This window comes from Ptychodera flava, chromosome 20 (assembly GCF_041260155.1).
Source record: "Ptychodera flava strain L36383 chromosome 20, AS_Pfla_20210202, whole genome shotgun sequence".
In the NCBI taxonomy this organism is placed as follows: Eukaryota; Metazoa; Hemichordata; class Enteropneusta; family Ptychoderidae; genus Ptychodera; species Ptychodera flava.
In genome coordinates this window covers 24,457,588-24,601,766 of record NC_091947.1, presented here as the reverse complement: position 1 = coordinate 24,601,766, position 144,179 = coordinate 24,457,588, and the positions used below count along the sequence as shown (strand labels likewise).

General features: G+C 36.3%; 3 protein-coding genes across 6 annotated transcripts; all 3 read left to right on the top strand.

Moving 5' to 3' along the window:
* Nucleotides 1-6,228: 6,228 nt before the first annotated feature.
* Nucleotides 6,229-25,614, top strand: LOC139120381 (SH3 and PX domain-containing protein 2A-like). Of its 2 annotated transcripts, none has more exons than XM_070684756.1 (13): nucleotides 6,229-6,425; nucleotides 11,547-11,627; nucleotides 12,352-12,427; nucleotides 12,977-13,056; nucleotides 13,474-13,571; nucleotides 13,816-13,844; nucleotides 15,656-15,790; nucleotides 16,324-16,443; nucleotides 18,918-19,032; nucleotides 20,110-20,315; nucleotides 20,814-20,872; nucleotides 21,390-21,503; nucleotides 22,132-25,614. In XM_070684756.1, exons 1-13 carry the CDS (start codon nucleotides 6,357-6,359, stop codon nucleotides 22,864-22,866), a joined length of 1,917 nt encoding a protein of 638 aa, XP_070540857.1. In that variant the 5' UTR covers nucleotides 6,229-6,356; the 3' UTR covers nucleotides 22,867-25,614. The 2 variants fall into 2 exon arrangements, with proteins under 2 accessions (XP_070540857.1, XP_070540859.1); XM_070684758.1 differs by having other exon boundaries at nucleotides 6,245-6,425; nucleotides 12,980-13,056.
* Nucleotides 25,615-28,089: 2,475 nt separating this feature from the next.
* On the top strand, nucleotides 28,090-122,760 carry LOC139120380 (prominin-1-A-like). 2 transcript variants are annotated; one of them, XM_070684754.1, is made up of 25 exons: nucleotides 28,090-28,928; nucleotides 50,392-50,447; nucleotides 58,384-58,589; nucleotides 65,180-65,300; nucleotides 72,509-72,581; nucleotides 74,323-74,412; nucleotides 81,141-81,355; nucleotides 90,781-90,852; nucleotides 92,179-92,242; nucleotides 93,866-93,942; nucleotides 94,845-94,918; nucleotides 97,983-98,135; nucleotides 99,383-99,509; nucleotides 99,873-99,976; nucleotides 100,319-100,403; nucleotides 100,731-100,877; nucleotides 101,521-101,601; nucleotides 102,024-102,107; nucleotides 103,952-104,005; nucleotides 110,018-110,098; nucleotides 110,601-110,669; nucleotides 111,121-111,210; nucleotides 111,710-111,828; nucleotides 117,775-117,807; nucleotides 118,707-122,760. In XM_070684754.1, the coding sequence occupies exons 1-25, from the start codon at nucleotides 28,685-28,687 to the stop codon at nucleotides 118,795-118,797; spliced, it is 2,610 nt and encodes an 869-aa protein (XP_070540855.1). In that variant the 5' UTR covers nucleotides 28,090-28,684; the 3' UTR covers nucleotides 118,798-122,760. The 2 variants fall into 2 exon arrangements, with proteins under 2 accessions (XP_070540855.1, XP_070540856.1); XM_070684755.1 differs by having other exon boundaries at nucleotides 28,119-28,928; nucleotides 122,528-122,760.
* Nucleotides 122,761-125,318: 2,558 nt separating this feature from the next.
* On the top strand, nucleotides 125,319-143,696 carry LOC139120376 (KAT8 regulatory NSL complex subunit 3-like). Of its 2 annotated transcripts, XR_011549088.1 has the most exons (15): nucleotides 125,319-125,466; nucleotides 126,610-126,859; nucleotides 128,784-128,954; nucleotides 129,686-129,776; nucleotides 130,247-130,330; nucleotides 130,698-130,799; nucleotides 131,336-131,464; nucleotides 131,904-132,122; nucleotides 132,487-132,558; nucleotides 132,828-132,902; nucleotides 133,306-133,527; nucleotides 134,434-134,637; nucleotides 137,518-137,707; nucleotides 138,878-141,875; nucleotides 142,044-143,696. XR_011549088.1 is itself a non-coding variant. In XM_070684745.1 (14 exons), the coding sequence occupies exons 2-14, from the start codon at nucleotides 126,681-126,683 to the stop codon at nucleotides 141,103-141,105; spliced, it is 3,966 nt and encodes a 1,321-aa protein (XP_070540846.1). In that variant the 5' UTR covers nucleotides 125,319-125,466; nucleotides 126,610-126,680; the 3' UTR covers nucleotides 141,106-143,696. The 2 variants fall into 2 exon arrangements, 1 of the variants encoding a protein (XP_070540846.1); XM_070684745.1 differs by having other exon boundaries at nucleotides 138,878-143,696.
* Nucleotides 143,697-144,179: the final 483 nt, after the last annotated feature.

Below are 144,179 nucleotides of genomic sequence, written 5' to 3'. Positions count from 1 at the left end.
TCCGTCTTCGCCAGTTTTCATCATCGACGTCCCCCTTCACTGTCACTTGACACTGTTTTTTTTCCGCGCACATTCTGAAAGACACACCTCTCTGACCTCGCAGACTCGGTCCCTCCACAAAAGGGACCGTACCTCAGAGTATCAGAAGTATATGAAGGTGCCGTGCATGGAGCAACGCATGTGACAAACGTTGTACTAATATTCTGTGATCGTGATCACATGGAGAGTAGCTGCAATAATTGTAGCCCTTGGTTGGTGGGGATTGGGCTTCTGTCGTGCGGCTCGCGCCTTGCCCCAACCAGGGCTACAATTTCTCCCAATACCTGCTCGTGTAAAAGCTGCAGTGCGGATCTACACTGCATGGTCCAGGCACACACGGGGCCGCATTATCAGAGAATCTCCCCTTACCGTGTGCAAATTTCACCATAATCCTGCTCCCAGATAATGTTAGAGCCCTTGTAACTCCTATCGATGGTCAACTTTACTCCTTGCGGCTGAAAAATGACAGTTTAATGACTCAGGCGCGAAGTCAATTCGAACCTGACCGCCGTCGTTGAACTCTGTACCCAGCCGACTTGTACCATTACATTTTAGGGGTGGCCGACAGGTGTGAGGGACTAATGAAAACGGTGGCACTAGCAGTAGCGCGCTAGTGGCAGTAGTTGTTATTTTAACGTTATCTTTTCGAAGGATTGTAAAAAGGTCATAGGACCGTTTGCTCCTTTTCAATTACTGCAAGAATACAACTATCGCTGAAAGCAAAGAGAGACCAGTGACCATTGAAGAACTTGCCATCTTTATTTCTGAAGAAGTGAAAGAGATATTCACGCCATGCAAAGTCTGTCGTCTGGTCTTGTCATTTTATACAGATGCTCTGACAACAAGAGGACACCGCAATATAATTATAAGATATCCAATCGATATTTACGGCTACTATACTATACGATATAGATCTCTAAGGCTATAAAATCTTCGATATATATCGGATATTTACCCGCCTAATTAACAAACTCTAGTATCATCTAGTAGCGAAGTTCGAACCAGACTAGCGCTTGGCCAGAGCTGTAAAGTGGTGAAATGTCTGACATATATTCGCGACTCTTTTTAATCTTGAAGCTTATAGTGGTACAATTTCCGACTGTTTCAAATGTGCTGAAATAGTTCCGATTCATAAGGGAGGCTCTAAGAGTGATGTCAACAACTATAGGCCTATCTCCCTCCTACCAGTTCTTCTACCTAAAATACTAGAAAAACATGTTTATATTAGTTTTTACAGTTTTATGCATTTAATCTTTTTGTCACAACTCACAATCATCAGACAACGTTAACATCACTCTTGTCACATGCTTTAGTCAAGTTAACTGACCAGGGTCTATACTTTTACAGAATATGGATGAAGATTTACGTGAAGATTTTTTCATCGTTGATCATAACATTTTGCTGAGCGAACTTTCTGTGTACAGGTTTTCTGATTTGTCACTGAAGTGGTTTCGATCATACCTTACAGGAAGAAGTCAATGTTAGTTTTAGGTGTACACGCTCATGTTTTGTCGATTGGTGTGGTGTATCTCAGGAGTCCATTTTTGGTCCACTTCTGTTTTTGATCATGTTATGTATGTCATTTTACCCCACACTCATCATGACATGACTGTAATTAGTCTGGAACATTCTCAACTTTGTGTAAAAATGGGAAGCTTAGATACTACTACTACTGTGACTACTACTACTACTACTACTACTACTACTACTACTACTAATAATAATAATAATAATAAAGGGACAAGTCTTCGTTGCGGTGCTTCAAATCTTATTAGATTTATTCAAAAACTGTTGAGCTCAATATCAAAGCAGGTATGTAAAACATGCTGATTACAAGGAATTTGTTACAAAGAGAAAGATGTATCCATGAAAAAGCACAGACGTGAAAATGATGTAAAGAAATCCTCATACAACCCGGCCTACTACGTCATAAAGATGTATGTTGACAGACAAGAAAATGCCGAAATTTTAAACTGATAAACACTGCATTATTGAAGTAGTCATGAACAAACGGATGGAGGAATTCCATCTGATTAAAATCAAAGGTAGAGTACGGCGACGTCTTCTTATGCGTACGCGGTACTCTCTCGCTGTCGCCTCTCACTACGCGACAGCGAGAGAATACCGCGTACGCATAAGAAGACGTCGCTGTACTCTACATCTGATTTTAATCAGATTGGAGGAAGTCGTTCCTATGTTGACCCTATTTCCATACTGAATTCATCATGCACACTGTAAAGTTCACTATGGTTCGAAGCGAGACTACATAAATGTCCTGTGAGAAAATTAACCTGGAATGTAATCCGCGTTTGTGTAATGAGTTTATTAAGATAAAAAATGTTACGACCGTACAAAAACAGTAAAATACCTACGTGTAGTATACAAATAGCAAAGTATTTGGCAAAGTATAATTATAGTTAAACTATAAATAAATATCGGCAATTTCACAGACCCGGCGTGCCGTGGCACAAGGCTAGTCATTGTAGTATCATCTAGAGTCCGGAAATCGCCGATAAATATTCGGTAAGTATAGGCGATTTCACAGACGCAGCGTGCTGAGGCACAAGGCAAGTCATTCTCGTCCAGTGTCGATCGGCGATTTCACAGTAATCCCGAAATCGTCGATATGTCAAACTTTGATACTAGATGGTAAATATCCGATTAAAAAAAATTGTGCAAAGTCACGCCGTCATGGACAAGAATGCCGTTTTGGCACCCCACTTCACACATTGTGACCTTTTTAGTCGAACAGATTTTGCTTGGAACCACTCTTTCCACATTGAACAACAGCGGCATCTTGTTCATGTAGTTGTACCATGAAGGTGGATGGTTGAACTTAGTTGTGAAAGTTGAACTAGTTATGGAGTTTAACTTAGGCACGCTCTGAACAATGTGCATGGGCACTAAGCTCTCACTGCTTTAAATGACCCGTTCCCGTGTAGGATTTATTGAACTAGTACGTAACTTTAATATTTGAGAAAGTTGGGAAGATACAGCAGAGGATTTATTGAACTAATTAAAATGCGTAGTTGAACTTCGGCAAAAGTATCTCTCTTTATTCACTAAGAGTTACATATTGTCATGAAAATTACCCATCCTTTCACTCCCATAAGCTAGTCCTACGAGTATGGCAAGAGTGTCCGGCTTTGGCTCCGGAGGCAGTGTAGGGCTCGTAGGGCTACCCGTAAGCATGCTCATTCAGCTCCCTCACACCTGTCGGCCACCCCTAAAATGTAATGGTACAAGTCGGCTGGGTACAGAGTTCAACGACGGCGGTCAGGTTCGAATTGACTTCGCGCCTGAGTCATTAAACTGTCATTTTTCAGCCGCAAGGAGTAAAGTTGACCATCGATAGGAGTTACAAGGGCTCTAACATTATCTGGGAGCAGGATTATGGTGAAATTTGCACACGGTAAGGGGAGATTCTCTGATAATGCGGCCCCGTGTGTGCCTGGACCATGCAGTGTAGATCCGCACTGCAGCTTTTACACGAGCAGGTATTGGGAGAAATTGTAGCCCTGGTTGGGGCAAGGCGCGAGCCGCACGACAGAAGCCCAATCCCCACCAACCAAGGGCTACAATTATTGCAGCTACATGGAGAGTAAACATTGCAGGATCAGTCTACATGGCTGTTTTTTCCCGTAGATTAATGACGTGTCATATATATTACTTCTTAGTATATACGTTACTTTTGTTTTAGGTCAAACTCCCACGCAAACTCCCCGAGCATAACAATCAATAATGAGGTGGCCGGATGGGCCTGATGGGCACTATGCACCACTGTCAAATACTCAGTCACGATTGAGGTCAAGGTAGTGAAATCGGCATGTCTATTGACAATGTGATGTGATGTGTTGATATCGAGTATATATATATACATTTCAATAGGGATTCTCAGAATGTCAAGTCTATAAAATTGATAAGATTGAAGAATTATGATTCGCTGTTGTTGTTTCAACACAGGGACACCGGGATCCTTGTTTGTTTGTTTTTTATATGTGTGTTTGTTTGTTACGCATAATTATTTCTATATAAAATAAAGAACCAATGAAGAGTTGTATTTGTGTTCATATTTGTCAAGAAATGACGGTGTTTATTTGTTTATTTGTTTGTTTACAAGTATAGTCAATAAATGATACTTTAAAAAGTTTCTTTAGTAATACGTACAATCTCACATATGAAATAAAGCATACCCCATTATTTGCCATGCGGAGTAAGCACTCGTGTATGTCCACAGCTTTCTCGAAATACTCACCCTTCAAAGGAAGGGTATGCTTTATTTCAAATGTGGGGGTTGTATTAGAAACTTTTGAAAGTGTCACTTATTGACTATACTTGTAAGTTGAAGGACGAAAGATACCTTTTCAGCGTTCTGCTTACTATTGAATAAAAAGCCATCTGTCCTTACACGTGTGTGTGATTTCGCAATTTATGGCGTATTCTGTAGAAAGGGTCTCCCAATTTATAGATATTTTACGCTCGATGAAAACTCTCTTAAAATGTTTGATATAGAATTCAGTGAATTTGATTCATCATATGTCGCCAAAGTTCAGCGCAAGTGCTTCACAAAAGTATACTAAAAATTTAGGTAGCTGAAGAAAAAGAGAGCTGCTCTTACTTTAGAAAAATTGCTTTAAAAGTTGCGTTTGGAATTTTCCCTCTTGTAATACAAACGCTTTGGGACCGATTTCACACTCCAATATAGAATGGTCCGTCGATATTTCTTTTCGGGGTTATGTTCATATTCCATGTCCTTCGCTCGAACTTTTCCGTTTGTGACAATCCTCGAACACATAGGATGATTTGTTTCGTGTAATAAAGAATGTCAACGGCGTTGAAGTTTTGGAAATTTTACGGTTTATCCAAGAGCCAACCATATGTAAACCATAGGCAGATCGTGCTTTCCGATGATGATGCACACTGACAATCAGCTAGAGTCAACAAAATATTTCCGTTCGTCAAGAAGAGTTCAACAAGGGTGTCCGCTAGACTACAAATGTCATTTCCCTTCTCTCAAATTCCAAGAATTTGCCATCCGTTGATTCCAAGTTAATTCACTGACTGTGTTGCGTATTCTTGTCGACGAAGATCATTCCACTGAAGCACATTTCGTATGTGTAAAATATAATTTTATCTTCTGTGTTTGTTTATTTATTAGTTAACATGATCGTTTAAAATTGGTCATCTTAATTTTTTATTCAGGTATCGTTCATTTGCCTGTTTTTTTGTTTGTCAGTCAGTCTGTCCATCTGTCCGTTTGTTTGTTTACTTGTGTATTATTAAATCCTGGGATCCCCATGGTTTGAATTGCTGACGTTCTTTAACTGTGAAAGTCTTGGATAGAATTAACTAACGTTAATGTTTATGTTCTCAAGGCACCTAATCAAATGACGCAAGTTGGCGTATACAAGTTTCATGCAGCAAGCATAGCTCCGCTTCAGAGGCCGACACGTTCTAAAACCGGGGCAAGCGTATTCCCTTCCCCATGAGATTGAATAGTCCCGATTATCGATAGGCTGTTGCTTCCAAAACGACCCTGATTAATTTGAAATTGTTAGAATAATCAGTTATTTCAAAAGAGTTGGTCCGATTTCCAAAAGAGTGTAACGAAAGGGGAAAAGCGTTGAAATTAACCACTATAACCCTTATCTTTACCAGCTCAGGCTTGAAAATAAGATACAAAGTTAGTTCATCATCGTATTATATGATAAAGTGCACGTACAAAGCGTTGATCAATGAAGACAAAGAGTATTTTCCTTGCATTAGAATTTAAGGGTGACCTGATAATCCAATCAAGAACAACAAAATTTCTTATGTAAGAAATTGTGTATTTTACCAAGAAAGTGATATGGTAATTGATATCTGATGTTGCAATATTGTCAATTCCATTGTCAATTTCTGTTATCGTCATTTGTATGTCAGTATCATTGCAAGTTTGTTTACAAAATAACTGAGAAATAAGGTGAAGCTAAGTTTTGCCAAATCCCTTATACATGTTTGCGCTCGCATAAATTGTTTCATCTATCTCTGCCACAAATATGACTTCTCCAGTCACATTAAAAGACGTTCGATGCTTCTTGTGATTTGGCTTCCGTGGAATATCTCCCTCTTTCCTTTGTTTTCCCTAATCTTACTTCCACGATGCCTCTTTCCCATAGAAGGACTCGCGCCCGCACGCGGACTGAATACGGTTTTACGCGTGTGAGATCTCACCCCACGCGAGAAGAATGGCTGCAGCCCGGCTTGAGTCATTTCCCCCTGACTTGTCAGTGTTTGGTGACTGATATTTACTGTATTTACAAGTACCAGCCGCAGCTATGGGACGGACGATATTGGAAGTTCAGGTTGTTGATGCACAAAAGAGGAGATTTCCTAGTAAACACTATGTAAGTATAAAACTATGCAGACATTACAGAAAGAGGCGAGTGAGTTTGATGTTTTCATTTAGTCCATCGGTCCATTCTTGATTGACGGCCGTCCGTCAAACCCTCGAAAGTTGACTTCTGGTGCTTGCGATCATTGGATTTCAGTTAAAGTTCCAAACGTGAAACTTAAGTTAAGACACACCTTGTATTATCCTCAAAGCTGCAGGGGGTTTCCTCGCTATTTCTTTTCGAGACAATTCTCTTTTTCCTTTTATACAAATAAAGACATGAACCATGGAGACCCCAAATGCATACGTAAAAACCTCGTAGTTCCGTAACCTATTTTTGAATAACTTTCCCCGGCGATTTTGGGCTTTTAGGGGCGACGCTCCACAGCCAACACGACAGAGGAAGCCGGCCCAGTGCTACATATATTGCAGCTAGGCTTTTCCCTCCCGGGTTTCCCCACCACCCAATATGACTGGGGAAAGTTGTTGGCTACTACGTTACTGCAACAATGAAGGAATAATGAAGTTTTTCTCGTCTTTGAATGACATTTGATTGAGTCCCCACCATCAGTCACGTATGTTTCAGCGTTGGAGCTTGGCATTACTGTATTGTGCTCAGAAATTTTAGTTTTCCGTTCTCTTTTTTTTTTAACGATGGTAATTATTATGTGAAGTTGAATCCTATTTGTTTTATAGGCCTATGAACGGTACCAGCCACTGATAACACTGGTGATCCGATGCGTCTCAGATTTGAGACCGAAACCGTCACGCCTTCCCAATACTCTTTAGATCAGAAATGAATCACCTGAACGGCGACAGTTGACCACAGAATTAGGAAACTTCCCAGAGTTGCCATAAACTTGTAGCTTTTGAGTTAAAGTATTCAGGCACAGAGCATGGAGGTGTTTTCACCTCTGTAGCGTGACTGTTAAACATAACTTTAGCATTGAGGTAATACTCTATTACCACCATGACTTGAGGTATTCCATAGTACATTGTAGCTGTGATATCCATGCATTCATACACAAAATGCTGTCATAGGGCTGTTATCCCGGAGTTCAAAAGAGGTGAGCTCTGTGAGTTGTGTATCGTTGCTGGTGACAACTACTTGCCCATCACGCGGGTTAGCAAGATAAGAATACTTTCACCCCTTTGTGTCACTCTGTGCCACTCTGTAATAGTAGAACAGTAAACAATGAAATGCAGGTCTGCTGCCAGACAGGGCTAAAAGAAGTCCAATTCAGTGTTCAGTTTTTGAACTACAAGTCATCCTTGACCATAGACCCATTAACCTATAGTGAAACTAGGTAGATGTAGATCTATATAAATATTATGCTCCATTTGGTATTTTGTTTCTTTACTTTATGCAAGACCTGTGCCAATGAATAGAAAACTTTTCAGATGTTTTGCTGTGTCATTCACAGCCTTGCACATTCACCGTAGTCCCGCTACTGCCTCCTCAGCACAGCCAAGAAATCTGCCAAAATCTTTGAATATCTTACTGTTGCACATCTTGAAATTTCACTCAGTCAACATTATTTTAGAGGCAATCCACCGTTTTGATTTCAGTATCAAAACATGCAGATAACAAAAGCCATTTCAAAGGATTGTGCATCACAAGTTTTAATTCAAACTGATCGTTATGCAAGTGTGATTGGTGAGAAATTGTTTGAGTTTTGTTTTGGGTGAGAGTGAGGACATGATTAAAGATAAGTATCCGGTGCATAGCTGTCCTGGACTTGCCAGGTGGTGACATGTAAAATGCCTGCCGAGTCTTATGACCATAAATTACAGAATCTCTGTGGTACATATCTTTTTCATACTAAATAGCAGGCCACAGTCCCTCTAAATATAGAGGGACTGTGACTATAGAAATAACAGACGACCCGCTGACCATTAACGTTTATTTATGGGCAAGGGTGAGAGGAAAGCCAAAAATTAACGGGCGAGGCTTGCTGAGCCCATTAATTTTGCTTTCCTCTTGCCTGCGCCCGTAAATAAACGTTAATGGTCAGCGTGGAAACTGTTATTTCCAGTATATTATCAACAAACCCCCAAAACTGTCAAAATTTATGAAAATTTCCATGCGAACGACAACGCGGCCCTAGAACTTGTCAGTGAGTAGTGTGCGCTGCAAAAATTTTGCAAAGCCGGAGATTTTTTGAAAATAAGTGTCTAAACTTGGCCTTCAAGTGCTCCATTTTATTTTGTGATTATGATCTTTGTACAAATCGCAACTTTCGTTTTAGCTGTAAAGTTACTATGTTTACGATATTATTCATATTTACGGGCATGTAAACAAACCATTACTATATGTGGCCAGTCACGTTGTTCAGCTCGACCAATTAGAATGCGATGGACAGGGCATGGTAATATAACTGGCTACAGACCATGTTGTCAAGTTAGTTGTATTGTTGTACCCTCTTGTGTCTCAAGGACTTCTTATTCTCAAAAAATGAATGTGTGAATTAACCTTTGACAGGTTAAGCTGAATAACATGGAAGAGATGCATACATGATCTTCAACCACTCCAGTTACTAGTTAGAGAGAAAGATTCCATTGTGTTATCCCCACATACTATCTATGGGTACCCTTCCAACTCCAACCCTGTGGTAAGGGTTGGAGATTATGGAGCTCTTGTGAACTCAGTCTATTTACTGTAACGTTACGCTGAGTATGACTCATAGAAGCTTAAACTATGGGGTGATATCTGTTGGTTCCTTGAAACACTTCTTGATGGCCATTTCTTTGCTTAGTGCATTAGTTTTCCCCTACCAGAACACTATGTCTAGCCTAGCCCACTCTCTGGGGATTGACTTGCAATGAAAGGGGACAGGTTTTTTATCAGCCTTGTCTCTGAAGAAATTAATTGTATGGACACAACTTTAAAAGGAGAACAAGTGATTTAAATCACAAAAACAGACAGTCACAATGTCAACAAGTACTGGTGTGAAAATTACGGATTGAGGACTGTCACTTTTAGAGGAAAATAGTTGGGTATGAAAAATTACATTCTAAGAGAAATTCAGTACAAAATGGTGTACTGAATAATAAGCCTGCTGGACTGAAATTATTGTGGCAAAATCTGGCAAAGAGCTACAAGATTTTTAGTTGCTCATTATATTTGCAAAATATCAAAAGTATCATGTGACAGACTTATTAACCTTTTATTTTTTCACTGCTCAGGCAAGGTCATTCAAACACTCAAATCAGCACAAACACTCAATTTAAAATATAACTATCCTGATTGAGGGTCACTTCCTTTTCAATAGTTTGTGTCTGTGCTTGCTGCTTTCAGTTAAAAACTGTCTAAAAATTACAGCAACCTTGTTAAGCCTTTCAGTGCCCTGATCAGTTTTTTTTTGTCGCCTTTATAAAATATACTCATGTCAATTGTTTTTCCTTTTAGCCAATGAAATGTGATGTCCATTTGGTACAAAAGTATGCCAAAAATTTCAAAAAAATTATGAAAATTGGTAAAATGTTGCACTAAAAGTTTGATGGAAAAAATTACAGCACTCAAAGGGTTAGTTACTAGCATTTAACTTAAAATACTGTTGCCTTGTAGTATCAAGCAATTGTGAAGGCAATAGCCAAACCATGGAAATAATGTAATGTAATGATCAGAGTACAGTCAAAATCAAAACTTTGTAAAAGTAATGGTAACTGCAAGATGTGCCCATTTTATGTTGTGATTCTTTTATTCCCTGAGACCTTTCACAGTAAAGAATGGAACAAATACCGGAATGGTCAGATGGACACGCTAGTAAACTAGTCTTCGTTTTTTAAGTTTTGGTCTGTTTAAAATAAAATAGATAAATAAATAAATTTAAAAAGTTTCTGCCTTCACACCTCAGCATCTGAAGTCTTGTGGTACAGATGTGTTTGTTTACAGGCATGCAATTCAATCTGATTAAACTCAGCTGCAGAGATGGCATACACCGCCCAACTGTCACAAACAGTTAATGTGATAATTGCAAAGAACAAATAACTGTGGAAATGTCACTGTCTAGACTTCATGTTTCAGTCAGATTTATAATGCAATTGATCCTCAGCAGAACAAAGCCCAGGTTGAAATTAGTGTCGAAATTTCAATATATGTATCTAATTTGACTTCCGAACTAGCTAACCAGATTGTAAAACACAGTGCCTGTCCCTGTGTACTTTCAACTCCGTCAATTGTTATCTGTCTTCAACACATCCTCATAAAAACTGATTTGCAGTTCCATTTGAATTAACAATCTGAATGAAAGGCATTTTTTTTCATGAACTCTTAAACTTTCCATTGTGAAGGCATATCCGTCTGTGTAAAGGCTGGGGTGGTGTCTGTCAGTTTTATGTCAAATCAAATTGATTATAACTTAAGTCAACAAGACTCTCAAGGAAAACAAAGACACCATGTCAACAAAATCCTAGATAAAACCAAGGGTCAAGGACTGCTAACCCAGTGTCTACAAGCAGATATTATGTCAATGTACTTTGTTCGGTTCAGTAAAAGCATTTTCAGACGCCAGTTTGTTTGTTTGTCAAACATGTATTCTTACTTATTTAAATCCATGTTCAATGGTTTCTATATTGAAAGCATACACTACATAGTGATTTGTACAACATAACCTGAATTCACATTTTGCACTGTCATTAAATGATTTATGCCAATGTGTAATTTAAAACAGTTTGTAACTCTCTCTTTATTATTATTTATTATTTATTTTGCCCTACATGTCAATAAATCAAACACGTTTCATTGTTTCGATGTAAATTTCATTTTATCAGTACACCACTGCACCAATAGTTTCTGAAAGTCTCAACACAATTTTCAGACAAAATATTTATCTCTGCACATGAATGTTAAACTCTGACATTTGGAATGGGCCCTGTTGTGAAATTTATACTTTGTCACCGCAAATAATGCCATGATAACCATGACAACACGACATACCACAATCAGTTAGCTTGAACTTATTCACGCTACAGACGAAATATTCTGTATTAAGCATAAAGGCCCCACCTGCTATGCTGTATCTGGAATCAAACCTATATCACGATCAGCGGCATTATATTATGATGATTATTATCATTTCAATCATATTCAAATTGCAACATATCATGTTATGTCTTTTCTCTCTCTGTTCAGGTTTACGTTATTCATGTACACTGGTCAGATGACACGTCATATGTTATCTACAGAAGATACAGTAGATTTTTTGACTTTCAGGTAAGCCTTGTCCTGACTAGAATTCCAATGTATTTCCATAGCAGTGTATACTAGACATATAGACACCATGCTAACAAGCATGAGAGTTGCTGTTTCAACATGCTTTGGCGAGTAGAACAAGAAAGTGCAGCATTCATACAAACTAAAATAGTTCAAAAAATCATCATAGGATACAGTACTGGCCCTTTAAACCCCCCCCCCCACCCCCCCCCCAAATTCTAGGAACATCCTCTCACCAATGTACCAATGTCCCCCTCTCCCTTCCGTTTAACTGAACGTAGATCTAACAAGAAAGTACTGTAGATAATTAAAATATGTGCACGGCAAATAAAATGTATTGTGATTTGACGTCCCAGCCCCTTGACCACAAAAGTTTGGAAGTTCAAAAATTTGGTGACAAAATTACGATTCTTTTCTTTTAGTAATGTTAGAATAGCCTGTTTGAAGTTTAGACTGCTGACAGGAGTTTGAACAACAAACATTTCAAAAAAAATTAGTAGATAAAGTAATGTGATATTTGCAATGCATGGAATGTGTTCCGTTTAAGACCAAAAAACCCTAAAGTTTTGAACAAACAGTTCCATTTTCTTCATATTTTCTTTCTCACTTTTACATGTCTGCTAGGCATTGTATGTAGACTCATGTAATATACGGTATGCTCATCAAATATACTAAATTCTGTGAAAAATGATAAACACTTTCATTATGAAATTTTTGAATGTAGGTACGGTTGCTGGATATGTTTCCAGATGAGGCTGGTTCCAGAGATCCAACTCAACGAATAATACCTTTTCTGCCAGGTAAGACATCTGATACCGGTACTTCCCAGTCAAATCAATTCAAGTTAATATTTCTCAGCATTGTACCGTACATTGTGAAGATAATGTATCTACATTAAAAATGGCTATTTTTTATCTTTGATAGAAAAAAAGTGTAGCAAGTGCTAAAAATCTATGCCTCGCTGAAGAAAAGTTCATAATTAAATATTAAATCTATGAAAACTGGGTTTGAAAATGAGCATACAGATGTCACATAGATGACAACAGAATAATCAGGATGCCAAGGAAAAGAGACACAAGCAAACATTTGATTGATTACCATTATATTGTTTTGGCTAGGACCCAGCATCAAAATAAATCCATTCTTGAACAATGGTTTGGAACATGTCTTATGATAATGCCTTTTATAATGCATGGAATAGACCAGTAGGGCCTTGCATTCTCCACATTGTACAAAAATGGTCATGTCAAATTCCAACTAACTAGATTCACAGACTCCAATAACTTTAAAATCTGATCAGGGTCCATGGAGTCATGAAACTCTTTCCTATGGGTATTTATTTCGTCCAGTAGGAAAGAAGTGGATTGGTCGCAGTAATATTCGCAGAGTTGCCATGGAGAGGCTGAGTGTCATTGATGAGTACTGCAGGGTAAGTGTCAACGTCAAAATATTTATGGTGAATATTTATGGTCAAAATCAAATATTCATGTTTGTGGACGGGATGTTTTGTCATCAGTATGACCTGGCTGAATTTACGTCTCTCTTAGCATGATTGTGGGTTAAGCCATTATATCCAGGGGTGATGTTGGATCTTCACACTGAGAAATGGGATGAAAAGGTCATTGTGCCTGCCCAAGGTCCTCTGCAGAAACCATGTCATCTTGACAAAGTATGATAGGTAACACACAAAGATACAATGTAGATTTCAAGGTTAGATTTGAAACATACACAATATTTGCATATTCAATTTTTATCAAAAAAATAGGCTGCAATGTAATCTCATGTGTCTTGAATACTGTTTATAATATGCCCAGGAGATCAATTTTTGGTTAATTATCTTTCACAGGCACTGATAAGACTGCCATCAAAGATCTCAGAATGCCCCTTTGTACACAGTTTCTTTGAGACTCTGCCAGAAGATCTGAATTCAACACCAACGAGCCAGTAAGTTTTTGTGTCACAAGAAAATGAAATGTGAGATTTTGGAAAACCACAAAGCTGATACGCTCCAAGGTTTCCACCCATCATTGCCCATAGTTTGCATTTCTAAAGCAAATTCGCAACTGAACGTAAAATATTTGAGCAGTGACCATGGTACAGTGCTAGTGCGTAATTCACAAAACCTTTGTCCTGAATCCATGAAATACGTCATATCTTTGATGATTTTTATCCTTTTATTTTATGACAGGGAGAGTAACAAGAAGAAAAACACTGATGGTGAGTGAAAATTTAAGCTTCAGTCGTGAAGTTGTTCTACAAAGTGTTGTCTGTGTACCACTGTGTTTATACTGACAATATTTACCCAGGGCGGATTTCTCTTGTCGTCCAAAAAAGGAGATCTCATTGACAATTGATTTCAAAGGGAGTGTTTATAATGGTCGTTTAGGTAGTATGCGACTCGAAAATGAAAGACTTAAACTTTTGCTCAAACTTTCCTCAAAGAAACTTACAACAGTCTCTTACCAAGTCAACAATAAAAATTTGGGTCAACCGTGCAAAGTTTGAAACTAGCGCAACAAATTACCGACCGAAATGGCTGCCATTCCTGTGTTAACTGTATAGGAGGAAAAATTAAATTTTGGATTTTCGAAAAACTAAGCTGGTGAAAGTTTTTCTTTTTCCAAGATCTTTAAAATGAGCCCCCAAAAGTGGTAGATCAGAATAGAATTGTAGAAATTTAAGAGTCTGACTATCTGTCCCCGAGGCATGTTCTGCCTTAAACAGAAATGATTTCTTATGAAAACTATGATCTGTTTAAGTTTCTGAAAGTTGCTATTGTAAGACAGGCATTTGCCTATAATAGCTGTACCATACATGTATAATAGGGTATCAGGCACCACAAATATGTAAGTTTTAATCATTTGCTCACACTCTTCCTGAGCAAACTTTCACTTATTATGTACAACAATCAAGAATAAACATAGTCAGCCATCTTGCACACAATTTGGATTGAAGAAGTAAATCAACTGGTGCATATTTTTGACCAATATTTGAAATTCAAAATGGCTGCCAGTTTCTATGTTAGCTCTGTTGGCAAGACAAAAGTCATTTTTGACATCACTAGAACAAGACTGCGGAAACTTCATTAATTTTATTTTCAGTTTTAAATATTTTAAAATGAACTGTAGACCAGCATGGACCGACAAGAATTTGGGAGTCCAAAAGTCCATTCTGTAAGCAGTTTCTTCCTTTGTGTAAATCTTCTGGTCGTTATATAAACTTACATTTTAATTTAATCAGATCACAGTTACAAACAAAATTATAAAATCTATATCACACTGCAAATATTTATCTCTTTGTCTTTGAATGATTGACATACATTATCTTGGCTCCCCAGTCTGTTTAATCTCCTGCAGAACAAGGACTATGTTGTTTCTGTACTGAAACAAAGTACAAATAAGAAATTCCTAAGATACACTATTGACATCTGAGTTGTCAAACACCACCTGCAGTTTTTGATCCCAGTCAAAAATATTTGTTTCGAGTTACATAATTTCAGCATACAGTGTTGAGATATTCATGCTATTTTCATTGGCAGTGGGTGCAGTGACTTTTGAAGTATGATTGAAAATATTTATAGGACCGTGATTTGCATACCATTCTAAACTTAGAAAATTAACATCCATTTTGACACATTGTAAAATAAATTACTTGGTTTGCCATTGTATATTTTTCACTCAGCAATACTAAAGATTATTTATTAAAGATTTAAAAATGACTAGAAGTTTGCCCTTTTGATCATGTGTAATTTAACTCACACCAGACTTGTGCTTGTTTAGTGAATTGATTCTATTCTGGTGTGAAAGTGGTTGAAAAAATAGCAAAGAACATTACCAACAAGAAGTATTTTGGATCTACACTTTCGTAGGACAATTTATTATGTATTAGATAACAAATGACACGTAAGTGATTTCCTCATTCACTATGAATGAAAATGCCAAGGTCACAAATCCTTCATCTCTGTTCAGAGGGACTTTTCCTGTTTCTGTCCTCTCACCATTTTCCCACTTTCATTTCTCTCTTTGCAGGAGCAGAAGTAAACATATCCGAGCCTGTACAGCTGGATAATTATGTTGCCATAGCAGACTACAAAAAACAAAAGAGCAATGAACTTGATTTACAAGGGGGAGATATCGTGGAGGTCATTGAGAAGAACCACACAGGTTAATGACTCATGTTTTTTCTTTACAAATTATTATCTACAGATCTGATTTCCAAAGTACTGTTGGATTTTAACCCTGTGACACAATCACGGTTCTTCCACTTTTCTAGCCAGTATGGACTTTGTTTTTGTCAAGGGACTGTTTACTTTGTCACTTATAAGCATTTATGGGAATTGCACTATGCCTTTGAATGTTTTGGTTTTATTCACTGACAAAGCTAACAGTCATTTATAATTAAAAACAATTCTATTAAAGTGCTGTGTTATTTAATCTGTTTTACCAAGTTTGAAGTTTCCAGAAAATCTCACTTAACCCCTCAGAAATCTAAAAAAAAAAAAAAAAAAAAAAAAAAAATATATATATATATATATATATATATATATATATATATATTATATATATATATATTAATTTATTTATTCATTTATTTATTTATAAATGTGCGGGAAAATGGCTGCAATAAATTGTCAGTCAAATTCAAATTTGCAAGGTGGAGAAAAGTGTTGCTCGTTACACATTATGTGTATTTGCAGGTTGGTGGTTTGTGAGTCTTGAAGATGAACAAGGGTGGGTGCCAGCAACATACCTGGAGAAGTCAGAAGAAGATGGTGGTGATGACGACTTTCAAAATATTGACATGGCTGCTGCAAAAGGTAGGCTGTGAGATCCCTTCCACTGGAAGCTTTCTTCACTGAGTCTCAGCAACACTATTTTTGCCAAAGATAAGCAATTTCCCAACATGATGATAGAATTCTGGGATTTGATGAAAGTGTGCACACACTCTTATTGCAGTGCCTGTTGCCATGACAATTGGCAAAATATGCCTGTATCAATCAGTGACTTCTACTTTCCAATTTTTAGCTCACATTTGGTTTTACCAATGTGAGTTTATCGTATAGGCTGAAGTCGATGGCGTCTGTATGTATGTGTGTATGTATGTATGTATGTATGTATGTACAGTATGTCCGTCAACATCAAAAACACGCAAACCGCTGCACGTTTCAGCTTGGTATTTGGTGTGTGGATGCATCCTGGGCTATAGATGGGATTTTGTTCAAATGAAGTTTGCATTGCCAAAATTATGCAAATGAGCTTACAAAATGTGAAAATGGTTAAGAATTAATAACTCAAGAACCGCTGTTTTGATTGCTTTGAAAATTTGTGTGCAAGTACCTTAGGTGAACCTTATACAGTTTTATGAATATTGTGAAGATATCCTTAATTTTGTATTTTTGCTGAATTTTTTTGTGATTTTTCTCATTTTCAGTAAAAATTCTTCTTCTCTGAAACCGCCGGCCCAATTGCTCTCAAATTTTGGTTGTCTCTTTGCAAGGGTGTTACTCTTCTAATTTGTTGAAATTATGACAAAATTGGGAAAATTACTATTTTTGTGCAATTTTGTCATTTTTGGTCAAAAAATCTTAGACAGTGTTTCCTTTTTAAAACCCCTGGACAGACAGCTTTCATATTTCGTACACAGACGTACAGAGATGACAATAGTTAGATATGTGGAAATTGTCCTGAAATACAAAAAATTGTATTTTAAGACAATATTGTCATTTTTGGTCAAGAAAACTTTATCTCAACATTACTTGTTTGATAGCTTTGTAATTTGGTATAAAGTCCCTTGTTGATAGCTTTGTAATTTGGTATAAAGTCCCGAAAGATGTTATTAGATAATTTTCTGCTCAAAGTGTTGGGAAACCCCAAAATTTGTATATTTTAGGTACTTTTCTCAGTTTGTGACCCTAAATGACCTATACTAACCCAGGATATGTTGTGAGACAATTTTGAAGGCTGTGAACATAATTTTGTCATATTTGATACCAATTTGTAGGAAAATTGATCCAGAAAACAAAGCTGAGGTGATTTTTTCATTTTGGACCAATTTTTGCAACTTTTCTATGTAAGACATACAAAAACTGATGAGAAATTTGGATCCAGGATAATTCCAGATGTTGTAATCACCACCCACACTATCTGTAACTAACTTAAGTGCTGTTTACATTAGAATGATAACACTCATGGCATTAATTAAAAATCTCCAAGGTTGTAAATGTACTTCCTGTCATTTGGTCTTATGTAATACCAAGGGGTGGAACATTTGATATGCAGGAGGGGGTAGGGTTTAGAAGATCAATGATGTAGCATTACTTTTTTACCAGATCCCTTGTGCATTTTTTGCCCACTCCCACCTTTTCTTTTTATCAAGCCTTCTCTGTTTTTTGTTGTTGACATTTGCTTATGTATTTAGGATCTGCTTCTCCCATTGCTATAGAAGTTGATATGCATGTTCCTAAAGATGACCTCCAGTACCTAAGTTGGAGACCTTATTTGCTTTTGTCATTCTTGTTTTTCCTGGTTTAATTTTAAATATTTCTCGAATGGACCAATTCAAACCGAATGTGAGCACATAGTGTCCTTGACGGTATTTTTCAAAGATATGTTGCTCTTTTAAATTGCATACAAACGCTCTGATATCACAAACCGTCAATTCTCTCATTCATATTTCTTCTACATTTTGCATCAAGGACTGTGTCCTGTTTCAGGCGTATTGCATAATCAGAATTACATAAATTGCAGATTTTCCAGTGGTGTCAAAATGATGACACTGCAGGATACATCTGTGTGTAAGTGATCTGTGATTTGATGTCAATGCTTCCTTTTTGACGGAATGTACACACTGTTACCAAACAATGCATTTGTTGTACAAGAGCAAGTAGCACTTTTCACGGATATTTTAAAGGGACGTAAACCATAACAAGTTTTATATTCTTGTCCTTGATTTCAAAGACAGCTTCTTGTTGTACTTACGTAAGTATGTTGAGATACACCGTGTTAAACTTGTCAACTCAGAGACGTGTAGACATTTACATGTGTAAACTGCTTTGTTGACACGCTAATTCTTGTCATGACTAGACTTCAATATGAAACAACAACAGAGCATTCTACACGTACATGTATGGACAGTGTTGATAGTCAGTGTTTCAACATGCTTTGGGGAGTAGAACAAGAACTTGTAATTGACATACAGAACAAAAATAGTGAAAAAGCTGATTGGCCGTTACAGCTACGGGTCCTGTAATGTGACTAACTGTTTTTTGCAAAAACTTCTGACCATCTCCAGAGAAATTTGTCACCGTGCACAATTACACAGCTCAGCTGGAGGATGAGATGAGTTTTGACAAGGGAGTGATTGTTGAAGTTGTCAAGAAGAACTTGGATGGATGGTGGTTTGTCAGGTACTTATCAAAAATCATTTCAAGATCAGCATGAATAGAAAATTCTAAAGACCAAGACAGAGATATTTCTATGATAATTGATATTTTTGAGAATTTTTGGGGGTTTCTCTTCAGGAATGACCAATAGGTCTATTGATTGGATTTAGTTGTTTTGAATAATTTGATGAACATATATCAAAATTATGAAGAAATTTAAATACATAGATATTTGTGTAATTTTGTCATTGTTTTAATAATAAATAATAAAAAAAAAATAATAATAATAATTTTTATTGTCATTTATATATACGCTATTGCACATACAATGAAATACATCTTGGTTTTGCGACATCAAAAGGACAGACAGTGAGATAAAAAAAAACAGGGAATAAAAGAGCAATACACAAAATAAAAACAAACAGAATTAAAAATAAACATGTTAGAATAAAAGCGCCGACTTCAGAAGTACAAGTGTAGGAACTATGAGAGACGAGATGTGTGAGCTCTCACAGTACTCGATTTACATACATTTTTGTCTCAAACTCATATTGTTCAGAACTGCTGGTGTAATAGCTGTCTAAGGTCCTGAGAGTGATTTAATTTTGACTTTTGAAAATCATTATAACATTTGCAGATGCAAATTTTAGGCCAGTTTTCTCTGTCTTTTGTCAAAACATATTTTTTGTAAAATGCTATTCCAACAGCTTTCAAATTTACTTAAAGGCTCTACGGCTGGCATATCTGCTTTGTGTTTTTACCAATGATGATGAAATTTGCACAATACTTTCTTATTTTTTGTGAAAAAAGTTGAGATATGCCTATTACCATATTTTATTTGGAGGAACCATGGACTGGTTTAGATCCAGAAAAAACTTCTTCAATAACATTGTGTTCTTTTTTCATCATCACAGCCATATGACACTGGGGACCGTGAAAGTTATACTTTGATTTGATTTTGATGTGTAATTTTTTTATCACCATCAAAAGGATATAAAGAATTGTGATACAGTATAGTAATTTTCCACAAGACACTGTCACTTCAGGTTATATCTTCAGACAACAATGGTGTGATTACCTTACTTTCTCCATGGATTTCAGATACCAGGACAAAGAAGGCTGGGTACCTGCCACCTATCTTCACAAAGTTGAACATCAAAATGACATTGCACCAAAGTTGCCAACAGAGAGGATAGGAAACGTGATGGATCTGACAAAACCCAAACAACAAGCAGAACCTCTGCAGGAGAACAGGAAATCATTCCCTTCAAAGCATCTTGGTGTGCCATCGGATGCAGATGTTATGGGTGAGTAGTGCTGTTGCCATGGTAACTGCAACCATGGCAATACAGATCCTTTCTTCAGGCTCCCTATTAGTGTTTGTGGAATATACTTAGATACTCTAAGTAACAACATTCATGATTGGTGGTACTTCCCCATTGCAGAGTCATGAACTTTTCATTTCCACACAACCAGGGCCTGTCTTTGTTTAAAAGAAAGAGGCTGTTAAGACAATGCACTGTTACGTATATTTTATTCTTGTAGTCTCAGAAATGTGAAAAGCTCAGAAAGCCCTTGTAATTTTAAGCAGTTTTCTGCAAGAGATACAGAATTGCATGTTACAACCATCACAGACCCTGAAGGAACAATTGTACATCTTTGTAATGCTTTCTTATTAAATAAAATGAAATTGAAATGCCACATTGATCTCCCCAAAGAAACAATTAATCACAAGATTAGAAGTTAAAGAAAAGTTATTGAGATATTTCCAGCACTTCACAAAGCTGTGTTTTTCTCACTTACAGCAAATAGCTGGTCTCCACTGTTGAGACACAAACCCCCTCCACGTAGAGGCTCAATACAGGTAAAGTGTCTTTACTTGATCATTTCAGAGACACAAACATTCTTTTTATCATATTGTTTTGGTAAAAACTGCTCTACAGCAAGGGCTAACATAGTAGTATATCTAACACAAATGCTTGTACATCAAGAACTGTGCATCAAGATGATTCCATATCAAGACCTGTATTGATTGAAATATCTGTATAGAAACATGTCAGCTTCCTCCGCAGCTGCCCACATTTTTTTGGAAATGACTGAATTTTTTTATTTCTTTAAAAAAAATTTTCAGAAGAAATTAGAGCTCTAGGGAGTCTGAATTATCTGTGGACAATGGATGGGTGTTTTTTTGGCTAAACTATGAATTTCATTACTGAATGCTGAATCCCTCTAATCAGCAAGATTGTTCTTTACATGTCGTGATGCCCTCCTGAAAAATGCGGCAAGTCAGGCATGGTGTAAAGTGAAGAAAAGCCAGAGTCTTGAGGTATTGTTTACAGGCACACTTGAGAAACTTCTTTGACCTTTGCACTTCAACACAGGCAACTCATCGAGGTCTTGGTAGTGCCAAAGAGAAACCTGAATATGTAACAATCGGCGACTTCCAAGCCATGATGAATGACGGCATTAGTTTTGTTAGTGGCCAAAAAGTCAAGGTGAGAATGATAAGGAAATAGAGAGATTATTATAAAGTATTCTTTCATTATCTATTGATCATAATGACAACAGGAACACAGACCATGTAGCACACATACCTTTGTTCTGTTTAGTTTTGTGAGAACCCAGTGCTTGAAAAATCTTGTTTGCAGTTGGTAAGGTAAGGCAATGCCGGCAGTGGAGCCGGAAAGGAAGAAAATGCATGAAACTTGTTGATGTAAATAGCTCAGAATGACACACATTCAGCTGGTTCTGTTGCACTGAGTCCTGAACATGATCCTTTGGAATGAGTTTCATTGATACAAATGTGCATCTATACAGAGCTGTCAGTTGGGCAAACTGTACTAGTGATACATCAATAATTGGTACAAGCATACAGGAAAACGGTTCAGTGTCCATTTTCTGATAAATTTGCTTGGGTATTGATTATCCAGCATGAATGCCAGTTGGTCATTTTGTCTTCTGTGTTTATTGTTCAGATACAATGCTGGCACATCAATGCAAATCTGAACCCTTTCACCACCATGGAATAGCCCAAACCCATTGTAATCAGTGGTGATTGTGGACCTGTTTACAGGGAATTGGGGTAGAGCAGGCTAATGTTTTCTTTGTATATACTTCATCCAGGTATTGGAAAAAGCACCCGGTGGATGGTGGTATGTCAGCATAGACAACAAGGAAGGCTGGGCACCATCCAATTACATTGAGAAACAGTCTCCAAAGACTGGAACATCCAAGAGCGGAATACAAACTGCTGCTGCAACTCCAACAGCTAAACCAAGCAAACTCACGCTGCCACAGATAGTGGAAACAACTCATGACAAACCAGAGGGACCAATCCGGCCCATGTCACCAAGAAGGCTGGACAAAAATGCCAACAAACCACAAAATTTCCCATCTAATTTGAATAAGCCATCGCCACCGAGGAAACCAGTTGTCGCCAGCAAACCACGTAATGTCAATGACAATGGTGGTGGTGATGTCGGGATTGAACTACAAAAGCTGTTCGCTGCTTTGAAGGGGAAAAGCGAAACACCTGGAACAGGATCAGCAGCACCAGAAGGGTCTGCCTTCAGACCGCAAACATCTCCGAGGAAAAAGCCGATGTCGCCCCCGCCCTCTGCCAAGCCAGCCAGACCGAAAGCGATGCCACCGCCGAGACCACCACCACCAAACATGAAACCCAGCGACGTGTACACGGTGCTGGCTGACTACGACGGGTACGAGGAGGGGACGCTGACTCTAGAGGCAGGCATGAAAGTTGAAGTCATTGAAAAAGACACAGAAGGATGGTGGCTGGTGAAAACAGCTGATGGGGTCACTGGTTGGGCACCGACAACATACCTTGTAAAACAATCATGAGGAAAAGTTCCCACATTCAAATAATCGGCTCATGCCAGACATGAGCGTTCAGAGTCCAATGATGCTTTACAGTATTAAACTTGAGTACAGGAACATTACTCATTTATACCAGTTATGATAACAGCATTACACCACTGTTAATGAAACACAAACATAATCACATCTTTGAATGTCAATTTTTTCAAACCATGCAGCATATTAACTAAATTAGTAAGGCCGTCATTTCAAAACTTTCTTTCAAAGTTCAAACTAACAACTTCTTCAATGCAACGTACAGTCCAAAGGATTGTACTTGATTATTAGCCAGGGTAAACAAACTATAGTGAGTACATCACGGAGGCTTTCTTTTATATGTGCATATACACTTTGTATCAGTTAAAAACTTAGAATGATAAATATATTTTGAATTTTTGTAGTTACACTACAGAGGTTGAAAGTTCCACTTTACACTTACTCTATTTGAAAGGTGATTCACATCTAACTTTGTATAGGCTGATACATACATGATGAAAGCGTCTATTTTCTATAAACAATAAATTCAAGTATTTTTAAAGTCACATAGTACATATTTTGATAAATGTCCATAAATACTGACATCTCAAAACATGTATCTGTCAGTTCTTAGTTCTGATGGGCTGAGCAGATTGTGTGAACCAATCAGACAGGTTACCCCAAAACCTTCAGTTTATCAAAAAAAGTAAAGCATTTCTATTTTAAATATACTTCCTAGGTTGTGGAAGATGAGCGACTTGTAATTGCTGTTGATGAAGATTGTATTTGTAAATAGTGGCAGCAGTGAGATTAGGTTACTATGCAATAATGAAATTAGTCCTAAATATTCATGCACCTGCTTTAACATGAAGTTACACGTAAATGGAAATATCATTGGTACTACTAAATAATTTTATGTTTATTCCACCAAAGTCTTGTGTCAGGTGTCAGATTGCCTTGCCAGGAAATTTACTCACTAGATTACAATTTCAATGGAAAACAAAAGGCTATGACACCTCCATAATCCTCTTACAGACTAGAACAAGCTTGATTCTTGGGATCGAATCCCTGGCCTTTAAGTATTATCATGATCTTTGTGACCCATTTGTCTAGGACAAAACAAAATAACAGAAATACTTTACATGCAGTATTAAAGTAATTCTTGGAATGTTAGAAATGGATTCGTAAAATCAACAGAATAATGGTGTCACATTGCTGCTGTTCTAATTCCTTCATTTGACCATTTGGTCACATTTTAAAACAATGTTCATTTTACTTTTCAACTTGTCCAGTGACAGTGTAATTCTCTATTGGCCATCAATTTGAAGTTCAGTTTCTTCGCTGCGGTTGTATTTTTGACTGGGTTGCAAGTTTCAACCCAATTCTTATGCTTGGAAAATAAGTTTGTCAAACTTAGAGCTTTCAATTTTCGTACCACTCAATTGGACTGCCAGTGACTTTATGTTCCAGTTTTTCTACAGGTCAAATTTTCATTTGAAGTTTGCATTGTTTGTGTACCAGCTTTCCAAGTTGGTAAAATAACTGTACTCTGTTGTGCAATATCACAAGCATTACAATTTACTCTTTCAAGTTTGCTTGCACGTGAAAAGTGATTTACCGAATAATGCTATGGAAGGTGAAGATTGATTTGAAAAGTTAGTTTTACTTTAGATACAACAATTGAAGAGACTTGAGTTTGTTGAGGACATTACGTTCCATACAAGAGATACATTCGATACAACCAAGCATAGATATACTCAGTTCATTGGAGAGAGACTTGACATTTGCAGTGAGTAAGATAGACAAGTACCCTTGTTTAAAAGTTCAAATTTGTGTTTATTGCAAATGAGCACAAGCTTCATCTGTTTTGCCTGGACTCAAAGTAGAAGGATTTAAACAGCAGTTTTCAGTTAGTAATCTAGCCAGTGGCTAAAATTAGAAACCATAAGAATTAGGAAGAATGGTAGAATTGAATGTGTGGCTTCTTTGTCAGTCTTTATTAGGTTTACCATGTGTTGTCTGCCATGGTTCTCTAGATGTAATGTTAGGTTGCAGCAAAGACAGTTGAGAGTTTCTCTACTGTCTATGGTTGCAACAGTCCCCACCGCCATCTGAGATATGTGATATAAAATAAGAGATACATGAGTGAGTCATCATCTTCGGCTAATTAATATACTTTGCATAAATGAATAATAATTTCTCACACTCCGAGCATAAGATGATCTGATGCCAAACTGTTGATGTGCAGCATAGTGTGACAAGGTTGGGGGCGTTGGCCATTGTTCTGAACTGAGGTCAACCCAGGGTCACTTCCATTGGGTCAGGCCTGACCCCCCAGGTTGACCTCAGATCTGATGAATGGTCGATGCCCTCACTTTGCCACAGGAACTAAGTATTTGTTGTTTATCTTATGTTATTGTTGTAAGCACAATGTTTGTGTGTCATAAGAATGGTAATCATGTAGAAATCAAGTTTAGTGACTACATTCACTTAGAAAAAGAACTCGTACAGTCTTAAATCAGAAGACTTGTGCTTACACAGTCAGACAATTGAAAGCGTTGTTACTCATTTGACCATGACCCAACGTACACAATTTTTCAAAACATTTTTGTTTAAAAAGTAGTGTAATTGCTTGTTCACAAACTAAAACAATGTTTTTATTGCTTCGCCATAAACTTTCAATATTTCTTTATGCATATTATAATAGATTATATATATATCTGCATACATTGAATAAATGTTATGTTGCACAATTTTTGATGTACTTTTTTTATACATTTTATTTGTGTTTCGTGAGATGGGAGCATGGTTTATGCATGTGCAAAAGGTTGTTATATTCCAATAAAATGCCCAGTTCTGAAACTTTTCACAATAAAAAATAGTGACGCATAAATGCTCCAATATTTTGAATGAAATTAGAAGTGGCCAGTTACTGGAATATCCTATTCTTGATATTGCTTTCCCACCATCAAGCTTATATTTTAGAAGTTAACAAATTGCTTTGAGCTGTTGCTAGTGATAGTACTTACTTTCAGTAGTGTACATTTTGTGACGACTTGCAAAGTAGCGCCCCCAGTGTTCCGTTGTGCATTATCTCTTTTCTGAGTAGTTGGACTTCAAGTTTCCCCATACAAATTTCTCACTTCATAACTAATAAGCGAAAAACTCAAAAGTTCCCCTTTGGCAGCAATAATGTGTGTGTGATAATTAATACACGGTGTGACCATAAGATAAAATACTGGGCATTTTGCAAATACCATGGAGAGTGGGACTAAATGAAACTTTGAACAAATTTACTTTAATATCTGTTTTCAACAAAACCGCACTTTGTGTATAAAGTGTCGAAACTAACATCCTTTAGTAAAGGTCCAATTGTGGTCAGGCATTTAAAATGATAGCGCCCTCAACGATGGAAGAAAAAATCTCTCAATCATGTCATAATATTTGATTTTGAAAGTTAGCAAAAAATAGGTCCTTGGAATTGAAAATGCAGTCATTGTTATATCTTTCTTTTTACTTCAATTTCTATAATTGTATGAACTGGCCCCCAAAGTGACACAACAAAGTACAGGTTATAGCTCTGATCTTTTCTCCCCTTTCAATTCTTTTCTGCCATTTACCAACCTCAGTTTCTCTTTCTGAGCCCTTGAACATATTCATACCTGGTTATCCAACTGGTCAACCTGCCTTTTTTGAGTTTATTCTTGTATCAACACATTACAACAGAACTTTACAGCCAACTTTAATGTAAGTTTGACGTTGAGAGACATTAAACATTGTATGCTTTCAAGTTATTTACATGGGTTTGAAAATGATTGTCTAACAGCAGTTTCTCAATAAGATTGATAAATACCGACACCAAAAGAACTTATACCTGTGAACCAAATAACAGGGAGCCGTCATTATTTACCACCTGGCGAGGGGTCGGACAAATTTCATCAGAAACTCTGAAATTTGAGTAACCCCTGCCAACCCTGATGAATGTTAGTAATTCCCCTCTCTAACAGAAATTTTGACTGAACCCTACCCCCCTTAGAAAAGTTTAATATCAAGATGAGTATTGTAAAATTGACAAAAATACAGCAATAGTAAAGACCTTTCATATCCTTGTGTACCCTGCTAGATTATCATTGGTTATCTTATGACTGTTGTAAAAGATGAAATTAACCAACAAAATGAAATTCAAAGTCATAATAAAACGTAGATATATTAAAAAGCTCACACAATAACCAGTATCCAACCATATAGTGCTGTTTAATTTGGATGGGTATCATGACAAGGTTTACACTAAGATATGACAACGCAGAATTTGAAAGTAAAATGGGGAGAACACGTGGGAGGCTGAGTGGGAAAGCGTCAGAGGTGATTTTACCCTCTCTTGTGTAAAAAAATGTGAGAAATTGATGTGTGCAATGGTGCAGTCTGGTGTAGTATAAGAGGTGTTTTCAATTTGTAATTTTACTGAGTAAAACTGTTAGAGTAAGTACCCCAAGGGGGGGGGGGGGTGTGGAACGCATCTGGCATCGAAATTTTTGAGAAATTGATATTTGAAATGGTGCAACCTGAGAGTGTTTTAATTCATTTTGCACCAAAAATTGAGTAACTCCCCCCTTCTTTCTCTCCACATTTTGAACAACACCCCCTGTACTTTTCAATTTTTTGAATGACCACCCTACATTCCTCCGACCCTTCAGGCCGTAAATAATGATGGCTCCCTGAATTCCCCCAGTAAATTATGGCCACATGTTTGTTATAGAGAGTTTTGTCAAACTTCGAACAGCTTCATATATGGAATTATTGTCTAAGAAACAGACTCATACAATGTGTAAATACATTAAGGGTCTGTATTTGTTGTTTTTACTTAATTGCTATTGAGAATTTCATGTAAATTCTTCTTTTGATATTTAATTTGTTGTTTTTACTTAATTGGTATTGAGAGACTTTCATGTAAATTCTTCTTTTGGATTTAATTTGAATCCTTTGTTTCCCGCCGAAAGAAATTCATGAACCATGTTGCAACAACCAACGTAGCAATAATGCCATCCAGGAAAGTGCTAAAGAATAAGCCCCTAAAACAGCAGATAAATGCACATCATGTTTTTTGAAAGCCTCATGGATAGCCAGCCAGTGCATGATCTGTGCTCATAAATTTGGGAATCGTGGCTTCACGCCTTTAGAGGGCGCACATCATTAGACGTGTTGACGGTTATGGGCCCCCTAACTAAGGCAATTATAGTATCGTTGCAGCATACCAAAAAGTTAGTGGGTCGCTATCGTCCAGTGACGAGTGTCTCACAACAACGTCACGTAACGTGAGTCATTGTCACTGTCACTGATTCCTGGAGCTTGTAAAGTTAGACACATCTCCTACTGTCACTCCACTGGTAACAGGCTCCAATGAACATGACAAGTATATCCCGGGGGCGCGCCCATGAAATCAACCGGGGACGTTGCGAGTAACAGGCTTCCATCGCGCTCAAAAAAAGTTGGACCGTATACCGAAGCCAGCTCGAGCTTGCCGCTCAGCTCAGTTTGTTTGCCGCGCAGCGTACACAGTTTGTCGTCTGCTGCAAGAAACCCTTTTCAACGAAGTTTTGCCAACCGACCTGCATGATTGTGGAACCATTTGTACGATAGTTTTCAATAATCCCACACTTGAAAGGAAAAGACGGATTTAGTTTTGTTCACAGGCAGGAATCTTGTTGACTCTGTACCGTCGCGTACCGCACCCGTACAGTGGTTTCCCCGGAGGGAGTTTCAAATTTTCTGCCCCGATTCTGCCGCCCCAGCAAGTCACAATATACCCGTGCCTTACATAACCATCAACATGGAGTTTAGGACTTTTGCCCTCATGGCAGGCATAACGTTTGTCGTGATTAGTTATCATCCTACGAACAGTGGAACAACGAACAGGATAGATTCAGATGGAAATATTATTTTTGCAGACTTACCTGAGTCGGCCAGAGATGTGTACCAGACAGACGTGACGTACACAGAAGATTCCCTGCAACAGTTTATCGACATTGCGTTGAGTTTTATCGATGCTGTGCAAAGGAAACCTGTTCCCTACAGTAAGTTCTCTTTCTCTCTCTCTCTCTCTCTCTCTCTCTCTCTCGCTGAGAAAGAAAAAAATGAACAGTTCAACATGCAAGACATAGATTGACATCAACGGAAACGATGTACTAATAATAATGAAACATGTATTTCCATGAGGTGCGCAGAAAACTTTACCATGGCACACACAGTTCACAGTTGTTTTCCGATTGTGCGAAACATCTCCTTTCTCTCCACTTCGATAATTTCTTTGCGTAGAAAATACGTAAGTTTCTGTTGGGTTGGATTTTGGAAGAAGAGCGTCACTTTGTCACGGACGGACTCATCCACAGGTCCGTGGAGTTGCCGTGGAGTATACATAGAGAGAGATGGGAAGGTTTGACACGATTTTGCCCTCCGGAATCCTGTAGACAATAAAAATCCACGTATATCAACGCATGCAGTCAAAAAATTACCTTCCTCCGACAGATAAATACCTTTGACGTTTAATGTCCAACCCTGAGACGTGTTAATGGTTATTTAGTCTCTCCTTTGGCCCAAAAATTCCTGGTTACGTACATCCTCAGGGTGTTACGTACGTCAGCCATTTTGAACGGGACAAATTACCCATGGTTCAGCTCGCATAAGTGATGAACTCGTGACCTTTGCACGATCAAAACAGACGTAACAATGGTAAACTTTCCCATGACTTGAGTTTGTGCAAAACGCAAGGCTGGACGTTGTGTGCACCAATACTTGTAGCCTGTTTGATAGTGGATTTAAATTTAGCGGTTGCGGGTCACGGGTTCATGTGGAATGCAAATGAACCCGCACTGCACTATGGGAAAAAAGTAGTTATCTAAATGGCTGCCGTACGTAACAGCCTGATGAACGGGGTTACCAGAGAGTTTTGGGCCGATATTGAGACTAAATGCTGGTTTGCCCTCTTGATACTTGAGCGTTAAAGGCAAGAGGTATTTCGATATCGGTGTAGACCTTTTATTTGACTGTAAACCCCGTATTTTATTGGATTTTCATTCCGGAGGGCAAAATCGTGTCAAACCTTCCCATCTCTCTCTATGCATGTACACCGGCAACTCCGGACACCTGTGGACCATCCATACATTATCTTTTCGCTTCCTGTTTGAATTGCAATTTACTTTTTGAGTTGCCTTCGCAGTGGTATCTCCCTTCATTCAGTGGCAAGTGTCACTCACGGCAATCTTCCTGTAGCAGAAATAGTGTTGTGTGGTGACTTTACATGTAACGGGTCCCTTGTGTAATTCAGATCTTCCAGCGAATGTTCGTCAGATGACAAGTTCGACAAGATATTCATAAATGAGATGCATCAAATCGAGTTGAATGAACTCATGTTCATTTATTTATTTATATTTATTTATTAGTTTATTTGTTTTTGTAAAATTTTTTAAAGACATTAAGTCATTCATTTGTTGTCTGTTTAATTTAAAAAAAAAAACGGTTCTGTATTCATTCCTTCTTTACTGTGTGCAAACAGTTTACAGTAACCAACTTCCATTTCTAACTATGTCATCGCTTCTATGAGTAGATCTTTCCCCCTTTCATTTCTGATGTTCCATTATTGCAGCTTCTCCCCTTACACATTTCTCATTGCCTAGTTCCGTATATATTACCCTTTTAAGTGAACACAGAATGGTTCAGCATTCAACTCCTTCAATTATCTCATTTTTTGTGTGGTATTTGCATCATAATTGTTCAGTGCTGAGTGGCTGAGAATATTTTGTGGGATCCAATTGTCCCAATTTGGAGTAGTCGGCGCGGCAATATCGTTGGAATGATTAAGCTAACGAGATGTAGAGCTTGCATTTTTATGGATTAGCTGTCATTGCTTCCACTTTGATATTCAAAATTGTTTGTTTCTCCAACAACGTCAAAAGGTAGGATTTATTAGGAAGGGAAAGTGCCATTAAGAGCAGTCTATGAAATTGGTTACAATACTGTGGCAGTTAATTTTTAGAACTTAATTTACCTTTAATTTTATTTTGTATGACCATGAACTTTGATAAAAGAGGTGTTTAATTGTGTTAAGATAAATGTACTCAAAATCATCTTGAAGTGGGGCTAGTTTATTTATTTATTTATTTATTTATTTGTCATTCATATACAGGCCGATATTCAGTGTCCAACACTGTTCTTCCAATATCTCCTGTCATGCAAGATGTACAAATCAAAAACACAACAATTAAGAGAAAATTTACACCAACAGATAAAAATGAAAAGACAACACAATAAAACAAGAACAAATAACTTACATAAAAGCACCAAAACACAAACACACACACAAAATCACTCACTCAAACACTCACTCACTCACTCACTCACACTCACACAAAGTTAAAAGTGTACAACCTTAAGCTTATATTTAAAGGTCGCCAAACTAGGAGCCGATCTAACTTGAGTAGGCAGACTATTCCATATGCAAGCACCATAATATGAAAATGCTCGCTTGCCATATTCAGTTTCACTTTATGAATGTAAATATTGCCGTTACTAGCATGTCTCGTATTGTGACTATGTATGGAATTTGAAAGATTGAACATTTCTGTCAAATAACTTGGCGCACTATTATAATGACTTTATAGGTTAGAGCCGCTAGTTGGCGCTTCCATCTAATAGATGGACTAATCCAACCTAGGCGTTCATACACTGATTCTGTTCTAGTATCCCGTGGAACCTCCAGTATTAGTCGACCGGCTCTTTTGTGGAGGAGTTCAAGTATGTTCAAATACTTCTGATGTGTATTACTCCAAATACTTGCTGCATAGTCAAAATGTGGGAGAACAAGACTGTTAAACAAAACTTTACGTTGATGTACAGGCAAGAAATGTCTGATTCTAGATAGAAAACCCAGCTTTAACGTAATTTTTGCTGCAATTTTTGTAACATGCATGGAAAAATCCAGTTTAGAGTCCAGCCAAATCCCTAAATATTTGAAATCCGTAACCTGTTCAAGAAAATCTCCTGCAACTTGAATGTTAAGTGATGATGATGAATTTAACTTTCTAACCGTACCGAAAACCATTGATTTGGTTTTCTTGGTATTCAAAGTTAACTTATTATTATCTAGCCAGGTCTTTACTTGCATTATTTCATTGGAAAGAACTTGCTGAATTTCAGAGATTGACTTGCTTGAATAAAATATAGCCGTGTCGTCAGCATACATAATTATTTGACACTGGCTGACACAAGAAGAAAGGTCATTAATAAATATAGTAAAAAGTAGGGGACCTAGGATGGATCCCTGCGGGACCCCATAAGAAATATCCATGCTATCGGAAACAGTTGAATTAAGTTGAACAACTTGTGAGCGGTTTGATAGGTAAGCATGAAACCATTCAAGAGCGGAATCCTGGATGCCATACTTGTGCAGTTTGAGGAGGAGCAGTCCATGATCAACCGTATCAAATGCTTTCTTTAAGTCCAGAAAGATTACTCCTGTTAAATTTCCCTTGTCCATGTTACAAAGGAGCTTGTCAGTAACGTGAGTGAGGGTAGTAGCTGTTGAATAGCCTGGTCTAAAACCTGATTGACATTGTTCAGGATATTATTCATATTAAGATAACTATACAATTGATCATGAACTGCTCTCTCCAAAACTTTCGAAACAACTGGCAGAACTGATATAGGACGATAATTACCCACCTCAGCTCTATCGCCCTCTTTAAACAATGGTACAACCCTAGCTTTTTTCCATTCTGTTGGCACCCTACCCGTCACTAAAGAAAGATTAAAAATGTAAGCCAAAGATGATGAAATATGAGGAGCAGCAAACTTAAGTAACCTGGCACTGATAGTATCAATACCAGTGGCCTTAGCAATATGTAACTTTGATAGTTGATTTTCAACAAAATCAGAACTTATCGGTTGAAATTCAAAGCGACTATTACAATTAATTGTACATTCTGCCATAGGATTGCGAAATTTCGTAGCTAATTTAGACCCTATTGTTGTAAAAATATATTGAAAGCATTAGCCATTGACTTCCTATCTGAAATATTCTGATCGTTCACCTTCAACTCCAAGATATCATCATTTAAAGGGATACAGTCGACGGAACTACGCTCAAAGGTCATGTGGGAACCATGCGACCAATGTAAACACTGTATCCAAGGTACGATGGTGATTGATGAAAGTTAAAACATGTCTGTCATAATCTACATCTTATAATTTAAATGTTGCAGCTATGATGATGAGGTGCATCTAGATATCATGTACAAAATACTTTGTTTGTAAACAAGAAACTCGCACAGGCACAGTTCCAATGACTGTTTCCCTTTAACTTAAATGATATGAATTCAGATTTCCTTTATATGTTCTCCTAGTGTGACAGTTAAAAATTTCTAATTTCAACAATTTCAATGAAAGTTTGCTGTGAACCAACTTAGCCTTAGCCTTAAAGAATAACAATGGGGTTAAACTGCATGTTGATAAATGAGAAGAGTAGCCGCCAACTTCGTGAACAACGAAGAAAATCTAACACAATTTTGGGGGAGCCTCTTTCACATGATTGGTAATATGTGATTGGCACGTAGCGGCCAACATGCAAATCAGACAAAAACCGTGTAGCTGGGATCTAATCATTCCCAAATTGACAAAGTCAGCCAGCATTATCTCAACCAATCAATTTCAATTTCCACTGCCGCAAGATTATACATCTTATGACAGCACATCAGTCACTAACAGATTAATGCCCTTCACAAATGCTAAGACTGCAGCCATGCAATTGAGCGCACAGATTTACATGCATGACCTGTTAGAAAAACATCTCTGGCACAGATTTACCCTGACTCAATGAACTTCCTAGCATACAGAAAAAAAAAATGACAGCCAAAAAAGGATAATTGTCATCTTCCTGAAATTTTCAATTTGATATAATTTTTAAAACCCATTTTTACAAAGTATTTTTTGATGTTTGTAAAAATTGTGACGTCTCTGTCATATTGGAGAGATTGATTTATAAACCTTTAATTCATTCAAATGCTCTCAGGAGAGCCAGAATTAAAATCAAAGGAATCATTAAAGTGTTTTCAAATGGGAAAATTTAATATTGTGAGAGTAACTACTAGTACTGATTTGATTTTGGTGAGAAAGAGGTAAAATGGTACTGTTAGGAGATGTGGGCATTGAAATTCATTTGATCTCTTTTAACATATTCAAGCCTGATTTCGACGATTTACTCATTAATTGGACGACTTCACCTATGCTATATCCTTCTCAGAGGACATAAAATACACCAATAAACTGTTGGTTGCACTAGCCATTGTACTTTACAAGTTGGCTGTGGATTGGTGACATAAATGTTGGTTTGCCCCAAGAATGAGGTATAAACTTGTGAAATAAAAACCACTGTAGGGTTTCCATCTGTACTACTGAAAGCTGTCTATGGGAATAGAGTTATTTCCCGTGAGAGTTATTACAATATAAAGGTGATCAGAGTTCAATACAGACCCATGTAATTGATGACAGAGATGGCTCTGAGAAATATCATCCACTGAGCTATTGCACAAACATGCCCTATCAGAACATCTCCCTGTTAACTAGCTTATAAATAATTATCTGTCTACAGTTGCAACAGAATCTGACTGTTCACTATGACTGTTTATTCTGGTTTAGAATTAAAGGGACATTATCGCTATCTTTTGATCCTTTTACACCAGTAGTGTTGCAAACAAACAATTGCTGATGTCGTTCGACTTATTGAAAGATGTCTAAAAAATGGTCGACCATAGGCAACTTCCATCCAATTTTGCCTACAATGTGTAGAAAAACCTGGGGTCAGAGGTTTTAGGTGGGCTACTGTTAACCCCTGACCTGAGTTTTTCTAGACAGTGTAGGCAAAATTGGATGGAAGTTGTCTATGGTCGACCATTTATTAGACATCTTTTGATAAATCGAACAACATCAGCAACTGCTCGTTTGCAACAACATTGGTGTAAAAAGGGTCAAAAGATAGCGATAATGTCCCTTTAATGCTGAATTCATACTCAGCATTTTGAATTTCTTGGGAAAGTTAAATAAATAAATTTTCCAATGAATTTCTGAGAAGGCCTATTGGTACAAATATAATTTTTTCTTTGCAAACACCTTTTTAGAGAAATACAATTGTGTGTAAAAGTTGACTATTTCAAGGGACAGTTGAGATTCCAGCAACAAGCTTATACTATTGTACATCCTAATTCTATGGAGGGGATATCTGTTGAGTTGTTAGGTGATATTGAGTGTTTCACAACTGAGAATTTGAGATTGAAAATATTCAGAGAGTTGAAATTCAGGTTCCTTCACAGGGGCAATGGAATAAAAGCGTCCTTGCATGTATACTGTCTTAGTGTAATTTAAATACACCCTGATGCACAGGCAACATACATTGCACCCAGGTGTTGCCTGTCAGATTTTGCAAAAGGTTTAATTTAATTCCCATATATCCTTATCAAGCACAAGTCAGTCTGCAGCTTAAGATTTCCTCCAACTTTTATCCAAATAGTGTGAACAAACCCTTGGAGTGTAGTGACCTCGCAATCTGAGGGAGGGATATTTGCCCAAGCAGGGACATTAACTTGGCAAACTGCGTTATATTACATGGCCGCTGATGCGTTGCAGTGAGCTCAAAAACTCAGCATGTTATTGATCAAAGGGCTACAGGAAACTCTTTCTTTCACCTGCATTGCTATTAGATCCGGCCTTCAGATTAGCTTGGCCTTGATATCTGCAATGATACGCACAACTTGATAAGTAAACCAGACAGCAAATAGGGTAATGATTGCCTTGTGTATTGATTTTGAACAAGCAAACAGGACAAGACAAAGAAAAAAAAATTCAATATCTGAAATCACATTAAAACCTCCATTTACAAATGTATGGCACAGTTTTTAGAGTCACAGTTTAAAACTGCAGATTGCATCGCATGACGTAGCTGGCAATCTAGCGATCTTGTACAAACGTGACGGCAGTAAAGTAAGGTGTTAGTTTTTACATTAATGGTGTTCAGTAGAACTGACATGGCAATACATCATCTGCAGATCAATATTGAATTTCATACATATGAAGTGTACTAATATAAGATATTTGTCCTACAGATATCTGCAATATATGCATGCTTTGACCTATCAGTAAAAAGAGGAAAAATGGGTAGTCTCAGAAATTAAAGCAAAATAAAATGAAAATACAAAAACACAGTTGAGGAAGCAAAATTGTTCATGCAGGCATTTTGAAATAAACTATGGTTTTCACTGTGTTTAATGTGCTACATGTGTAGATAATGAAATAATTTATTTTCATAATATCACACGTTCAACTACTCTAGATCGTCAATGAAAGCATTATGTCATCTGTATTCATTTGGGAGATAAAAATATCTTTAGTCTGTAGTAACCTGACATAATGCGTCTGAGTACTTTCATAATGACTCTTTTTAGCTCCCATAGCCATATGTATATATGGCAATGGAAGCTATTTTATAGGCTAGGAAAATGTCTGTATGTATGTATGTCTGTATGTCTGTATGTCTGTATGTCTGTCCGTCAACATCAAAAACTCCAAAACCGCTGCACATTTCATCTTGATATTTGTGTGTGTACATGGATGATGGGCTGTAGATGAGATTTTGTTCAAATGAAGTTGTCATTGCCAAAAATATGCAAATTAGTGCCAAAAAAGGCGTTTTTGGTAAAAAATCTCCTTCTTCATAACCGCTGGTCAGACAGCTTTGATATTTGGTATACAGGTCCCTAGGGATAACCCAACTTGGATTTGTTCAAATTGTGATGAAATAAGCCAATCTGTATTTTTAAGGAATTTTTTGTCATTTTTGGTCAAAAATTTATTTCATCAAAACCGCTCGTCTGACAGCTTTGATATTTGGTATACAGGTCCCTAGGGATAGCTCAACTTGGATTTGTTCAAATTGTGATGAAATAAGCAAATCTGTATTTTTAAGGAATTTTTTTGTCATTTTTGGTCAAAAATTTATTTCATCAAAACCGCTCGTCTGACAGCTTTGATATTTGGTATACAGGTCCCTAGGGATAGCCCAACTTGGATTTGTTCAAATTGTGATGAAATATGCAAATCTGTATTTTTAAGGAATTTTTTTGTCATTTTTGGTCAAAAATTTATTTTATCAAAACCGCTTGTCTGACAGCTTTGATATTTGGTATACAGGTCCCTAGGGATAGCCCAACTTGGATTTGTTCAAATTGTGATGAAATAAGCCAATCTGTATTTTTAAGGAATTTTTTTGTCATTTTTGGTCAAAAATTTATTTCATCAAAACCGCTCGTCTGACAGCTTTGATATTTGGTATACAGGTCCCTAGGGATAGCCCAACTTGGAATTGTTTAAATTGTAATGAAATAAGCCAATCTGTATTTTTAAGGAATTGTTTTGTCATTTTGGTCAAAAATTTATTTCATCAAAACCGCTCGTCTGACAGCTTTGATATTTGGTATACAGGTCCCTAGGGATAGCCCAACTTGGATTTGTTCAAATTGTGATGAAATAAGCAAATCTGTATTTTTAAGGAATTTTTTTGTCATTTTTGGTCAAAAATTTATTTCATCAAAACAGCTCGTCTGACAGCTTTGATATTTGGTATACAGGTTCCTACAGATAAACTAAATATGATATACAGAATATATGATGAAATCTGCAATTTTGTATTTTTGGTGCTATTTTTGCCATTTTTGGTCAAAAAATGTGTTTCTCAAAAACTACTTGTCTGATGCCTTTGATATTTGGTATACAGGTTCCTGGGGGTTCTCTTAGTGTGATATAGTGAAATTTGATGAAATCTTCAATTTTTGTATTTTTGGGTCAGTTTTTGCCGTTTTGGTCAAAATATTTGTTTCTCAAAAGTTACTCATGTGATAGCTTTGATATTTGGTATACATTTTTATACATAATTATGATGAAATCATCAATTTTGTATTTTTGCAGCTAATTTTGCCATTTTAGGTCAGGCCATCCTGAAATGAGCTATCAAAGATCTCAACCTTCTTCATCAATACATATGTCACAAAACGTTGCTCTCTTCATAACACAGCAGAGCTCTGTCGACCATTGGTCGTTTGTTAGCTCCCATAGCCATATGTATATATGTTTACAAGTTTACATTTTATTGAAAATCTCAATAGCCACTGAGCAGATTAGATGAAAAATTAGCATGTAAGTACTTTGGGCTGACCTGAAATGATTGTGCACATCTTGGGTCAGTATCTTGGACTTGCTATTTTTCATGAATTTTTGTGTAATTTTCTCCCATTTTTGGTCAAAAAATCTTCTTCTCTGAAACCACAAGTCTGATTGATTTGAAACTTGGTATGGAAGTGCATAGGAGTGACCTTTCTCAAATCTGGGCAAATCGTGGTGAAATTTGCATATTTGCATTTTTTGGCTATTTTTTTCATTTTGATCAAAATTTTTTTTAACTCTGAAACCACACGTCCGATTGAGTTGAAACTTAGTGTAGAGGTTTTTACGGGTGACGTCAGTAAGATTTGATCAAATTCTGGTGAAATTTGTATAATTTTATTTTATTGGGGGAATTGTTTCTATTTGTGATAAAAAAATCTTTTAGCTTGATTTTAGCTTGTTTTGATAACTATATGGGAGCGACCAGTGACATTGTCACTATTTTTTTCAAATGTGACTACCTGGCTTCTATATCATGTTTCTTTGAAATCCATCAAGGTTTTGCATTAAATGTGTGAAAGCATGATTCTTGAAAAGGCCAGTGTGCAGAACGCTGAGAACGATTCTGTAAATTGGTGGTTGTTGACGTTTCAATTACTACCATAAAGGTAAAGCAATTACTTTCCAGGAGGACGGGTGAATTTTCTGAAGGCTGAAAAAATTAATCGGTGATTCTCATCTTCAACATTTAAAGTTCAGTCATTGGTATTCCGTTTTGTGACAATTTTACCATTTAAGTGAGCATTACAAATATAAAAAAGTCTTCTTTTTTCTAATTACTTGACAGAATTTTACATTTTAGCAAATGTCTATTACACGTTAGCAATGCAACATGAATATTTCTTTCTTTTTCCCTGAATAATGAGTGACACTACTAATGCAAATTGCTCCACTTCAGATTCTCAAAATAATTGATATACTTAAAAAAATTGGTGTTGGGGCTTGTAATCACTGCAAATGGATGTCGCAGTGTGGGAAGCTAATCTACAAGAACTGATACCAACTAGAGAACAAGAAACTCCCCAGAAGTACATGTATTTTATATTCAATGTTGATGCAAAGACATCACGTAAGCTTTATGAAATGGAAATGGACCTTCTATGACTGTTGCCAGAAAATACACCATTTGGGAAAAGCATATAGAATTGTAGTAACAGTGAGTGTCATCAGCTTAATAATGTATTTGTTCTTGTTAAAACAGCATTACTTTCCACTAGTGGGAAGAGGAAAGTACTTTGAGAGGTAGACTATGTACAAACTAATCCAGCCTAACCACAGGTTATCTCCTCCACTGTGCACTCAAGATGTTCGAGAGATAGCTCTGCATGTCAGAGCTGTGTGTACATGTTATTACCAGCTACAGGCCCCCCACCACACAGCCGGTAACACACAGCCCCGCCACGCAGAGTTATTTGAGAGAATGAAGGGACATGGTTACCAAAGGGTAGACGTTCAAAAAAGTGGTTTCCTATATTAGACTGGCAATTCACTTTTGAACATTACCAATAATATCATACCTTGAAATTGAATGCTTCATTTCTGTTGTATTTTCAAAGTTTCATGGTCCCAAAAAGCCTGTTATATCATGTCTAGAGGGCTTTTTTCCTGGTATCCTTTTTTTTGGAGAGAATCGAGGGAAAGTAGTTTATTTTCCATCGCCTTAGTTAGCCTGTTGGTGATAAATATAGGAGAAATAGTGTAGGCGTACGTGAAAATTCTCTCGGGGAGACTTGTGTAGTTGATACTTACTCGGCGTTTGTCTCCCCGGTAATTGTGAAAGGAGATGCCAGTGTGTTTGTACTGAATGAGAAAATGAGGACCCACTGACTAATGCTATTGTGGATCTTAGCACTCACGGAAATCTAATTTCACCACATTACTGCAATTACATCATGCCCTCCAAGCAAAACACCTTTTTTCAGAAGATTAAGCTGCTTGGAAGAATTCCGCCGTACTGCTCTAAATCTGATTACACTTAAAGTCCATTCCTTTTATGATTACCAGTATTCAGTGAGGACCCCCATCTTTATTATTGTAAACGTAATCCCTCCAGAATCATGTTCATACACACAGAGAATGGGATTTTTTCCGTCAAACTGGAAAGATGTATTGAACATTATCACAGCGTAAGAATAAAAATAAACAAGCAGACGCCTGCATCTAGGCCATGTGAATGTACATTGTAATTTCACAGCTGACAAAACTTTGTTCTGATAAATTTTTGATGTGTATGAGGGTTGCTGTCGACAGATTTATGTCCCTATGTGATACAACGTCAAAGGTTATGCGACGACTCTAGCTGTAATAAATGAGTAATACTTCTCCATATTAAGTCCATGTTAAATCAGTCATACACACCTGTCAGAACAGATCATCAAATGCATTAATTACTACCACTCACCTTATCGTCAATATCTGTCTAAGTGCTGAAAAGCACCAAGCTGGAGATTGTTGGCACTATGAAGACCTTCAAGTGAGCTGTACATGCACAATAGTTGCAAAATAATAAAAAACATGAAAATCTGGCTTTCCAAATCTATATAGTCGATAAATCGATATGCAATTGTATGAGAGTAGGAAATATGTACTAGAATGCATATGAGGTACATGTTTACTGACCACAGGCAGTTGACAAGCTCAGTAGTCTTCTTTGTTAAGTGAAACTTTTTTACAAAAGACTGCAACAGGACTTAGACAAGATATTATTATATTGAACAGTTGATTTCAATGAAGAATATTTTTCTAACCTAATTTATTCTAAGTTTGAAAAAAAATTGTTTGATTTAGGAAGTGATGTCGAAATACTTAACATTCCATAGCAACAGTTTTCTCCGAGTCTTTTTTATAAAGTATTTCTAGTTATCAGGATTATATTACTACACCTGGCAAAATGTATTAAAGACATTAAATATTTATATTCATACTCGACAATTTCATGTGAAAAAAAAATGAAACAACATATGGCAGTGTTGATGTAAACTATTAGATTTCCCTACAGATGGCCAGACTTGAGATGACCCTATTGTTTCCAAATTTTAGGGTAGTCCATAGATACAAAGGAGGGGTAACAGTGAACATACACACTGCTGTTTGATAATTTAAAAAAAAAATGTTATGCCTTATTTATTTCGGTAGTCACATTTCAAATTTCCATAGCACTGTTAATGTTGAAAATAAATGATTCGGGATGGAGCTAATCCGATGCTCCAAGGTCTTGCCTTTCTACTGGTCCAACGGATCAGTGAATACGGATTAACTCTTATGGTACGGAGTATGCAGGACTGGCAAACCAGGTGTAGGCTTGGACAACACCAAATACAGAATGGATTCCCTCAGCACTGCAATTTTATACCAGACATTTCAGAAATTTTTGTGAGATTTATCATTTCTCTGAAAACCATCTTTTTCTTGATTGGATTGTGGTACTCTCCCCCATCAAGAATATTTATGGTATCTAAAATACAATAAACCACATTTACCAGAGGCATCTGAACAAATAAATTATGACTTGCAATGCATTTTTCCTACTTGGTCTGTTCATAACTGTTGTCAAGGACAAATCTATAAAAAGCAGCCCTTTTGGAGACAGCATTTTTATGAAATATGTTTGGGAATTTCATAACGTCCTTCTGCTAGGACTTATACCATTTTAATCATGGATTGGAATTGCATGAAGACATCATAAATTACAGGCGATAAAACGAATTTTTTGTATAAAGTGGCCAGGAATAAGTACCGACAGAGTTAGAAATGACCACAGCCTGAAAATTGCATATGTATATCGATTGTCAATAACAGAGTACAGGTGTAAGTATTTAATTTTACCATTGAATACTTATTTCAATAAAGATCGCCTTTGTTGTACGGGAACAGTCACTTGAAATGACGTGATACCACTTTGCAATGAAATTCGTACTCAAATTATAAAAATTACAGGGAATATTCCACATGTGTCCTTTCATTCTTCATAAAAACCTGTGATTGGAATATTTTTTCAGGAAAATTTGGTTTTCACACGCGACTGAGTTCATTCAAGTGTTTGCAGGATTGTTGGCTGCATCACGTGTTGCCAGGGAAACAGGAATATTAAAACGTCACCTTGTCATATGCCTATTCAGTATGATATGAGTTTACATTCACACCTCAAAATTAAATAGGATAAGTTTACTGATTGACAGAATTCTTATAGAGGTAGAGTTAAATCTGTATACAATTGCAAAAATAAAGAGTGAATATTACTTTGCCACAGTGGTAAAAATAGAGATGAGGCAGAAAGTGGCTGAAAAAAACAGGAAACCAAATTAATTTACCACTTTGTTTGAAAATTGGAGCAAATAAAGTTTTCACTGTCTTAGTTTTGTGAAAATCTTAAATTTTATTTTTACCCATGGAGTTAACACAGGGTTGGATGCCATTTTGAATTTCAAATACTGGTACATTTATGGTAATTTGTTCTCTGTTACCAAAATTTGCATTGTGACCCCTGACTTTTATTTTTGATGTGGAAAAAGAATGGTTAAAAGTTTCATTGAAGGCACATATTACTTTAACTCAGTGTCACTCATACACGGGATTCATCCAGGGTTTACTTTACTTTTCAAAGTATCCTTGGAATTGTGTATTCTACAGAACTGTATTTGATAGCCCCAATGGAAAGCAGCTGCTGTACAGATCCTGCGCCAGCAAAAAAAATTGCCATCATAATTCACCGTCACAGCCAAAAACATTTATGAGAGGGTTACCTGAAAATCAAGTGCAATGGTTATTAAACAGCATCAAGAATTAAAATTTGTCTTTGTAATCTGGTCTCAGTTTCTCCTTATACATAACAATAGCCAACTGATAGTTGGGAACAGAGTAAGAATAGCCAGTTCAGGGCTAAGCAACTGTGCTTCATACACCAAATTTACTTAAATGTTTCTCTCTCTGTATGTCAATAGCTTAATTTGTGTTTGCAATTTTTTATATGCATGGTATATTTACCTACTGTCTGGTAAAGTGATAATGGTATTGAGATAATTTCCAAACATAACAGTCCATGCATGCCTGGCATCTCCAAAACATAACTGTTGCAATATGTCTGGGTAAAAAGATGGAAAGAATGAAAAAATAAATGCAGTTTTCTCATTAGTTCATTATATACCTGTATGGAAACATAAACAAATGACTAACAGAACTTATATTACCAAATAACAACACACAATGTTATGAAAATTTCATCAATAAAAATGATAATAATAATGAAAGATTTAAAAATTACTTTACTGGCTGCCTTTAGGCATTCAATGCGTATAAAAAAATCTGAGTCGCATAAAGATATTTCTTGAATAATTCATTTTACAGCTTGTCTTAGAGCCCTATTAGCTGTATCTTTTGTGCATTGTAATAAAAAAAGAGCCATCCAATCTTCAGAGAGATGTTTTCCTGTTATTAAGCCATATTGTCTTTGAAAATATCAGTATTGCAATCCTTAGTGATTGATTTGGTTGATTATACCGGTAGTCAGGCTCTTACATGTATATTTGCTGTGGCCATTTTTGAGCTGCAACTCAAAATTACTTGGTTGTTAAAATCTAAGTGGTGAGTTTGCTGCCAATGTGGTCGTATTTCAGTAAGCAGTTTTTGATATGAGATGCAAAAAATGCACTGTACAATGATAGATGTTTGTTTGTATAATAATCAGAAACATATATTTGGAGGTGGTATCTAGTTAGAGCAAGTCTTAATATGTGTCTTTAGTACTACTGTGTGACGTTTTTTTAACGAGAAATAAAAAAACATACAGATATTTGCATTTCAACATTAAATGTACTCTAGACTTTATGCAATCAAAACTCTGAATGTCAGCTCTACCAACATTGAATTTGTGAAATACAAACATTGTTACCACATTGTCAAATCAGGTATGCACACAATCTTTAACAAAGGAAGTTCAGGTTATGCTGATGAAACATACATGAGGATGTCAAATACACATGTTGCATAATGATGAAGAGATAATCTAATAATAGCTCAAATATTTCCACAAATATCTGTAAACTTTCATATTTTTTGTTTCTGGAAGTGTGACAATTATTTTAATGAAGCAACTTGATAAAGGTACCCCAGATCTGTCAATTGTTAAAAATCATTACTTGTTTTGGATTTCAAATTTTGAAATTTCAAATTTTGATTTGTTTTTCATTAAATGTTTAAACATGAAACGTTTCATCTTCCCTATGAAGAAATGTTGAAATGATGACGTTGTCAACAAAGATCAATCAAGAAAAAACCTTTCAACGACTGATAACTATTTTTGCTATTGTCTTGTTCATCCAGGGAGAGTAGCAACATGCAAATGAAAAAATTAGACATAGGTACATGTATAGTAACATTTATAGTGCATTTTGCTATGTCATCATCACTCTATGATGGAATTGGAACTGTGCAACTACCTCTTTATAATGCGACTGCTATGCTGTCACATTAGCATGCTTACTTTCCATTCCATGATGTGTTGTAAGTTTATGGTACAGAATGTTTTTTAATGAGAAATACTTTGTGGTGATTGCATAAACATATTCTTTATCGTGTATTATTCCTGTCAAAGACATGTTGTTTATAAATATGCTGTTCATTATGCAAAATATGTTAATGAATAAAAGTTTGATAAATGAGAAAGGATTGGGATAGAGCACTCTGTTACATTTTACAGAGGAGAAACAAAAGACATTTCTGAGAATGAGATGTAGATATCAATAAATTATGCTGTCTCTCGGAAAGCTGAAAAAAAACAAAATAACTTGATAGTTTGTTATTGATGTGCCATATGGTGTACACTTGGTAGTTTGACTTTCTTCAGTGGCGCAGGATGATAAATGTCTTGATCCAGTCCCAAATTGTCAACTCACCTTGGAGTACAACAATCTCAGTAGATACCACGTACTTACTTGAAGACATGCTAAATGAATTTCTGCGAATATTGTTGTTAAAGAGTACAAATACAGTACAAATAAAATATTCGCAAGAGAAATAATATCACCAATAACAATAATGTGGCATTGAGAAAAACATCCATTATTCCTGAAAGAAACTGCAACCCGACCTTGCAGATTTACTTTGTAATAATTTTGGATAATTATGGTCCATAAAATGCAATGCAAATACCTATTTTTGATTGAATGCTCCCAGGGTTTTTAATATTGTGAATGTATGAGAGGAAATGTATTTTAGAGCCGATTATAATGGTTATGTAAAAAAAAGAAAAAAGGCCAAGAACTATGGGAAAGGAAAGGAATTCAGTTAAAATGAGAAAGAAAGTATTTTGGAGTAAAATACTTTAAGTACTGACAGTCAGCTTCTGTGCTAAATAGTCGCTTTATTCTATCAGCACACAAGTGTAACGGTACTGCACCAGTAATGTATCTCCATACTGCAGATGTTAAGATATTCATCAATCCAAAGCTGATTTATAGATTGACAGCTAGACTTGCCAATTTTATCATGCTTGTCCCCAGGTGCCTGTGGTATTGTCTGACCCAAGAAGAAGGAGACAGTTGGCATACCAGCCCTTCACATTGATTCATATGCCGTAAGGTGCTACATCATTCTGCAAATTATTTGGGCAGATGAAGGATTCGGCCTTCAAAATTTCCATTGATTTTCAATATTTCACAATGTCTGAATCATCTGTTTCACACATGTTTTAATCCAGCAAGCTGCATATTGGCAACTTTTGAAATGTAGGTTTACAGATAAGTACGGTGAGAATCTTGAATTAGATAAATATGTTCCATTTTACACATGACATGTACATGTATGATATGACATCATGGACCTGTCAAGTTCATAGTGATGAACCCTTAAAGCTCTAAAGGGTTGCAGGGTATGAAAATATAAGGAATAAGTACATGTACTACAAGAAATTTGCAAGGAAACATCTCTCAGACAGGCTTCTCTTGCCAAAAGAATATGTGGGAGTGTGAAAATAAAAAAAAACCATATGCATGTTGTTGCTATTACTATTAGTGAACAAAACTTTGAAGGCAAAGAATTTTCATATTTTCATCACTCACTAAACCCAGTACTGCTCCTGCTACAATCAAACTCTGCTATTGTCATAGGTTTTTAAATGGTGATTACATTGAACCTTTTAATCTACAACCTTTATCACAATTTTTCATTGATTTCTCATTGACCACTTTGGCCCAATGATTAGAGAACACCAGCTGAGACATAGCGCTGAATAAAAGCCTTCTGATTTCTTCATGGGTGATTTTCTACACCTTCACAGAAGTCTAGAATCTAGCCTAGGTTTCATAACCTGAAGTGTAGCTTTGCAAAAATGCAAAAGAAAGTTGCTTTTGGAAAAGTAAAAGAAAGGAAAAACTTATAATTTTAAATCCTGTCGACAACACTTTTCTGATCACAAAGTACAGTTGCCTCTCCTCTCCTAAAACATCACTTTAATAGATAACATTGAATTCCTTTGCTAGTGCTAAAATCAAATGATTAAGGTAACAATGCGCCAAATGCCAAGATTTATTTTTTGCACAAAACTAACGTAGTCTAAGATGGTAAGTCTACTGATACTTAAGGTTTAGACGCTGTAGCAATAGCTGTTCTGTGCCAAAGTATTCATACCATTTGTCATTTTGATATTGCCATGTAAAAGCTTAGGTAATCACAGGGCATCAGAAGTGCTGGTACGTCTTACGTGGAGAGATGTATTCATGATATAGAAACAGAGACAAATGCTGCCTCCAGGCACAGGCTTTGCTAGGAGTGAGATTGATGCTTGGAAATGAAACATGAGCTGCTCAATACCCACAGCCCCAGTCCTGCTGTCAGAATTTCTTTCGTGAATTGATGAATGAAATTGATTTTTTTTATGCAAATTTTTCTAGAAGATGGCAAATCACAGAATGCCTTGCCAAGTTTTTTTATCCCAGAATGCACTGCATAGTCTTTTTGTTCTTTATTATCATGCAAAGCCTCTCCCACAGAAAAGCTAACATCATGCTCCTGAAACTTGGAACTGATTGGAAGATGCTTCCATGATACAGCCGGAAATACTTCCTGCTTTTCCAAAGTAGACAGAACACAAAGTCAGATTTGCGCTGTCCGGTATTGTTATCTCTGTGAAAAGGAAGTTCCAGCCACTTTAAGAATGCATGAAGAAAAAATATTGTGATTTCTATTCTAAGAAGAAGAAAAAAGAGCTGTCTGTGCATTAGGCATAGTGTTTTTGTTGTATATTGTTACTTAGTCAATTACTATAGTCATCGCCATTCTCTGAGTAATACATTCTCATACTGTCTGTTACCTTTGCTTTGTTCACAATTTACAAGAAAATTTAGTCTACGTTTTCAGCATTAAAATCAACACCTGCATGCTGTCCACTAAAGACCATCAACCTATAGACTACACATGTACATTATCTCATAAATTCTCAGCAACGAGGTAATTTTCATTGGTTTTAAACTGCTTTTAGCTCATTGAGTGAATGTCTTAAAATAGACTCTCTTCTCAGCCATTCTTTATAGTTTAAGGCTCCTTTAAGCTCCGGTGTACGTATGAGCTTAAGGTAGAATGTGCCTTGGGGATGGATATTTGGACTCTCAAACTTTTCCAATTCTGTTCTGATCTACCACTTGTTGGGGCTCATTTTGAAGCCCTGGGAAAAAGAAAAACTTTCACTGTCTTAGTTTTTTGAAAATCGAAAATTTTATTTTTCTCCTTAGAGTTAACACAGGGATGACAGCCATTTTTAACTTCAAATATGGGTAAATCTTTGGTAATTTGTTTCTCTAAGTACCAAATTTTTTTTAGGTGACCTTTTATTTCTATTCTTAATTTTGAAAGAGAATGGGTGAAAAATTCCTTTGGAAAAGTGTGAGCAAAAGTTTAAGTCTTTCACTTCGGAGGCACATACTACATTAAAAATCAGGTCAGAAAGGGTTAAATGTGTACGAAAGTAAATACAACTGATGAAGTAGTCTTTAGAATAGTGTTTTTGCTAACTACAGACTAACTGGTTGGACGCGATGAAAATAGAAAACTCATTTTGTATATGTGATACAAAACTAAAGACATGATGGCAGCTACAGTCAACCCTCTAAGGAAGAAAGATCATTAGAGAGAAAGAATAAAAGTCTTAAATTTTTTCAGAGATTTCATAGTCATCACAAATTACAAAATAACCATCAAAATATTGGACAAGTCAGAAAATCTGAGATATTCATCATATGTAACATTCAACCACAATTCACGTCAGTATTTGATGAACATCAACATTTTTTTTTGAAAGTCACAGCCACTAGCTGTGCTAGTGTGCTATTATTACGCTTGTATTTTCTTGGAATTAGAGGTGAGGTCATTGAAAACGAAGATCCCTTAATCCTCTCAGAACAACTATCACTTGATTACTTTGTATCACTCTCTCCATCACTTAATCTGACAATAATTCAAAGTACATGACTGTAATGTAGATTACGTGCTCGCAAAAGCTGAAAAGAAGATTATGAACTGACAAGAAACGTTAATATGCTATCCTGATTTTGCGTGTCAAAGCAATCTTTTAGTTTTTACTTGTTTTTTTTTTCATACAATCGGTGTTTATGTTACAGGCAGTACCAAGGTAAATTTTATGAGGGATATACCCACTGCTGTTACCTGGGTTCTGCTTTGTATATGCAATCTGATATGAGGAGACAACAGAAATGTCACCTGGGTTTCCAACCATGAACATTAGCATAAAACACTGACCATTCTCAGTCCAACCTCATTCAGATCAGATTATGTATATTAGATATTAGTAGATGACTTATTATCTTGATGTAAGTAGTTAGAATATTCGTTTTACTGGTCATCATCTGTACTATTGGTTCTAAAAATGATCGCACAGTTACATTTAATTTCATCTGAGTGCAGTCATACACAACTGCAGATCGTCATTAGAGTCATATTTAGTGCCATCATCATGTAAACTCGGCGAAACCCAGAATGCCATGTATAGTTCATTTCTGCTGGTTTTTATCCAGTTAAAATTAAATTCTAAGTGTAGCAATGAAGGGATGCATTATACAGTGAGTAACTCTGATTTGACTGTATAGGTTTTTAAAAGAGTCATGTTATAGCTTGTAACAGCACACAATCCTATTGCTTCATTTCACACACTATTAGCGACACCACTTACTATCGATTAATGCAGCACAGGGCATGTATTGTGGAACACAAAGATGTAAAGGAAATCCAAGCCAGCCAGTCAACCATGCATGGAATTTTAAGTGAAAGAATATGAAAAAATCTATCACCCACGTATAAAACCTGTATTTATTTAAGCTAGGCCAAATCAAACTAAATTTCTGTGCCCAGGTAAATGCTGTAGAGTCGAAAAATCTGGACAATTTATTGTGTTTGCTATCAGGGTAGACAAATTCCTGTGATATGTATCTTTAATTTTAGATTGGAAGAAGATTAGATCAGAATCAGGTTTGGATAAATACATTAATAAAAATATGACCTCTCGTATTCATACCAGTTATCCTTGTGCTGTGACATTTTGATATTGGTTTTTAGAAGGTTTGTATGAAAATGTCCTGTGTGTACAAATTCTTGATACTAAATAATTGATCAAAAAACATTGGTATCACATAGTTACCTAATCATATCAAAATGTAAGAGAAAGAATTGCACTTGTGTCCCAGTAAGGATTAATTAATTAATTCTTTCAGTCATTTTCCAGATATCCCTTCTTAAAGTATGATGTGTAATGAGATTTAAATATGGAAATCAGAATCAATTTCATTGAATTGAAATTTTTTACTCTACAGAGCAATGGCAGCTTGTGAGATATCAGTCAGTTTTTAACCATACCTACTCCTCTTGATGAAACTAAAAGATACTGGAGACTATTTTCTGCTAGATTATCAGCTGAAATGGATTATAACTTTAATACAACACTATAATCTGCTGTGCATAATGTTTGTCACCAGTTATAAAAAAGCTGTTAAATCCAGCAGACTTCTGCGCAGCTGATTAACTAAATCGCTAGATTCTAAATTTACCTGTATATTGCTGATAAAAATAGTGGAACTAATAATGCCATTGTGGCTTGCTTTCACTTTATCAAGGAGCATGATCTTATTTGAGTTACAAGATCCCCAGCGATGTTGCAACCTTTAGGTGCAATTTAGATGTCTTTTCGGTGTGCTGATTCCAATTAGCTGCCAGTGCAACACGGCTCACTCATCATTTATTCCTTCTCTTCTCCTTTCTTGTATTTATTCTTTTCAGAATTAATTCGGCGGATTGTGTCAAACGAGGCGGACATCTCTGCAGAATACAACCAGGTAATTAGAATGAGATAGCGTGTCATTTCACTTTAGAAAAAAACCCAGAAAAAATGACTATATTTCATATTGTTTGAAGTGTTCTGGCAGTATGAAAAAACTCACTGTATGTTTCCAACTGTGATGACTTCTTTTCTTGTTCGTCAATTGATGCAATCTGTGTCATCGAAACCACTTCAAGTACATGTTTTTTTGATAATTTTAAACTGAACAGCTGTATGGGTATTGTGTGTCTGTCTTGAATTTCTGTCTGACATGACTGCGGTGACAATCCTAAAGTACTCCTGATTTCACTCACTGTTGTTTGAATAGCATGTGATTCAAGATAGACAATTTGGACTCAAATGTGCAAGTCAATGAATCTCAGATACATGTGATACAGTTTTTAGGCCAATGAATATTTTCCATTGCATACTAGATTAATAATAATAATATGTATTCTGCATATACTGTTGGTATACATTTTAATACCTTCTAATTAGACATTGACAGTTTGCTCCATTGTGCTACATATAAATAGCGAGAATTGTACTGTTTATGGTTAGTGGTCATTACAAAACCATCACATGTATACCAGCTGTACAATCAGCAAATGTGTGTGTATGTAAAATTCTGAAACCCTACAGAAGAGATACACCATATACAGGCATCCCTATTCATATATTTAATTTTTAAAAAATCGGGTAGACAATGAGTAAAAGCAATGATACCAGCGTCTTTGCCAACCAGCTTATAACATTGTGATATGCCTATTGAGAAATTTTCATCAAAAACTGTGTCACAGTCTGTAGACTTCACTCACTACATGTACCGGTATGTCATGTCAGTCTTCGGCATCTAGAAAGTTGTTTTACCCCTACAGTACAGTCATGAAAAGTTTCAGTGAGTTTGTTCATCCACTTTTGATAACAATTTGGAGCATAGCTGTCACAGCAAATGAAATGACTTTTCAGTCGAGCTGTCACTTCACTGACTGTTATTTTTTTTGATCAGTCATTTTTTCAAACAGATATGTGATTGGCATGTGCATTAGGATGACGTTTAATAGACTTGAAATTGTATTCCCGTGTATTGCTACACCCAGCTTGACTTTGATTGGGTCGATGAAAGTGAGCTCTATACGGAGAGCGCATTCAAGCGTAGCTCTTCAAATTTTCTACCAATGCATTTTGCATTGGATCTCATCGATGCGCGCTGGATTTTATTTATGGAGTAGATGGCCACTCTGCCTCTAATTGGATGAAATCACATTATTTCATTCGCATAGTGCTATCTTGTAAGCATCCTCTCCACCAGGTTCTAACCCAAGACGAGTCTTACTGTAGTGTAATTCAGTGTAGAGTTTCCCTGAGGAGATCTAGCGGCATGCAAAATTACATCAAATTCACTGTCTGCAACCAACATTTACCAGCAATGTATGCAAATTTGTTACCAAAAAAGACATTTTCCTTCTCTTTGCTTTTCTCTGTTCTCTTCTTGTTGTAAGAAGTGTACATATGATTATTCAAATCTTTTAGGTTTGCAAAACCTATTAGTTTTCCTTGACAAGTTTGCCATGATACTTTTGATTTAACTTGAAGGCCCGACAGCAATATACTTTGTCGAACAAAAATGCATAAGAAAATATCTTTCTCATTTAATTCAAAAGCTCGCATGACTGCCGTCAGCGTAGCAATATTGCAATGAAAATTGTTCAAATTAATACATTTGTAGTGTCCTACCATGTACATTACAACACATCTGACTCTATATCATCCTTCATCAGACGTTTGCTTGCTCACGCTGTAGTGGCAGAGCACATTTCTATTCCATATGCATCGGGCAAAAAGTTGTTAATTTGATCAGTGGGAAAGGTCTCCTCTGCACTTAGCCAACACAAAGCTGAGTATATGTCATCGCCAGGACCTGTATATACTGACTGGCAACAATATTGATTTGACAGGGGCTGGCGTATATAGAAAGATTGACAATGACACTAGCCAGCAATGTTCACCTTGTATAATGGGGCATTTAGTTCTGCAAACACAGAATGTGTTTCTATGACGAGGTGAATTGGACGTGATCAGTTACCCAGGAGTTCTATTAATCGCTGAAATCTGTACATGTTTCTCAATTCCCAGGAGTCCAGACAGTTAACATATTGCATTGGACTTGCAGATGCGTGCGTGCTGAGAAAATAGGCAAATATTGATCAGACCCAGAGATCAAACTGTGCTCCATATCACTGGCCAAATAAATATATATTACTTCAGAATATTGACACTTTTGAACTTGAAGGCCTGAACCGACCTTGAGGAAATTTAATATGTCAATGAAGAATGAGCTTTGTATATGGAAATCAGGTGGAATAGTCGCCTGATTTAGCCGAGAAAATTAACTGTAACTTTAAATCACAATCACTTAATGTAGTTGGAAGAATGAAATGGGCTGTTGTAATTCAATGGGAACATCACACTATTCACATGACACTTAAAACACCATACAAAAATGATGCTGAAAATATAAATAGCAAGATTTTATGAAGGTTTAGGAACATGTCAATGGTATGGGTTTTAAGTTTATGGTGACATTGTAGATGTGACTTGAAATGAAGTTGAAGCACTGTTTTGTATTGCTTTCTTGACAAATTATTTTGAGTAATAATTATTAAGCTTTCTGTCAAGAATTCTAATATGAATATTATTTCTCCTGAAAATGAGGGTTTTTTTTTTTGCTTTCCTGTTGTCGGTATCATATTGTAAATTGAGATCAATCACTAGGTGAGCTCTACTGAGAAAACCAACATGTAACAGTGCATATGTGTCAGCTGATAAAGGCTAAAACGGCAAGAAGTTATTCACTGTAAGTGTAACACGTACCACTGATATACTGATAATACCTGGAAAATCGAGATGCATGACGAAGGAACTATATGTCAGTAAGAACGCAAGGGGCTAGAACTCAATTTGTAACAACATCATGTTTAACAAACATACATGTACAAGACCTGAGAAACCTTGAACTTTATAAGCGCAGTCAGACAGCAGTTTTGCAAAATTTACATCTCTAGGACATAAATGATAATTAATGAAAATTGCACAATGTTTCCACAAATTATTAATTTATCAAATCTGTCGCAGACTTAATGGCATGATTTGTATTCAACAACTCCTAAAACTAAATTGATTATCCTGTAACTACCAAGATATACCTCCAGGGGACTTAGGAAACCTTCAACGTATATTTATGGTATTTTCTAGCCGAAAAAAAAAGTTAAATTGAATTAAATTGTTTGACTGCTTTTAAGTGTTACTGCATTCGGACGAGATCAAAGAAACTAAATTGCAGTTTAAAAACCAGAAGGAAAAAAGACATTCTAATTAGTGGTTAGTGTACAAGCATCCTTTCATTGTTTATGCATATTGAGCCGACAAAAATTCATGCTTCATTACAATGTCAGGGGAGTTCACTCATTTGAATGTACCGGTAATCACTGCATAGCATGTAAAATGTTGCTTTAAATACGTACCTCGGTGAATTCTCAAAAATGGCTAATGTTTTTGTTCCATGCATGTTGATTGTACAGGTTGGATTGGTTGTGCAAAATGCTGCTTAGAGTCATCCTGGTATTTGGAATTAAATACTGAAATACTCCTCGGTGTGTATGGGTATTATGCGATGTAAGGTTTAAATGAAGCAGAAGATTGTTTTGTGATGTGCCAGTGAGATAAAATTGAGCATTTTTAAAACGTTGATGATTAACGACCCAGTGCAAGAGAGACCTACCTGTAACCCACATTTGCTACAATTTGAGAGGAGAGTGAAAATTGCTTGGAAAATTTGTGACCTATTCTCTTCATTAACCCTTTGCACCCTGACCCCCTGGTACTCTATGACGTCATCGGACATTTATGTCCGAGCCGGGTTCAAAGGGTTTAAAAGTGTATATACACTGTAAGCATGAACAATATGAAAAAAAAATTCTTAAAAGTTCATGTTGTTTGTACATGAAGCCATCAGATTATTAATCTAAAAAATATTGTGATTCACTGTGACTATTTCTTCACACTCATGATTCATACATTAATTTCAACAACGTCCTTCAGTTGAACTAGGTGTATAAAAAAAAAATCAGTGCAGTAAAGTGAAGTTAAATTGTGTAAATTGTAATGTAGGCTTCTACTTTGGCTTTCATGGAGGTCTCATGATATAATACAGTATGTCCAAGATTTTACCAGTGGAATTAATGTTAAAAAAGGGTTAGTTTGAGATGGAGATTTGAGATCATCAGAAAAAGACTGTCAGATGGAGTAAATGGAGTATTGCACATATTCTGAAGGAACCTGAAAGATTATGCAAAAGGGCAAAAGAGAGTGTTTTACAGGTAACATTAAATACAGCATAACCATCAAACGTGAAACAGACTTCAACGTAGGGAATTAGAAGCCAATATGCTAAATTATGTTTGTCTTCAAACACTCCGATGACAGAGGTTCTGAACACTTCAGTTCCATTTTAAAGCTTTTTCGCTGCCTGATAGCCTGCCAAAATTTCCTGTAACATAACTTTTGTTTTAATGTCCCATTTTGTGCTAATGACTTTTTATTCAACAAGTAAGTCTACACTACGTGAGCTGAATGACGAGGAGGCAAAGGCCATTGTACAACAGATTGTCGCTTGCACTCTCTGCACTTTAGGGAAATCCTTTGAGAGGCTTTTATGCGTTCTTTGAGTTGAAGTTAATTTCAGCAGTAATCTTACCAAATAACCGAGCAAATCAAAGTTGGTAGTAAAAGACAGTATTTGTCCACAGCGAGCAAGTGGTATTTTGCTACCCTAGTAAAGAGAGAAGTGTCTCATGAAAATTATTGGTAAGATAGGGATCACTTTGTTCTTTGGGCGATGCTAAGGGGTCAGATTTGCTGTTACCGTGGAATAATAGAACTGCCACTTAGCTGAAAAGAGACTGAAAAGAGGTGTCTTTAAGATATGGAAGTGATGAAAAATGAACTTTGTTAGTGATTCAACTGGCCCATTATGAAAAAAAGGAATTTGTGCTCACTTACTGCCTAGTCCAGATACCCATCTGGCGACCAAAAGAAATAACTGGCTTCAAATCAAACTTTTACAACGTAACTGTAAAAAAAAATTGTCTAGAGAGATGATTTGTTGTATTCTCAGCACTGTATACATAGATGCAATAACATAATAGGACAAACTAGAGATGACATTTTTAAAAGATGACATACTACAAAAAGAAGGTAAATGGTTTCAGACTACAAATACTTTCAAGGAATTGTTTCAATTGTCAGTAATTCTGATCTAGGTATTGATTAATTTTATCATGAAGATCACAGAAATTCACTTTTATCAAGTTATTCAAGTCTATCAAGCAGAGTTACATGAGATCTCGCTGTTGTTCAGTACTCATTGCTCAGTGATACCAAACTTGGTATCCTCAAAAATGTATCTAGTGCCACATTCACATTATATAAAACTGAAAGAATTGAGTAGAAAGAACCAGCGTTCTAGGCTCAAATATTCCTGGAACAGTTATATTGTACATTAGAGTTTACTATTTAGCAAATATTTTCAATCAATCTTTTAATAATTAACTTAAGTATAGATTCAGTATTTCACTTCTGATTATTTTGGACTACACTGAATGCCTACAAGGTATTTTATATCGTGAAATCAAATAAAGAGTGCCTTACTGAGACTGGTGGCCATTTTCTATTATAGTAATTGTCACATTGTCGCTAACACAATCAAGGATATCTTGATGTATTAACCGTTCCACCTCCATTTGCCTCACGTTGTAGTCAATGTCCAGCTTTTCCTTTGAATATAAGATAATTTCATAAACCATATATTGTTGTACTGGGTATGGTGATTAGGAAAGCCCATTAAGAGTGAAAAAAATGAAATTTTAGCTACACAAACATAAAATTACTATTTTAAAGCAAACACAAGCTTATACCATCATATCCCACAATCCTTAGCAATAACCTATTGTACTTGCAAAATTCAGTGAAAGGCATTATTGTCACTCGGGGAGAGTTTCTGTGCAAATAGGATAAACAGTTGACATAGAGGACATGGTGTACTTAACCGCACAAGTATCTGAATGTCCACAGGCAGATGATTTTTTATACTGGCCACTTAGTTATCAGCACAGCAAAGAACTCGTCAACTCTGAGCGCTGACGTTTCGGCTGATCTGTGTGAACCTTGATTCTTGACCCCTCCAGAGGCTCCAGGTGACAAAGATTTATCAAATTTCCTATTCTTCCCTGATAACCCTGACTGCTGTCAGTATTCCAGGCACAGCTAACCTTTATTAATTCCATGTTGCATCCAAGAGAGTTATCCACACAAGACGCCCATAAATTCTGGTTTCATTACTGTGTTGTGCCTTCACCCTTATCCTCAAATCTTGTCTTTCTCTATTAAAGTTTATTGTACATGTAGTTAAGTAGGAAATGGTTTTGATGTATGCCTGTACCTGATGCTTGAGAATAAGAACTCAGAACTGGAAAATTGACGATTGATCACTCGTGCTGTTCATTTTTACGACATGACATCATCGTTGTCAAGTTTATGTTGTGGTTAGCATTATCAAAGGCTTCTGCGCTCTCCTTCTTTTCATATGGTACATGTTGTTTGCAAGGATGTAAAATAGCAGAATGAGCATCTGTGGTCCATTTTATTGGTTGTAAAGAGATCTTCGCAAATTCCCACTGGAGCTATTATAGTTTTGGCATCATCAGAAATTCGAATCACACACAGGTATGCCTATCTAGTATAAATTTCCCTTCATTTTGGTACATAACTTGTATTCAAATGAAATTGCTTGTCATTGCGCAGGTTTGAGAAATTTGATTCATGTACTGTATTGTTGCATTTCTTTTGTATTTTTCTCGTCATTTCCAATTATTCACGTAGGTCTACATGTGTGTGGTCTGAAAACTTTCAAGATAAGAAAATGCTAAGTAGCAGAAAATATATAAAAAAATGAGAATTAATAGCTCTATTTTATGAGCTGTAATGTGGTCAACTCAAAATCCCTGACTTCAACACGGACACATTGAAATCACACAAAAATTATCACAGTACAGTCACCATGGTTTAGTTCTTTTACGTGATATATAATGTGACACCATATACAATGATTTACATTTATAGCCCAAATATCAAGCTACGTGCCCAAGGGAAGGTGACCATTGGCTTGACATGCAAAGGGCATGTGGAGAGGGCAAAAATTCCATATAGTTGTGATATTTTTTTCATTTGTGTATCAACTTCTGACTGGTACAATGTGTTCTAAGTTTCTGACATTTGATCACACAACAGACAAAGTTAATTATGCTAGTACCGGTTGTAAACTTTCCAAAATTGACATTTGTTGATTTCAAATGCAGATCACAGTGCATAGATAATAGAAAATGATGATTTTAAATCCCAATGCTCTGTAATGACAATATTATAGTGTATTGTTGTTCTAAGATAATGTACTGTCCAGTATGAATTTTGTCTTATGCTTTCTCAGATCCAATAGAGTGTCTTAACATCGATTGTCATTCATTCATTCTGCCTTGCCTATTCCCACCATGGTCACACTATGAAGCTCATTGCGTTTGCTGGCCCTTAATCCCCAAGCCTCAGAAAGAAAGATACCATACCATAGATCCATGTCAGTTTTGGTCAAGGAGAGTATATGTACATGTATGTATCCTGCTGGGGTTATTAATAAGTTTCTTTGAAGTTGGAGAAGGCCTTCTACACATACCGGTATGTGCCATCCACAAACTTGACCATATGCTCACTGATGATCTGAAACTTGACCATAATGCTCCCTGATGATCTAAAACACAAGCCTTGAATTACTTATCACTTTATAATGCGAATGATTAAGCAACTATCTGTGATTTTTTTTTCTTCCATTCTGTGTCTTTCAGATAATTGATTATGAAATTGGCTTTGTGGTTTGTGCCAGTATTGGCATACTCTTCATCCTTTTCATGCCCATCGTTGGACTGTGCTTCTGTTGCTGTCGACTGTGTGGTCACTGTGGTGGAGAGATGATGCAGAAACGGAGTAAATTCTCAGACTGCAAGCGCACCAGCTATGGTATCATCCTCTTCCTCATTGTGGCAGCAATGACGTGAGTATAATCGTCAAGTCTCGTATGCTGTATCAATTTTGATGTCTACGTCACTGCGTTGCTATTTCTGATAATGGGAAATAAATCATGATTAGAGCTAAGTATTGTAACTGTCATATGAAGTTTTCTAGGTGAATCACTCATGATTTCAACAACAGAAAGATACGGGCATATTGTTTGCTACGCATAATTAATCTTTAATAGACACATGCACTTTTACTCTGCAAATTTTCAAAAACTTATTCAGAATTTTCCACCTCGGGGTTTATTACCATTCACAGCATAGTATTTTACTGTGAAAATATTCAGTCAGAGAGAATTGCAGTGTATTCCTTTAAAGCCTGTTATGTTTCACAAAGATGCCATACATACATAAAAAGGCAAAAAACCTGTTCTCTGCTCTTTATTCAATGAATGAGCCAGTTATCTTAGACATGGAAATCTTTCTTGTGGGAATAAAATCTGTTTTGTTCGCTAATTGCAAAGGTCTCCCATCTTCTGTCTTCAGTAAAGTAGGTATTCAAATGAAGAATAAAAGAGTGAACAAATACAAGATATTATAAATAACTAAAAAATTAGTGTTCTATATAATACTGTAGAGAAGTTGATAGAATTAGTGCCTTCAGGCTTCAAGCAACGTCAGAGGAGACATTTTGTGAAGAAATATTGTTTGTAAATGTATGTGGCAGTTTATGGAATTTTACATCATACTTTTCAGTATCAGAGTACGCCTGCATCTATATTTAATTTATGAGAAGATTTGATCTTCATGTACCTCAAAAGTTACGTCCTTCTATAAGAAATAGGTCAGCTTTTTGGAAATGCAAATTTTCTCATTGGCCTTAGACTTAAGTTCATTCATTTTCTTGCCTTTTTTTTGCATCTCTTAAAATGTGTTTATACAGTTTCGCAGGATTTTTCAGTTGTGGAAAGCAGGTACATTTGACTTCTTTCTGCATCATGATGGAAGTCTCTTTGCAAAATAAGCCTTTCATTAAATGACAATGTAAACTGTTAGCACAACACCTCACTGTGAAATCAAACATTGCAAGTGACTCATTCTGAGCAGTGCAGACACATACTTCATTTCATAGCCATAAGTTCGTAGCAACCACGTCACATAGCTTTCCGTTTTCATTTTCCAATGATTCATCTCCGAGCAGAATACATAACATATTTATGCAGACCGTCTCCCCATAAATGAAAATGCTTTGTGACAGCCGTTATTGATGAATCCTATTATGCCATATAGGCAATAACAGCGCACCCCTATCAGTGAGACTCCGATATTCATACCGTTTGAACTTTGCAGAGAGGTGCTTTATGATGGCAAAGCAAAGAGCAGCTCTGCCCACGTCAGATAGGTGCCAGCCCCGTGGCCATTTCAGCATGAGGTCACAGTCTACGCTGTATTTGATCCCACAAATATGATGAATGCACTGCGTACCTGAGTGAAATATTGTCGGCGTACCCTTACATAAGTGTGTGCCACAAATCACTCCTACGATATCCTTGCAGCTTAGAATTGCAACATTTACACTGCTTTTCCCATTTTGTTGCCGGTACTAAATGTGTAATTATAGCTTACCCTGTTGATTAATCTCAGTCTTCAATTTTTTATCCCACATAAACCTTGCGATAAAGTGATGTAAAAAGCAAAGAACACATAAATTAAATGAGTTTGTGACATCACACAGGAAGAAAAAAACCAACAATAGTGCCGCTAGTAAGATTAATTTTGAAGGTTTTGCCATCCAGCAGACATGTTCGACAGCCAATGAAAGTTTTATCATATTGTAGAATGACTCAAAACTCTTTTTGACACAACAGAGGTTTCAAATGCCTAAGGTTATATGAACAAATGTGCTTGACTTTCTCCATAATGTAAAACTTTTATCATATCCCAAACTTGTAAATTCCAAATCATTTGAAATTTGAGTCATAAATGTCAACAAAATTGATAATTTCACAATTTCATGCCTTTCCATGATGTTAAGTGTACATGTACCAGTATGTTGCAAAGCTGTATATCCAGGCAGATGATAAATGTTATGAAACATAAGTTCAACTTCACCATGTGAAGCCAGATGTAATTACTCGTCTTTCTGTCTATTTCAATAGCCAGTACTGTAGAAAACTTCAAGTCATAGCCTATCACCCCTGATCAGTGTTTTCAACACTATAAACACAACATGGGAAACGTCAGGGTCTTCCCATTGAAAACTTGATTGTGACAGGGTCAGAGTTAAATCACTCTGTAGTACTCTAGCAAAGTCACTGTGACAGCTTTAAGTTTGTAGATGGTGAAACTCATGACACTTTCATGTTGTCAAAAAAAGCATGGGAGAAAAATTCTAATGCATTACAAGAAGTCAGTGTATACTTACATGTACTGTTTCCCTCCGTATTGCTATGTATAGTGGCACATGCTATGAACATGGTAACATGTTTTCAAAAGTTCTGACATAATGCCCAGAAGGTATTTTAAGGCCATCTAAGACAGAACTTCATTTTTGTCCAGCTTTTCCAAACATTTACAGAATTAAAACGGTAAATGAATAGAGAAAATGACAGAGTACCAAGCATGTTCCATGCTTATCCATCGTATATATGATTTGACATAAGCCAATCCCTAAAAGTACCGTAAAAATAATATCCTGGTATTCAATCCAAGTGATACCAGTAGATCAGGGCTATAGCAAAATTTATTTTTAGCCACCATGTTGCCCAGATATTCTATACAGGTATTAGAGCTCACACTTTCTGATCAGTACTTCCTGCAGTGTATACCGTACATGCACCTTTATGATTCTAAAAATGTTTTATTTAAGTTGATTGTGATCCCCAGGTGCATTGGAGACCTTTAGTTAGTGTTATAATGTTAAGAGTTCAGATGGTGCACGACATTACAGTTTCAACATCTCAGAAAAGTTAAAACTTAATGTAATGTAAAATTCTACAAAATCATGGTAGAAATCACTTTGTTTACAGATTTCTCAAAGTGTTTTTAATGGAGCTTTTGATGGAGTTGTAATTCTCTAGACATCCAAAAGCTTGATCAGCTCTCTACCATCACAGAATCAATACAGGCCAAGAAATTGACTGAAAACTCAACGATGTCATATAGCATTTCAAATATTACCTTTGAAAGCTGTGCAGTGTGATCCAAATGCCTGTTTGCAGTATCTCAAAATGCATTCTCCAAAATGACATAATGATTTCCATAATATGAAACAATCTATTTCATGGACTGCTTACTTTCTCACTGTGAGACTAAAAGTACAAGTACTGGGCAGGCAAGGCCAGTACCACACTTACATGCCTTACAACCATCAGACATGCTACTTGGCAAACAGAATATTTTGTTTAGTTTTGTTTTGCTTTGCTGGTCTTGTTTTGTTTTGTTTTGTTTCACCTGTCAACTGATTGTTTACAATTGGATATTGGTCACAGCATGTTTACAATAACAAAATTCCACAGTTGGTTGCTATTAGATATTGCAGTAGACATTACAACAGCACTGCGTAGTACTATAATATGATTGTTTCATTTCATTTCATTTAGTTCCATTTCATTTTTTTTTTGCAACCTTCCACTATCAAAAGGCTAAAATGAAATGTCACAATCAAGTGGTAGAACTGCTAATTACCGAAACTTGGCAACACCAGTATATCCTAATTTCAAAGAACTGTTTGCTCGATGGTAGACAATTTGTCCGTATTTCAGCAAAAAGTTAAAACACATCTGAACAATGATCAAACCCGTAGGCAAATACTAGCAATCAGGTACCTTCACAGTGATGTCAGCTAATCTTTCTGACCTTCTGTACTAGTGTACCTATAATTACCAGTGCCTCCTCAATGATAAAGTACATAAAAGGCTTACGGTTGTTCAGTCACTCACATTGATTCTTTTATCTGTCAGGCACTTATGAGACTGAAACAGCTTTCCCTTCTCTTGGGGCAATAATTTTTTACAACAAATGCAAGTGTAGAAACGGCATAGTTGATTTTCTTCCCATAGGGCTGGTACTGACTCGAATACTTTGATCTATTTAGGTGACATCGATGACCGATACTCTGCTTTTAGATTCTTTTGGGGGAGAAAGTGCCCTGAATGGACCGGAGCAATTTACCTGTCAGCTGATATCAGTAACAAGTGTTACGATGCATTTCCCTCACTCTGCATCTATCCTGATCATGAGTTATCACTGATAGGAAAATTTACATGCATGTGTATCGGACTCCCCTAGTGTGATGTTTGTTGTCGGTTTCAACCATTGACTTTGATTTCTTGTGACTAGCTCTGAGTGAAAGCGATGCATGCATTTCACCTTCCATTCTGTTCATTCTCAAGTTGGATCGTTCAGTCTGCGATAGGATGGGTTTCAATTCATCTGTAGTTTGCGCATTCCAAGATCAAATGCTAACTGCCAAGTTTCCACACAGCTATGGATCGATTTCCATTGAATTTACTCACTGCTGCATTGATACTCTTTCAGTGCTGTAGCAGTTGCTCTTCATTGACACATACAAATCAATTATAGATCAGTGAAGTCCACTAACTTACATTCAACTTGTGTTGCAAAAAGTAATAGATAAACAACATATAACATACCAGTAATAATTATAAAGCTTTTTATCCAGTATTAGTTCTTTCTAATATTTTGTCATCTATACTCATTTGATACATGTAATAGTTTGGTCACGGTATCTTAGGTAGTCATTGCACACATTGTGATTTATGGTGTCAACTCTTACTTCAGGGAGTTGAATCAAATGTAATAGCTTGACCTCTGTGCCATACCCTCCCCTCTAGTCTTGCCCTGTTTTAAATCCTAGGACAGCTCACTTTTCAACTGTTTCTGCACAGTGTATTTGTTCAACAGCGTCAACTGTTTTATCATTTTAATAGCCAGTCTATTGGATAAATTGAACTGGTCCATGACCACTGTCAAGGGATGACAACTTCTGGCACCTTTGTCTGCGTATGTCATGGTGTCCACAGATTAGTCGATATGTTTATTTCAATGGCCCAGTGCAAGAGGGGCGTATCTCCTATGCGGTGTCTCCTATGCTTTAAAGGCGTGGTTCAGGCGTCAGATTGTCTTGGCAGGAAATTTACCTACTAGATTACAATTTAACCCTTTGAGCGCCAAAGCCTATTTTTGTCCCCTTTTTAAAATAAACCCCAGTCAATTTTTCTCAGATTTTTGCCAAAATTTTGAGAAAAAATTTAGCAAATGAAATGTGATAACCATTTGGTCCATATTTATCAAAAGATTATTGAAAAGTTCATAAAAATTGGTAAAATTTTGCACTAAAATTTTGGCAGAGAAAATTACAGCACTCAAAGGGTTAAATGGAAAAGAAAAGGCTATGACACCTTTATAATCCTCTCACAGACTAGAACAAACTCGATCCTTTGGATCGAGTCCCCTACCGTTAACATACGTGATATGCCCCCTTGCACTGGGCCATTGATTTGGTAAGTGGATAGCGTACATAGTGGATTAGCTACTGATAAAATGACAGGTGTGAAATAAACAAAGAATAAATGCTGCACAGAATTAATTCTAAAAATCATAAAACAACAACCCCAAGTACCAATATTTTTAATTTTTCTAAGCTTAACACTATAAACTATAGTCTGATTCGAAACTTACCAGAGTCATGTTTTCTCCAGTTGTTCCATTCTATGTCATTGCATCTATTGAAATTACAAGTGTTCACTTTGTGTTGTAAATTGATCAAAGTAAGGTGTATGATTTGTTTTCTCTACAATTTGAGTTAGGATGAAATAGAAGTTTTAACATGCCACAATTAGTGTTTGCCACAAATAGCAGTATTGCAAGTAACAAAATGGCCCATAACTCTGAGAATTAATAATGATGGTGAGATGATATTGTGTCAGCAATCATTATTTTGTATTTCGTCATATTCTTGTCAACTGAGCCTGATGGTTGTCTCTTACAGATAAGTTGATTTGTAAAAAAATTGATAAAAATACAAATCTCTGAAAAAAGATGACCGGAAAAAGCAATATACATAAAACACAATATGGAAAATAATCAATAAGGATAAAAGATGTCGCTTTTAAAAAGGTGTGAAGAATCCTGAAATGTGGCAGTAGTACTGCTCTGCTGATTACAAATACTGGAAATTAAAAAAAGATTCAAAATCAAGAGTTAAAATCATGGGTCACCCCTGCAGATTTTGGTACCAGAGAAACGATACCTGAGATTATTTGAAATTCAAAATGGTCACCATCCAGGTAAACTCTGCAGGGAAAATCAAGTTTTCAAGTTTTAAAAAATCAAAGATGGTGATAACTTACTGTAGAGCTTCAAAATGAGTCACCAACAAGCAGTGGATTAGAAAAGTTTTGGAAAACTTGTGAGTCTGAATGTCTGTCTGGTGCATTCTACCTTAGAGACTTAAGAATATAGAAATATTGAAAAATAAACTGATTGATCTTCTTTGTGTTTTCTGTATAAATTGAACAATATACGCATGCCTTCAAACCACCTAACTTTGCTGTAGATCTACAGTAATTGTAATGCTTCTTTTGTTCATATTCTGTGTTTTTAGTGTTGGCATTGTCTGTACATACGTCAGCAACGAAAGAATCAAGGAATCTGTGACCCATATGCAGAAGACCATCGAAATAAACATGGCTGATATCGAAAAGTACATTAACAATTCACTCAAGGTATGTACACAGTGTAATGTTACCTCTGTGTCCACCTCAAAGCTTTGATGGAACCCAGTCGTGTCACAATAGTGCAGTAACAGTGAGTCAATACAAGGAAATGGATTTAAAAACAAATTTACAGTGTTAAATAGTACAGGTAATACAGGGTTATTCAAAATACCAGGATTTATATCCAAATAATTATACAGCAGATTGAGGTATTGTTGTATCCTGGACAATACCAAAGTGTAAAATGTACAATGCATTTCGGGGGAAAATGGTGAATTTTGTCTTTTCCCAGTGTTAAATAAAACTGTTAAGAGGTCAAAGGTCAAATGAGGTCAAATAATACCCAAACTTATTGGACGCTACAGCAATGTTAGTTTACTCAGGGTCCACTAATACCAACACTTACTGTACAATGAAACCCTGGTTTACTGACTGAGATGTATAATAATGGTAGTTTTGCAGGTACTCTCTCGGTGGAATCATCTCACGCCATTCATTGTACATGTACCGTAGGTCCACCTTTTTTATTTAAAACCAGTACCATAGTACGGTAGTAAAGAATGGGATACCCTATCAAATAAAATGGTGGGATTCAAGAACTGTACCCCATTTAGGGACTTTAACTGAAATGGTGAATACATCTTCAGAAGACAACAGTCAGCAAAAACCTAAATCATTAGGGGTAATGGTAAATTCACTCTTTGGCAAAGAAAAAAGCGTTTTCACTGACATGATGCCCACATGACTAACAGCAGTCAATCAGCAAGTGTGACCTGCCAGTGATTGGCAGTTTATAATGCTGCTCTGCCCAGAATGCAATTATAATAAAACATGCCCAATTTCAAAGCAGCCAATCAATAGAGGGTCACACCCTGTAATTGATTTCAGCCTGTCGCATGAAGGATGTACATCACAATTAGTGTCTTTCCTCAACTGCAGTGCTTTTTGGCTGAGGTTAGGGAATGTATGTGTGGATAATTTTGAAACCAAGCTGGTAAAATTTCTCTGATGTAGCTTTACTGATACCAAGAGAAACTGTGGCAACATAAGACCCAGTAACTGCAACTTTTTGGTATTTTTTCAGATTTGTATCACACATATCAGCACTGTGTCTTGGTCTATACTTCCTTTTAAATTTCCCATTGTTCAGGTTGTCAACATTGACTGTATATCACCTGTGTCCTGCATTGCCAGTGTAGATTATCAATTTCTGCTCCGGACTTTAATGCAGTCAACAATGCATGTAATACAGTGACATGGCACATTGACAAAACCAAATACTGGGTATTTCAATTGCTGTTGGAGGTGAACAAACAAACTAGTTGAAACATTGAACAAAAGTAATGAAAAAACTATCAAAAGTTACAGTTTAATACCATACAGTATCACTTAAATTTAAACACCGAACAACTCATACCAAGGAGAGACTGGAAAATCCAACATTCATAGTTTGACCAGTCATATTGTCTGTATACATGTAGTTTACTTGCAGTGGTGCTTAAACTATGGTGTTGGGTTCAAACAGGACAAAGATGCGAGACTAGGTTTGATTGGAGAGTTGGTGTTTTGAGGAACTTGATACATTGCTAGCCGCACCAATGTATCTGTCCAGCCACAGAGTTATATCTCAATTCTTGCAATAATATGCACGTACTTGTACACTGTTATCACTTTCTAAATGTCAACATTTAGAATGGTCAAGTCGTAAGGTCAGCTATTTTTGCGAAAGTGGTGGTTCTTACCTCTGAACACATGAAGTAAAAGAAAACTGTGACTTTCGGAAATTATATCAACAGGAATTAAGAAAGTAGCTGACCTAAGAATAGAAGTATTACAGATTAACCACTTGAAGTTTCTACTTCATTTATGAAAACATATACAGCGCTGCGTGAACACTGCTTGAAACTCAGCATGTTATACATTTGTAAGGGGCCTTCTCAAAAAAGTTCACATTTCGATACACATGGCACTTTAGCAGGTGTCTGAAGCACAGTGTGCCTGTTGAAACTCAATATTGCTCATTATTTGAGCTTTTCACAAAGAGCTAAATGGCAAAATAAAGTAATAAAACTTATAAGTCATAATGAGTCGCTTTGTGATGTACAATTTCATAACGACTGGACTGATGCATATCGGGGGTGTGAGATAACCCCCATATCTGGCAACAGATTGCTGGCTAGGATTCCTGAAGTCCACTCATCCACGGCTGCCTAGCTTTGATGTGGCTATTGGGTTAATCAGCTGGATTGTCACGTCCCCTAAAGCACAGCTGACAAGAACCCAAAGAGCAGTTCAAGACCCTGAAATATCACTCCAGAAATATCATGGGACCAATTGAACAGTTGCCAGTCTTCGTGCGAAACACCAAAGCCACATTCAAAAAACTCACAATTCACGGCTTTATAATCAGTACAAAAATAAACGATGAAAAAATACAAACCAGTGAAAGGACTCTGAGATATTAAAACCCTCCACCCGATTTAATAGCTTTAGTTTCAGTTTATTGAATTTAAAGCCATTGATTCCCCATACAATACTTGCATGTGCATTAATCTTTATGGCTGAAGTCTTTCTTTAAATCGTGTACCAATTTATAAGATTGAAGCTAGTCACGCCAAATAAAGTCTGTTTTAGTTTCCCATTCAGCAAATTGATTCCAGCCTGTAAGCTGTTTAGGGTGTCACTGACCGTCCGGAGTGAAACGTGTCAATCTGGTGCTGAAGATGGGTTTTCCACAGTGAAAGTAATATGTAATTCTGTCTTGCTGAATACATATAGCTGGTTTGGGTCGATGAAATATCAGAAGATCAGATCAGCTTTCAAGGCTAACCTTCACCAATTTCTGAATGTAGAATAAGAGAATATTCCAGGCCCAATCATTCAATATCTACATTTTCCTTTCCGATGGAGTCATTGGAATGATTTATTACTCAGGTTCAGAGAACCATGTCAGGGGGAAACCAAAGGTTATGCTCATGGCTGTGCCCGGCCTCGCTCTAACAACCAGAGGATTACTAATAGCAGACAAACATCTCTCAGGGAATTTGCGTAGATTCTCAAGTGGAAAAAAAGACTTAGTGACAACGATACTGAGTGCCATAACAGCTGTGTTTACACTTGCAGCAGAGCAAATGATAGTACGACATACATGTATCTGTGTACGTAATGGTGATCTTCAATTGATTGATGCAAAATAAAGTCACAGATATCAGTTACCAAGTCCCAATAAATGCCTAAGAAAATAAAAGAAATTTGAATTACTTCGTAGCAAGATTTTTTTTTAATTTTCACATTTATTTTAATTAAATGGAAAGAGTTTGTAGATGTATTATATTAGAGGAATTTTTAAACTTACGATTTATACCGGTAGTGCTACAGCATTGCATTGGCTTTTTGAACAAAAAGTTCTTTTGAAAATGAAAATATTAAAGTTAAAAAGAGAACTAGTTTTCAATCAATGATTTGCAAATAAATTTGAAAGTTATTAAAGCAGTGTAAAATGGTATTGCGGGAATTCAAACTGTGACTGCATTGGTGAAAATAAAGAGGATTATATCATTGCTGTACTTTTACTACCCCAACAAAAAGACTGCAAAATAACGTTTTTACGACATGCAAATTTTATATATACGCTGTACTTGAGACTTTCATAAATCTCTATTTTTACACCATATGAGTAAAAACAACAATAAAATTGCAGGTACACTGTATACCGGCCTGATTTATTGAACACACAGTTGTGTGCAATCATTGGAGAATTTTTTTTTCTAGCTTTTAGGTGTGAAAGCATGTAAAGTAGCCGACTGGGAAATTTGTCGGTCGGAGTGATTCCGAAATAAACTGGCATGTCAACATCTCAGGGGGATCTTCAGCTTTATTTTGGAGGCAATACCGAGTGTCACTTTTGTTGGGTCTTTCTTTATCTATCGTGAACTCCTTCCAATTAACTCAGGCAGAGGTTACATGAAATGTCAGCAGGTTAAACCAATCAGCAAAAGAATTTTTTTTTTCTTCGTAAACTCAGATAGTAACAAGGTGACACAAGCTCCAGTCAACCTTGAATTCAGCCTCAGTGTTTTGAATGTCCTGAAGAAAATTGGTTGATCAATCAAGTTGCGTTTTTCCTAATACCCCAATGTCATATATGTCCTTTTGTATACCTGTCCCAATGGGAGGTTAGGCAGGAGGGAACAAAGTGTGGGCACAACTTTATCTATACTTCACTGGTCTCAAATATTAAATTTACCAGTAATTTTTACTTGACATCTTTAAGATGTCTGTCTGCATGTTCCTTAGGGTCCCTCTCTCTTTCACCCTGGTTCCCTGCAGACAAGTCAAATGTTCCACACCTTTACAACAACGATAGGGTTAAACCATATTGGAAGAGGGTAGATACTAAAGAAGAGGATGAAAGAGTTTTTCACACCCAGTGCACAAACATGGGGTAATGTTACTGGAACAGAGAGAGTGGTGGCTCTATGTAGAGTTCATTTACATTGCCCTTCCTTACAGCATGTCTATCAAGGATACTGCATTTGCTATTTTTGGATCTCACACGGCAAATTTTCAACTGAAAACTTTTGAAGATTTTAGCAAGTAGCGTCATTCGCACATGTACAATATGTAAATTTAAATGACCATACTACACCATCAGGAAGGCCATCCTTCCCTAAAGTTTGGTACACCTCACAAACATGTTCAAATCTATTATCTAAATTGGACATATAACACAGATAAGAAAACTCATTGTGTTGATATCATGAACTTGACAACATGGCTGGGCATTTCATCTTGATACATTTATTGATCAGTCATTAAAGTGATAATTTAATGTTTTCGTGTAATAATCCACTTGTTGATGCTTCAACCATCCATTATGAACAGCAAATATTATTCTTGATAAACTTTTCACATGTTCATTTTCTTTTGCATTCATAGTTGCTTATAATTATAGTAAGTCACCGCTTTCTTCAGTATATTGGAAGGGAACTTATTGCATTTTGTCATTCGCATGTTGTGTGCTCATACAGTGTACCATACTGAGCATTTTGTCCAGTTGCCATAAGGCCAGTATGAAAATATTAAATGCAGGATAGACAGGGTTTCTAATTTGTTCACTTGAATAAATAAACAGAATTGATTAGCTGTCAATTTTCTTGAAGGGATTTGCACATATTTATTGAAAGTGATTGGAACAAGGCAAATATAAAATGAAACGTCTAGAATTGATTTCTGTAAGTAATATTTTCCATTAGTGTTATAATAATACCAAATAAAATTCATAACTAAAATTATGTAATATTTTGGGAGGGCTTATATTGACTTATTGTTATCAAAAGATTGTTGTTGTAAATTTTGTGTATAACAAGCTTTCTTATTGTCCATCTCTTGTTTTGCTGCTCACAGCTGTCTGGAAATCTCGTTTCTCTCTTTTTAGGTCAAAAAAACACTTGTCCAGATGTGACTAGCAATATTAGATGGTAGCCTTGACCCCGTCAAATCATTTTGGGGTGTAATTTACCCACAAAGTTTATGACCAAAATTACTCATCCAGAAGGATTCACGTCATCAGGGGTAAAAAATTACCATTTCAAAGATTCATGTCCAGTATAGTTTGATCGTTTTGAAATTTATGGATCTTAGCAAATTTACAAAAACCCATGCAGACTGTTAGAAAATGAATAATACACACAAATGATAGTCCCATATTATGGTAAATATGCAATTTCTATTCATTAATTTCCCAAGCATAATATTGGCACGATCAACCCATAGCCATATACAGGTACAAATATAAACGCTGTGTATGATAAATACTGTACTGTTGCACTGATCCAGTCAAAAGTTCGATGTCATGAAACCAGCAATTCATTTTTAGGATGGATACCATTATTTGACATTGACAAGACTTGGTAATTGGACAAGTTCAATATTCTAACACTGGCCAAATGACTTATATTGGTATTAAACTAGAAGTTAAGTAACGAACGCATAAACAGAAATTGGAAAAGTTGTAATTTATGCCTTGCTTCTAATTCTAAACCAAGATACCTCCCTTAGGGTGATACTTGTCTAATTTGATCAGTTGTATGGCGGAATAAAAGAAGCCCTTAAAAATGAAAGCAAAATGGGTCGATAAATTTTTGTTTTTTTCCAATCAGAAGGGTACATAAATTTAGATTGTGTAGCATGATCTAGCTTTGACTGTCATGTATAGTTTGGTGTTTTCATTTCAACTCTGCCCACGCCCTGCCACTTTTGATACTTTTCTCTTTGACTTATCTTTTTCTGATGTTGCTTTTCATATTTCTCATGAGAAATCTGGTCTGTGAATTTGAAGAATCAGTCTGTGTCTGTACCTATGCATGCCCTGTGAAATTTTCATTTAGAATTCACCTTGGGGACAGATATTCAGACTCTAAAACCTTTACAGGACGCTTTTGGTCCATCACTTGTTAGGGATGAAGCTCATTGGGTAAATTAAGTTTTCACCAGCTTTTTTTTGAGAAAATTGAAAATTTGAGTTTTCTCCGTAGAGTTAATATAGAAATGACAGCCATTTTAAATTTCAAGTGACGGTAAATTTTGGACGATTTGCTTCACAATTTCCTAATTTTGTACATTGATCCTTGATTCTTATTCACGATTATTAAAAGGAATAGTAAAGTTCCCTTGTAGAAAGCTTGAGCAAGTTTCAGACTTTTAAACTTGAGGCACGTACTACCTTAATGTGTAGAAATATGAAAGGATGGCAGATCTGCATTCAAATATCAAATAAGAAATGAAAAACAAATCTTTTGTCAAGCCATTTGGTTCAGTAGAATCAATGATATGGTTTTACACTTTGCACCCAATATTTGTAAGTTTACACTACATACATCCTTCTTTCCTTTCAAAAGTTATTTTGATTACTTTCTATAGTACAAGTCTTTCAAAAGTTTGCCATCTTTAGGGAAAATGGGTTTCATAAATTTTTCATACCAGTTTATCCCATTTTTAAACAAAATACCGGTATATATTGACATGCAAAAATACCTAAGTGAAATATTTACCATAAGAGACAATTTTAACTAAAGTCAAGCAGATATGGGATAGAGTAGTTTTTAAATGGACATCTAAATTAAAAGAATTGTAACTCACACTTTATTTCCTTTGAAATATATTTGGAGTTTTGATTTCACAACATGTACGTTTTTTTCTCTCTCTCTGTATCTCAGGAATTTGATTTCTTGGTGGTGGAGCAATACAGCTACGTGAATGGCCTGATGATGTTGGAGCTAAGCACAGAACGTTAGTATGACATTTTCTAGATATTCTATACCCCAGGAGTGTGAACCGGTGCATCACGTTACAGTCCTTGTCCAAACTAGACCCCAACTAACATGAGTCACTGGGATTGAATGTCATTGATTCTTAATACATCTGTCATTACGCTTCAGTATACTGTCTGTTTTCATTTGGCCTGAAATTAGTCTCTTCATCCATGACGTCAGACTTTAGATCTAAATCAGTTGTGTTTGATCAGTGTGAGCCAAGATCTATTTACACAGCAAATTGGGCCAGAACAATGAATGGTGAGAATAGCAAAACTTAACCTTCCTTCAATAACATACATGCTCCCCACCCCAAATATCCGAAAATGACGATGGTAGAGGTATAGTCAAAGGGTGAACATCTTTCAAACAAATTAGCTGATGCAATTTTCATATGATGTAATCCTGTAAATGTCATGATGTAATGTTGTAAATGTCATGAGAGTCATGCCATAGCATTATAGGGTGATGGCATTTATCTAATGTGTGATTGAACAGTGTAATCATTCTAAAAGCCTTCTCTACATGAATGATGCACAGCAAACTTAGAGTAGGAAGGAGTAGACTACAGTGGACTTTTATTTGGAATATGACCATGCAGTCAATGTGTTCCACAGTGGCATGTACTTAGCTATTGTACATGTAAATGTATTCTTCTCATGTGTACATAATGTTTACCGTGGTGGTGCTGACTTTATTATTCATTGTCTTGTGTTCCCAGTGAATTTTTAAATGTGTTGAAGCAGTTTGCTTTCTCTTTAATGTCAACAGGATTGTCTCTTTATAACACACTTGCAAATTCTTCAGCCACGTTGGACACAAATTTTTCAGTCTCCTCCTAGATAGTTCGTAAAGTTTCTTATGTAAATCAGACTTTATAACTACCGAATCAAAAACCTGAGAAGAGATTCAGTGAAAGCAATTTTTTCAAATAATATTTTGAAATAAAAATTTTAAAATGTTTGAGCTGTGTATGAGAGGTAATCCTTACAATGGTGAAAGTTGTCATGAGCTTTGAAGCAATGTAAATATTCTACTACATTACCAAATTATTCAAAATTGAATAGTGAAGGTACTGTGACTGGATGGATATCATCGACAGCCTATCATTTTTTTACCAGTTTTTGCAAATGCAAGAATGCTACATGTAAAAAATTAATAGAATACACATATTGGAATACCAACTTGAAGTTTGTGGGTATATTGAGTCAGTTTATAATCTCTTATTACTGATTTGAAGGAAATAATGGATTACTAGTAGTTAATTGCCTAACATAATCCCCTCTAATAGTTTGTACTAGGGATTACCAAGATTAGAGGATTATGGCAGTAAACCAAACATCCCACAGACAGCAGAGATTGCAAAGTGACTGTATAGGCCTGCTATAAATACAAAACAAAAAGCCACACATCCCCCAGACAGCAGAGTAGCAAAGTGAATGTATAGGCCAGCTATGAGACAAAACAAAAGTAATCATAAAAAAATTACACAAGAAATCTGTATACACTGTATGCAATTTATTTATATCATATAATTTTTTTTTCATTCATTCAAGTGATCATTATTTGGTCAAATATAACTGTTGTTTTATCAGGCCCCATCAAAAGTTTGAAAAAAGGGTTTTGCAATAGTATGACAATAGCACTGGATAGTATGCTTGTGTAAGACTTGTTCTTCCTAAAACATCATTTAACCTAAATTGAAAACTATATTTCAGGTGTTGAAGAAATTGTTGGAATACCACTGCATGACAATCTGACTGATGTTGCATATCCAGCCATCAATTCTCTGACTGCCATGGGAAAAAGTAAGTCTTACCACACTGGTAACGTTTGAACGACAGTACTTAGCAAACGATGTGACAAAACTCACTCCCATTTTAACTAAAATAATTGCATTAGCTTCTACTCCAATGATTTTGTGAAGTCTGGACTAACATCTTTCTACAAACTGATCTTCCACTGTTCATTACATATGAATATTCTAGTAGAAATTGGGTATTGAGTGAAAGAAAACACTATTTTAATTTCAGCATATTGATGTAAGATCCATTATGTAAGCTAATTAAATCTTCATCCATAGTTATATATTTCAAATAATTGCCCAGGTAATCTGGGAACAAGCCTTCTTTCTCTAAGTTTTGATAGTGCAATAACCATACTTCTCATACACTGATTATTAATGTACAAACAAGCTGAGCCTTGCCTGCACCATTTCCCAAAAATAACACTGGAAATAATAGGACTCTCTCCAAATCTGGTTAAAATACACCAAACCATACATTATTTTTCAATTCTTTCTAAATGTCAGCACTAATGTCTTATGAGATGCACACAAATGCAGCTTTGCTTTGCTATACGAATACAGTCCTTGGAAATCGTTTAATAGCAGATTTTTATTGCGATCTTCACAATTTAAAAATGTTATTTTCCACTTCAAAGAGCGTCGACTGTGAAAAGGGACAGAAATAGCCTTTATTGACAGCTGGATCCACACATGCATGATACTTGACGTCGGATCTATAGCCAGCCAGCTTCTATAATGAATAACAACCCAGTCTGTGTTTGTAAAGGTGTTTTTATCATAAAATTCATTACTAGGGGTGTGATAAATTTTGACAAGTGCAAATGTCTAATTTTCACAAGCAGACTATTTGTCTTTGTCTTTGACCAACAACCATGGGTAAATGAATAATCTAGTGTTTCCTTGTTTAGACACCCCAATATGTAACATAACACATTTCCAATCTAAATCAACATTGATTTAATAATCATAGCAGACAAGAGACACTGCTGAAATTCTACAGTGTGGTGAGATTAATGTTGCTGCCAGAAGGTCAAAAGTACATGAAACCTTGCACCTCAAATGGCGGTGCTTTACCTGGCTGTATATCACAATGACGTATGTTTGATGTCCTTCGGTGATCACCCGAGCGTCAATACCTCCGAGAACTGGAATAATTAATAGATTATCAAGCACCTAATCGTTGTGCTGAAGCTTTTATCGCATTTTATCTCTTTGAAAATTTCAACATGAAGAGAATGACACATTTTCTAGTGGTCTATTTTGGCCAAAGTGGGATTTTACTTATGCCACCATCATCACCGGATCACAATCAGGGCTAATAAAAACAGAATTTTAAGAGAAGTGACCGACCTATGTCAGGTGTTGTAAATTCTGAAATGAAGAGAAGCTAAAACAGAACAGGATGCAACCCCATATACTGTCAAGCAAAAGATCTTTCATTGAAAACAAAAGCGCAAGCGTGAGGGACAGTTTATAATGTCTCTATCATCACAGAAAGTGCATGCACCTGCCGAATTTCCCATCAGTACTGAGTCATCAGTGCTAGAATTTAGAAGATTTAGATCACACTTAATACATACATGTTTAAACTCAGACAAGACAAAATGAAAAAAACAAAGTAAACTATTTATGAACCTGTAATATGTTGACCTCATATATATATATTATATATATATATATATATATATATATATATATATATATATATATATATATATATATATATATATATATATATATATACACTCTTTCATTGTTGTTTTTGCAAAACCTTTATTGTACTTTATGATCAAGATCCCAACTGGGATACGATTTCAATAAAGGCTTACTTTACTTTTACTTTTACTCAAAAAAGCAACAATATGACCCTTGAACTTTTAACCCTATGTTACCCGGATACATATGAAGAACTTGCATACAGATGTCTATACACAGGGATATTAATGAGTGATTCACTTCTACAGGCTGTATAGTGATTTAGACTCCTTTAATGCCTAAGTGTATTATAAGCCTTGAAAATAATATTGTTATTCTTTGTCCACTTGGTAACTGCATTTACAGTAATAGAACTATGTCTTGTCAGGTTTATTCACAATTCTTGCTTAAATAAGTAACTAAAAAACTAACTATATATATAATTTCAAGAAATTATTTCAAACTTTCTATCATTACTTGTAATCCCTATGACACGTATAGGCTGTCCTTGCATTGAACAAATTGGTACTAACAACAAACCACCTCCCTATATATTTGTACTGTTAGTTTTCAATGTAGAGGTTTATGTCATTGTTTGAAACTCTACTGTTGTGCTTGACATGTAATACAGTGACGAGTTTGAAAATTTCTCGCAAGTGACCATTCTGATATATGATTTATCATCAACAGACTCCTTAATTTATTAGGCGTTAATATTCCGTACACAAATGAGAACAAGCAAAAACCACTCTCTCTCCAGGTTAGAGTTTCTCAGGAAATTCACCAGCTATACAACATGGAATATGCTGCAAAACATTATGGAAACAAATAATCTAGTCAGGCTCACTCACATTAATTCACCAATGATATCGGTTAAAAACACAAAACCTACTATTTATATTTCCGATTTCCTGTCATTATTTCTGATACAATGCAAGATGAGACATCCCTCTCCCACAACTGTAATTTGAATTTGTTCAATCAAAATAAAATCCACATCCTTTTTGTTTCGTAAATGTATCTCTGTAAATGTATCTCTGTTTATATTTTGGTATCATATTTGTTGTACATGAAGATAATACCAACACTGCAGACTCAGTCTGAACAATTGAGAATGACAAGCAACCATACCAATATCTGATTTATCATACACACAGCTTGTACTTCAAATCCGATGATATTCCATACACAGATGAGTATAATCAACAAGGATGCCACTTGTTCAATCATTTGCCCTGCAACTTTGCCGGATAGGAAACATGATGTAATCTGTAAAACATTACTGATACATACATTGTACTTTACTATCACAAGGTTACATCTGATAATATTATAACGTAGTTATGACTTCATTTGTGTAATTGACATTGCAAACTCCCCATTTGTCAGTGCCTGATCTGTGAATAGGGAGTACTTAGAACAGTAATGATCACTTTCCATCACATAACTCGTACTGTGTATATCTCACTAAGCATTTTTATGGTGTATACCAAATATTTACAGCCTGACTGTGTACTTAGATTAGTCCCTCAGGACACCCACCAGAGTGCATCATGCACGCATTATTTAGTACAGCAAAGTTGATGTGTCCATGCTATCATAGTCGGGCAGTTACGCTACTTTGATCCAATTTCTTTCAAAAGTTATCACCATTTAACATGATTTACCGGTACATGAGCCAGTTTGAGTGTAAATTTGGGGCAGAATGGCATCCAAGAATGGCCAAGCAACTATATATAACCTTTTGATCTCAAAATCATTCCGTGCTATTTTAGCTTGATCATCATACTGTAGAATACGCAAGTTCTGCTAGCTTTCAAATAGGCATTTTGTGTGTCATTGTGGAATGGGGAGAATGTTCTGGGTTTTCTTTTATGAAGCATTCAATCCTCGCTGTTCCTTCTCCCACCGTGTAAACCATCCATTTTTGTGACCTCAAACTCCCAAGAAGTAAAAAAAGATACAAGTGCTATATACACGTCAGACCTGATCTCAACTTGCCTGAGCAAGTATCCAAACTCTCATAAACATTGGAACTTTTCCTTTCATATAAATTGAACAAATCATCCTCATAAATCTTGAGGAAACACAAACATTTCTTTCTTTTTCCTCATTTATATAGTTTTTATGATGTGATTACTTCCCATTCTAGCAATTGCGCAGTGTTGTAGGGAAATCTTTGTGGTTTTACTCCCCAAGGTGATTGTAATAATACAATTGATGAAATAGAGTCATTTTCATGATATCCAGACCATTTTATGGTGTAAATGTTATGGCTGTTGAGATCATACAATCCCATAAAATTTTACCCACTTTGTGCACTGGCTGCACATTGATTGAGCCATGGAATACCAAATTGTTCGTTTGCAAAGGTTGCCTCAGCCCTGTATTATTGAGTCATAACAGTCCAGAAATAAGTTACAGTAATAAAACACTGCCAGCCTCCATACATCAGAAAGAGCAGTAGGGTCAATAAATAACAAAATATCAAAGTCTGTACTCTAAACTATTACAATGTAGGTAATAGAGCTGGAGAAGTGGACTCTGTAATTGTTTGTAAATATAGTGGGACATTTATCTCAGGATAAACAGCTAGAACAAAGACTTTCCAATGTAATACTATATTCATAATGACAGCATACATGTATATAGTACTGATTGTATATAGTACTGATTATATATATATATATATATATATATATATATATATATATATATATATATATATATATATATATATATATATATATATATATACACAGATGTACTCATGGGAAATTACAGTGCTCAATGTTTAAGCAGAGCGTTATAAGTAATAACACAAAATTACTTCAAGTACAAAGTAATGGTATCTGTTACTTAAGTTTCATGCATCCTGCAATCATCAGACAGATGAAGTGAACATAATACTAGCCCAATTAACACTCTTATATATGTATGATCGGGACGTACCATTCCATTTATAGGTGGTGTTAAAATCTGATAGATAATATTTGTTTTGGTGGCGACATTTTGAAACTAACTCGGAGCGTTTGTTTAACAGTGTAGATTTGTCAGCATTGATAATGTGCAGTTTTTCTGATATACAAAGATTACATCGCTTGTTTATGTTAGAGTAGCTTTATGCTTTGTCAATAATTGACCACGAAATGTCAAAGACCTGGTTCCTTTGTTTCAAGGTCCAGATGTACTTGGACAGCTCAGTTGAGTCAGTTCTGTAATGAAAGATATTATACATACATACACACATATTTACTGGCAATGGGATGCGAGGAGGGTGTCAAGGTCCAATGAAATTGCTTTCAAGGTGACTAGCTTTCCCTTGTTCTCAAGGCATGGTCAGGTTCACATATACATATACATGTATATTCAACAGGTGGTATCTGGTATACAAGGTGTACAACAATTAGTACGTATTTACACCTATTTCTTATACATTATGAGTTATGTATGTGAGTGCATGGTGCAATACAGTATGCATGTACATACACATGTACATACACAACCAGAGTTTGGTGCCTTCTGCTTACATTTCGAATTACTCAAGGTCCCAATTAAATGTTGATCCACAGTTGCTTGCAGTTGTATGTACAACTGACAGTTACCTCCTGAGAGCAAATACAAGAGCTGTTTATTTTAATCAGTCATATCAGTCAACTCTCAATGCCAATGAGAATTGTAAAAAAAGCAATGTTTACTCAGAATAATCAAGATCAGTATCAAAGGCGAGAGGATCCAAGATATAATAAACAAATACAGCATTATTTCTTAACTCTCAGGTTTTAGTGAGTCATATCAAGTTTATTTACTAATTTTTCAGCTCACATTCTACAGGCAAAACATTATTAAAGTTAATAATTGAATGATTGTAATCTTTGGTGGCAGTGTTTATCCTAACCCATGAAGTTTACATCCTCAATCCTCAATGAGCTTTTTCATTAATGTTAAATATTAAACAAAGTGTTAAAAACAGTCAACAAGCTAGGGTGTCAGATGAGAATCAGTAGTAAACCTATGCATAACAGGAGGCCCTCAGTTTGACAATCCAGTTTAATTTTGAATGATTTATACAAGTAGATGCAGTACTTATGTATCTAAGTGAAATCCTATACCTGGTATGTAACGCAAGGTAACATACTTCGATGATTCTTTAGGTCTTTGGATTTTAGTTGCTACCATCATATAACTGCAAGTTGGGTTTGGCTTGAGTGCAGGGCAGCCATTTAGAGATGTAGTCTTCCAGAGAAAAGAAACTAGGTAAATTGTCACAACTTAGACGTCAAATCAGTGTTATCGGTAAACAATCACTGAATTTTTTGAAAGATGAGTTTATAAGATATCTATTTCATCTACCAAAAATAGCATTTCCCTGTTCAATCCACAGACCATATCTTGTTGCCTTTTGCTGTTTTCCCTTAATGGTACAGTGATAGACTGAAAACAATTTCTGGATAAATGTGGATTTGAAAACAAATTCAGCTCCACTCTTAAACTCACATTAAGTATCATTAAATTCACATTGGAAAATGCCTCTAATGGAATGCATTTATCCTTCCGCAGCTCAAGAGATATTTTTGATCAAAAGTCATTCTTTTCTCTGTCACTAATTCCTTCCGAAAACGACATCAGGCCCATTTTGTGTCAAATTTATCTTTCATGCCGTGATCATTTATATCGACCTGAAACGAAACCAATTTTGTTCAATTTGCGCTTGCTTCCCAAAATAGAGTTTGTACTAATGCGAGTCTGATTCTCCATTGCACTTTTCAAAGGTCTAGAAACAAGGTGTACTACATTTTCTTTACATTTTCATCATCATCCTATAAGTAACTGCCTAATTTTTATTTCTTTTCATAGGGTAATATTATTCTAGGAGATTGCAAGAATGTATTGTCAACCTTACAAGTGTTTTTATGTCACCTTTTATAAAGTTATGTAAAATCTGTGTTTCAACATGAAAATCCATATTATATTAGTCAATTTAGAAATTATGAAATGGCCATGTATAGATAATCTTTTCCTATATCACCACAGCCATGTACAGGACCCAGAATGAATTGCAGAGGGTGGAAGATTCCTCCAATCAGCTGCAATCGAGATCAGCCATCCTGGGCACAGAACTGTCCAATGCCAAGACAGATCTGGACGCAACACTGTCTTCCCCTGCTTGTAGCGGTGACCCTCAGTGTTCAGCGCTCAGCTCCAATTTGGACACCAGTCAATTGACCACGGCTGCAGATTATTCAACTGTAAGTGGTACATTACATCATTAACATGTTATAATTTGTATGTTATAAAAATTGTAGTTGTAGAGTAAAGTTCTGTCCGACTGAAATATGGTGTGACTTGTACTCGCAGCAGATCATAAAAGTAGTATGCCTGTGTATGTCTGTGTATTTGTGTACATTATATATACATATATTATACAGATGTCCTTGTGGGAAATTACAGTGCTCGATGCTAAAAGCAAAGCATTATAAATAATTACACAAATAACTTGTACAAAGTACAAAGTGATTGTATCTGTAAATATGAATAATGATAATATAATTACTTTCTACTCGACGTAATTTGTGTTATTGTACATATACATTTATATATAATATATATATATATATATATATATATATATATATATATATATATATATATATATATATATATATATATATATATATATATATATATATATATATATATATGCATGTTCACATTTATATATACCGGTAACATCTTTTGATAGTTTCTTTATTATCTAAAAGTAATTTTACCTAGTTAAATGACCAAATATACTCTCCTAACCTTTCTGTATTTGAGTTACACTAGGGTAGGGGCTTATACACGGATGTAATGTATTTTCTAAAATCCTCTAAAATCAGTAGGGGGGCTTATACACGAGCAGGGGCTTATACTCGGACGAGTACGTACATATATATATATATATATAATATATATATATATATATATATATATATATATATATATATATATATATATATATATATATATATATATATATATATATAATGTCATTGCATGTTCAATAAAGGATATTACTATAACTTAATTTTAAATTATATACACGTTATATTAATAGCGTATAACTCCCAGTCAACACAGACACATACCGGTACACACAGATCTTTCAAACTTTGAATGAGTTACTGTACACAACTGCTGTCAATGTATTAATATTTCAATATTTTGTTTGAATTATAACAAATTGTAAACAAACATGTACTTGATGAGATATTTATTTATTTACTTACTTATTCATTTATTTGTTTATTTACTTATTTATTCATTCATTTATTAATTCATTTATTTTTTTTTTTGATAGAGATTCAGAAGCTATGATATCATAGTAGTATTTGCCGCAGGGCAAACTGTTGAATGATACTTGTAATCTTACAGATCTATGTCCTGCAATACTGTAACACCAATTACCGGTATATCAATTTCCAGTATCTTTCTGAAATCTTGGAGACTCTATCCGTCTCTGCCCCCGCAAATACTAAATCAGTCTGACTTAATAGGACTGAAAGTGATGTGGCATGCTGAACTTTGTCAAGATTTCAAAGCAGATACATGTACGGTACATGTATATATATTTAAGCAATAAAGCACACCCAGCGACGGTCTACCAAGAGATTTTGACCAGTTCACGATGTATATGCACGAGCGATAGCAAGTGCATACATATGAAGTTAACTGGTCAAACCGCGTGGTCTACCGTCGCTGGGTGTGATTTATTGCTATTATATCATAACAGTATATTGAAATTCTGACATGAAACGTCAAAAAAGGACTTTTGCTCTTGCTGAGAGCTCGCACGTGTGCCAGCCATGGTATATCGCGAATATACCATGGTTCTTTTCGTGTCTCGACCAATCAGATCGCTGTATTTGCACCATCAATATACTGGTATGATATAATTCTTCCTATATAATACTGTCTTCTTTACGATAGTTGACTTTGAATAAGATACACAAGCATGTACCGGTAAGTATTAATTTTTAGATTGCTGTAGGTTCCATTATGGCCAGCAAAATGGCACAACAGTGCTACAAGCAATATTGACAGATGCAGGTTTGCATTTGTGCTGTGGTAGATATTGAACTAGATTGTGATTGGCAAGTTGAAATGCCCCACTGTCAGGATCACTGATTATGCAGGCGAAATCTGTAAGGGTTACTGATTATGGGAGGAGAAATCTGGGTATCAGGGGTTCAGGGGTGATCAAGTCCACCGATGCATTCATTGTTTATATTGTTAGTATTAGATTTCTTCAAGAGCAAATCTGAATGTGTCTTTTAAGAAGAAAAAGATACTGCCGCTGTGTTTGTTTAAATGAATGCCATTCATGTATTATGATCGGAATTGATTTGACAGTTGAAGGATCACGATGGAATTGAGAACTGTGCTCTGAACCCAGTTCCCATTCCGTACAAGAAGTCTTTTGTAAGATTATATAGAGATATAAAAGCAGGAAATATAAGCATTCCATGATGTAACCCACAAGTGTTCAATACCTTCTGTGCAGAAGTGGATAAATTGCATAACTTGGGTATATTGCTAGAAAAACTATCATTTTTCAGCAGATATTTTCTACCTAAATCACTGCATCTTCAATCTTCAATTCCAAGCATTACATGTGTTTTACGTCAACAATCTTACAAATTCAAACATATAGTCTCAGTTACCACAGTCCACCAATCAAAAAAAAAACCAATGAAAACCATGTAAGGGCAATGCCTCCAGAGTTATCTGTCAATAAAAATGTAAATCAGCTCTCATTGCATCTCCAGGCATGCGTGTAGGTTTTAGCAGAGATTCCATTAATGAGAGAGACTTGTGAAAAATCAATATCCCAATTGCCAACATTTGCATCAGAATAAGGCATCAGAAGTGACAGGGATCACACAAACATCTATTTTCCTCACCACCAGTCAAATCTACTTGCTGTCTGCAAGTCAATTTTTTCCGCTCGAAAAAACCCTCAGGCGACGGAAACATAAATCGGTGGGGAACCAAAATCATAAATGAACTCAACCAAGCAGAGCTTTCCATCGTTTAATTTCTGCAAACTTTCCAATTCTCTCTCCTTAATTGTACTGTGAACGTCTGATTTTTTCGTCTCAATGAAACGTGTAAACACATCACACAGTGTTCATTTACTTCAAATTAAGTCGGCAAAGCTCTCAGCCAGCCAAGCCTAAATTCTTAGATAAACTGATTATATTATGTAAGCAATATTGCCTCCGGCTGCATAAATCTGAAGTGACTGGTTAGCACTCTGATATGAAGCCTAATATAAAACAGTATCGTTATGACAGTGTGAATAGTTTATATCAATTGCTTTTGTAGTCCAGAAGCACTTTTCACATCAAACTGGTCAACCAATGATTTTGGCTTTCTGCTACTTTTGAAAACAAAGAAATACTCAAAAATATTTTTGCCGCTATGGAGTTTGCTATAAAAACTTATTTAATGCTCTTTTTATATAATATCCTCTGTCTGCTTTTTCAGTGCATTTTTTTTCTGTAGTGTGTTTGCTTCTAAAAGAAGTAGAATGGCACCAAAGAAATTATGAACAGTGTATTTTATGAGAGAGTTTGAAGCGATTGAGACATATTACAATGTGGTTAGGCGCTAGACTGTAAAGTGAGCATATGGTGCTTACGTACACAGTGGACTCTAAAATGGAATGAAGTGTGATTTACTATCATTCCCAAATAAAAGGATTTACTACCGTACATATGGAATATCAAAGGTGAAATGAAATCCTCAAAGCATTGGATTTCCATTCCATTATGATGAAAATTGGAATTGTGGTTTTTAGTGAAGAATTGTCATGTGTATTATTCAATGTTAATGTCTTCCGTTGTGAGGAAGTTGATTTCATAATCAAGATTTGAAAGGAACACTGCTTCTTATCATCGCTGTAAAATTGTTTACAGAGTGATTTTGAAAATGGGTTGATTAATGTAATTCATGATATTCACAACACTTTACCGATCTATTCTGGTTTTATCACTGCCGTGGCTCTCCATTGAAATGTAAGAAACAAAAATCCAAAATTGCTCAGCATCATCAATATTGATGAAACACAATGGATTTCTGCTGATGCAATATATCCCATAGTCTGTCGTAATTTTGAATATTTGGATGTAGTGGGCAATTTATTTTTCATGACACTGAGCTTCAGTGCTGTTGCCTCATTCTGTTCTAGATATAACTACTCCAGTCACTAGAACCTCCGATTGACATTGACAACATACAATGTTCATATAAATCTGAATGTCAGTTATCCTCTCAAACAAGATTACGGTAGTCTAAGAGTAACAGTGCTTCTATCAACAACAACAACAACAACAACAACAACAAGGAGGATGATTACAGTAATGACAACAATCAATAGTTGTAGGTTGGAAAACAAAGCAAAATGGTCTTATTGAAGTCCTCCCTTCTCCTAATATTCCATTCCAAGAAATTCAGTCTACAGTTTTTATTTTGGTACTAGCCAATCATGGATTTTCATTTAGAACCCATTGTAAAAAAATTGCTGTCAAAACTCATATTCACTGGAATTCCATAAGTAATCATAGTTGGCACACCCCTTTCACCATATATGGATATATGCAAATTTTCAATGACAAAATTAACTTTTTGTTGAAATGTGTATTTTGAAATGATACTTCTATTGTGTATTCTTTGTTTGCAACAGAGACCGGGGGAGGAGCAGAGCTTGCATGATGCATTGAGTCTTGTCTTGGCTAGTACAGTCTTTATTGATACTCTACAATCATCCACTTGTCACCACTAAGCTGTATTCTATGTGATCATCATTCAGTGTTATCACAGAGTACTGCAGAAAATCACAACACGTAGACAACCAGTAATTTATCTCTCTGTTAAATGTGAGAGTGCAAAGACAGCCTCAATACTGTAAAAAGGCTATCGGAAAATCCATCATTTTTAGCTCCGCTGTCAGCGACGCGGAGCTTATCAAATAGGTTGATTTTCCGTCGTCCGTCGTCGTCCGTCAACAATTGCCTTCTCCTCTGAAACCACAAGTCCAATTGCTTTGAAATTTTATATGCAGTTCACTTAAGGTGACCTCACTTCAGTTTGTTCAAATCGTGGTGAAATTTGCATATTTGTATTTTTGGGGCATTTTTTGGTGTTTTTGGTAAAAAAATCTTCTTCTCTGAAATCGCTTGTCCGATTGCTTTGAAATTTGATATGCAGTTTGCTTAGGGTGACTTCAGTCAGATTTGTTCAAATCGTGGCGAAATTTGCATATTTGTATTTTTAAGGCAATTTTTGTCATTTCTGGTAAAAAAATCTTTAAAAATCTTCTTCTTCAAAACTGCCAGTCAGATAGCTTTGATATTTGGTACATAGGTCCCTAGGGATGATCTATTTCAGATTTGTTCAAATTGTGCAGAAATATGCAAATTTGCTTTTTTAATGCAGTTTTTGCCATTTTTGGTCAAAAAATTTATTTCTCAAAAAGTACTGGTCTGATAGTTTTGAAATTTGGTGTACAGGTTACTATCGATGAACTAAGTAATATGTATTGAATTTCTGATGAAATGTGTAATTTTGTATTTTTGGGGCAATTTTTGCCATTTTTGGTCAAAAAATGTGTATTTCCAAAACTACTCATCCGATAGCTTTGAAATTTGGTATACAGGTTCCTACAGATTAACTAAATGATAGTTATTGAAATTATGATGAAATCTACAATTTTGTAATTTTGGGGCAATTTTTACCATTTTTGGTCAAAAAATGTGTATTTCCAAAACTACTCATCCGATAGCTTTGAAATTTGGTGTACAGGTTCCTACAGATGAACTAAATGATAATTATTGAAATTATGATGAAATCTGCAATTTTGTATTTTGGGCAATTTTTGCCATTTTTGGTCAAAACATGTGTTTCTCAAAAAGTACTGGTCTGATAGTTTTGAAATTTGGTATACAGGTTTCTACAGATGAGCTAAGTAATATATATTGAATTTCTGATGAAATCTGTAATTTTGTATTTTTGGGGCAATTTTTGCCATTTTTGGTCAAAAAATGTGTAAATGTGTATATTCTGATAGCTTTGAAATTTGGTATACAGGTTTCCATAGATGAACTAAATGATATTTATTGAAATAATGATGAAATCTGCAATTTTGAATTTGTGGGGCAATTTTTCCTATTTTTGGTCAAAAATGTGTTTCTCAAAAAGTACTTGTCTAACAAGCTTTGAAATTTGGTATACAGGTTTCTATAGATGAACTAAATTTGATCTTTTGAAATTATGATGAAATCTGCAATTTTTACTTTTGGGGGCAATTGTTGCCATTTTTGGTCAAAAAATTTATTCTCAAAAACTACTCATCAGATAGCTTTGGTTGACATGTTCTTAGGGATGATCCTATGTGATATATTCAAAGTATGATGAAATCTTCATTGCGTATTTTTGCAGCTTATTTTAGCCACTTTTTTCTGGCCACTGCATCGAGCTATCAAAGATTTCCACCCTTCTTCATCAACATGTGTAAAAAATAGTTATTCTCTACATAAACACAGCGGAGCTATATCGGCCGCTAGGTTGCTTGTTATATTCAAATGCTCAAAAAATGCACAGCACTATGCCAAAGGTTGTATTTTTAAAAATCAAATGTGAGTGTAAAAAAACCCAGAAACCTTATGTCGTGAGTTCATACTTGTCAATTAATTGACCTGTCTTTTTCATTAGTCAGTTACATTTGTTTGTGCGTCACTCTGTTCTGAGCCTCTGCAGACAATGCTTTTGTCTAGGGGCTGGACAGAGCACTCAGTTCAGTATCTGTCCAGAGTCATTTCTCAGACATGCCTGAACCAATGTCATTCAAACTTGCACAAGGACAATGGAGCGGGACTTACTCTTGCATACCAATTTGTTTGTCACAAAATCCAATATGACTGCACCTGGTAGTCATCTTGTTTTTGTTTGTTTTAATTTATTCTTTTAATACAGTACAGAGCTATATTATTTATTTTGACACGTAACACCAATGCCTGTGATCATGTGTCAGCAGCAGTGACTATTGTTGAATTTTTAGAAGTTTTCCCAAATACTGCTTTAAACAACTTGGCACAGTGCTGATGTTTCAAAACAGTTTATGGTGTCCATATTTATACCTGTGATCATCGTACATTAAATTCAGAAAACAACTTCAATGTGTCATTTTGTCGGTGTGTTCTGATTTTGGTTGTACTGATAGAAGAAAAATGCACTCACAGTCACACGTAAAGTAGCAATCTGCAGAGAATCCTTGCTCCTTAGATCATGTTTCCCTCTCAGTAAATTTCACCCAATGAGAAACTTTTAGTCTCTACTCCTGTGTGCCCTCTTTTCTCTCTAATCCTTCCACCCTATATAGCAAAATTCAGGTCTGGCACCACCATCGCAGATAGCAGGGTGGAACCAAAACGGGAACAGCAGAATGGATCGTGTACATATGCCTATACTGTAGAATGCAGGTTTGAATGAAAAAAGCTGTTCATCAGCTATCTAGGTTATAGCAGCTTATTTACACCTTCATGTAGGCATGGTTACAATTTCTGAAAATCAACTGGTTGGTTGTCCCTGACAACAAATGGCACAAAATGTATACCTTTAGCAAGACCTTATCACTTGTACATCATATACATGATGACAGTACAAGCCTGATCTGCTCACGTTGTAGGGGATGCACAGATTTCTGATGGGATAAACACATCATTGAGTCAACATTCTGTAAAATATACAACATAACCTCTGCATCTAGGCACATCTCTGTGTTTCTAATTATACAACTTTGCCGTCAATATATAAATAGATATATCAATAGGCATTATATATACATGTACATTTCCGATTTTCTTCCCAATGTAAATACTGTATACTGTAGAACCTAAGATTAGCCTTTGTATTCAATGGGCACTGTACACACTTCTCCATCATGTTCAAGACATACAGCTCCACCTTTGTATCAATTTGTACTACATACAATGTACATTCATATGTACGTACACCTTCACCATTCTATTTGTGTTAGAGTTACCTCAGGACAGCGAACCCACTGGGATATAAACAGCACACTTGATATCAGTCACTGACATGTATTACGTTTGCCGTCAATGAAATGTGACACTCCATGTACCATTTATATAACCAACAGTGGATCATGTAATGAAACTGATAACTTCCCAGTATGTATGTCTGTCGTGGGATGATGTCAAGGCATTAGATTCCGAACATGTCAGACTTTAAAAAATGTTCCGTCATTGTATATGTTGAAGGGGATTATTTTCCAATGAAAATTTCCACCAAGCAATGCATTATGTTGATCAAAACTGGGCAAGTCTTCTTTGCAAGTGAATGAACTCCACAGATCTTCTCATTACAAGTGACATCCTTGATTAAACTTAAAGAGAAGCATAAATTTTTTCATATTGAGAACATATACAATGTAAGAGTGCTGGACATTCCGTACAAACGGCAAATTTCATCTTTCATTAGAGAAGCACAGCCCATAGTCTTTGTAAAGCATTTTTCACTCACAATACACTTTCTTCCAAGCTACATGTACATTATCCATTTCTGTATGGGTTCAGGAGCTTCTATGGGAAGGGAGAATTACTGTAAAGCAGAAGTTTATTCACAGTCATCCTATCAGGATGTCTTTTGACACATGTACGAAATCAATCATCGCATATACAGTGAACCAAATATTGTATTGCGTTACGATGTGTTCACTTTATGTCTATTTCATAGCATGTACTCAATACATGTTTTTGTGGAATTAGTTCTGCTTTTAAAAGTTGTCATACATAATACTGCAATTTTCTAAGTTGAACCTGGTAAGTGGGAAAATCATACAAATCATGTGTGCATCTCCTTTGTAGAGGTTGATTTGCAATGGGATCAAGACAGTAGATATTTCATGTTTTCTCACTTTGTTTTGAGATATATTAATATCAAAAAGCAAAGAAATTTTGTTCACCTACCTGATAGAGTAGTCCACATAATTTTAAGTCACCAAACAAATGCCACCTTGCAATTCATTGCACCCATAGATCACTGTATCCATACATTCTTACATTCATGAAATAGCGTACTCTGACATTAAATAAAATTACATCAATGTATTTACGTGAGTATTAGTAACTCTTCAGAATAGTCACCCCTCCCCCTTCAACTGTATCCAAAAAGTCATAGTTAACCCTTTGAGTGCTGTAATTGTTCCCACCAAAATTTTAGTGCAACATTTTTTCGAATTTTTATGAATTTTCTGTAATTTTTTTATAATTTTGGACCAAATGGACATAACATTTCATTAGCTACAGTCTGTTATCAAAATTTTGACAGAAATCTGCAAAATATTGACTGAAGTATATTTTCTAAAGGAGACAAAAATTGACTTTGGCGCTCAAAGGGTTAAAGTCATGAAACACAGTTATAGTAGGAAAACACCATTGTTGATCTCAGATTTATGCTCAGCCCAGCATTTTCATGGTATACTGATACATGGGATGCATTAATGTCATCATCTTTACATGATGATGCACTTCAACTGTTGTACTTAACATGACAGTTGTGACAAGAAGAACAAGCATCCAGATCTTAAGTGTTCTTTGGTGTTCATCAACAGATTGACATAGAAGACGAACTGGACAGAGTGAATGATGCCTTGCAAGAAAACATCACAGCTCACGCAGTCAAGGTAATCACGCTGAAAGCCAAAACCCACTCTCTGTTTCTGAACTTGAAGGATGAATTTTCCAGGTCATGATTTACTGGTATGATGTGTTTGCCTTGGCAGAGTAATTGCAGCCGTCGTTTACAAGACAAATGCTTTCATGGTGCAAAGTGCTTTGCTTAATCTGATGGTTAATATGAACAGTCATCTTTCAAAGTGAAACAATTTGTGCTGATTGAATGCTGTTGATTTATGTGAACAGATAGGGTATTTGTTGAACCATAACAGCCAGGAACCATCTAAATCTAGGTCATACCCAACCCAACTTTTACAATGTTTACCCACAATGCAATCCCACCCATCCATGCAGTTTTCTTTTTACCACATCATCACAAGCAGTGTCCATAAATTTGAAGCCTACATTTCTCAGAATTCCATGTCAAATTTTCTGATGAAATAGACCGTTCATGAAGTTGTTCAGCAGTGAAATTAGGTCAAAATGGCACAGAAATAGTCATGTCCAAAAAGAAAATGTATGCAATTACGCATTTCAATTATTCGCTATTGAGTTTTAAATGGTTGTGATTTATACCATAGTTACATTACCTGCAACAAACCTCATTTTCAAACCCAACCTCCCTAAAGGGGTCAGTTACACGCTTACAGTTTCAAAAATGATAAAATGAAAAAACGAAAAAAAAAACAACTTTTAATTTTGCTGGCATGGAGTACGCTGTTGAAATTGAATTGAGTATAGTTTTTGTGGCAAATTGTACAGTGTTTATAATGATCAAAATCATCAATGATGATGCATCATGTTTTCATCAAGTTTTGTTTTGCATGGTTGCCAATCCTTTAATTTCGACTCATACATGGGAAAACAGACCTTTTGCCTTCTTGAAAAAATTTGAAAATGATAAAACTATCACTTTTTTAATTGTGTTCAGACACACAACTTGTGTGCCTAAATGGAATCTAGATTGATTGTGCCATAATTTAGGTAATCAGGGATTTCCAGACTTAAAAATTGTATACAGTGTATGTGCTGTGCTACACTGTAGTCTGATGTGACTTCTTGTGATGTGGATAAATCAATTGGGAGGTTGAAGGACTGTAACTTGTGTGTAAGGGGGTGAAAATTATTGAGATTAGAACTTTCTTTCATATTGTGATACTCAAATGCCAGAATAAGATGTGATATAAACAAACTCAATGTGCGCTGGGTAACTCTACTATACAGTATGCCTTGAAGTGTGTACCAGTCATTTATATGGGGCTATCAACATATGAAAAGTTTTATCAACATGCATATATTGTTAACTATGTTCCGATGAACCCATTCATTTTCAGGCAAGGAAGGATTTTGACGAAATCCCCATCCTTGTTGTAAATCACAGTCGTGATGCATTGGAAGGTGAGTACCATATTCTTCTTGATATGTCATGCACACCTGCAGTATTAAAACACAGTTCAAAGTTAATGTTAATCATGTATGTTGCGATATGGGTAGAGCAATTGAGGTCACAGCCAAATAAAAAATACCTGTTGAAAATTCAACCATGCCCTACAATATATCCTCACATTTGATATGCAGTTTGTTTATCAGAAATAATAAACTGACCACTAAATAGTTTTTTCTCAGTGGTCACTTTTTTTTTTACTACAGGTTTACTGTTGCTGAATTATTTACAGTGACTGTTGACATGCAAGCGCAAGAGCAGTTTATAGCATGTATTTAGCTTTCAGGCTACTTTTTGGTTCGGCATACAAATACACTGTAGTAATAACTAACTGTATGTTATGAGAAATGAATGGGTCCTCAACTCTTTCACAGCCAAGTTTTTGTGCATGTCTGTTGTTTCAGCCAGTGGTGCTGTTGAACGTGTATTGTTTAGAAAACAGGGCAGATTTTTGTTTCCAGATCTGAGAACCCACAGGACAAGTTGTCAATGTGGTGCCAGTTAAATTCATGCGCTCCCAGCAATCACCATGGTGTACCCTATGTATCAGCCATTGCATTTTAATGACTTGTCTCTCCCAATAAAAATGTGTGACTTGTGCTGTGAGGATTTTGATTAAAACAGGATGTCATTTTGAGCCGATGTATTGAAACTGGGATCACGTTACTGGTGGAAGAACGGAAATGACAACTCATTCCATGGACAACCTGACTATGGATGTGCTATTCTAGGAATTACAAATAATGACTTTATAGATGGAAATGTATACACATACTCCATTGAATCACAGATTTCAAATTCCAATTCATAGACTTTGTATTGGTATTAGGAAAACAGTGTGAGGTACTTTACATGGATATTGAAGATGATAATCAAAACAATGGAAGCTCCGCAAGGCCTTGTCTTGAATAGGAGAACAGATAATATTTACTTGTAGTTGATCAAATCACAGATTTCAAATCCCATACATTGTCTTTTGTATCAGTAATGAAAGTATTGTGTGGTTCCCTTGATGCTGGTTTGTGATGAAAACATCAAACATAATGGAAACACTCCCCTAGGGACTTGTTGAGAATGAGAGAGACAATCTTGTTATTTATTGGCAATTACATGTTTATAGCTGGCATTTAATATGGGTGTAACACGTTTCTCATTAATGTTTGTATTTCAAATACCACAGGCATTACAATTATGATCTCATCTTCCGTGCAATAGACATGGTTCCCTGTCAATGACAAGAACTTTATATTCTGGATGTTTCAATCTTATGGAACTTGTCAAATAATAAAAGGAAGCAGGAGATTCTTTTCTAAGTTTAAACTCATGGTCACTCCACATGGTCAACTTTTTCGATGCACCAATTAATGAGTTAATTGTTTGTTTGTTTATTTATTTATTTATTTATTTATTTATTTATTTATTTATTTATTTATTTATTTATTGTTAAGACACAAGAGATGAACTTCCAGAGTTTGAAGATCAACTCACACAGATTGCAAAATCTTTTGCTAACTTTCTGATGTGTCATTTAAATTAGTTAATTATTTTTTAAATTATTTATTTATTTTATTGTTAAGACACCAGAGGTGAACTTCAAGAGTTTGAAGATCAAGTTGCACAGATTGCAGAATCCATAACACATCCTATTAGACAGGTAAAAATGACATCATAAAGAGTTTGTAAACTTTGTATGTATCATTCAGTTGTGTTCTTTATCAAAAAGGGTTTATACACAGAAAAGGTTTACACAGACGTACATGCAGTTTTGAATAGATGATCCCCATGTTCTATAAGGAACCTTGTCAAAATTACGTTATTTGAACTGTCAGTCATGTACTACACAAATTACATGGAATATATCACCAATAGAGGCTAATTTGTAGGACAATTTTGCAATTAATATGACTATCCATTGACATACATGTTGTGTGAAATGTACCAGTATAGTGTTATAATTTTTTTTTCAAAAAATTTTAATAAGGCTTTTCTAAGGCCCTCAGACAGAAAGGCGGCTTTACCAGACTGTAGTGCACTACTTTCTATCGATATTGCAATATTTGTCGTCGTGAACATAATTGTAAGCAGGACTTCATTTTATGGTGACACACGTAGGCTACTGATTCTAAACCAAAAAATTTGTGAGTTACGGTAATATATGGACAGACAATTTAAAATATGACTTTATTTGGATGAACACGTAGTGCACAGGCAGGCTCCTGCTATGCTATTGTGAAATGTCCAGCTCCATTGAGATACACTGTGTCAATCACTTACAAAAGTGTTATCAGTGCCACACCAGTAGATTCATATCAAATAACTGGCTATAGTGAAATTATAGAATCTGATGGATTTATACATGTACAAGTACATAATGTACAGCAAGTAATTTTGTGTCATTGAATCAACATATATCCAGTAATTTTAAATATTATATATATATATATATATATATATATATAATATATATATATATATATATATACCGATGCACATTTACATATTATTTATATTTACACTTAAGATATGGATGTGAAATGTTTCTTTAATGCATTTCAGGTTCAGAATCAGATGCAGATAGAAGAACAACTTGGTGACTTTTTTTACTATGCGGGGCAATACAGTAAATATGTGTAAGTCTCAGACAATATTTCAGCATTTCAGTCTCTATTTTTTTTTATTCAACTTTTTTGTCCAGGTCTACTTTTACGCACACTCAAGTTGTAAGAATATCTTCAAAACCCACAGTCAAGTCACATCCAGGAACATATGTCCCAAAGTTGCTATCTTTCCTAAAGATGAATTAACCAACAAAGGCATATGTCAAAACAAGTAAATTCTAGATTAAGTGAAGACATATATTTCCCGACATACGATTAGCTGGCATATTTCTCATCGTCAGCTCTTGTTAACGCAGTGTGTTCAGGATTGCAAAGCACATTCAGGCTATATTCAATCTTAATCGCAGACAATGCAGTCCCCGTAACATTCTCAACAGGGCATCCCTGTGAAAGTCATCCATCACTTTTATTGCTTTCTTTTGGAGGAGTGCGCGGAGATATCTGGGAGAGTAATCCCCTTTGTGTTCCAGCCAGGCAGTAGTCAGTCTGTCTGCAGGGTGTATTAGACCAAATACGCAGCGTGCCATGAATCAGGGACATTTTGTGAATTAATTTGTGAACAGTATCTTGTTTAATGATTGCCGTGGCTGTATGCTCCCTGATATAGGAAGAAAGATTCACTCCACTAGTTCTCTCTGTGTTTGGAATTTTACAAGCAATTTCACTCTTAAAAAAAATGAACCGATAATAAAAGATAGGAAATTGGAGATGAGACTGTTACTGTATTATGTATCCAAATTAGCAGTTTATGAGATAATTGTAACTCAATATTTCAAATGTTAAGACATGTGAGTTTTTTTGGTATTTTAATTAACATGCTTTTGTCAGGCCACCACATATAATGTTCTTTACAATTAATTTCACAATGATGTGTTCTTATTTTAACATAAGAAAATCTTACATGATGTACCGTATTTGGTACAATAATTGGTTAATTCTGAACAAGGAATGAAAAGCGCGACTGTCCTGCAGCAAAATGATCCAGCTGATCATTTTTACAAGCAGCTTGACTTTGTCACTGCCGCAATATGTGGCCTATGCATATACGCATTTGAAAACAGCACCTATAATTCATTGAGTAAACCATACCATGGCACAGTTAAAATTTCACATTCCCCTCCTCTTCCAGACTCTCGTAAAAGTCATGGCAGTTGCCTCAAGTCAATAACCTTTCACGTATAGAGTCACCTCCTCTTGGAATAAAGAAATCTTTCCGTCATGTAAATCTTGTCGATTCCCATTGAAATCCTAATGTTGTCTTCAAATCCATTTGCATACACTCATGGTCTATATACCCTTTACTAGATTTACCTCTATTGAAAATTTTTATGATTTTATACAAATGAAACATGCAGTGATGATAGCATATGGAATATGAAATATGAAAATAATAGTATTTTTTACTATTGATGGAAAGTGATGTAATCTCATGGCTTTATTGGCCATAAATCATTTTGCAAAGAGTTTTGATCTTTGCTGTCGTTGTGCTTCTCAAGCACTACTACAGTTACAGTCCTCTTCAGCATGCCATGTGCGTAAAAATATAAAATACCCAATTGATTCCTCCATTTGTGAGTCTCTTTAGAGCCATCCAAATGTAAAACCAGCCCTTGACGTTGAACTCAAATCGTTTTGTTGGTGGTTCGTCAAATGCTGATGCGTTGCATGATACATTTTCAGTCACAGTTCAAGTTGTCTGAACGATGTAATCAGAAACATAAGTACAAGGTTTGCGCAAAAAGATCAATTTAATACATTTCAACTTTGACATTTGATAAATCGTCCCATCCACTCCCTTACTTTTTACATGGCAGCTGACATATTGCCTGTATAATCTTGACCTCACAGATACGCCCATGATTACTTTCTTTCTGTGTTAAAGGTGACTTGCAATCAAATTTTCCATCAGTATTGACACACATAAAAGAAATCTGATACAGCTATTCTGAGACCTCATGTGTTTTATGTATTCTTAAAAAAAATGCATCAAAGAAAAGTCTGTCAAGAGTAAAACAATGATGTCACTAGTTTCACATTATTCATATCCTGGGCCAATGGAGAAAACCCAAGGAAAATAAAATACACATACAATGTACCAGCATACAGCTTCAGTGTTTCAATTTTAAGCCAAAAAAGGAGTGAAATTTGTCCTGTTGTTTAAAATTGAACAAAGCCGATGAACAGTCAAGATGAACAATTTCTTGCCCATGGTAAAATGAAAAGAAAATATGAATATGCGAATTTTGCTAAATGATAACAAGTTATGTGTAATTATCTAGCATTGGCAGAAATTTACCCTATGACAAAGCTTAATTAAGCCAATCACTATTTTTAAGTGTAAATAAACTATTGTAAAACTAAATTTGTTCATAATTGTTGACCTTAATTCTGTGAATACTGAAATAATGTTATGAATATTCCCAGAGTTTATTCTCATGGAACCATACAAATGGCAATGAGCAATCATGGTTAAGGATGAACATGCAGCAAAATAAAAACATATTGGGCAGAGCTGTGCGCAGGTGTTGGACACTACATTTTCACGATTCAAATTGATAATTCTGTGGTGACAGAGTCCCTCCACACTTGACAATGTTTGCAGTCTGTGGAGCCATTAAGTCCTTTGTCGTAAAATTGATGGAACATTTTGTTGTACACAGTTGGTCAGATATATGAACAGAAAAGGGATGAAAATGTGTAAAGCTATGCATACTTTATGTGTTATTAAACTCTTTATATATAGCTATAGATCTTGTCAATCACTGTTTTTGTTGTAATTATCTTGGGTTTTACTTGCAACACTTCGCAGTTTCACCATATGATTGTATATTTTCTAAAAAGGTCCTTTTACATGTAACAAGTGAAATGGTCCATGAGTCTGAGATACCAGTAGTTGTTGTAATGAAGTGTGTCGTAGAAGAGTAGAATTTAGGTATCAACATAACCATATGTTGTAAATATATACCTTCCGTATAATGGAAATCACCCACTTATTATTTCAGTATGACAATATCCATACAACAGAAATTCATTTGACTGTAATAGAATGAGTAATGAAATAATTTGTATTTTTCAGATGGTACATTGGTACAACGTTAATGGGTTTCGTTCTGGTCATAGTTGCCTTCTATTTCCTGGGATTACTCTGTGGTGTCTGTGGACATGAGAAAGACGAGGCTCCCACGGAACGTGGTTGTATGTCCAACTGTGGCGGCGCTATGCTCATGGGGTGAGTTTGTACATTCTCACATGCAATTCTCTCAGTAAAGAGGAACAAACGTGCTGTACTATAAATCATAGCCTGTAAAATAAAGTCAAGAAGACTGAATTGCATGTGACTTTATGTTGTTGGGTGAAATCATAATAATTTTTGTGGATGCTTAAGCATTTCCATTTCATTTCTTATACTGATAGTACATTGTATTTATATCACTCTTTTCAAAACAACGATATTTTGCGAATTCTTAGAAGTGAAAGGGCATGTATGGTTTGTGATAACAGGCAAGGAATTGTAACCATTGTATTTATAAATATGAGAACCAAGTTTTATGTTTTTTGTATCAACTTTGTTGAACGTAGTTTATATCAAACTTTGCTAAGTTGACCTTGGTGCAGACTGAGAGAAATAGGGAGTGTACTGCTGAGAGCATGTGTTGTAGTTTCTTGTGTAAATTTCATTATATTTAATCATTTTTGCTCGACTTTGCTGGTAGTATGTATGCATATGGCACTACCAGTAGGCACACAATGTTTAGTCAGTGAGTCATCAAGTCAGCGGGAATATTTATGACATTTCCTCAAACAAAACTCCCCAATGGGTGATCGTCTGAAATGCAATATCTTTGCAGTATGAAGTGAAGGATAAAAAATTTTAAACACAAATTCACAATGATTTTACAGTGTAAATAGACAAGCTGTACCCCTTGGGTAAAGCTAAGTGCCTGAGAGGCATATCTTGGAATGAGCTTGCAAATGGAACACACCGGTACACCCGCAGGCAATGTGAATCAGTTAAAAGATGTAAACCCTCTAGGAATTGTGAATTTCAACATTCTTAGTGTTTTATCCAATGTGACAGAGAAGTAATCAAACAAGCATACACTCCTATTTCACTGTATGTAGACCCAACCTCATCACAGATAACAAAGGGGTCAAACCACAGATCTATTGAGAAATGGTAAACGATGAAACAGAGCTAGATAGTCAGTTTTATAGAGCCATTTGTTGTTCTGCTATAAACTTATATACCTTTCTTATCATTTTGTTTTCACCTTATTTAGATGAAAGCTTATGAACAAAAAAGTATCAAAATGAGTATTCTTAGAAGTGTAGTGTACTTTAATTCTCACATGCCCATTTCCAAGTAATATTTGGGTCTACTGAACCTGGTTAAAACAGAGGGGTTTTACCAAACTGATGTTGAAGGGTCTAGCTTCAAATACATGACATAACAAACTAGCATCTTCTTTCTTGCAGGGGTGTGCTGTTTTGTTTCATTTTTGCTCCACTACTGATGCTTTTAACGACAGTATCCTTTGTACTCGGTGGCAACTTGGAAAAACTTGTCTGTGAGCCGCTGTCCAACCAGGAGATCTTTGATAATGTAAGTCATTTACATGTAAAAATAGAATTATCAGGCAAAGGCAAAGCAAAGCCATCCCAGTTTTTCAACATTACACTACGCGTTTCTTTGCAAAGGGGAAGATGTACCTGATTTGCATGAAATCAAATTGTAAATTTAGCCCTGAAAACAAAGACATGTTTGTGAAAAGTGTAAGTAAAATGGACACTAGAGTGTGAAAATCTTGACTGGTTCAATGTCTGTGTTTGAAAATTACAACTTAAATGTTTCAATGCATACATGTTCAACTATTCAAAAGGAACCTTTTTGTTGTCAATCTTTGTTGCTTGCAATTTGAAATGACATGTAAATGTTTTGTTTTGCTTCATTTATGACTCTGTACAGCTTCTTGATTACCCATACATACTGAATAGCGAAGCAAGATACTTCCTGGGTGCCGCTGTCTTGAAAGATGGGGACATACCACTTACTGTGTCAAGAATACTTGAGTAAGTAACAAGCAGATAATGCAGAGGTGTAGTGCTAATAATTGAAAATGAGAGTTTTACAGTAAAAAAACAAGCGCAAAAAGTGAAATCTTGAATAACATATCAGTCCCAATACTTTCACAAATTGTACGCTACGTTGCAGTTCAATTTTTTGAGAGTTCATCTTCTGTGTCTTAATCATAATATACTATATTACAGCCCTATACAGCTCTATACTCAAAAATGTATCTTACATACATGCATGTATATATAATGAGGGTAGTTGTGCTGTTTCATCAAAAAGTCATCAGTTTACAATTTAGAGAAATTGATTCAATTTTAATATCTATGTTCATTTCATAGGAAATGTCAGTATGATGGTGCTATCTATGAAGTAATGATGCTTGAATACATTGTCAACATTTCAGAGCTTGTTGACTACAGATCTGTAAGTCATAGCACAATATAGATATTATTACATATTTTCAATTATTCATATTTTTTACTTGTCTGTATGATATACATTTACCTTTCATATTATTTTGTTAAATAGCACCTTTTCTCGTTTATAAGTTTCTTTTTTCAGTTCGCTCAGTTTTTAAAACATTACAGAAATTTAAACTCGTACCATCCGTCATGGTGGCACAATGTGTATTAAATGGGCAGCAATCATTTAAGTCATGATTTTTGCACTCAACTCACAGTATGTGTAGCTATTGCCAATGATTATGTAATACAATATATCTCTGATATCTGTCTGAAATATTTTCTACAGGAATTTCCACAGCTGGAAAGCATGATAAGAGATCTGGATATTGATCTCTCTGATGTGGTAATCCTGGATCAAGAAACCAGAGATTCCTTGGAAGATTTTAATTCCACTGGTGTGACTGGGATAGACTTTGACGGTTACATTGCGGAGGTCTGTTGTATTCGGTTATGCCTGTCACATATAACCAGTCTACTCCTAGTTCACAACCAACATGTGAAAGTATCGTAAAAATAAACAATGGAGTTTACAAAGAAGTTGAGAAAAATGTGTCCTTGTCAGCTTAGCTCATATTACAATACCTGTTTGCAGTGTTTGAATGCCTTTCTCATCAGGCAGACATGTTATCATCACCTCAGAGACCTCATGGATATAATTTTGAACTGGTGTTGAATTTTCACATGCCATCGCATACAACATACACACCCATGAAAATTATGAATTTGAACGGCATCCATGATTGGATTATTCAAAAGTGATAACTTCTTACACAGCCACTGGCTTATACTTCTGATAATATTGCTGACATCAGTAAATTATTAATACTCAAGCTGTCATGATGAAAGTAATATGCAGGTAATATATTGTCATGTAGGTCATTATATAAAACCAGAACCTTGAAGCAGGTCTAGTTGGATATTTTGGAAGGTTCATTCGTTGTCTATGTTTCTTCAGAATAACATTCTACACAAAACAATTACTGCCCATATTATATATAATTACCATTTGTTACGCAATAACTGTATATTAACATATTTCACAAAATAAAAAACTGTTATCTATCTGCTGATTACAGATAAGGAAAGGCATAACCAAGGCAAATCTAACAGACATGGCGGATCTTCTTGATAGTGCTGCTTCAGGAATAACCAATCCGGTATGTACAGGAACTTGCATGCTTTATGGTAGACAAGATATGAAAAAATTATGCATTTGATCATGTAGCATAAAAGGAGTTATCTGTGTCTGAGATGGTTAACTCCTTTTATTTCTTGGGTTTACTATAAATTCATAAACTGTATATGTACATCAAGATTTGCAGTTATAGAATTAAGTAATGATATTAATCAGCATAAAATTTTTTTGTTTGACAAAGTTTAGATTTTCATTAGATTACTCAAGGTAATTGAAAATTAGTAACAATTTGGGTGCAATGTGCTTATATTTCACAGAAATTTATACATACTGGACTGTAACGTTTTATTATGTCTTCTAATATTGAAACCCTGCCACCACCATGGTTTAACCCAAACCCATTGTAGTCAATGGTGATTGTGGACTTGTTTTCTTCTTTCACAGACCTTACAGAGTGATATACGACAGCATGCATCAGACCTCAGAGATATACAGAGTGGCCATGTTGATTTCATGGAAGGATATGTGGTGAGTGTGACATCACTACTCTCAAACACCAAACACCTACTGTCTTACTTTCATTTCATACACATCATCAATTCAAGCTTAATGATGCAGCTGGCCCTGACACCCAAAATCCTACTTTAAAAAAAACTTGTGTGTACATTATCATCGATCAGTATCAATAAAGTCTTCACCACTGTTTAAGAGATCGCCTTGTGACACAAATGAGAGATATTGTTGGAATAACTTTTATGTTTCAGACATAAAATTTTCTCCCCATAAAAAGAAAATTACTAAAATGTTACTTTTGACTTTAACGTCACATAATAACGCTAAAACCATTACAAATTTCAAAATAATTGTAATTTTCCAACAAGGCATTAATAAAAATAAAAGTAGATCCGCATGAGAATTTCATCATAATTTTACCTTCATTCACAATGTTAATGAAATAACAGTACTCTGGCTTTCTTGAACTTCAGTATAGAAAGTGAAAGCGCATCCAAACCAGTGGTAGCTGAGATACTCAGTCATGTATGGGTACTGTGCCATCTCCAAGCATGGCCGTACAATATGACAAGGCACAATTGCACGAATGAATCTTGCAGTCAATATATTTATGTCCTGAAGTCATTAAGAAAATGGCAAAAGTGACAATTTCTAGTCAGTACAACCATTAAAGTGACAAATTTCACCATGGACTGACGAGTTTACCATGGCAACATGCATTGAGGTCAGCAATAAATGATGAAGAGGTCAACTTGCTCCCATCTTGCTCTGAAACAGACATCAAATGTAGAGACAAGTGCATCAAACAAATGGTCTTTTTTTGGCAGTCTTTTTTTAAAAGATGTGTTTCTCTTACTTGTATGTGAAATTTGAATAAAAAATTATAACCTTAAGTTTTAATACCAATATTCTTCATAATTTTAAGTTACATACACTGCGCCAATCATGCAACATTTTTTCAGGGCTGCTTGTTGTCATCGATTAATTGCAACTAAAAGCAGGTCTGAATCCACAATCAGCAAGAAAAACTATCAAGAATTTTACATTGATTTTTGCAGAGATCTAATTTCATCTAGCAGCAGTTATTGTGATGCTTTTCACGTCCCATGCATTTCAAAGAGTGTTGGGAATGCACATTTTTAGCTCATATTTTGTTTTATATATAAATACCAAAAAGAGCTTATATGATGAGTCTAAGTGGCGTCTGTATGTCTGTATATTTGTGGGTATGTGCGGATGTATGTCCGTCACACACAAAGGCTCCCATACCGCCAAAGCTACCGTCTCAGTATTTGGTGTACAGGTAGATGTAGGGGTTGAGATGTGAATTTGTTCAAATGAACACATCAGTGTCAAAAATGTGCAAATGAGGTAAGAAAAAGCGAATTTCTGAAACAGGCTTGAAACAATCTTACTCCACTGACTTGAGTCATTTCCTCTCATTGTTTATGAACTGTTACATATTAACAGACCTGCTCAAACCATAGACAGTAGAGGGGAGGCAGACCGTCAGTAGAGGGGAGGAAGACCGTCTATGGTCAAACTAGGGGGGGGGGCTAGCTGCCTTTCTGCTATGCATGTTGCTAAAGTTTACCTCCAGTACCTAAAGTTTCAGACTTTAATTACTTTTGTCATTCTTGTTTTTCTGGTTTAAATATTTCTTGTTGTTTTTCTGGTTGTACTGTGCAGAAATCATTGTCATAACATCAACGTGGAATTTTCCTGCACTGAACAGATAGAAACAACATTTATTGTTGATCTTTGGTACCCATACTGGTATGTACCAATTCTGATCAAATTTGAGCAACACCGTATAATTGCGGTATTTTTTTCTTATCCAACATCTCTTTCTATTGCAGGACACATTGGAAATGAACATTAACAAGTTAAAGGTTGAATCAAAAACCTTACAGGTATCGTAGAATCCTAATATATCTGCTGTTCTGTAATGCTGGTCTGTGAAATTGGCTTGTGTGCTGCCTTTCTTTGCTTCTCACATTGATAATGCCAGGGTCCGTATACACTCCTGGAAAGTCCTTTTAATTTAAAATCCTTGAATTTTAAAGCCTCCTGGAAGGTCCAGGAAAAGTCCTTGAACATGAGTAGTAGAAATTACTGGAAAATTGATAATCCACCCAAAACTTCAAAAATGACAAGATTATCAGGTCGTGACATTGTACAGATGATATGTAAATTGAAGTGAAAAAATGATATATTTCAAAAATCATATCTGGAAAACAGTATTTTGGACCTAACAGAGTCCTTGAAAATGGCTGAAAAAGTCCTTGAAAATCCTTGAATTTGAAGTGACTTTGAGTGTATGGACCTTGTAATGCCATGTCAAAAAGATGTAAGCACACCACTGAGTCAGACCACGGTGAAAACACACATATAGGTATAAAATAAAGTCCAAACACCCAGGTATTGTCACCTCTATTTTGGATGTAATTGTTAGCTCCAACTCACAACACCTCGCTTTCCAAAACACTGTCTGCAGAATTCTGATCTTTTTCTGTGGCAAGAAAGAAAAAAATTAATGCACATACAGGATGTCTCTAAAGACTTGAAGATGCATGGTACATTGGTGCTCCCCCTTGTCCCTAAAGCAAAGCAAGTATTTGGAGCATCCTAGTGACAGGTCTTCCAGTCTAGGTATGCAACATTCCAAATATTTGACCATTTTAAAGGAATCTCAAGATGCATGTATCTTAGTTTGGATCTGTTTCCAGTAAAAGAAACAAGTTTTTTTCGTAACTACACTGATGTATTTTAAACAATGTGACAATTGAAAGCAAAATACCTCCACAGTGTTCTCCCTGAATAAGGTAACAGGGGCGTGGCGCCCTCTTGTAAATTCCGAGCGCCCCCTTGCCAGAAATGAAAAAGATTTATTTTTTTTTTGAAAAATAAAACAATAAAATGTACGGGAAAAAAGTTGACAGTGATTTACAAGCAAAATGCGAGCGTGAGCGTCGATCCTGAAGACTGCAAACGTAATTCTCATCGATCTTGCAAATCTCGCGAGTTTGTGATGTCATCCGAGATCATAAGCCCATGTGCAACTCATCGAAGGCAGCCATATTTGCATGGCTCAGTCCGTAACGTTACGTACGCGTTAGCCACGGTCCTATAGGGACCGTGCATTAGGTAACCGACTTAGCTGAGTAAACATGGCAAGGAGCTGGAGGGTAACCAAGGACAGCAGGGTACACTGAAGTTTTTATAGGAGGTTAGAATTTCGTTTGTGTATTCCTTCCCAAAGCAAAACAACCTAATTTTAGGCTCGGTCAGACGTGTATCAGGATGAGAACACGTGAGTGTTATGGTGATAATTTTGACATCGATGAATAACTGTATGTCTCTAGACTCGCTATGTTTTCGTTTTCAAAAAATGTAATCTTCATTGAAATCCGTGAACTTTAATAAAAGTTATGGAACACTGTTTCAGATCTCTTTTCCTTTGAGTTTTTATACGAAAAAAATCTGAAAAAATGCTCCCCAAGCCTGAGTTTATGGTCACCGTGATCATTTTGACATCGATGAATAAATATATGTCTCTCGCTATGTTTTCGTTTTCAAAAAATGTAATCTTCATAATTGAAATCAGTGAACTGTAATAAACGTTATGAAACACTGTCTCAGATCTCCTTTCCTTTGAATTTTTTATACGAAAAAAATCTGAAAAAAATACTCCCCAAGTGCCACCAAATAACACCATTTTAATCTCTGTTTTTCAAAAGCTCCAACGGCAGAAGGGGGGACACCCCCCTCCTGACCTCCCCCCGCGACCGATAAAGCGGTCGCTTGTGGTGCTTCGCACCACGTCTTCGCCCTCTTCTACAAAAATCCTGGGGAGAACACTGCTCCAGGTGCTATGCAAGGAATCTGATGAACAGATTACTGAATTGTTGCCAGAGGGTAATGACTTGTAGGTCAGTGAACTGTGAAAGCCAAACAACACCATTAGGTTATTATTTACTGGTATCTTGTGTGAGGTAGGATTGAACATGTCACTTGTTGCAGCATAGACAGTCTTTCTCGACTGTCTATAGTTGCAGTACAAATACTTGACTCACTTGAAATATTTTTTGGAGTTAAATGCAACCAAGTTCACTACTTTTTGGACTGAAATGCAACCAAGGTCACAGGGTAGTTTGTCAGAAAGTTAAGGGCAGCGTGAAATTGAAGTTATCAGACAGTGATGTGATGCAACAGGAAAGATCTCTGTCTTCCTATTGCATCACAGGACATCATGTATACATGCACCAACACACTGTTAGATTGCCAGCAAATGGCCTTCGGCATGAATTCCATGTTATGTAACTATGGCAAGTAAATAGCCTGGATCACAACATAGAATCATACTGTAGCATCAACAACTTCAAGCTGATATACTGTATTGTGTTAATTTATGATCATGCATGGCACAGTCAAGTTGTTCAATCTGGTAAATCAACATAAAGAATTACAGCGTTGCGTGTTGCAGACAAACTCACCTATTTCTGTTTTGAATATTTCGATATAAAAACGCAAAACTGCAATAGAATAATGAGCTGACTAGGGTAGAATTTGGAAGTGACGTCGTTTATTGCTGATGTTAACAGCGAGATTCGGCATTTTTCGACATCTACAAGATGCCACTATGATGTTATGAGGACTATCGGCTCTTTGATCCACTTAATTAAAAACAGACGTACGTTTAAAAAGCCATGAAAATGGAGTTGAATAAAAAACGAGAGTGGTTGCAGTTTGTGCTGCAAGATGACACCGTGTCTGACGAAAACCCCGGTAAAAACGTCCAAGTAAGGTGCACGACTTTTGTCGCCTTTGTAGCTGTTGGCAAGACACGCGTATGGGATGTGTTTGCAAGGCAAGATAACGAGCCGCTCACAGTAAGATTGGCGAAAGTTACTGGCGTCCACGTGGATGAGTCAATTCACATTTCGCCCTACATGTGCGACAAATGTTGGCAAGATTTGCCAAAACTTGAGTATGCGCTCAAACGTCAACGGAAATAGCAAAACAACATAAATCGACCGATGAAAATAGATAGTTCCAAATAAAGAGGCTGAAATAAATGTACTGGTACAACCGCTCTATCACCATTCAGAAAACGCACGTCACTTAGGCGTGAGTCAATAAGCGTACTGTAACAAGAACGATTGATTTCAAAACTCGTGACCGCGTTTGTATATGTATTCCACCAGCATTCATAGTCACTAGTACCTTTGGTGCGAGTTGATAAATCAGTGACTTTCAAAATCCAGTCGGCAGTACACATAGTACGTCTCTCCTGGCGAGAAAATGACGCGGAAAATGACGTCAAATATGTTAATTGTGTTGACACTGTAGCTCTGCCCAATAAAGTCATAGGTCAATCATGCGAGGGTCATTTTCAGTGATTGACTTTGAAAGGGACGCTAGTGACGTCACGGTCTCAGTTGGCGACCAATGACATATAAATGAGCAGTTTTTACCACTTTTGCTTGAAATACTGCTCATGAGACTAGACAGGAGAGGGTCGGAGGTACGGAGGCAAGCAGACGAATAGGATTCTAGGCTACAGTTAGGCTAATTAACAATGACATCAGAGTTTAGAGTTAAATAAGAAAAAAATTGTCTCAAAATTTTAACAAGAATCAGTGGCTGACTTCATCACTCGTTGGTTGTGAGTTCAAATCTGATCGAGAAATTACTGAATCACAAGAATGGGAAAGATATGGTATATATTGATATCACTGATGCTCTGATCAAAACTTTAAATAGTGCAAATCAAAGGATCCAATCAGAAGCTGCAGGAATAAAGACGTTTAAATTTTCTCAAGGAATATTCGATGATTTACTTATTTTATTTGAAACAAATGTGTCATTTGCAGAGGAAAGTTGTCTGTATTTTCACAGATAGAGAAGATTTCAGTTGCATACTTTTATGCAAAAAATATGCAAATGAGTTCTAAAATTTCAATATTTTTGGTCATTTTGTGTCAATGTAATATTTAACTCTCATTTCAACCACCACAGCAACATCCACTCCGTATCTAAATGTAAATTTTGGGAATTTTCAGGTTTATTTTGAAAAATTTTAATTTTTGACCAAAATCCTGAGATTTTACCCCAAATTTCTGCTAAATTTGTGTAAATATGATATCATAACTACCATAATCAGATAGGATATCTTATAAGGATCATGAATCATATAGGGTTTGCCACATTTTATTCAGGAATAAAAAATTCCTATGGGTTGAAAAGGTAACATGCACAAATTGTTTACCTGTGGCTGGGTATTACGTAACACTAGATAATGCAGCCCCTTAAGGGTTGAAAAGCAGAGCGAATTTGTCTGAATCTGTGTCAGCAGCCAATGTCACACACACACACACATCACTATCACTAATAAATAAGTTACCCAACAAACCCTATCAGTGTTCTCCCCAGGATCAAGCAAAAGCGTAGCGGCTAATTTGCATAATCATTTGCATATCATTAATTTACATTTGCATATGGATATAAGCTTGCACATGCACCCATGCATTCATGTACACTCACAACAAAATGCAATGGTAACACACAAGTATGCAATTTGAACATCATGGAAACTCTTTATTACACTTAAATAAATCATCACAGTATAGTACAATTGCAATTAAAATAGAAGATTCAAACAGTAACAGCAAGTTCAGATTGAAAGCAAGAAATGGTTCGTCTGATTGGAGTTTCATTATATATTGCTAATAAAATTGTCAAAAATTGCCAACAAAGAGGAAAATTCATAAGTTTAAGCTTTACACAATTCAAATGTAATTGAGTTTTATATCATTTTTGAACGACAAACACCGCGAATAATGTTTCATCACGGGGATCAATTTCAACCAGCCCCCCCCCCCCCCCCTAACCACTGCCACTGAACATCGTCGTTCGATTCTTGATTTTAAAAATACCACCAAGATGATCACAAGACATGAACTCAGTACGACTAGAATCACTCGAAAATCAGGTGTAAAATCTTTCAGAGAACGTGTCAGAGTGGAACCACACGCGACGCCAGGATCAATGTCAACACGTTATAAACACGTCGGCCAACATGGCCGCCGCCATATTGGAATTTATGCGATGTGAACTCGATCGCGATCGTGATCATACTCGGACAAAAAAAGAGATCATCGTTGTAAAATCATAATCAACCTCACTAGTCAACTGCTTCTTTTGTTTCTTTTGCGGTCCATTTCGTTGATCAAAGCATGGGAATGTGATCAAAGGCCCCGCTAGTGCTACACCGCCTAACTCTGTGAATACTTGTCCTCGACTAAAGGTCTTTGTTGGTCGTAATAGTCGTTGTAGAATGAAAACTTGTGAACAACCCAGCCGATTCTTCTATTGTTTTAACGTTCCTCTCAACACTTACGGACAAGTTATCGGACGCATACCATACTTCACACGTTCCACTCTTTCACCAGGTTGAAAGTTGCAGTGAGCGCTAATGTGTAGACAATGCATGCAACAGCTGGTAGCTACGCGCGCAGAGCACTAGCGTGTGAACTAAAGGATGGCGGGAATATTTTAAAGCGTAGCGGGGAGAATCAAAGCGTAGCGGGGAGAGGTGAAAGCGTAGCGGGACCGCTACGCTAAAATGGCCTGGGGAGAACACTGAATATGGACTATTAGACTACATGTATATCCTGCTTAGGGAGACATCTGTAACATTGAGTGGAAATCATGGTAATGTACTTCTGTGAAACAGTAAACGTTATACTTTAATTTAGATGTTACAATCTGGGCAAAGATTATCAGTTGTTCTTCAACCATGATCCATTGGTCAGAATTCAAGTGAATATGCCTTTAAAAAAATTATGCAGCTGATATTTCACACAAACTTGAATAACTTACTGCATGATTAACAGCTGTGATTGAAACTTTTGTTTTAACAGGGTGATATCAGTTCTGTCTTAGACACTGCAGAGACAGCACAGGATTTTATACAAGATAAAGGAGGTCAAGTTGTTCAAAATGTAAGTAATCTTGAACATCATAAGAATGACAAGATGTTTTGAGAAACAAGCAAAATTTATGTCAATCTATGTTTCATAGATGTATACGTGAGAGAGGGTCCGTGATGTTAATTGCAAGTGATTGTAATTACCAGTAATTCACAATAATCCTATGCAAGGCTGGTAGCCAGTAATAGTGAATCACAAATAGTGAAAACAGAAGTTATTTTAATGTTTCAAATGTTGAGAGTGTCTCAACGGTATTCCAGAAAACAGCTCAGTAATCATCACAGATTGCAAAATATCCAATCAAGAACTGATCCATCCTAAGGTACAGTTTAACTCTTGGAGTCTTAGGCTATGGTCTCGATCTGTGTTTTTAGGTACACATTACTTGCTCCATCACAGAATAATACAAAAGTATGAAAACTAGAGAAATCCGCACTGATTACAGTGATGTTTTAAAGTAAAGTGTCACTCAGTGAAGTACTTAAATGTCTTGTTTTTCTTTTCACTTTCACAGCTTCTAATTGAATATCAAAACCTGGTACTACGTTATGCAGATCAATATGCAAGACATGTAGAGACAGTCGTAAGTTGAAATCTTTCAGTTATTCTTGTCAGTGAAAGTGCAAGTATACAAGTGACTTTCAATTCTATTCTCTGAAGCATAGCCAGTTTCTGTGTGGCTAAAAGAAAACCTAAAGGAACTGTGTCTTGTGTTATCTTTTCTTTGTAATAACACCATCAACAAAGTTTAATAGCCAAGAAATAGCCATCAATCAAATTGTTACTTATTACAAAGTTAAACCATCAATATAAATAAATTTAAAAAAATGAAATTTGAGATATCAGAAGAACCGAAGACATTTTCAAATCCTAAAAATCAAAGGTTGATTATACATGTATATGCTATCATTTCAATGCCTTGTCACAAGGAAGTTGATATCCTTTGGTTTGTTGTGTTCTTTTAACCTTTTGAGTGAACTTCTTTTCATCTGTCAGGCATTTTAAGTGAAATAGAACTCTGTTTTATGTTTCAGGTGTCAACAGAATTAGGACGCTGTACACCAGTGTGGAATCTGTATGAATCAATGCAGATAGCTTTCTGTTCCTACCTTATAGATTCATTTGTGAGTATTGATTTCTGTGTATTTAGTGTGTTTGTTCAGTGTCTGCCAATGATAACAGAAAGAGTCTTTGATGTGGTGTGGTATGAAGTTACTTCTGAAAGAAAATGAAGTAAAAAAACAATACAATGAAAGTTTTATGAATAACAAATTCTGTCTGTCTGTTCATGTTAACTTTTATCATCTAGCTCCTTTCATTGAGTTAAATTGACTTAATGCGACAAAGTTCAGTTTCTTTTGTATAGTGTTTGATTTTTGCATTTGCATAGTACAGTCATTATTAACCACCTGTTCAATGTAGCAGCAGCATCATAACATTCTCTGCTATGAAAAAGTGATTATTATAAATACTCGGTGAAGATGATGGATATCTTTCATTTCATTCTAAATGTAGTCAATTTCAATCAATATTTACATTACAGAAAAGAAGGCAAAGTGTTGAAATAATTATTGAAATTATTTTTGCACCGTTTTAATTAATGGTTAATGATTTCATTTTCAGAACTGCTTCTGGTTTTCTCTTGGTTGGTGTTTGTTTTTCTTCATTCCAAGTGTCATCTTTGCCATCAAGTTAGCCAAACATTACCGCAGAATGGAGTATGAGGAAGGCTGTCAAGACGAGTAAGTTCATGAAAAGCAAATGATCGCATCATTTTGCAGGGAAATCCATGAACAAGATCTCTAAATGTGTAATGTTTACAAGTTTACTCACATGGTCTACCATGTCGTACAATTTTGTACGTGTGTATGTGTTGTAACGTTTGTGTTCAGGTAATCAATAAAGTCCAAGAAAGAGCAAGAAGTTAGGGGGTTTTATGGAAGGGATTATTTTCAACATTCCTGAGGTGCAAATAATTAAAACTGGAAGTCTTTGGAAGAAAAGACTATTTTGAGTGATGTACGTCCTATACACTCATACTGTAGTGTCTGGCAAGGCTTTTCCATTCCTTTGGTGAAAAAGAAGTGTTATACGTAGACCCTCCTTTTGGAGGGTCTATGGTTAATATGATGCTTTTTTAATGCTCAAAAGTGTCACCTGAATTTATTTACTGAGAGACGTTTGTTTGTTTTGCTCAAAGTGAAATGAGCTTCAATAGCATTAAAAAGAGGCTGAATATTCCAGTGTAATATTTTTGTTATGATGTGTGAGTAACAGATAGCTGTCTGTGAAGTCACATGGCAGGTCATGATACCTCTGACTGCAGAGGGCGCTATTATCCGGCATAGATTCACATCAGCCTTTGTGAGAGAAGAGTTGGAATTTGAAAAAAAATCATAGAACAGTACTTTATAGTTACAATTTAGTGAAGAATCTCTTAGCTGTGCAATGTTTTCTTCTTTGAAGCGTGTATTTTTACCTCCCATTTGCCATACATATATGGCAATTGGGAGGTTATATGGTTGTAAAAAGTCTGTATGTGAGATGTCTGTCTGTATGTATGTATGTATGTATGTATGTATGTATGTATGGATGTCTGTCCGTCCAACGCAAAAACTCCGAAACTGCTGCGCGTATAAAGCTGATTTTTGGTGTAGTGATGCCATATATGATGCAGATGTGCCGTTGTTAAAATGAACTTTTAAGTCTCATGTATATGCAAATGAGGTAGAAAAAAGGGCGAAAATGGTCAAAAATCAATAATTCAGGAGCTACTCTTCTGATCATTGTCATATTTGGTTTTAGGTACCTTGGGCCCTACTCATTCAAACATGTAGATATGGTGTCAATATTGGCTGCTTTCTATTTTTATGAATTTTTTCTCTATTTTTTTTGCCATTTCAGTAAAAATTGTTTCTCTGAAAGCAATGGTCTGTTCGCTTTAAAATTTGGCGTGCAGGTGCCTTGTGATAACTGAAAATAGAATTCATCAAAATTATGGCAAAATTTGCATATTTGTATTTTTGGGCAATTTTTGCCATTTTTGGTTAAAAAAATCTTTGAAACTGTGTATGCCATTACTTTCTAATTGGGTGTGCAGGTTCCTAGGAGTGACCTGAAGATGACTCTGTGAACTCATGCTGAAATTTGCAAATTTTGTGGTACTTTTTGTCATGCTTTCAAATTTGGTACATAGGTGAAATGTAGTAGGTCATTCATTCAAAGTCAAGTACTGCCTGTGTGAATGAGCAGATTATGATTGTACTGTTCAAGGCTTAGGTGCTATTTATAGGAATGATGCAATGTTAGACGGTAATTGATGTTTTAACTGAATTTGACTGACACTGTATGTAACTCTTGTACTGTATAAACCCTATCAATTCACCCCCAAAAAAATATTTAATATGATTTTAAATAATTGAATTAATTAGGAATCAACAAAGCCAAAATAATTTTAGTGTAGCATTATTAGAAAATTCAACTATTTTGACAGTTCATGGTGAAATGCTTACCATCTTAGAGGATTCAAACATGTAAAGGCAACTTTCCTGAATCCCAACTTTGACATATTCTGAACCGTCATATATTGTGCTCTGTATGTTATCTAAAAGAAATTGCTCATAATAGTTTGTCATGATAGGTTGGTCAAATAAATAGAGATAGAGAAAGTTCCAATTTCCATTTATGGTTGACTTGGTAAGGATAAAATAAAATTACTTTTTGAGGAAAAAAATAGAGTGGTCAATTAAAAGAGTGGTCAAAGTGATAGGGTTTTTATGGTAAAGCTGGGCTGTAAGATTCCTTATGTGCTATTTATAGCAATTATGCAATTTGTGTAAACAGTGCAGTGAAAGTGTTACATGATTCCTTATAATGCTTTTGATGACCTTGAACTTCTTAAGTTGCAAACATTTGTCTCTTCTGTGTGCTTTGTCTGAGTACCTACAGGCTCAACTTATTCAACAGAACTTACTTTCAATGTTAATTTGAAAGTTAAAATGTGCATAAATTCGATGAAAATACTGATAAAAATGCCAGTTGAAGATTCTTTATAACCTGACAGATATGCTGTTTTTTTGTGACGCAAATCTTGATAAGCAAGTCTTGTTTACTTTTAATGTAATTAACTCTCGTTTATATTATTATAAGCAGTAGTATCAAGTTGAACAAGCTGATATTGACAAGTTGGTCGGCTGTTGGCGGCTAAAAGCTGTTAAAATAAATGTATGCATGTCTGTCTGTCTGTCTGTCTGTCTGTCTGTATGTATGTTAGTTAGTATGTGCGGAGGTATGTCCGTCCACATTAAAACCTCCTAAACCGCAGCACCTACCATCTTAGAATTTGGTGGACAGGTGCACCCAGGGGTGGAGATGTGAATTTGTTGAAATGAACATGTCAAAGTCAAAAAGATGCAAATGAGGGTAAAAAAAGGAAAAATCCTGCAAATTGCTAAAACCCTGTAACCACTGGCCAGATTTGGTTGAAACTTGGTATGCAGGCTCTTTATAGTGACTTAAGTTACATTTCTTCAAATTGTGGTGAAATTTTGAAAGTTGTATTTTTTGGGCGATTTTCCCGTTTTTTGTCCAAAAATCTTCTTTTCTGAAAGCGCTCATCCTCTTGCCTTGAAAACTTGTATGTATGATCCTAGGGTTGGCCTTTGTCAGATTTGTTCAAATTGTGGTGAAATTTTCATATTTGTATTTTTGGGGCAATTTTTCCCATTTTTTGTCAAAAAATAGTTTTTCCTAAGTATTTGTTGGATTGCTGTAAAACATGATAGTCTTGATCCTAGGGTTGTTTTCTGTCAGATGTGTCAAAGTCATTATGAGATGGAGCATTTCATATTGCTGGGGTATAAGATTAATGTGGATTTGCAATGGAGTTTTCTTAGTAATCAACCTGTAAGAATGCAATGTCATGTGTGTACTAGTACTTAGTATCTCTGTAAAATGGGAGGACAGTGTCATTGACACGTGTATTTTTTTAATTTGTGATTCATTCTTGAGCACGTTACTTATCGCATTTTCAAAATGTTCTAGTTTGAGTCTTCAGTGTGTCAATAGTGAACCAGCTTCCTTAATATCCAAAGTGTTTGAATCTATCAGTAGTAATAGATTTTATGTCATGCATGTAATATAAGCAACGTCTTCTACGACATGACAACAAAGCATGTCTTCCTTGCTACATTCCAGATTTCGGAACAAAACATCAGTGTCTCCGGTATAGGTACTGCTGTGTTATATAACTTCTAGTTAAAAAGCAATACAGAAAAGTGGCAGGCATCTCATTATTCCATTCATCTTTACAGTCATAGTGGGAAGGTCTGACCTCACTATTGAAAACTGTTGGGTTATGCCATTAAGTTTGTGAGATGGCCAAAGATGTCCTCACTGACTTTCTGAAAACAAATAACACTTTAATGTGCTATTAGAAATTTGTATAGAAATATAGTATAATAAGTATATAGAAAGATAGAAAGGCCTAGTGTTGCTACAATTTTAATAAAATATCAATGTAACATTTTATATTATATATTATACCAAATATATTCAATTTTGTAAAAGTTGAATAAAAAAAGTAGGCAACCAAGTCGCTGTATATACCATATTGAAAGATAATGTCTCTGTCCATATTGTCATTCTTTGAAAGAAATTGAAATGTTTTTGGTTCAAAAAATTAACCAGATATAATTTTTGTCGCATGAGATGTGTGTCTTGAAGTTTTCATGTTTGTGAAATATATGTGTATATTGGTTTCCTGTGTCCCTATGGGAGTCACAGGGAAATTCAACTTTTCCTCCCAACATCAAGATGATAATTCAAACTTTTTTATGAACAGATGATTTTAGTACTTTTCAAGTTTCAAATATGAAGTAGTCTTTAGGATTTGTGTTAGTTTCAATGTTTTCAGGAACACAGTTTGTGATGTATGGAAGTTCTCAATTCAATCTTTTATTACCATGTATCTGTTTTATTACCATGTATCTTATATCAACATCTATTAACCAAGTTCTGAACTGACAGGTTCAACTCCAAGTAATGTCACTTACAAGTTGTAAATTTCAATGTCACACCGTGTTTCTATGAAATCGACAGTGATACAGCTCATGTATGGGAGGGAAAATCCTCCTGTCTTTTCTCAAACTGACTGTGGTAAAGAGGAAATGGGGTGGGCACGGTCTCCTGAACCAGAGCTTTCTAATTATACTTCATTATTAACCTCAAATTTGACTATCGTATGCATTACTTTTTAAGGAATTTCACTGTATGTTCCAAGAACGTGTTCACATAGTATACAAGTTATCATAAAATCTAAAACAATAGCATCCTGTCTTATATTCTTTCCCCCCTCCCCTCCCCCCCACCTCAATGTGAAGTTGTACATTGTTTCCTATTATATGTGGTCACTTTTAAAACCAAAAGTGAAATAACAATTTATGGAGTTTAGGTACCTTCTTGCATCAGACTTCCATCCGCTTTTGTAAGCTTTCCTCAAACCCATGTACATATTTGTTAAAACTCTTGAATAAAAAGTAAAACGTAAGTTAAAACACAAAGCATATAAAATGCAATGGCCATGACAATTTTACAATCAAAATTTAATGTATCAGAAAAAAGTGGCCAGTGGAGATGGTAACATTACTGTAACAATGAACAATGTGTAATCTTTTTTAGTCTGCGTCTGATTTTTGTCTTGGAATCCATTGTCTTTATTCCAAAAGGTAATTAAAAGTTGACGCTAAGTAGGAGTCATTTAGAACAATAATAGTCAACTATTGAGTATTTATAATGAAAGACATATTTGTATTGTAATATATGAGTTGATTTCTCTCTCCAGTATTTAATGATGAAATATATTAAATAATCTTGAACTTTTCTTCTTCACACTTTGCCTGCATACTCTGAGATTTTGAATAGTTGGGGGTAAGTTGAAGATGAAAATTGGTGAATTTTTGTCCTTGCTTGGCTGGCAAGTGCATAGCTTTAAGTTACAAGGATGTTTAAAGTGGTTCATTTATGTCAGACTTTGTGCATGTGTTTTTTTTTCTTTTTGTTTGCATTTTACTTTGTGAATAATTTTCAGAGATCAAGTTGTCATGGTTTCAATAGATGAGCAATAATGACTTGATGGTGTATTGCACGGTGGTTTTGACTCACCATGACATACAATTGCTTTATCACACTGTTTGTCACAACTGTGACATACTGCTCAAGAAGCAGTCGTTGCAAATGGCTTTTATACTTTCACATTTACCGCACTCCACCAAAAGCATTGTCATTAGCATTTTCCCGTTGACAAAATCACAACTGTACAGCAATTGTATGAATAAAAAAGCCCAACACGTGACTATCTTCAATTTATAGATTACTGGTAGAAAGAAGCAGAACTTCACTGTCAAATGTCATCTCGTACAGCTCAGTGTTGCATATTATAGCTATTGTCAATAGCAGTGAATTTTCACTTTGTGACGTCATCCCCAAGATTATTACCGATGCTGTATCTGATCAATATCCAATATTGTGGCCCTAGATGTTTTTTACATCAACAAGTTACCTTGCATTGCCAAAACTGTAAAATAATAGCAATAATGTACCCCATCCCAGCCCATAATGGACTCTAGCAAACTTTGGTGTATTATTGGGTAAATAACATTAACACACTCTTATTTCTTTCTGATTACCAGGGCTAAAGAAGAAGTGCACGTTCCGTTGCAAGAGTACGTATGACGATTATGTAACAATCTTTCCTTTTGTAATTTTTATTCAAAATCTTTCCTTCAAAAGATTGGCAGTGTCACCTCCCTGGTCCCTGAATGTTACACCAATAACAGTACTGCATTTCTGTATGTCAAGAAAAACAACACTTTCTTAAATAATTTAAATTAAGTATGAACTTGAATATGGCAATACCAATACATAGTATGATGAGATCAAGATGCAAGCTTATTTCATGCTGAATTTTGTGGTTTGTGATAGTTTACTCCACTATAGGTGATAGTTGGCTCAACATTGCATGGTACTCAGTGAAAATAGTACTTGCAGTATTTCTCATACGCATCAAACATATCATTGCTTATTTCACCTGTTCAGTAATTATCTTATAGACCTATGTTTCAACATACTTCAAGATTCTAACTGACTTAAATACTTCCCAATCAATATAGACGTGATTACGAATAATGTCTAAAGACCGTGACTTTGTCAAAGTCATTGGTAACCATGGTGATAAAATCTCTTTTAGCCAATACCAAGTAAGCTTTCAGTACCAAATAGAAAGAAATCCTGTTGTATTGTTAACAAGTGATCTTTTCACATCATTGAAATCAAGAAATAGTACCTATTTCCTATTAAAATGTGATTATTTTCAGAATTCTGACAGGCACATATGGTGTTTAGTCTTCTATTTTTTAATGTCATTCATTCATGCGTACTTTCATTCATTCAGTCACTCTTGCAGTTATGCATCCAATAAACAAGAGTTCATAAACCTGTCAGTATTCCAAACATAGTATCCCATTTTTGTTGTAATGTGAATTATTCAGTTTTTTCTTTTCATTGTTCATTCATGCAGACATTCATTCATTCATTCATTCATTCATTCATTCATTCATTCCAGATATCCATCAAGTCCATCAGATCGCAATAGCCAGCCAAGATCTCCTCCACCAGTTAAAGTCTTGGTCCTACCTTCTGTGGTTCCTAAGTAGGTTTGTAAGCGTAATATGCCACTATAGAGTCTCCCCCGACTCCATGGATGCCTTGGTATGCCCCAGTTTGTTTCTGTTCACTTGTTGGCACTTTAACTTTGAAACGGGGTAGAAATGCAATAGAGAAAATGGTTGCAGCCCCTACATGTGTTTTTCTAGCTTAACCCTTTCACTGCCATGGTTTGTCCCATCCTCTATCCTCGTTTTCAGTGGAGAGTGTAGACCTTAATACAGAGAAACAGGGGTGGAAACATAAAGAATGATAAGTAACAGTTTAAACTTTGCATGCTTAAATACAGATCTTTTTAGTTTTTTGCAGTGCAATAGTGATTTATTCATAAACTTTTCAAACTTTGTAGGCTTTTCACAATGTAAAAATTGAGTAAACCAAGCATGCATCTCTGTAAGGTAAAGATCCCTTTCCTTTCCCCTCCCCCACCTTAAGATACCATTCATAAATTTCTATTACTGCTACCCTAAATCTGTCATTTCACCTCCATTACCTGAACGTATCAAAAATTGACACATTTATTTTTCCACTTCCCGAAAGTTAAACTTCTAAGTGCAATACACTGCCACATATATTTAAGTTCAGAAACAAATATGTTTTTCAGTTAAGTATACTTTAAGTTATTTTTTTGAAGTTTTGAAATGATTTCTATTTTGCCTTTGAACTAAAGTCATTGAAGACTCTATTGAGATATTCTTTTTCAATATTTTTTACAAGAGGAATTTTGACATTTTACAATAGAACTTGAATCCTGATCTACTGCTAATAAGCTAAGAGTATTAAACAAAAAAGAAATGCTTTATTTCCATTTTCAAAGCTAGAATTGACATTTTCTTTTACATTTTCAAGATATAGATTTGTAATACTTTTGGGTTTTTTGTTCAATGATTCTCAAGCATGGATGCTGTTACTGTATTTAGTATCTCTGTATATACTTTATGTTCACAGGATTCAGTCGTCTTTGAAAGTGATCTCTCATGTCCACTTTTTGTGATTTTTTACACAAGTTGGACATTTCTCAAAATCTTCTCCCCTCCGTGCAATGTCAGTAATGATACAAAATCATTCACAGAATGAAAGACTTTGAAACTACTTAACATATGAGTTCCTGCAACTTTTGATGGTTTTGTAACTTTTGTTTTTAATGTCAACTAGAGTGTCTCTTTCTGCTCCCCAAAGCATGTTGAGATACACAGTATTCAGCTTGTCAGCTTAGCCAGTGCATGTGTATGCTGCGCTTTCATTGTTGACAAGTAAATTTTGGTCCAGCTTAGAGTTCCAATGTAAACAACAACAATGCATTTTACAAGTGTAGATGCTGTGTTGACAATCTAAACAGTGGGTGTTTCTACATTCTATGGAGAGTAGGACAAGAACTTGCCATAGACATACAAAGAAAAAATAGTGAAAAAAATCTTCAAAAGTTACAACTGCTGGCCATTTAAAATCAACACTTAACATCCTGGTGTTCAACGGAAAAAATTTGCCATGACTTAATATTTTCACCATTATATTGAAAAGTAATGTCTCACAGTTTCACTGTGCAAAACATTGGATTTTTTCATGGTGCATGCTGGTCAAAGCACCTTATTTAAACTTTCAAGTGATGTGACTCTAGTTGCAATTAAACTCTTATGAAATGGTTTGATCATCACAATCTTTTTTTTTGAGTATGGATTTTTTTATTGCAATGTAAAATATGTTTTAAAGAGGATAATTTTGCATTATTTGGTCACACGCATTGGCAGCAGCCAATCATTAATTTCCATGTAGATGACCGGCCAATAGCAAAACAAGTGCACACCCTAAACTACTTTGAGATCCATGGGTAATTATGGTTTGCATGCCTCCACTTCTGTTACCATGGATACATACAAATTTGCATTGATGAGACTTGAGCCCCAGGGACCATTGCCAAGAATAAGTTAATGTAATTGACAATGACTTTGTCGTGTATTGTTTTTGCTGCAATACAAAAGAGACATTCTCATGCAAAGTATCAGGCTAGTTGGTTATATTGCTTAACCCCTTGCCCCTCAAAAACTTAATGACTTTCCATGCAACATTTCAATTGTTTACACTAAGAAAATATGACCAACACAGTCAAGTACAGGTACATGTGAAAGTGTACTTCAATGCTCAAGTTGACATGAATGTGAAGTAAAAGTCACGTTTTTTGAAGATAGAATGTGCATTGTCAGCAGTGTATTAACTTTACAATTGAGATGCCTTTTTAGTCAAGAAGAAAATCCAATTTAAAAATGAATAAAGTGCTTAATATATGTACATTTAGAAAATTTTAAAACTTTAAATTTTAAATGTCCTAGTATGTTTACTTAAATGCAGTAGTGAATGCATTTGCTTTTATTAACTGCATATGTTATAATGATAATAATAATAATAATAATAATAATAATAATTGAATTGCTTGTTGCATTGAGGGCAGATATACATTTGTTGTGGATGATTGTGGAGAATTTTTTCATATTGTATGCATACATTATCAACCAATCTACAAATCAATGCAAGTGTGTTGGTAATTTTTTTGAAAATATATGAAATATTGAAATAAAATATTGTTGAAAATCTGTTTTCACTGTCATAGTACAAAAGGAAATACACTAGATTCACAAAGATGTGGGTTTTTAACAGCTTGCATGTACTGTACATGTACAAATGTGATTCTGTATTGCTGTCTCTCATCAACACTGATTTCAATTTTATAGTGATTTTCTCCCTAGCTGTATTGAGCTTTTTAAAAGTCCACAACTATGCAAACCCAGTGCATTAGTTTACCAGTAGCTGAGAGAGCTATGCTAGTAGTCACTGCAGCTCATCACACATTCACATACCCATGGCCAATTTGCATAAAGATGGCTGTGACATCATCATTATGCAAATCAGCCACCAATGCCATTTCAGCTGAGCTAATTTCACCCCTGCCTCCCAAGCATGATTTCATTCACCACAATAAAGTACCACTAAGAGATATATGTCCACAACTTTGCCAGCTGTTCAACTTTCTCTTTAACAATTAATAAGTTCTTGTTCAAGACATGTATTGGATACTAGCACTGTAGCAAGACACCATACTTTGTGTAGTTACAGTAATTTTAAATGGAGTCCTTGTGTTTTACCAACTTTTACTTGAAATGTGAGATTTTTAATACAATAAACCTGAACAGTGAAAGGCCAGCAGGTATGACATTTGTACATAACAATCCACATAGTTTGAACTCAGTGTACTCAAGTATTTGTATGTCCAAACCTTTCATTTTGCCAATGATATATTTTAAGAAACAAAAACTAGATATTTTTAGCTTTTCAGTAACATTTTCATGCAATGCAGAAATGCTTTCAGCATTGGCTGAATTCCGTTTGATATTTCTTGAACTCACTGAGAAGAGAGGTAACCATCATTGGTTAAATTTGGCAGTCACAACCCACTGTCTGTCATCCAAATATCAGTTTTGAATTCCAATTTCCAAATTCATTTGAGTAGTCAAACAGTTTATGCTGTTGACCGAGAAACGATCTTGCGTGTACACATCTCACAAAATTCAAGGGGCATTCTCAATAGTTAACACGCCAAAAATATGAACTAGATTCCTCCAATGGCCAGATCTGGCCCCTACTCCCCACCCAACATTCAAGCAGAAGCTTTGCCTAATGTTTGACAAGTTTTACAACCTATAATCTCTGTGATTTGCTTTCTTTCAGTAACAGAGTAGGTGCTATATAGAGCTAGAAGAGTCTAGGTACTAGGTAGTGGATAGTTTTTTTGCCATCTGGCTAGCTTTTTGAGAGATGTCTTCAAGGCCTATGTAGAGTGCAGATCAAGATCTTTTTTGCATAGAAACACACATTGTTTTTATCAAGAGAAAATGAATTGTATTCATTGTTACTGTGAAGTCTTATTTCAACAAAGTTCAATAAAGAATGAATAAAAAACATGAATGACTTGACCTTGTTTATTACTGTGGAATGAGTAGGGTGAATATTGCATTGATTGTGTCATAGACATATTGTGTGCACCAGGCAAAATCGGTACATTTATCAAAAATTTATCAAAATCAGCTCACCAGGAAAAGACAAGGCCACATTGTCCTTATTATGGAAATCAGTGCTCATCAAAAATGCACAGAGAAATACAGACATATCTCTGAGATCAATGTTGAGTTATACCACATGGATCATTTCCCACAATCAGAACACAAAAATGCATCAATACTGTTGGTTGCCAGAAATGTTGTGTGACTGTCAACAGCCATTTTCTGTAAAAAATTTTAGACTTCATTGCATCAATTACACAAAGCTTCTATTTGGCACTCAGAGTGTCTAAGTATTTTGATGTTGCATAAAGTATTTTCAGGAAGTGACTTTCTGTCACTATGAAAAAAATGCTGCCGAAACTTTTTTGTCCCTTAGAAAAGGTTGATGCAACTGACTGGTATCAGTAATGATACTATTTGCCAGGAGAGGTCTTACCTAAACACCATGACTGTGTTCCCATATTTACAGTGGCAGTTGTTGGTAAGAAAACACTCATACAGTACTTCGCTATGCATGAAATACTTCAGTTAGGTAAACGACAGGTAAAAGAACCAGTGAAATATACTGTAAACTGGAAATGACTGGAGTGAAACTGTGAAATCCAGCTCCATTTTAGAAGTTACTTTGTTGGGAATTCCGCAACTATGTGTCAGAGAGCAGAAATGAAAAAGGTCAAAATGAATTTAGAATGAAGGATTTTAGGGCCAGTTTATTATTTGAATGCAGAGACTGCTGTTTATAAGTTTTGTAATGCTGGACTGTTTACGTTCAGACTACCAGTGCCCAAATCCTGCTATGCTGCGTTCATGTGCATCAACTGGGAAGAACTGTCACTTGAGGGCGCACTTCAAGTGACAACTCTTGTCGCGCCGCGATGAGCCGATGTGCGAATGAAAATTATTAAAGAAAATATTTTGTGAAGATTGAAGTGAAAAATACATCAAAAGCTCAATAAATATTTCAACAGCTCCCTGTACAGGCGTTTTTTCATTGCAAACCAAATATGATTATGACATCTGGTAAGTGGAGTTTGGAGGGTTCACATACTTGATGGCCTCCATCTACATACAGGTCTCTTTGTTGTAGCTTGATGGGCAGGAATTTTAACCGCTATTATCTATGAAAGAAGCGTATGTACGCCTTGGACTAGAAGAAAAATATTTATCCCCGTAAAGTTACATTTTCTCATGTTATATATCGAAAAGGAAATAAAGGAAGACAGATATTTTCAAACAATTACATCATTTTACTGTAAAACAACTCACAATCATTAAAAACAGCACTTTAGAAATGCCAGCGGTATTTTTGCAAAGAAATAAATTGATAAACGTGATGGTTATTCTAACTTTTGCAAATGTAAGTGAAATTGTTAGAATTTATTAATCAATCTATCTATCTTTTTCTATCTATTTTCTCTCGATCTACTTTATCTATCTATCCATCTATCCATTGCAGCTCTCTTCTCTCTCATTTTGGATATTCAACCACGTTAGTCAATGTCAACTTTGAATCTTATGCTTTCAAAGACACAAAATACAAAACTAAAATTAAAGAAATATATGTAAGCCATGATAACCACATTCACTCGAAAACATAGCAACATGCTTGCATCTTCAACATTTTATTTTTATTACAAGCCTCATGTATTGAACGTTGCACGCTCCATAGGATTCAATGGTCATCGTTGATGACGTCACAAGTCGCATAGTCATCATTTGACTGAAAGTGAACCAGAACTACTTTCAACTTGACAACTTTGGGGTTTAAACATGTTCAATTTACATGTTTTACATAAGAAATCAGTTTTTTTAGAAAATTATGCATGAAATATTCAAATACAGCATAACAACGGTGAAAATCTTTTTTTTTAACGGATTTCCATCTGACATGGAAATAAAGCGTATGATTGTCATTTGCGCTTTAACTCAAACATTTAGAGATAAAACTATGTAAGAGAGGTATGTACTTGAATAAAAATATTATAGCCCAAACAAGGGACTACCTGGTGTTCCCTCGAGGCAGGTGACCATTTGCCCGACTTTAGGAAGGCAAATGGTCACCTACCCTCGGACACGTAGTCCCTTGTTGGGGCTATAATGCCATAATTTTTGCGCTGACTATGCAGTTTCCTCACAGATGTCGCGTTTAAAAATAAAAACAATAGATGATTATTATTCTAGCCGCTAGTGGCGCTATATATCCTCATCGAAATAGTCCGTATGTATAAACGCATTGATATCATTCCGGATGACATAAGTCATAAGTCCCATCTCGCTTCTCCCATATTACGATTGATTCGGCGATATTTTGCGGCAAAAGAGTTTTTTTCCGCAAGCTTGCAGAGTGCATTATTTACAATAATTTAATTGAGACAAAGAGATTAACAATCACTAAATGGCATCAGTACAACCTTATCACCTGATATATAGTGCCGCGGACGTATAATATTTAGCTGTGTTAGAGCAGCGTAATGCACATGGCGGAGAAGTCTGTGTACATATCATTCCTTAGTCGGCGACACCCTTGCGTTTTGCGGCTCAGAAGAGCCGATATTTTGTTTGCCTTTGACAATAATGAAGACTTGAAGAGAAAATTCACAGGAGAAGGTATGGTCCAACAACCCACGTAGTTCTATGTCATGATAACAATCTGTAAGGTGCAAAATATACCTCGTTTCCCGTGTGCCACGGTCCCAGTTTCACAGGGCTAGCGTACTTGCCTGCGTTTGGTTGATCGTGTTCGTGAGAACCTTTGTTATCGATGCTTGCGTCAGCAGCACATGTATTGCAGTACATTTCTGTCGAAGTGGCTGACATGCAGATTGTCTGATTGTATGAATGCAGGATTGTTTTATCTCTAATATTGCGCCAACTCGACTTAGAGCGTAGTCGTCGAAAGCTTGTGGTCGATGTGTGACTACGAACGTATCTGCCTGTCAGTGTGTACTATTTATGACGGACAATAACGTGTTCATCGCATGTAAATAGTGTAGCCAGATAGTAAATATAATACTATTATTAATACAGCACAGCGTGCGGCAGAGACCGATTTAAGATTACAAGTTCCGAAACGTCTGATTATATTTATTGGAATATTTAGATTTTAAGTTTAATATTAATGTTTACAACTACATGTTCGAAGTTCCTTATCTTCGTGCAGTTAGAGCTATAAAGCAAGAAGCAACGATCTCGGTCTGTGTGTTGTGGTTGTAATTTACAAATACCGTGTATAAATACGCAACACTGTGTAAAACTCATTGTTTTGATAGGTCACCTGACATTCAAGGTTAACTGCTTTTAATGGCACCGACGAATGTCAATAATAATCACATTGATACTGAAATATTTATTAAGCAGTGACCCTCGACACCGATGGGAAATATTGTGTGACGGACTATTGTAATAAAAATGTGGCATACATGTACACAAAATTGTCACACAAAAGTTTATTTGTCTTTCGAAAGATGTCCCTAAAAAACCCACTGCAGAAAATTATGAAACTATTGACACGGTATAAACAACAACATTTCATAGACACGCACTCCACTACTTTGTAGATGATTGCCACATATACTGATTTACGTGGCTAAATTTATAAATATGCAATTTACAGCTATTGTAAACATAAATCACACCAGCTCTTTGTACAGACCCAATACAAGGCATCAAGGCATTTTAATTTGCTGTGTACAATTACACTAGACCCAATCATTCCTATTTAATCATGTTCACTGTCCTATTCTGTTTCAGTTATGTTCCTGTATTTGAACCATACTTTCACAATATTTTCAAGCCAGGGAGTCTGAAATCCGATTCAGAATATGGCTTCTTCGTTTCTGTTCCACCTGTCGGCCCGGGAGAGGGAGTTGGACTTGGTATTGTTAGATCACTGCTATGCTAAACCATGGAGTGCACATCCTGATGCCAGCAGTGCGAAACCTGCCAGAACTTTGTTTATTCCCCGGACACTGAGACTACAGTATGAAAGAGGAAATATTCCGTAAGTAGTCAGTGTTTCATCTAGGATGCTACACCAGGGGGGGATTGGTCCCCCTCTACTGTAATTTTTGAGGGGGATTTTAAAATTTTGGGGGGGATTTAACTGAAACATATAATGGCATCTTATATGTAAGTTGTAATGTTGCAGTGATGTTACTTGTGTTATACATACTACAAGCCATAAATAACTTGCTTACACAATCCAAGCTGCTGGCTGCAAACACCATCTTCTATAAGATTTTTTCAAAAGTCAACAAATTTGCGTATCACTGTTGTGAATGTATAGGGCTTCCAAGAGTGGCAGACAGCTCATTAATATTCATAAGCATTACTATTCCTAAAAAAATTGAAGCATATTCTGTATGCTAAATTATTCTGTATGTTTGTTTGTTCATATTCTGTATGTTTGCTTTCTTAGGGCTTAATGTACATTCAAACATAAAAATTAACAATTATAGTTAGCCATTCCCACTGTACTTTCAAGGGATTTTTTTCATTTTTCACTGAACTGTCTGCACTACAAAAAGCAAGAAAAAACTCTTTTGTAGTTATAAAGGAATGTTTTGTAGCTTCTGAAAAAAATAGTGTACTTGTTTGTCACGTTTTTACAGTGCTTATATCATCCCTCACTACTGTAAGTTTGGATCAACATTGCCCTATACAAACCAGTTAGCTGTATTTTTCTAGTGACCTAGCTGGTCTTGTAATTTTGTGCGCAGACTCAGTAGAGTTAAAACGAACAACTTAGAGGGTCAAACCTTAGTAAGTCATGCGGAGTTTCTCGATGTCAGATTCGCTCCAGTTGCTTTTTGTCAGTCATTTTAGAACGGGAAAAAATAACAAACAGAAAGGCTGGTTGTCACCGACAGTTAACTTTGGGGTTTATTTGCCCGAAAAATAAGTCAGTGTTCAATGAATTCAAAAACCGGACCCATTGACACCACAGCATGCTTGTGACTTTCATTGCATGCAGTCTGCACTGAACAGTTTCTCTGACGGTAAAAGTCCAAATTTTCGTGTCAATTTTGCTATCAGAATTATTTTCAGAGTGTTATGGACATCCATACGATGCATAAAAGCTTCAGTTTGTGTCCTTTTCTCAATCGTACAGAGATAATGTGACACAGAAACCTTATCGGGCTAGGGCAATAAACTTTTGTCAACGTAACTCTCAACTGCATGGCTGACAGGCTTTCATATGCAAAATCAGCGTACGGAAATTTACGTGTGGTATTGTTTCAACAGCAATTTATTGAAGCAGTTCAAAAAGTATCAAAATCAAACTAAAATTAGTCCCTTCCATGTAAATGTTCTTGCAACACTATACAATGCCCGTTACCACAGGTGCCGATAATGGGTCAAATGCATCGAAGTGTTACACCCATGATAGCAGCCATTCCAGCCAGCTCAGTGCAGTGCGCGATGGGTCGCCCCTTCTATCTGTGATTGGCGGCGCGCAGCACACAAAAGAGGGGGAATCGCGCAATCGCGCAGCCTAGATGAAACACTGAAGTAGTCAGTTTTCCAGAATGAGATTTACTTGTGAGGATAAAGCCGTCAGGTGTTTCCAATTACCATATTTCAGAAGATTTGTAGCCACAGTGTTCTTTTTAGCTTGTCTGCTGTGAATAACATGTGCGGTTTTATAGTTGACATGTACATAATGTTGTTTGGCCAAATTTAGTTTCATTTTGAATATTTAGTAGGCATGAACTTGTGATCTTAAGGGCAGGAGACTTGATCCCAGGGATCAAGTTTGTTTTCCATTGAAAGTATAATCCAGTGGGTAAATTTCCTGACAAGACAATCTGATGCCTGACAAAGGCATTTAATGCTTCAGGTTGTCACAATTAATCCAACTCGTCAAAATTTCAAGTCACAAAAGTTTGACACAGACAATTCAGTAAGTTTTACAATTCCAACAGAGAGCCAGACATAGCTGTTGATGTGGTTGGAACGCCCAAACTGCCAGGAATGCCGTACGACAGCAGCAAAGCCAGGTCTGTTATGAATGAGTGTGAGCGACATGTCAATTTTGCCAGGACCACTCCGGAAGAAGGACCAGAGGATTGGGAAGAAAACGTCTCAGCTTTGAGGTATGAATGGATGAAATTACAGATAAATGTATGAATGAATAACATGTGTGATGATCAATATATTCAGTACAAAACTTAGTCAACAAAGACAAACACAATCCCAAAGAATGATATCAACTGTGAAGTATCTGACCCAGTGAGGCTAACATTGTTTCAAATGACTCTGTTAGTACAGAATTATTGTGCCAGTGTTACCAAGTATAACACCAATCATCTACTGTGCACTTTCATATATAAAAAGTTTGCATCAAATCTAATACCTGCCGTCTCTGTCAGCCATTAATTACCTGGAGATGAATGATATAGCAGTACCTGCTTTTAGAATATCAGTGCCACGTGGAATCCATGGTAGTGTGAGAACACCAGTGTGAACTGTAAGCTAAATTGAGATGCCACAGACTCTACAAGGTTCACTCCAATGCAAGAAAACCATGATGTGCATATTACCATACATGTACATGTACTGATACATGTCTGACACAGTGAAACTTCAAACTGAAACTTCAAAACTCATATTGACCATAGCTATGGTATCAGTTTACATGACACTTTGCAGTACACTATCACAACTGTACCACTTTCAAATTTACACTTCGTTGGCCATGGAGGCAGGTAATTTTGAAGACAACTGGAAAAAGTATCCTATATTAGGATTGTAAAGTGTTTCCTGTATTGAGATTATAAAGTGTGAAAATCGTGATGTCATTTTTATCCCATCAATGTGTCAACAGAATTGGCTGGACTGGACAACAGAACAAACTGTTCAACAAGGTTGTGAAAGCATTGAACACGGACAGACTAGCAAGGCTGACCTATGAAAATGTAAGTGTTTATCCAGTCCTGTAGTTGATGTTTTAGATTCAACACAAAGCAGGGATTTTAAACAGACAATAGTAGCTGAAACTTTCAATGATATTTTCAGCATTTTCATTCTATAAAATATCTATATTTTAGTATTCTTGTGCCTGATTTATGTTTCAAGACAAACCACTATTAACCTTACCAACGTGACTGCATATAATTTTGAAGTTGACAAACGAATTCAGACAAGACTAATACAAGGCATTAGATACACACAGGTAGTATTGAGAAACTCAACACTTGGCATTTCAACATGACTTTGGAAGTAAACCAAAATGAGAAATAATATGAAAATTATGGTAAATTCATTAAAAGCTACAAATAACAGAGCTGTAATTACACTGAATGATTCCAGATTACCAGTAGAATTCACAATCATCAGTTTGTGGTGTTTTGTATTGTTACTGAGCATTCTGTCATTACTTCCACAGACACCAAATGAACCTGTGATGCGTAGAATTCATGTGGATAAAACTGCAAGGAGAGTTCGTCAGAGTCTGGCCAGTGTTGGATGGGTAGGTCTCTTGAAAATACTAGGAGTCAAAGAAATTTAAAAATCCACACCTCACTATCTTCATCAACAACATACTACATATATCAGAAATCTTGTATCTAGATTTTGTGGACCTTTAAAGTGAATCATATTATATCAAATTCCCATTGTTCTTCTCACCAAGGTAAATGCAGAATAATTTTTTTTTCACAAAGCCAACATGGAAGTGTAACATTTGTAATAAACAAAGTGTTTATTGACCTCAAAAAGTTTTGTTTTATTACAATCATTGCTGTTTTCTCACACCACCTAGATAAAACCAATTTAATACTTTCTAGGCTTTTTTACAAGGCGTATATAGAAGTGTTGTACATTGTTCTGACTTGCAGGATCCTAAACTGACACAATGGCTTCACATGACACTAGTAGAACATCTGAGTACACCACTGCTAGCTGCTTATTTGGATGTCCTGCAGACTCTGAAATCTAAGGTATGCAAACGATCTGTAGAAATCTTCCATAGATAAATTGGAATATGATTCATCATTTATTTAACTTGAAATTTTTTGCGAGCATTTATTGGAGGAGACTTTTATGAAGAGCAAAGAATGCTTAAACAGCAGTGACAAGCCATGATAGCAAATCTAGTTGCAATAACTGTTGTTCAAATTAGCTCTCGATGGAGCAAACTGGTCATTTCAAATTGCTCTTAGTAGATTCTGCAGTCTTAATCCTTGTTCACCAAGTTGAATGTTGTAAAAGGTCTTGTTTGTGCCCATGACATCTCTAAAATTATGAGAAATTCAAGTTTCAAACAACAGCTGTAATGTAGTACATAAGTATAAATATAATATTTCAAAACTAAACACTAATATTCAAAGCATTGCTGGTTGTTGAATGGACGACCATTGACCATCGACAATCATTGAAAATTTTGCATATTTTCAAATAAATTGAGTCTTTTAATTGCCAACAACTGAAAACCCCCTGGGAGAAAAATAATTAAGTTTGATGGTGTAAATTTCAGGTGCCATCATTGATTGACAAGATGATCAGTCCAACGACATCGCGTTCAGGTACCAGTAGTGAAGCATTGGCTTTGCTGCTGAAGAGACCGTGGGACCCAGCCATTGGTATGCTAACACAGCACAAACCTGTAAGTATTTAAATGTATCTGTAGAACATGACATCAAAATAAATTATTACAACAATTTTGGAAGGACAAGCCATGGACAGGCAATGTTCGCTCAAACTGTGCTCCTAGATTCAAGGAAGAGAGTAGACAATAAGAGAAAAACAAGGTGACTTGATTGAATTTTAAATCTGTCATTTTTACGATCATTTACTTCAGTGTAACATATAGTGCTGTTTTTACAAGTTATGAATGGAAATGTGTACAATTCTAAAGGCCAAATTTCTGGGCAAATCATATTTTCATGAGTGACCAATTTGTTGAAATACATTTTTCTGCTGAAAGTCTGTCCTTTTTTGTGCTCTGGCCCCCTTTCGTCAAAGGGATTCTCTTACAAGAAAAGAATCATCATCGAGTACTATCAGTCTTTTTTTGTTATTCTAATATCCTTGTCTTTCAACAGAAAAAGCTACCTGGTGGGCCGCTCTTGTTGATTGCTCCAAGCGGACCAACTCACCATTCCCATGTACTGTCAAGACGGATGAGATTCTGGAATTCTCAGTTATCCAACCTTGGAAAAGTGATCCCTGTGACGATGCACACAGTCAATGGAGGTTCCGGAGTGGGCATCAGTCAGTGTTTGGAACATATGATAGGAGCTGTGCGGACTAAAGTCCTTGAGGTCAGTGTTAGACTCTGCCAAGCCATCTTTGTGCTTTCACTCTTCTGTGATTTCATTCTGAAATATCACTGAAGTTATATCTTTTCACAGATTCTGTAATATTTGTAGTAGTGTACAAATCTGTGAGATTTTGAAACCAATATTATGTAAGGGACTATCATTAGCATTCATAAGGCACTGCATTGCTAAAGTTTTCATCTATTCAACGCAGTTTGTTTTCACCAAAAACAACAATGAAAATGTTTAATTGGTAAACATTGAGTGAGTTGTGGGAAATGATACAATATTTTCAAAATAAAATAAAGGGTATTAGAAAGAAATTCTTCCAGAGTATGAACAATCTTTGACTTTTTTTCCCCCACAGCTTCAAAGTCACTTTCCAAACAGGCCTGTTGTGTTGATTGGTTGGTCAGTTGGCGCTCTCATTGCATCACATGTAAGTAAATATCTATGGTGTATCTTGTTATAATAGAAACCTTCAAACGTGAAATATCACTCCTCTCTCTCTACCAGTTGAAAGACTGTCGGTTGATTGATGGTTGACAAAAAACAAAATATCAAATTTGCAAAGCAGCGTTCACAACATTTCATTTCCCTTGATAATAAATATTGGAATGGGAAAATAATTATATCACTGTGTTTCCTATACCACTGTGCCTGTATGTGTATCCAGTCTAATGGACAACAAATCTTGTACTTTTACAGGTAGCATTGGTGGAGTCTGTGAGTGCTGTGGTATGTCTTGGATTCCCATATATGGGAATAGACGGTGGCAGAGGGGTAAGTCAAACGCTGTTGTAATTTAGAATTATTCTCATGAACTGTGAAGATGTTTGTGTAATGTAAGAGAGGCTATTGTCATAGATTTTCCAAAGGACAAACTCCAATTAACTCCTCCTGGTCTGATAATCAGATTTTCTCTGTGGTTTTCAAAAGTTAACATTGAGTTTACCTTTCCATGTATAATGGTCTTTGTTCAGTGATTTATAAATAGAAAATCAGAAAGAGAACATTTATACTGTCTTCTTTTATTTGTGAGAGCCATTGAAAATTATTTTTATGAGATCTTTTATAGTATACATGTAAAGTGTAAACATAAAAAATCAGATTATTAGTATACAGAGATGAACAACAGAAGTCCGTGATTTTCTGACCAATCAGCATTTGGTTTCATTGACAACAGGATGTTGAAGATCCAATCAGGGACAATAAAACGCCAACCTTGTTTGTGATTGGTCAAGAGTCCAGTGTGTGTAACCAAGATGACATTGAAGATCTACGAGAGTCAATGAAGGCTGAGACTAGTCTTGTGATCGTTGGAGGTGCCGATGAAAACTTGAGATTGACAAAAGCCAAGAAGAAACTGGATGGCGTGACACAGAGTATGGTTGATAGATGCATACAGGCAAGTTTTCTGAATATTTTCTCATTTAGACTTCATAAAGGGCCTTTAGCTCTATCTTTTGATGATTTTTCACGCACTTTTTGTCTTGTTTCTGTTGAGGACGCATAAATCATGTTTCATGATCTCTGACCCACCTGGACGTGAACTGCTAGGTGTGTTTAGTTAGTTTGCAGCTCTGCAGTGTACTAGCGTGACTGTTGAAAACTTTGTGGTCAAGAGATCTGCTGAAATTAGTGGTCGCAGGAGAAAATTGGCGGTCTTTTGACAAATAATCACCAGTTATTTCGAACCCTTACAAAGCAGGCCAGTTGACAAGCTTAATACTGTGTATCTTCACATGCTTTTAAGATTAGAACAATTAACTAGTTGACATTAAAAGCAAAAATAGTGAAAAAATCATCAAAGTTGCGGCAACTTGCCCTTTAATCACAGTGTGATGTATCTTGATTACATGTACTTGGATGTCAGTTTGTGTGCAAAGGGATATGTCTCCTTTCCTAGTATTTCAATTTGTTTTATTGTCTGCAAAAATTATAATGGTCTTGTAAATCTCACCGTCCATGATAATGTCAAAGCCATCTGTCATGTCCAAGACTTCCAATAGTAACTCTAATTTTGCATTCTGATGTTAGCTAACCATGCTGGAATATGATAACATTCCTAGATGCTTTCCTAAATATATCAGAACACTGGTCCATAATTTTACGTCATGCTCTGCTGAAAAGAATTCTGCATATTTTTTGCACTCTTTCAATATCTTCACTTGTGATAGTACTTCAGAAAACTAGCTTCATCTCATGAAAAGTATTTATCAAAGTTTTAATCTCCTTGTATGTGTGTACAATGCAACAGGTATCACAAATTCTAATATGAAACATTTTTGGTACATGCATTTCTCCGACACAGGATGAGATAGCTGAGTTCCTAGCTGGTGTTCTTTCTGCTGAGAGCAGTAGCACCCCAGACACGCCAGATATGGACTCTGAGTTGAAAAAACTTAAAAAGAAAAAGAAAGTCTCCCGGGATCTGTCCGCTGAAATGACACAGAGGAGTGGTGGTACACCAGTGTCCAAAGCAAGACGAACCAATACACCATCCACTCCAAGTGACGTAAGTATTCAAGCTGCAGGCAGGCATTATGCCACTGGTGTCAATGCGTAATTGTTCTGACATGTTGTCCAGGTTCTGAGAATTTTCTGTCCGTTTGAATATTTGATAGCCATGAAAAATCAGGGGTTAAAATATATTTTTATTTGCCAACATGCAGAGTGTGCATGACTAACTTTGCATCAACATGCACCAGCTTTCTGATGAGTGTACAAAGATGAGAATGTATGCCATATTATTTTCAACATGCAAAATGTGCACATTTACCTTGCAACGCACCTTGCACCAAGGTAATATGGACTGACATAGTTCAGTGTGCATCCCAGTATTTCAAGCCCTGAGGATATCCATTTTTGTCATTGTATGTAAAGAACTCTTTTGATATCTGCTGTACTACAAAAATTCACAGTATTTACAATTACATTTACAAAATTCATCTTGGTGAATGTTCCCAATGCAATCACATATACCCATCTGCCAACATTGAAGCAGACGCTCAAAAAGAGTTACATTTCCCGCTTCAGATTGGTGTACTCATATATAGCCAAAACAAGGAAATATCTGCCAAAAGGCCAGTGCCTCAAAGGTACATAGTTCCTTGTCTTGGCTGTATATTTTTATGACATGTCCCTCTTACATAATTTTCACTCAAAGTAATTTTAGATTTTATGCAAATAATAATTGTGTAGTTTATTTCGATTATTGATAAAAGTCTGTAAAAAACTTTCATCATCAAACTGTGCATGAATACATTTAAATCACTTTTATGTGGGCTATCCATTTTCTTGCATAGTTTTATGAAAGACGGCATTCCCTATGTCAATTATGTAATTTGATTATTTTTTAACCCTTTTCCTGCCAAGCGCCCTTGTCCGTTATCCTGCCAAGTCCATAGAAAACGGCCCCCTTTTCCGTGCCTGCAAAAGATTGGCTCTCCTGCACGTTATCCTGCCAGGCATTTTGGTAGAAACCGCCCATTTTCAGGGTAGTTTTAGCCGTACTTATACGTGTTAGACTTTGATAATTTCTACATGCCTGTAGACAGGGGAAGGTGCTAAAGGGTTACTGCAGAAAAAGAATTGAGGTCACTGCCTTGTTTGCCCCAGGGGGTGCGTCATTTTATTGCCATTTCATGTTATTTTTCGGAAATAAACTCCTTCAGTATGCGCACGTCCGCTAGGCACAAACATCACCTCACTCATCTGTTAGTCAGTTACCCTGGGGGTCGTGCTAGGGGTGCGGCAGCACCGGCAAACCTGTCCTGTTTCCCCAGGGTAGGGTCAATTGAATACGTACCTTCAACGACTTGGCAGTGTAGCACAAAACTACGTTTTTGCCGTTGTTCTAACGACATGGCTGAACCATTGAGGCACAGGTTTCCACGTAGTTTCGCCAGCTCGTTTGGGAGTTGGCTTAGGAGTGTTACCGTTCATTACCGACTTAATCGAGCGGTCCTCAGTCAGGTACGGGTTTGTACCGCCATGGCTTGGGCTGCAGCTAACCAGTGATAACCAGTCACTACACCCAAGTTGTCAGTCTCACTTTTGCGATGCACGGGTACAACGCAATATGCTTCCATTGTTCTAGCCATCGACGTCTCCACATGCCTGGCAGCCATTGTGGCTAGCTGGTTTGCATAACAAAAGCAGTCCCTGCTCAGTACAGGCGGTATCCCCGTAGCATTGACCTCATGTCCCCTGAATTCTCGGTACGCAAATAGCGTACGTAGCAACCAAAGTCGTCGGCAACAGGATACGTTTGCCTGCAAACCAGAGCCAATACTTCGGATGATGGAATAAATAAAAAATCCAAAGCCACGTCCATTGAATGGCACGGCCAAGGCGGTGAAGGACGTTGCCTGGCTTGAACTTGCAGAGCTGAAGCCCAGCTTAGTACGTCGGACACCAGTTTGTAATGGTATTTCCGAGTCGTTCATATCCGTTCCATCGGAGGAACAAGTCGAGCCGTCCCGTCAAAAATACGTTCTCATTTTCAGTCACGCACAACTGAATAAGTGACTTTCGTCTCGCACCATCGGCACCATCTGCCAAGTCGTTTGCAAGAGGTAGCCTTCTACATTAGCATTGCCGAGTTGGTCAAGTTCCGCAGCAATCTCTATAGTGCCAGGCAGCCAAGTACGTCCAACTCCGCCAGAAAACGTCACCATGCTATCCTGCCAAGTCCGCTAAAAAGCGGTAAAAAAAAACCAGCCCCCCTCGGGTGTGGGGGACTAGCGGACAGGTTTCTGCACCTTTCCCTGTCTATCGACTCCCTGCGAACCCATTTCAAGGGGAAAAGGTGTTCCTTGTCAGAAAACCTCTCCTCGGATGACCCCTAAATGTACAGGGGATAGCAAAACGTAGTGCCGTCGACTTGGCAGGAAAGGGGGTACCCAAAAAGGGCCCGATTTCCATCGTGTTGGTAGAATACGGTCACCAGTGCTTAGATTCTGGCTACACTGAATTTCAAGCGGATTTTCACCGACTTGGCAGGAAAGGGTTAAAGCTTACAAGTGAAAATAGTTCCAGGTTAGTGTCAGTGAAATGATGACTATGCAGCCCTGTACATTTACCAAGAAATTACAATTGAATCTTGTGGGTGTGTGGTCGTTTCATATATGAGGCATTTAAGAGTGTACAATAAGGTTGAATCCAAAGCAGTATCCATGTGTAAATAAATGAATTTAGAAATATAAGCATGTGTAGCAATACATGATACTGCCACAGAATGTGCTGTTTAGGCAAGTCAAATGATCCAATAGTGATGCCAAAAATGCCAAATTATGTACAACCTTGAGAAAAGGGATACCCCAATGATACCTGTAGAGGGCGCTGTGTTGCTTGTCCCACGAAGGTGAATGTCAACCAATTTTCTCACTTCCAGGGTGTTGCATCATTGCCGTCAACTCCCAAGACGCCCAAAACAGCCGGAAGTAGGACGTCAGATTCTAGCAGTGCTTACCAACAGCCAAAATTTTCCAAGGAATATGCAGAGTTTGTTGCCAGCATGAAGAAACAGCAACAAGCTGTTAGAGAAGCTAGAGAAGCTAAGGAGGCAGCCCAGGCTGCTGCCGGTAAGTTGTCAAACAGTACATCACAAACTCTGGATAATAATTACAGATCAATAACTTTATAGTCATTTTGTCTCTGCAAATTTGCATATACATGAGTATTTTTACAGTGATATAAGCCATGTTTACTTGTGTAGGGACTGTTGACTTCTGTCAGGAATTCTGACTTGTGTCTAGACTTTGCAAAGTACAGTACCGGTATGATGAGTGGCTTCCCAAAGAGAAAATCAATGATGTACTATTGAAAACCCACATTAGTGAAATAACCATTTCACCAGCATAGTTTGATCCTAAACCCTTTGTTTTAAGTGGTGATTGTTGACTTATTTACAGGGAGTTTGGTGTGGACAGGTTTATGTACATGTCACAAAAACTTAGGCCTAAACAAAATCTGAATTATGTAATGATTTCATCACAGCCTTAAAGGTAGCATGCGTCTTGAAATTCCGCTTCAAACTTTCCTCCATCAAACTTTCAACCATTCTCTTACCAAATTGAAAATAAAAATCAGGGGTTACTGTGCAAAGTTTGGTCGTAGAAAAACCCATTACCAAATATTTACCGAAATTTGAAATTCAAAATGACAACATCCCTGAGGTTAACTTTATGGGGAAATACAAAGTTGTCAATTTTCAAGAAAGTAAGACGATGAAAATTTTTTGATTCCAAGAACCTTTAAATGAGTCCCCACAAGTGATAGAAAAGAATTGTAAAAATTTGAGAATCCAAATATCTATCCCCAAGGTTCATCCTGTCTTGATGCTCAAACTTCATTCCAGTGTGTCAAATGTAGTAAAGAATGTACAAGGATGTTGTATGGTACGGTACTGACTTACTCTAATCATTTTGAAAGTTCATGTGTGGTGCATTGTCGGAAAGGAGATCTTTTGCAATCGATGCATTCATGGCAAACAGCATTGAAATTGAAGAATGTCAGGTGAAAAGTAATATTTTCAGTCTGTACACTATTCTTTGTTATTAAATTATTTTGAAAATTTCACTGTCTTCAGGTGCATCATAATCCTAGTGAGAAAACCCTCTAATTTTTTGTGATCATTGGCATAGCTAAAGTAAAGTGTGATTTACAGCATGAGAAACATGCCAGTTTTAGGACGTTAAGAAATGATACAAGTACTTTGGATCAACCAGTATTTGATTTTGTTCACTCTTCAGGCAAATCACGAGGCGCCACATCAGCCACCAAACGTAAGAGAAGCCGAAGTCCATCAGGCGGAACTGGCAGTGCTGCAAAGCGGAAACCACCAAAGTTACCCACCCAAGTTGCCACTAGTGAAATTTCCAGTCCTGCTACCAGCCCAACCACACCTACTGTGGTTCCTGGAGCTGCCCAGCTGTCAGGCCTCCTCCAGGCTCAGGGCAGTGTTGCCGGTGCGCCCTCAACGACATCCCTGACACAGGCTCTTCAGCTGGCAGGTGCAACGAAATCGCTGGCAAAAGTTCAGCAGGTCGGACAGCTTGGTTCGCAACAGATTTCACACAGCAGCCTGTTGCAGGGTTTGAGTTTCAGTTTACAAGGCGGTGCAATACCGGCATCTCTGGCCAGCGTTCTGCAGAACCAAACGTCTCTGAGTGGACTGATACCAACAACAGTTTCAAAGGTTGGCACAGTTTCAAAGGTTGGCACATCTGGAGAGAAGAAAACCGTAGCTGTTCAAGGGTCATTGACGCAAGCATTACCAGCGCATCGAATATCACAATCATCATCATCAGGCCTGACAGCAACCGCTCAAATTGGGTCTAGTATTGGTAGCCTGTCCCAAACAGAGACGCTGAAATCTGGCTTAGTGCCAGCAGTGCCAGGACTCTCCACTGTGAGAACATCTACATCGACTGCCAGACCACAGAGCATGTTGCAGTCTGCAAAAAGTTCCAACATTCACCACATTCTGACTGTGCCAAAGTCGCAGTCCTCGCCGTCGCTACAAACAACATCAGACGTGAGCATTACAAGAGCAGTGTCTACGTCACTTACACAAGCAAAAGCAGTCACCACAGGCCTGTCAATACCGACGGTCACTCCACCTGTGGCAAGTGGCAGCACCTCCACACACAGCAAGACCTCTAGTATTCTTGGATCCGTCCTGAAGCAGAGTCCAAAGTCGGCCTTTGTCGCCACACACAAGCCAGATCTAACAGAAGAGGCCAAGGTGCAAGCCATACAGAAGCTACAGTTTCACGACTTCCCACTGACGACAGCATCCCTGTGTAAAACCACCAGTTCAGGAGCGGTCATAACCCAGGCAAAGATCCTGAAGCAGCTTGAAATTTCCAAACTCCAAGGGTTACAGACTGTTTCAAAGGGCCACATACAGACAATGAGAAGTTCCGCACCCACTGCAATCACCACTCAATCCTTGGCCAGTAACACAGGCAGCCGTGGTAGGGTTCCCACGACAGGACCTTTTGCCGTCACCACACTGATCACCACCTCAACGACTACAGCTTCATCAGCATACATGTCTAGTCCTGGGATGACAAGCTTCACAATTCAAGGCTCCTTGGTGAAAGAAAACACCAAAGGCGTACCAACTCGGACGTTATCAGCCGCCCAGAAACTCACAGAACTCAGTGTCAGCAAGACAGAATCTGGGGCGCCATCCGCTACAGTCTCTCTTGCACGGGCAGAACTAGCTGCACAGGCACTGCAGACAATGAAAACTACTATAGCGCCCTCGGGGACACCATCTCCGATACCCAGTTCTAGGACGGTTACTCTGTCCATTCCTGTTACGACCAAGATAGTTACTACAAGCAGCGGAGTTAGCCATCTCCACCTGCGGCAAGTCAAGCCGGCTGAATTGATGGAAAAACTGCGCAGGGACACAAACACACCCACCAGTAACACCCCCTCCAGTACTGCCAGCTCAACGCCCCGTGGAACGACACCCACTACTCCGTCTTCGATCGGAGAAGATCAGATTGATGCTGGCAGCAACACAGGTAGCAGCAGTGAAGCTGGTAAAGCGATGCCCACAACCACGCTGAAAACGGCGACAATCTCTGGTGTGAAAATACTGACAGTGCCGACTTCAACCACGGCAATCATCGCCCCCACCAAGCCTGCAGTCATCAAGATGCCATCATCCACAACACAGGCCACAACACAGGCCATGACAGTCACCCAAACAACCACCTCCACTGTATCAAAACCTGTTGTAACACCTGCATCCACTGCACCGCCAACAAGCTCTCAACAGCCTCCAAGTCAGCCGTCTGTAGCTTCAGTGGCTGCGGCTGTTTCATCAGAACACGCCTATGTCAGTACAGTTCAACAGGCTAGCTCTGGCAGCGCCGGCAACAGGAATAGGGCGGCCTCTGGTAGTACGATCACAACAACAAGGACTAGAAGAATACGAACACCAAGACACTACTCTGAGTAACCTTGCCAGACACAGTGTGGCTCACATTATCAAACCTCTGAGAAATCAGAGAAAAAACACCTATCTGAATACATGTTTTCTTGTCAATCTCACTAGTTTACCCCTGTAGAGAGTGGTCTCAACCAATATTTTTATTGAATTGATGTTCCATTAAGTGTAAAACAAGGGTTAAAGGGGGAGGGAAACGTCATTGTAGAAACTAACGGAGGCTGATTACTCATTAAGATCTGTAACAACACAACTGTTCTTGTGTAGAATTTCACTTGGCATCAGTAATTTACTTGTCTTACCGGAATTTAATTTCCATGCAGAGTGTGGGTGTAATCTACAGCAGAAATACTATGATGTTGTGATGTATAGTTGTACACATTAAGATTTCGATCTCTCTCCATTTAGACAGCACTGTGGAGTTAGCATGGTGATTTGAACCCTTGCAGTGAGTTTGATGTGTCAAATTGGTCATGCTTTAACATCGAAAATTCACATGATAACTTTTATGTGACATTGAAATTACATACTGCCAGCCGTCTGTAAATTGATGATAATCAAACATGTACCTGTATGCATGACAGTATTACTTTATTTAACATTCAAAAGAGTGATTATAGTGTAGATAAACATCTGCAGGATTTTAGAGTTCATCCAACATTTAGTTTCTGAAAGGGCATTGCAGTATTTTTACTGGAATTCTATATCACTGGCATTTGTATTGATGTGAATGCAGACCCCACTGATCTAAGCATTCACAGCTTCAAAGGGCATTTTGATTTGTGCTTGGTATCTAGTTGGCATATGAAAATATGCAAAATGTCGAGATTGTGCAGTTTTCATGCACTGCCTCTGTTACTGGTGTGCTGCCCATGCAACAAGCACCATGATTTTCACACAAGCGTTATTCTGAAAAATGATTTTCACCTACTCATTTGTTTACCGAGTAGCCTAGATGGTGTTATTGACTTTCTGTTTTGAGATCAGACTTTGACAACACTTTAGAAAAGTCAAAAATAGCATTTAACCCATGTGGCGTGCCCATTGTCCTCTTTCACCTAGCCATTATTGGTTTGTCATGGAGCACAGTTGAAAAGCAAATTGAAGATATGAGGTCATCAGGCTGTGAAAATTGCTGGTAAAGTTTTTGCAGTAAGGGATCTTTGATGCCGTAACACTTAAATTAGAAGTCAAAGTACTTCAGTATTTGTGTGTTACTTTTAAAAGGTAACAGTGATTTTCATGATGAGTGTTTTTGTCTAGTTGTTGGACAGTCTGAATGAGATTTATCAGATTATTCTGTTGACATTAATCAATTAATCAAAACAGTGATGACGGTAATATTGATTTTCGTTGTAACTACTAGCATTATGGTTCAGTTTCTGAACTGCCTCCATCATCCTAAATTATTTTGAGAGTGTTTTGAAAAGTTTTGTAATAGATAACAAGACATTGTGAACTCCATCAAGCTGTTTGGATTTAGATGTACCCCCCTACCCACCACCTCTCACTTAACAACTGAAACAGTTCAGTCCTGGATAAAAGTAGGACGTGTCTCGGGGACAGATACTTAGACTGTCAAACTTTTACAATCCTTTTCTGATCTACCACTTGTGGGAGCTCATTTTAAAGCTCTTTGTGTAAGAAAACTTTTCACTGTCTTAGTTCTTCAAAAATTGAAAATATTATTTTTCCCTGTAAAGTTAACACAGGGTGAGCGTCCACTTTGAATTTCAAATATCAGATAATGTATGGTTGCTTCTCTAACTTCAAAATTTGCACAGTGACCCCACGGTGACCTCGATTGAGTAAAAGAATAGTTGAAAGTTTCACTGAGGTAAGTTAGAGCAAAAGTTGAAGTCTTTCACATCTGAGGTGCATACTACCTTTAGGTATTATGATGGCATTATCAGCACTGTCAATTACGTTATGTTCTATCGGCCATTTCCATAATCCTTACAGAACCTTACTACTGGTATTAAGTGTAGTAAGTGTGTTACTGAAAATTAAACATTTGCAGAAAAATGTGAATTTTTTCTTTTGAAGTGAAGATTTTAAATGATCTCTGAACTGCTCAAAGGATCTCTGAGTTGTGTTCAGGGTTTCAATTTGTTAAAATTGAAAAATTTCTACTAGAGTAGTAATGCAGTTCAAAAGTCATTAAAAATGGTTGGCTGTTACCCAGCAGCCAATCAAATCTGATGGATTCTTACCCACCACAAAAATACCAGGATGTGAGGTCATAGTAGGGGTCGTCAAATAGCAATTTGGAAACCAACAGTCGCAATTACTGGTTTTAAAGTAATGTTGTTGAGTAGATTTTAGATGCTTAACCAATAGATCAGAGTTTGATAATGCTACTGTATCCGTCTGATCAAATCAACTCTGAAATACAGATGAGTTTTATGGCTCCACTATACCCAACAATATCGAGATGTTTTTTCCAAGAATCCTTTTGTACATACCGGTAGTTGTAACACTTTTTTTGTGTGCATGAATGTTTCATTTGAGTATTTTTAACTATCATCTGTTCTTTTGCTCATATTTATGTATATCCAGCTGATGGTCATTCCAAATTATGCAATAAATTGGTGTGCTGTCGATTTTGCTGTGGACTGACCAATTATTTTGTCAGTATACCCTTTTCTATACACTTTTGTACACCTTCCTATGTGGTAAGGTGAAGTGTGATCATCCGTCAATTTGTAGTATGACAGAGGTCAGTGGTACAGTTGTAAGGGCAAGATGTGAGATATGTAGGACATCCACCCCCACTTTTGTTATTTTTGAACGTAGCCATGCCGTTATGTAAATTCTCTGAAACGTCACAACGTAGCTATATTTGCTGTAATAAGTCGCTTGTTTATACGACTTGTTTTGAGAGGTGAGTCAGGGATGTCACATGGTGCGTGTGTGTGTGTGGGGGGGGGGCTGTTAAAGATGTAGTGTCTCCTACCTTATTTTCATCTGGAAAAGTGGTAGTCCATACTATTTGTGTCCATGGTAGCTATAAAAAGTAAGAATTGATGGTCGAATGCAATAATATAGTGTTATTTTGTACCTCGGCAATGTTGTTGCTATCCCTG

What these genes read in the sequence shown, in the direction of transcription:
- LOC139120381 (XM_070684756.1), top strand. Translation starts at nt 6,357, where the DNA reads ATGGGACGGACGATATTGGAAGTTCAGGTTGTTGATGCACAAAAGAGG. An exon ending in AATAATACCTTTTCTGCCAG is followed by an intron (nt 12,428 to 12,976) that starts GTAAGACATCTG and finishes TATTTCGTCCAG; the next exon opens with TAGGAAAGAAGTGGATTGGT. An exon ending in TCATTGATGAGTACTGCAGG is followed by an intron (nt 13,057 to 13,473) that starts GTAAGTGTCAAC and finishes TATCTTTCACAG; the next exon opens with GCACTGATAAGACTGCCATC.
- LOC139120376 (XM_070684745.1), top strand. Translation starts at nt 126,681, where the DNA reads ATGGCTTCTTCGTTTCTGTTCCACCTGTCGGCCCGGGAGAGGGAGTTG. An exon ending in CAAGGCTGACCTATGAAAAT is followed by an intron (nt 129,777 to 130,246) that starts GTAAGTGTTTAT and finishes TTACTTCCACAG; the next exon opens with ACACCAAATGAACCTGTGAT. An exon ending in CACCATCCACTCCAAGTGAC is followed by an intron (nt 134,638 to 137,517) that starts GTAAGTATTCAA and finishes TCTCACTTCCAG; the next exon opens with GGTGTTGCATCATTGCCGTC.
- LOC139120380 (XM_070684754.1), top strand. Translation starts at nt 28,685, where the DNA reads ATGGAGTTTAGGACTTTTGCCCTCATGGCAGGCATAACGTTTGTCGTG. An exon ending in ACATTAACAATTCACTCAAG is followed by an intron (nt 65,301 to 72,508) that starts GTATGTACACAG and finishes TCTGTATCTCAG; the next exon opens with GAATTTGATTTCTTGGTGGT. An exon ending in ACCAGGAGATCTTTGATAAT is followed by an intron (nt 99,510 to 99,872) that starts GTAAGTCATTTA and finishes GACTCTGTACAG; the next exon opens with CTTCTTGATTACCCATACAT.